This window comes from Phodopus roborovskii, unplaced genomic scaffold, assembly GCF_943737965.1.
Source record: "Phodopus roborovskii unplaced genomic scaffold, PHOROB, whole genome shotgun sequence".
NCBI classification, from domain to species: domain Eukaryota; kingdom Metazoa; phylum Chordata; class Mammalia; order Rodentia; family Cricetidae; genus Phodopus; species Phodopus roborovskii.
Window position 1 is genome coordinate 757,484 of NW_026126482.1, and position 127,036 is coordinate 884,519.

Below are 127,036 nucleotides of genomic sequence, written 5' to 3' on the forward strand. Positions count from 1 at the left end.
TTGACTTCTGAACAGTGAGCTGTGATTTTACTTTGTCCTAACATGTCCACTATCCTTGGAAAGAACTTGGCTTCAGGAGCTGGGGTTATAGAGAACAACATACAAGTCAAGGTCTCCTTCAGAGTTACCTCAGCAAAGTCACCAGCACTCAGAATCCAATTTCTACAGTTAAAGTGTTTTATTGAAAAGGTTGGCAAGATAGCTCAATGGACAATAGCTATGAGGAGATAGCTCAGCTCACCGTTGCCATGCCTAACCACTGGCCTGCAGTCCCTTAAGCCCCGTGATGGAAGGACAGAGTTGACTCCCACAAGCTGTCCCTCTGGTGTCTACATAGACACACATGCAATAAAGCGATACATTTTGTTTTGTTTTAAAGATTTATGTATGAGTGCTCTGTCTGCATGTGTGAACACTTTATCACAGAAGAGGGCATCAGATCCCACTATAGATGATTGTGAGACACAATGTGGTTTCTGGGGACATATAAGAGAGCAGCCAGTACTCTTAACTGCTGAGTCATCTCTCCAGCCTCAAAATACAGTTTTTTAAACAGAACACAGGAAAAAAAAAAAAAAAAACTTTGTTACCAAGATACAAAGTTGACTCAAATAGAGCCTGGGCTCACAGAGAAATTAGGGTGGAAGCCTAAACTGCACTAGGAATTCTTTCTCTTTTATGCACTATTCATGCATGCTTTATTTTCTCAGCACATTTGTTTTTGTGGTTTCTGTAGTGTCTGGAATACAGTCTGTCCCACAGAGCATATGTAATTAAAGGCAATGGAAATGACTTTGGTCAGTGTATCAGGTAAAGACCCACAACCAGCTTAAGAGGTTCCTTTGGGAAAGGGAATACCGAATGGGAAATGAAAGGAGGTGAACGAAGGCCAGGTTCTGGGCCTGGGAAATGGCACAGTAGATAAAGGCATTGCCACTAAGCCTAATGATCTGAGTTCAGCCCTTGGGATACACATGATGGAAGCAGAGAGCCAACTCCCAAAAGTCCTCTGACCTCCACACACAAGAGGAGGCATGCTCATACCTATACACAGACAACACACGCATGAATACAAAATAAATAAAATGTAATTTAAATTTTATGTACTTATTTACTTTTTAGAAACAGGTTTTTTTTTTTTTTCTATGTAGCCCTGGCTGCCCTGGAACTCACTCTGTAAACCAGGCTGGCCTCAACAGACTTGACTGCCTCTGCCTCCCAAGTGCTGTAATTAAGGGAGTGTGCCACCACTGCCTGGCTATTACTTTTAGAATTTTTAATGAATTGTTTTATTTTTAATCCCATCCCTTTCCTTCCCTGTCAGAAGTTACAGGCAGTTGTGCACATCTGATGTGGGTACTGGGATTCTAACTTGGCTTTCTGTATTAGAGCAGTGAGCACTCTGAACGGTGCCTACGGAGGCCAGCATAGGGCATCAGATACCCTGGAACTGGAGCTACAGTTGAGAGCTGCTATGTGGATGCTGGAAACGGAATCCTGGTTCTCTACAAGAGAAGCCACTGCTCTTAACCTCTGATCTCTCTTTCCAGCCCCTTTGTATCTGGGAAGTTTAGCAGGCAGTAGAAAATGTCCCTTAGCACTCAAACTGGGGCCACGCCTCCTAAGGGTCAGTCCTGCCCCGTGGCTCCGCCTCCTGAAGACCAACCCTTCTCTACCCTGGTGATCCCGCCTCCTCCAGTGTGGCCCCGCCCCGCCTCTCCCATGTGACCCCGCCTCCTCCCTGTGGCCCCGCCTCCTCCCGTGTGGCCCGGCTTCCGAGCCTCAGCCCCGCCCCGCCCCGCCCCGCCCCGCGTGGCCCCGCCCCGCCCCGCGGGCCCTGGCGAACCTGAGCGGTCGCCCCCTCCGCTATGGCCGCCCCGGTGACGCGGCAGGTCAGCGGCTGCGCAGGCCGGGCCCTGAGCGCGAGCGGCTCAAACCCGGAGCGCGGGCAGCCGCTGGCCGCTGACGTGGCGGAGCTGCCGGTGCTGGACGCGTCCGGGAGACGGGTGACGTTCGGCGCGCTGTTCCGGGAGCGGCGGGCCGTGGTGGTGTTCGTGAGGGTGAGCACGGGTAGGGCGGGGCGGGAAGGGGCCCCCGGCTCCCTTCGCCCGAACCTTCTGGAACCCTGCTGCCGCCTTGCTGACGCGCTCTCCTGCATTGTTGCCTTTCAGCATTTCTTGTGTTACGTCTGTAAAGAGTACGTCGAGGACCTGGCCAAAATCCCCAAGAGCGTCCTCCGAGTAAGTTTCTGAGTGAGCATCGGTGGCCGGTGCGGTGCGGTGCGGTGAGCTGCGTCCCCTCCGCCTCCGTCTGCGCCCTCCGGAGAGCGTACTAACCACCATCATTTTTATGCTACCTGTAAGCTGCCTGTGTCCAAACCCAGGTGTTGCGTAAGAATGCAGAATCAAAACAAAACGCAGGCTCAACTGCCTGATGTTTTCGGTCCTTTAATTTTATAACCCAAATAGGTGAATGTTGACATATCTTAGAAATGCGTGTTTGTATTTGCCAGTTTAAGTGGCGAGTTCCACGTCCACGTGCTTTTCTTGGGTCCCCCAGATGTGGATGGAAGATGTGAGTGGAAGACTCTGGGCATTTGTCAAACTAAGATCTATTTTCAGCACACATTTATCAATTAGGATGTATGAGGAAAACATTAACTGTTCTCCCTGGCCTTCTGTTCCTTTTGTTTACAAGTCAATATTCTGAAACATCTTTACAATGTAAAGGTATTACATTAACCTAACAATCACCTCCCTTCACCGCCCCCTCCCCCTTCAGGGTTTCTCTGTACAACAACCCTAGCTGTCCTGGATCCTGGAACTAGCTCTGTAGACCATCCTGGCCCCGAACTCAAAGAGATCCACCTCCCTAAGCCTCTGGAGTGCTGGGATCAAGGGTGTGCACCACCACCGCCTGGCCTCAACCTAACATTTTTAATTTATTGACATTTATTGATTTATTGAACATACAAATGGGTCTTACAGTGATATTTTCATACATGAATACTTGTTATTTGCTGCCATCCCTTCTTGCTCCTCTCTTCCTCCAGAGCCACAATGACCTTCTCCTTTGCTTTCTAGATACATATCTTTATATTTCTTCTCGTTCCCTCTTACCCCTGGACCTCATCCTCAGCCTCCTTTCAGCTTTCATTCTCTACATAAATGTGTGCACATAAATTTAAACCTAGATTCTGCATGTGAGAAAAAACATGCCATATTTGTCTCTTGTGGCTTATTTGACTTGGCACATTGATGTCCGTTACCACCCATTTCCTGCAGTTATCATGAACTCATTCTTTATGGCTGATTGCATTTCCATTGTGTGTGATGTTTTTGTTGGTGGCTTTTTTTGTTGTTGTTGTTGTTTATTTGGTTGTTTTTGTTTTTATTTTTTTTCAAGACAGGGTTTCTCTGTGTAGCTCCAGCTGTCCTGGAACTCTGTAGGCCAGGCTGGCCTCTGCCTCTCAAGTGCTAGGATTAAAGGCGTGTGCTACCATACCAGGCTATCAAAATGCAAAGAACTTTTAAAGTATGCATTTTTGGTTGTTTTGAAATAGATATTACATTACTAGCCACTATGTCACTGTGGACAGCAGATTTTTAAAACGATCCCTCTTCCTCATATCTAACTGAAATTATACCCTTTGAACAATTTTCTGTATGCCCTAACCCCTTTCTCCAAACCTGTGCTAACCTCTGTTTTGTTCTCTACTTCCATGAGGTAGACTGAATACATACGTATCCTAAGTGGAATTGTCTAGTATGTGTCTTTCTGTCCCTGGCTTATTTCACTTAGCATAATATCCTCCATGCTTTCACAAATGACAAAAAAAAAAAAAAAAAAAAAAAAAACCAAACAAACAAAAAGCCTCTTTTTCCACGCTTTTATTTATGCATTCGTCCACTGATAGACACTTGTGTTGAGTCCTTGTCTTAGCTGCAGTTGACATTGCTGCAGTGAACATGGAAGTGTGGGGTCTCTTTGCATGCTCATTTCATTTCCTTTTGATGCATAACCATGGTGGCATTTCTGGTTCGTGTGGTAGCACTGTCTTTAATTGTTTGAAGAGCCTGTGTACTGTTTTCCTAAAGGCTGTACTAAGTTATGCTCATCAACACCATGCCCTCACAGATATTTACCTCTTTTTGATTAGAAGCATCTCTCCCGGGGTGAAGAGATACTTCATTGCTGTTTTCATGTCCATTTCTCTAATGATTAGTGGTGATCAATATTTTTGTGTTTAGGGTGTACAGATTTGTATGCATGTGCGTGTGTGTGTGGAGGCCATAGGTCAACCACAGGTATTGTTCCTCAGGTGCTGTTACCTTGTTGTTTTTTTTTTTTTTTTTTTAATTTTATTTATTATATATACAATGACAGATCTCATTATAGATGGTTGTGAGCTACCATGTGGGTGCTGGGAATTGAACTGAGGACCTCTGGAAGAGCAGCCAGTGCTCTTAACCTCTGAGCCGTCTCTCCAGACCCCACCTTGTTTTTTATATAGCATCTCTCTCCGGTCTGGAGCTTGCTGATTTAAATGGGCTGACTGGATTGGGAGCCCAGGATCCACCTCTCTCCACCTCCCCATTGCTAGGATGACAATACATGCAGCTGCACTGCCTTTTCACATGGATTCTGGGGCTGGAACTCAAATCCTCATGCAAACATTTTACCCACTGAGCCATCTCCCCAGCCCAAGAATTTTTCATATAGCTACTGGCTATTTGTTCTGTCTTTTGAGAACTGTCTATTTAAGTCTTAGCACCCTTATTGCTGGAGATCAAATCCAGTGCATAATTTGCATAGGTTTTCTTAGTCCTGTCAGTGGGTTGGGTCTTTTCTCTGTTGTTTCCTTTGCTATATAGAATAACAACCTTTGAATGTTTATTTTTATTGCTTTGCTTTATTGATTTATATCTGTATGTGTGGAGGTCAGACAGCTTGCAGGAGTCAGTTCTCTCCTACTATGTAGGTCCCTGAGATAGAACTCAGGTCATCAGGCATGGTAGCACCTTTACTCACTGAGCCAAATCCTTGCCCAAAAATGTTATACTGAGCTTCCTCCTGTGTATTCTTCTAGTAATTTTATGTTTAATGTTTAAGTCTTGAAATTCTTACATAGAGAAAACAAATCACCTGAATTACTCAAATATCGTACCATACATTTCTTTCTACTCGTGCAATTTTGTTATTTTCTATTCTTTTACAAGCCTATAGGTAGCATTAGAAGGAAACAAAAGAATTGCTTTAGGGGAAGTTCTTAAAACATACTTTCTAATAATATGTTCTTATCTCTCTTCCTCCCAAAGGAAGCAGACATCACCCTCATAGTGATTGGACAGTCATCATACCATCATATTGAGGTAACTATTTAGCAAATTGAGGAACCACCATGTTAAATATATTTCAGACACAAAAATTGCGTTTGTTGGGCCCCTGAGTTTAGTCTTAGTTGGTGGCAGAAAGCTAGGATGTCATTACTTTTCTTTCATTTCTTCTTAATCATTTTCTTTTTAGCCTTTCTGCAAACTGACTGGATATTCTCATGAAATCTATGTTGATCCTGAGAGAGAAATTTATAAAAGATTGGGAATGAAAAGAGGTGAAGAAATTTCCTCCTCAGGTAAGATGTTTGACATACAATGCATTTCTCTCAAACACGTGTGTGTTCTCTAACTAGGGTATATGTGCATAGCAAAAGTGTGTTTGATACTTTTCCTGTTGCTGTGACAAAATAGGTATCAGAGGAGCTGGTGAGGTAGCTCAGTGGTTAAGGGCACTTGCTGATTTTGCAGAGGACCTAGGTTCAGGTCCCAACACCAATATATTGGTTCACAATAGTCTGTAACTCCAGTTCTGAGGAATCTGACACCCTCTTCTGGCATCTAAGGGCTCCTGCACACATGAACACTCACACACACATACAGACACACATACTTGCATATTACTTTTTAGATAATAATAACAATAAAAATAAATCTTAAAAAATGTTCTTGGCAAAGGGAATTTAAGGTATCAACACTGTTCAGAAGCCCAAAGGCTCTTCTGAGATTCAGGCTCTTAACTGTAAGCTCCCTGTGAAATAATTTTTTTTTAATTCTTACATATTTTATTATTTTACAGTATGCAATGGTGCAGAGTAAACACTCCCATTCTGGAAAGAAAGGAAAGCTAATAGGTGTCTCAGTTAGGGTTTCTACTGTGGTGATAAAACACCGTCACTAGACTTGTGGGGAGAAAACGGTTTATTTCATCTTACACTTCCACATCACACTACATCATTGAAGGAAGTCAAGGTGGGAACTCAAGGCAGGGACCTGGAAGCAGGAAGTAAAGCAGAAGCCTTAGGGGAACATGGTACTGGCTTGTTCCCTACGGCTTGCTCAGCCTGCTTTCTTATACAGCCTCGGATCACCTGCCCAGGGGTGGTACCGTCCACATCAGTCATTAGAAAATGCCCCATAGACTTGCCTACAGGCCAATCTTGGGCATTTTCTCAATTAAGAATCCCTCTTCCCAACTAAGTTTGTGTCAATATGTCAAAAAACTAACCAGGACAGCAAGGAAAGACCAAAATACAGCAGGACTAACACCAGATCCTGCAACCCCATGTCCCAGTTCTAGACCTCGTGGTGGAATCCTCTGTGTTCCGACAGGCTTAGTAAGCCCCACCCATCTGGTTCTGCTGTCTGCAGCACAAGCTGCCTTTCTGTTGAGCTGGCTCCACTCCTTGCCTGAGGGTTTTTTTTTTTTTTAATAATTCATTTATTTATTTGTATTAATTAAATGTGTTCATTTATTTGCCTGAGGCCTTCTTTAGCAGATGCCCTGGCATCTTTAATATTCTGGGATTCCCAGTGCAACTTAAGTTTCACCTTCACAACTCTATGCAATAGTCTGTCAAGATACTTGTAGGGAATGTGACGCTGCCACACATTGCCTGGCCCCAGTAGCCAGGGACATTGATAAAAGCTGTCATGACCTCATAATTTCAGCATTTCTCATGTCTGCAAAACATAGGCATTGCTGCCTAGTTCTGCCAGCTCAGATTGCAGTGGCTCCCTTCTGCAGTAGTGATAATGACCCGAGCCTTTGTTCAAACACTTCCTTGAGAGCCCTCAGGAGTACCGCCAGCTCGAGCTCTTCTTTCAGGTGGGTTTACATTCTCACAAGTCTGAGGCTCTAGTCTTAGGGTCCTGCCCTCAAAGCAGCTTCCCTCTGTCTGTGAAGAGCAAGGGTCCTCTTTAGTGACCCCAATGTCCTTAACGGTTACCTTCTCTGCATTGGCCTTGTCCTCTGTGTCTTTGAACTTGCTCACATCCCCTTCTTTGCTGTATCTTATCTCTGTCCTCCCCTGTCACTGCAGAGCTGACTAGGAGGAGTAGTGAACACTAACCATGCCACAGCCCGGATGTTACACTGTCATGAAATGACCTTTGCCAAACAACCTGCTAATACTTTTGAATTCGGCATCACTCATTTTTTTCAGGGCATGAGCAGAATGTAGCCAGATTCTTTGTCGGAGTGTGACACTAATGGCCTGTGGCCCTGCTCCCAGTTAAGTCCTATTCTCCTTTAAGTCTCATGAGCCAGACCTCCACAGTCTGTGTTTCTCTTAGCATTCTGGTGTTCCTGTTCAGCTGATTCTAGCAGTCTGTAGCTTCTTTAGGAACCCACTTGAAACCCATAGCAAAGGATGTGGGGGAGATGGTGAGGGAGCAAGAGCAGACACTAGAAAAGTACTCTCTACGATCCCATTTGTGAAAACAAGTTTCCACAAGTGTGGAAGACCTGAGTGTGCATTTTTGTGTTTAATGAACAGGGTTTTAGAAGATACTACAATATTCACTTAGAAGTTGGCATTTTTGCAGGAGGGAACCTTGTATATGCTAGGCAAGCTTTCTACTACCAAGTGGCACCCCAACCAACTTTCATACTTTTTGTTTTGTGAGGGCACTATACTTCCATGATTAATATAAAAATATGATGAGTTTACATTCTTTTGGGTCTTAACACCCAGCTTCCCCATAGCAGCTCAAGCAGAGAGAGAGGCTTATCTCCCAGAACTTTAATAATGCCCTGTAGCTTACTGTACACTATTGCACCAAGGAATTAGCCAAAGAGTTTGGTGTTTATTCAACTTTGTGTTGTCCACATTCACTGCTCTTATTACAATTTCAGTGTGCTTAGAGGACCTTAGCAAGCATTAGCTATATTTTTATTTATTTTGAGATTGGGTCTCCTTATGTAGTCTTAGTCTGACCTTGAACTTGTGTTCCTGCTGTGTCTGCCTCCTGAGCACAGGGAAGATGGGTTCACATCATCAAGCCCAGCAACGTCAACCTGTTTGTCTTTTTGTAGGCCAGACTTGGTTTCTGAAATATTTGATATGAGAAGTCAAGACCCCAGTCAGTCGATCTCAACAGTTATGTCCTTACTGTGACACCCACTGTTGGATGCTCTTGAGGGAAGGTGATAAAGGGCAGCCTCTGCTTTCCAGGAGTTCAGAGCAGCTCAGAGGCCTGTGATGAGGAGGATGCAGGAGGGATGCCCACAGACTTCAGGAAGTGCTGCTCACTTGACATGCAGACACCTGCCTCTAGCTGCACTGGTGTAGTTATGGATAGGCTGGGCTGGTTCACACTGCATTCGGGTTGACTCAGAGTTTGGATTTATTCTTGGGGAATCCTCAGGTGTTTTGCGGCATTATGGTAAGTGAAGGAATCACAGTGTGTGAGGAGGAACTGGATCTGGCCAAGCTGAAGCCAGTGATGGTGACAAAGGTGTACTCAGCCAAGGAGGCCTGCCTCACTGGAGAAGGGGCTGGGAGCTGTTTGTGAGGCAGATGTGCCATGATGATAATAAAGTTGTTATTATTATTAATGTGTATGAGTGTTTTGCTTGCACAGATGTCACATGGGTGCCTGGTGCCCATAGAAGCCAGAGGAGGGCACTTGTAGCTGGAGTTTCTGTCATACCTGGTCCCGAAGCTGTGTAGCCCCAAATAAACACACAGGCGCTATATTAATTATTAAACTGTTTGGCCGATGGCTTAGGCTTCTTACTGGCTATCTCTCATTTATTAACCCATTTCTATTAATCTGTGTATTGCCACGAGGCTATGGCTTATCCGTAATCCGGCATGTTACTCTTTTGGCAGCGTGCTTCTCTTGGGATCCTCTCCCCAGCACTCCCTTCCTCTGGTAGCCCCGCTTGTACTTTCTCCCTGGCTACCGGCCAATGAGTATTGTATTCATCATCCAATAAGAGAAAAATATACAGAAGGACATCCCCTATCAGGCATCAGATCCCCTAGGAATAGCAAACACTGCTCTTAACCATGATCAGTCTCTCCAGCCCCTTTCCCCCGATTGCCATGTTCTTTTGCTAGTGCTTTTATTTTATTATGATTATTATTTTGAGACAGTCTCACAATGTAGCCCTGGCTGACCCGAACTTGGTATTGTTGTGTACACCAGCTGGCCTCAAACTCACAGGTATCCTCTTGCCTGTGCCTGCCTAGTCCTGGGAATAAAAGTATATGACAACATGCCCATCTTCCTGCTGGTTTTAAAGACTGCAACCTAAAATTAACTAAAACTGATGAGCCAGCATTCAGTTTTCACCGACTGGTGTAGGATGGATCACAGGGCTCAAGTTTGGGCTTACAGTTTTCAAGTGTCTTTGGGTTTAAGTTAAAGTATATCATTATCAAACAGAAAATAATAGATTTGGGGTCAGCAAGAAGTCTCAGTGGGTAAAGAATTTGATTCCTGGAACCCACATAGTAGAAAGAACTGGTTCCCACAAGTTTTCCTCTACCTTCCAAACTCTCTTCATGGTACATACATGGATACAAACCTACACTTGTTCACTTAGTCTCTCTTTCTCTCTCACACACACAGAAAGAGAGACAGAGAAAGTAAAAAATAAATAAATATACACTTTTATTTGTTTTTGTTTTTTGAGACAGAGCTTCTCTGTGTAGCTCTGGCTGTCTTAGAACTCTGAAGACCTTGAGTTCTGGCTAGCCTCGAAATCAAGAGATCCACCTGCCTCTACCTCCTAAATGCTGGAATTAAATGAATGCACACATTTTTAATGAAGAATATTGGATTCTATAAAGTAATTTTTAGCTTTTTTTTTTTTTTGAGACAGGCTTTATCTGTGTAGCCCTAGCTATCCTGGAACTCACTCTGTAGACCAGATTGGCCTTAAACTCACAGATCTACCTGCATCTACCTCCCAAGTGCTGGGATTAAAGGTGTATGCACACACACCACCTGGCAAGATTTTGTAAGTAATTTTATAAGACTTATTTTTATTTTATGTGTTTCAGTATTTTGCCTGTATGTGCATGCAGGCAAAATACCCATACAAGTAAAATAGAATTTTAAAAAATCATTAAGCCACCAAGATTATATTTTATTCTAAATATTAAGTGGCTGTGTCATAGTTTCATTTCTGTTGCTGTGATAAACCATTCTGCCAAATGCAATGTAAGGGAGAAAGGGTTTACTTAGCTCAGAATTCTAGATGACCATCACTACAGGAAGTCAAGGCAGCGGAAACTTTCAGCAGCCGTCACATTACATCTGCAGTCAAGAGCAAAGAGCCTCGAGTTCATGCATGCTTGCTTATTCTCAGCCTCCCTTTTCTACTCTTACATAATCCGTGATTCCCTAACGAGAGAATGGCACCACCCACTGTGGGTACACTAACCCCAAACATGTCTGCAGGTCAATTTAATCTACAAGTTCTTTGCTGAGATTCCCTTCCCAGATGATTCTAGACCATGTCAAATTGATAATTAAAATTAACCATCAAGAAAAATTCATTATATCCCAAAAGGTTTTATGGGTATCCCATTTTATAGCCAGTCTTCTGTTGTGCAGATATACTACATAACATCCATATACATAAAATAAGTAGTTTTTAAAAATTAAACCACCCAGACTTGTGGTTAGCATTTATACTAAATAGGGACCCATCTTGGAAGTTAGCCTTCCACCTCTGTGATCTGACATTATCTTCAGGTGGATGTGTCACCACTGAGTCGCTGCTTGTTTGGCATGTAGATAAAGGCACCTATATATAGCTGGAGTCAAACTGGTCTGAGTCAGAAGACTGCAGTAGGAAAAGATAAGTTTGAATCTGAGTGCATTTTTCTGTACAGTCATCAAAGTTTAAAACTTAAAGTCAGGCACAAACAAGGCAAGAATAACGGGAAAATAGTTATTTTATAGATGAGCAGAGACCGAGTGTCTTGGCTCAAAGGGAGCAGGAATGTTAGTCACAGAGCAAACACATCAGTCACTGTGAAAACAGAAGTAGATGACAGCCATCAAGCAGCACTTTGAGGCCCAAACCCTGCCTGCCCTCCTGTGGCTCTGTCAGTTTCAACCCAAGCTTTCCAAGAACTTGGAGGGAGATTTTGGGAGCTTGACCCAGAAGCAGCCACTTTACTCACTGACTAGAACATTACCATGGCTAATGTGAGGGAAACTGGAAAGGACAACCTAGTCATGGGTCTGGGAAGAAGAAAGGTGTTGACCATTATTTAACAGCCTGTGCAAAATGTGTCCTCCAGAAGAACATGACTGCCCGTTAGAGATGAAGCAAGTGTATATGGGAAATTAAGATAGAAGTAGTAAAATCTGACAAGTTAATCATTGATGTTCTCAGTGGCAGGTGGTCCAGGTCCATCATCACTTCTTGCTTTAAGACAATCTCCTCAGCAGAGATATTACCACCAACACACACACACACAGCATATTTGTCCTCAGCTGGAGATATTTTTGGTTGTCAACTCAGTGACCAGTGTTTCTGGCATTTAGCAGGTGTAGAAAGCAAGGTTGTTGCCAAATATTTTGCACTGTACTATAAGAGGGCTGCCTAAGCCCGTGTCAGTGACAGCTTAAGCCATAGTTTCTAGAAAGAATAAAGGTAAATGGAAAGTTCAGTGCTGTGCTTTCCATTGAAGAGTAAGGGAAGGATGATGGGGCCCAATACAGAATGTTTCTGGGGCTGGAGAGATGATGGCTCAGCCATTAAGAGCTCACACTGCTCTTACAAAGGATCCAAGCTTGGTTGCCAATACTCATCTTGGGTGACTCACAATCACCTATAACTCCACCTCCTGGGAACTTAGTGCCCTCTCCTGGCCTCCAATAGGCATAGCATGCACATGCACAATCACACAAGAATACAGACATACTTTAAATGTTTTTGTTTGCTTCTCTTTTCGGTTTTTTGAGACAGGGTTTCTCTGTAGCTTTGGAGCCTGTCCTGGAACTAGCTCTGTAGACCAGGCTCACCTCGAACTCACAGAGATCCACCTGCCTCTGCCTCCCAAGTGCTGGGATTAAAGGCATGGGCCACCAACACTGGCCCTTTTTTTTTTTTTTTTTTTTTTAAGAATGTTTTATACAATAATTGACATCATATCTTTAAATTTTTTTAACATTTGTTTCACATACTGACCATAGTCTCCCTTCCCTCCTCTCCTCCTGTCCTCTCCCCACCTCTCTTCTTACGACCCCCTCCCAATCCACTCCTCCATGTCTCCATTCATAAAAGTCAACAAAGCATGGAACATCAAAGTTGAGGCAAACTCAGCATGGGGAATGGGTTCCCAAAAGCTACCTATGTGCCAGGAACAAGTCTTGATCCACTGCTAGTAACCCCACAAACAGACCAAGCTACACAACTGTCACACACACAGAGGGCCTTGGGGTTAACCCCCATGCAGGCTCCCTTGGTCCAGAGTTGGTGAGCTCCCATGAGCTCAGGTCAGCTGTCTCTGTGGGTTCCCCTGTCATGACCTTGACACCCCCCCCCCAATGCACGGCTGTGGGTCTATGCATCTGCTTCCATCAGTTACTGGATGAAGGCTCTCGGATGTCAATTAGGGAAGTCATCAATCTGATTACAGGAGAAGGCCGGTTCAAACACCCTCTCCACTGACATCTTATTGGAATACAAAATGATAACACCTAAAGACAATTTTTAATATTTCAGGACAGAGCCCCCACATAAAGTCCAACCTGCTCTCAGGAAGCCTTCAGAGCCTGTGGCGGGCAGTCACTGGCCCACTTTTTGATTTCCAAGGAGACCCAGCTCAGCAAGGTGGAACATTCATTCTAGGTCCAGGTGAGCATCAAGAACAGGGTATGTTTCCTTACCTGCTACAGTCTAAGCCACCCACTTTTCTTACGTGATAGACACTGAAAATGAGAGGCCTGGCTAATGAGGTGGCATGCTTTGGTAAGGAGCATCTTTCATTCTCAGAGGCTTCTGTGTGTTGGTGTCTGTGGCGATGAGTGTCCTCATCACTCAGGATGATGGCAGGGGTTTGGGACTCAGAAAGTAAGCTGTGAGATGCTGATTAATACGACCGTTACACTCTTTGCAAAGTTTGGCAGGGATTTATGAGCACTGGCTGCTCTTGCAGGGGACCTAATCCAACACCTGTGTCAGGTGACTCACAACCACTTGTAATGTTAGCTCCAGGGGATTTGACTCCCTCTTCTGGCCTCCTTGAACACCTACACTCATGTATAACCTCTACCCCCCCCCACACACACACACATACAAGTACACATAATTAAAAATAAATCTTAAAGAGGTTCAGTGCTCACTTTGGCAGCACATATTCTAAAATTGGAACAATAGAAAGAAGATTAGCATGGCCCCTGCAGAAAGGATGCATCCAAATTTGCAAAGTAACCTATATTTTTCCTTGGGCACTCAGATCTGGAAACTTCCCATGAAGGAAATGGGGGGTCCAGGTGTGCACAGTGATACCAGGCTCAACAAAGCCACCTGCGCGTCACAGAAATAGGAGTGGTCCAGAGTGAGTCCCTGTATATTTGTCAAGAAGATGTAATGAGGGTGAAGATTCACCACACAAGCTCTACACTTTGGTAACCTGTGTCCTTATTTACCACCAAAAAAAGAAAGAAAGAAAGAAAGAAAAAAAACTACATACAGAAAAACAGACAAAAAAAACTGGGTGGCCAGAATGAGTTTCAGGACAGCCAAGGCCCTACAGGCAGTTAATGAAAATATGTAATAAAGTTACAGGACTGCCAGCATATAAGTTCAATAGGCCCAGCCACATAGCTCTCCAGGTAAAAGACACTTGCTGTTCAAGCTTGGAGAGCTGAATTCCTTTTGTAAATGAAAGAATCTTTGTTTTTACTAACTAAACTAGGAGATGCACACAGTGTTGGAAAGCAAGCCAGTACCAGGGTTAGCCCATTCTGAAGTGAGAACTACCCTAAGACACAGGCTTCAACAACTGCACTATTGTGTCTGGGCCATAGATGCCTCTGGCTTCACCCTGGTCAGTGTGGGGAGCTGGCTTTCTCCACATCCAAGTTCTATAATAACAGACCAGAAAGTCACTGTGGCATGGATAGATTTTTTCTTCATTCTTCTGCCTCTTTAAAATTGTACCTGCCAGTGAATTATTACTAATATTTCTGCAAATACCAGACTGTTGAAAGGACTGCTTTTGACTGAGTTTTTTTGTTTTTGTTTGTTTGTTTGTTTGTTTCTTGTTTTTTGTTTTTTTTTCATCAGGCACACTTATACCCATCTCTCACAAATTTAGATCAAATTAAAAAAAAAAAATTGCCTGGGTGGGGCGGTGGTGGTGCACGCCTTTGATCCCAGTGCTCCGGAGGCAGAGGCAGGTGGATCTCTTGAGTTTGATGCCAGCCTGAACTATAGAGTGAATTCCAAGACAGCCAAGACTGTTACACAGAGAAACCCTATCTGGAAGGGGGAGAAAAAGCCCTTTGGGGATGGAGTTATAATTCAGTGGCAGGTGGATTGCTTCCTGGACTCAGCACTAATAAATAAATGAGCCCATTTGAATCCTATAAATTTACCCAGAATGCTACTGAACCACTGGGAAGCTTGTTTTGGTGCTTGTTTTTGAGTTCACTAGGGCAAGGCTACACCCTCAGCTTAGAACTCTGTCCTTTTCCTTTCTGCCCCTTCCTTCCTCCTCTCTCTCTCTCTCTTTCTCTCTCTCTTTCTCTCTCTCTCTCTGTCTCTCTCTCTCCCTCCCTCCCCCTCTCCCCCTCTCCCCCCTCTCCTCCTTTCTCCCATCTCCTGTCTCCGAGATGGGGTCTCCCTATGTATTTCTGTCAACTCACTATGTAGACCAGGCTGACCTCAAACTCTCAGAGATTCACCTGTCTCTGCCTTTTTAAAATAGATTTTGTTTTGAGACAAGTTCTCACTGCGCAGTCCTAGTTGACCTAGATCTGGCTTTGCAAAGCAGGCTGGCCTCAGACCCACAGATCTGCCTGTCTTCGCCTCCTGGGTACTGGGATTAATAGATCATTTTGCATTTCTTTTCTTTATTTAGTATGTGTATGTGTGAGCATGCATGCATAGGGAGCAGGACACATGTGCCTTGGTACATGTTAAAGTCAGAGGACAACTTGAAGAGTCTGTTCTCTCCTTCTATGATGTGAGTCCTGGGGATCAAACTCAGGTTGTCAGGCTTGGTGCCTTTACCCTGAGCTATCTCACTGGCCCATATTTTTCTTTATGGCGTTGGGTATTTCACCTAGGGCGTGTGCACTGTGCAGGTGCTCCTATCACTGAGCTACACCCCGGTCTTCTGGAGCCATATTCTTGAATAACTAATTTGCATCCTCAGATGTAGAAGGGGTTTTTTGTAACGAGTACTGTTTTTCTGCCTGCCGCCTCTGGTCTTGTCATGCTGCCGCACCAGCCCCAAATAACACACAGAAACTCTGTATTTGATTTAATGTTGTTGGCCCTGTTACTTGTTTCTTATCGGCTAGCTCTGCCTTAATTATTAACCCATTTCTGCTGATCTATGTATTTCTCTTACCGGGGAGCTGGCGGCATACTGCTTTCTTTAGACTCTCCATCTTGACTCCTTACTACTTTCTATTTCCTCCTTGTCTCCTAGTCCCTCCTATCTTCCTTTTCTATTGGCCAACAGTGCTTTATTATTAACCAGTATGAGAAACATACAGAATGACCTCTCCCATCAGTTTTTACCCCATCCCTCATCTCATGTCACTGAGTCATGTGGCCATTGTCTTAGTTAGGGTTTCTATTGCCGTAGAGATACAACCACAGCAACTTTTTCTTTTTTTTCTTTTTTTTTTTTCTTTTTTCTTTCTTTCTGAAACAGGGTTTTCTTTGTAACAGCCCTGGCTATCCTGGAACTCATTCTGTCGACCAAGCTGGCCTCAAAACTCACAGAGATCCTCCTGCCTCTGCCTCTCGAGTGCTGGGATTAAAAGTGTGCACCTCTACTGCCTGGCTCACCATGGCAACTCTTAAATAGGAAAACATTTAATTGGGACTGGCTTACAGTTCAGAGGTTTAGTCCATTATTGTCACGGCAGGAAGCATGTTGGCATCAGGCAGACATGGTGCTGGAGAGACAGCTGAGAGTCCTATATCTGGTTTGGCAGCCAGCAAGAAGAGAGAGAGCAACTGGCTAACTTGAGCTTCTGAAACCTCAAAGCCCACCCCTGTCGATATAGTTCTTCCAGTAATACCACACCTACTCCAACAAGGCCTAATGCTTTCAAATAATGCCAATCCCTATAAACCACAACATAGCCATATCTTCAGGGGATGAAGAATTAAACCTTTTACTATAGGTATACCAAAAACATGTACTTTGATCTAATGTTTCAAGTTAAATTCTGGTTTTGGCTATATGGTGACATACACCTTTAATCCCAGCACTTTGGAGGCAGAGGCAGGAGGATCTCTGTGAGTTCAAGGCCAGCCTGGTCTACATAGTGAGTTCCAGGTCAGCCAGTGCTACCTGGAACTCAAAACAAACAAAAATTCTGGTTTTGAATTCAAGATGGAACTAACAGGACTAAGACAACTAATTATAACTTAATTGAGTGAATAGGATTGTGGGTGTTTAAATGTACTGTAGCTAGTTAGCTTACTGCCTTGTCTTCCAGCCTCTTAGGTTAATTATAAAACATCCTACGAAATCAATGTTTTTCCTTTTTTTTTTTTTTTTTTTTTTTTTTTACTTTGGCAGTCCTGGGGATGACCCAGATCCTCAGGAGTACTGCACCCCCTAGCCCCAGGAGTGAATTTTTTGAAGCAAATGATTTACAGTACATGTGCTTAGGAAATAGATGTAATTTCCCAGCTGATACCTATGTTAGTCCCAGATTCTGCCTGTCTGATTGGATGTTTTATTTAATTATACTTGATGGAACTGAATAGAAGGGTATAATTTAGGATGCTGTCCCCTCGGAGCTCATAATGTATTAAGTAACACTCTTATTCAACCATTGCCTTGTCATGGTTAATTGCCATGATGCAGAATTATGGCGGCATCACATAGGGAATATAATGGACTCCAGGTAATTAATTTTTCCCTTCGTACTAATTAGGAGTTGAAATGCGTACTTGACCCTCATAAGCAGTAAATCTAAAGACTAGTGCATCATTTGCCCTCAGCATCTTTGTCCTTGCTCTCTTCTAGGTAACAACATCCACTTTGTGCACCGAGACAGGAATAGGTTGGATCACAAACCCATAAACTCTGTTTTACAGCTTGTGGGAGTTCAGCCTGTGAATTTCATGAGCAGACCTACAGTTATCCATGTGTGACTTCACGTGGGATCTTCCATTTGTGTGAATGGGCCCTTGAAATGTGAACCAAAAGGCCAGGCATCATGGCTTCATGAGGTTATAGAAGCACAAAGCTCATGTGCCTATAGAACTATATGCTGAAAGACATCAGTTGTCAGAAATGGAATAGGCATTTTCAATTTTATGGCCTCTATAATTAATTATCCATTCAATATAAGGTCTTTGGCAACTAAAATATAAGAAGGGGGCTGGAAAGATCACTCAGTGGTTAAGAGCACTTGCTTCTCTTTTAGGAGACTCAGGTTTGGTTCCCAATACCCACATGGTGGCTCACAATTATCTATAACTCCAATTGCAAGGGATCCAACATCTTCTGGCCTTTGGGCACCAGATTCACATATGGTGAACATGCATAAATGTAGCAAGCACTCTCATACACATAAAATAAGAATAAAATCTAAAACTACATATACATGTTCATGTACATATATGTCTGTATATATATGAAAGGAAGTGAAGAATGGGCCAGGTATGATGGCATGTAGTCCTAACTCTGAGAAATGAGTACAAGAGTCCAGCTGAGTTATATGGGGAAGAGCCTTCCTCAGAAAAATAGTTAATGGAAGGGGTAAATGCACAAAGGGAAAGGAAAGCAACTCAAGACAGTTTTATTTAGTAGGGGGGAAAAAACCAGATTTTCAAATTCTGTAAATAGTATAACCACATGTATGCTTTAATTTTTTTGTGTTCTTAGAGAAAAGATGGTAAATAAACATAGTACAACACTGCCAGTAGGCATGTGTGTGTGTGGTGAGGGTATAGGTATTTTTGCTTGCTTCCCAAGTTCTGTATTTCCTGTGTTTTTTATAAGTTCAGCTGACTTGGGGGACGGGTAGGAAGTATTTAGACACGGAAAGGCAAATGCCCTGCCCACATAAATCTCCATGGGGGTGCAGGTGAGAAGTCATTGGTTGATGAAAACAAGACCTCTGAGATAGCAGAGGGCCTGGTCAGCACCCACCAACCACCTATTGCACTAAGGTTGTTTGGGTAGAATTAAGTGGGTTGAGGGAAATACTTGATTTGATTTGGTTTAGGGGATGTTCTTGGGGATCAAATCCAAAGTTTTCATGCATGGGAACACATTCTCTTATCACTGAGCTACATCCTCAATTCTGACCATATTTTAAATATCTAGAACAGGGACATCTACAATGTGCAGCTCTAGATTTTTATCTCTAGCAGTGCATACACATAAATACATACATACATACACACACACAGACGCACGTGCACACACACACAGATCTATATAGAATATAGAATGCTTTCTAAAAGGCAATGTTAAGACTGTTTTAAACTTTGCAATGTAATACTTGGGCATACTAGCCTATGCCTGTAATCTCAGCACAAGCAGAGGCACTGAGAGCAATGTTGCAGTCTAGCCTGGGGTACATACTGAGTTCCTCGGCAGTCCAAAAATAACAAAAAGCGCTGGGCATCGGTGGCTCACTCCTTTAATCCCAGTACTTAATAGGCAGAGGCAGGCGGATCTCTGTGAGTTCAAGGCCAGCCTGGTCTACAGAGAGAGTTCCAGGACAACCTCCAAAGCAATACAGAGAAACCCTGTCTCAAAAAACAAAACCAAAAAATGACAAAAGCAAATGTGCAGCCAGATGTGATGGTTCAAAGGGAGGAGGCAGGAAGATCTCCAAGTTCTAGGACAGACTGGTCTCAAAAACAAAACAGTCAAAAAAAAAAAAAAAAAAGCAATAATAATGTGCCTTGGGGTTTCGGGAGCAGTCTTTGCAGGGCTACAATTGGAGCCAGCCCCAAGTCTGTACCTGAGTTGGGAAGTGTGGATGAGGGAAGGCTAGCTATAGATGATAAAGGAAAGACAGAGACACAGAACAAAGGTCAGGAGGGCAGATCAGTCAATACTGAAATGCCACGAGTTTATTTTTCACCAAAAAGGGGAACACAGTATCATGTATATGGAACAAACAGACTTTTCTTCCTCACTTATTCTAAGGGTTCAGTAACTACACCTTAGCTCCAACTTCTCGTTCACTAGCCTTGAGGTCAGGAGTAACCACACCTCAGATTCAGGTTTGTTGTTATTTAGACTAAGACAGCCAAACATCCTTCCGTAGCCACACCTTTGACCTTTAGGTCTTGTGACTTGCTGAGGACACTTTTGATCTCTTTGTCCTTGTGCCAAGATGGAGTACAGCCATCTTTATGGGCACCCACACTAGGTTGTACATTCCTAGATACCTGGTTGCCTCCCCCCCCCCCCATCTGTCTTATTTAGAAAACTATTGTCATATTTTACTTTTTAAGGATCTTGGTTTTGGCCAGACAATGGTGGCTTACACCTACTCAGGAGGCAAAGGCAGGCAGATCTTTTCAAGTTCGAGGTCAGCCTGGTCTAAGAGTAAGTTCTTGGATAGCCGGGCTACACAAGCCCTATCTTGAAAAAACAAAGAAGGCAGGGAAGAATCTTAGTTTTTTTTTTTTTTTTTTTTTTTTTTTTTTGTTTTTTGTTTTGTTTTTGTTTGATGTCTTTTTTAGTTTTTGTTTTGGTTCTTTGAGATAAGATTTTTCTGTGTGACCCTAGCTGTCCTGGGCCAGCTAGCTTAGAACTCAGAGATTCACCTGCCTTTGCCTCACAAGTGCTAAGAATCTTAGTTTTGTCTTAGAAACTATCACAAAATCAAAACATTGGTAATCCTTAGCAACTGTAATACTACTATGACCTTATACTTTTATATAAAGCATATTGTCACAAAACTATTTTAATGTATTTTCACATGAGCATATATGGACATTTATGTTTTTAAATCAATAAAAATGAGATTTTTCAGAATTTAAAATTAAAATTATTTTGCTATTTTGTTTGGGAAATTTGTTCTGTTTATTTGTGGTACACTGACTTAGAATTGTCTAGCCCATGGAGAGATGGCTCACATGTAAAGAGCACATCCTCCTCGTATAGAGGCCCTGGGTTTGTTTTCCTACATCAAATCAGGCTCCTCACAAATGGCTCTAACTCCAGTTCCCAGGGATATGGGCTCAGAAGCAGCTGCATGCACCCGGTGTATATGTACTCTGATACACACACATACATACATACATACAAACTGTAAGGAATAAATCCTAAAACATCTAACCTCTATAACCTAGACTGGCCTCGAACTCACAGAGATCCACTTGCCTCTGCCTCCTGAGTGCTGGGATTAAAGGCATGCATTACCACAGCCCAGCAATATTCCATATTTTTTTATAGAATTCTGTACTTTTAAAAAGGCATTTAAGCCAGGTGGTGATGGTGCATGCCTTTAATCCCGGCACTCAGGAGGCAGAGGCAAGTGGATCTCTGTGATTTTGAGGTCAGCCTGATGTATAGACTGAGTGCCAGGACAGGTTCCAAAGCCTGTCTCAAAACAAAACAAAAACAAAATCAAAAGCAAACAAACATTTAATTGGCTTATAGTTTCAGAGGCTCAGAGGCATCATGGCAGGAAGCAAGCATAGTGGCGCATAGGTGTTTTGAGATCATTACACCTTGATCTGTTGGAAGTGAGAGGGAGAAGTGGGGGGAACTGAGTCTGGGCTTATGCACTTTTGAAACCTCAGAGCCCATCCGTAGTGATACATTTTTACCAACAAGGCCATACTTCCTAACCCTTCTAATCCTTTCAAACAGCTCCATGGCTAATATGTGAGTCTGTGGAGGACCAGTCTTATTTAAACCACCACAGGTAGCATGCACCTATGGTCCCACTTACTTGGAAGACAAATCACTCACTGGAGCCCAGGACCAGCCTGGGCATTTGTGTGTGTGTGTGTGTGTGTTATAAAATTATCTGTAATGTACACTAAACTATATAAACATACACCCAGGTCCATTATAATATAATTTATTATATATAGATTACATATAGAATTGAAATACTGAAACTCTGTAAAACCATAGAAATTATAGATAAAACAGTAATAATATTGGGCTGGGGAAATGGAGCTCAGTACTTGCCTTGCATGTTCAAGGCCCCTGGGTTCATACACAGCACCACCAAAAAGACAAAAATGCATTTTGTGGTGCTCTGTATTCACCAGATGGTCCACTCTTTGCATGTTGTGTGGAATTACTATTATAACCATCGTCCATTATTATGGACACATTTCTCAGAGAACATGTTTTAAGATTTATGTATTTGTTATGTATACAGTGTTCTGTCTGTGTGTATGTCTATACAGCAGAAGAGGGAACCAGATCTCATTACAGATGGGTGGGAGTCACCACATGGTTGCTGGGAATTGTACTCAGGACCTCTGGAAGAGAAGCCAGTGCTTTTTTTTTTTTTTTTTTTTACAAAAAATTCCAGAATGGTCACAAACAACCTAAAAGCAGGCTGGTGGCTGGTGGCAATCTGTGAAGCCACAGATAAAACCTGGGAAGCAGGAATTCATTTCCAGATTATGAGAAAGCTGTTCTCTGGCCAGTTCAAACAACAGAGTTAAACTACCACTCTTGCATGAAACCCTCTGAAGACTTACACACAGGGCATAAGCCCCATGGGCTGTACCCTTCTCAGAACAGTCCGATCTCTCCATGGGCCATGACCCCATGAAGGAATTCACTGGGAACTGTAATAACCATCTGTAGTAGCCCCACTGTGCGGTGCCGATCTATAGGAGCCCGACTTTGTGGGGTTACAATCCATATTAACCCGTGTTCACGCCCGAGAGGGCGAGTGTGGATTGAGAAACAGCAGGTAAAGATACCAAGGAAAAGACAGAGACACAGAATAGAATCAGGGAGGTAATCCAGTGAATGCTGAATGCCCCAAGTTTATTCTTCAACATTCTTTTACACCACAACCAAAAAGGGGAAACATGGCAAAAGACTTCATCATGATACAAAGAAACAGACTTTCTTCCTTAATTCTCCAAACACTTGGTAACCACACCTTAGACTAAATCTGGCCTTGAGGGTTATCTTATAACAAGTCTCTTGTTATTTAGATAAGACATCAATGACCAAACATCCTACAATAGTCACACTTTAGACCTTTAAATCTTATGACTTTGACCTTGGAAGAACAAGGATAGTTTTGAACTCTCTGACCTTAATCCAAGATGAAAGGAAGTCATTTTTATGGGCCCTGACAGGGAGCCTTCTGCAATGAACTATTGTGGAAACATAAACCTTGATGACATGACTACAGATTTTGAAAAGCATGACTTAAAGCAAGGAACAGTCAAGTAAACTGTAGTTCCAGCTACTCAGGAAGCTGAGGGAAGACCTATTGAATTCGCAGGTTGCACAAAGCCCTGGCAACAGCAGCCCTCAATAAAGGAAATCAAAACAAATCAGGCTGGCCTGCAGCTCAGTGACACTATTTATCTAGTATGTGTGAGACCCTAGGTTCTATCCTTAGTAGCAGGGAAGAAAATCATGCTCAGATTTTGTTTTAGGGGATGGGTATGTAGTTCCACGCTAGAACACTTGCCTAGCATGTACAAGCTCCCTGAGTTCCATCCCTAGAGGCAAAATCTTAATAAAAAAAAAAATCCCAATATGACATGGGATAGACTAGTATTCTGCAATCATTTGTTTAAGATACCTTCTACCATGCAGCTGAGGTAGACTCTGACCATGTCGGTGGAGAAATTTTCTAAGGATGTGTTATAGTCTACTTCAAAATTAATAGTTATTTTAAGCAGAATGTTCTAGGGCTGAGTTGTGACTTGGTGGTAGAGTGCTTGCGTAGGAGCACAGGCAGATGAAAATATGGATGGATGGATGGATGATGAATAGATGGATGATAGATGAATGGTCATTTAAGACATTCATTTGACATGCATACATTTTGTAAAGAAAATGGTTTTCAACTTAGGTTAAATAAATTGTTTTAGCTAGGCAAGATCACAAAGTGTAAGAGGAAAAGGTGCTTGTTGCCAAGCCTGAAAATTTGTGTTCAGTCCTTAGAACTGACCTGGTAGAAAGGAGGAATCAATTCCTGAATGCCGTTCTCTAACTACAACTGTGATGTTTATAAACACATATGTACACATGTGCACAACACCACTTCGTATGTATTTTTTAAAATCACAAAAAGAGGTTCTTAGAAAAACATCAGTGATATTTTGACTGTAGACACATTTAGACAAAACAAAAACAGACTAAATAATAAAAACATAATCAAAATTATTCTTTTATTTTATTTTGTTCTTAGCTAAGAGTTACTCAATATTAAGAGTACACACTGAGCCAGGCAGTGGTGGTACACAATCTTTAATCCCAGCACTTGGGAGGCAGACAGGCCAGCCTGGTCTACAGAGCTAGTTCTAGGACAGCCAAAGCTACACAAAGAAACCCTGTCTCAAAAAGCCAAAACCAAATTTAAAAAACCCTCACTGATCTTCAGTAGACCCAAATACTGTTCCCAAACCTCACGTCAGGCAGCTCACAACCACAGCTCCAGGGGATCCAACACTCTCTTCAAGACATACAGACAGACTCACATAATTAAATAAAGTCCCAATAATCAGCCAGGCATGATGGTGCACACCTATTATCCCAGTACTGTATACATCTCCAGAGTCTGCCTCACTCAAAAGCCAGACAGGCTGGAAGCTGCCAACTGCAACACTGACACAGCTATAAACTAGAGATGCCCCAAATGTCCAGTACCAGGAAAATGGTTGAGGACATTTTGTTTAGCATGTACACCTGCGAAAAACAAACCAAAGTGTGGGTATCTAAGAGGCTGTGTCTTAGTAACATTTTATTGCTATGAAGAGACATCATACCAAGGGATGTTTGGTGGCGTGGCAGCAGGCAGGCGTGTTCTGTAGCTGAGAGGTCACATGTTAAGACAGGCATGGAGCCAACTGGAATGGCATGGACTTTTGAAACCTGGAAGCCTTCCCCTGTAACACGCCTCTTCTAACAAGGCCACACCCCCTACTCCTTCCTAAACAGGAGTTTAGCCACCATCTGGGGATTAAGAATTTAAATATGTAAGCCTATGGGGGCCATCCTCATTCATACCACACAGCATGATCCCAGAAAACAAAGCAGCTGTAGAAAAAAAAAATCTTTATATACATACACACATTTAAATAAATATGTGTGTATATCTGATATAAATGTATAAACAATTGAAAATATATTTTGTATACATTTAAATGTATGATTTTTAGAGATTTTTTAAAATGTATGTAGTGTTCTACCTGCATGTACGCCTGCACGCCAGAAGAGGGCACCAGATCTCTATAGATGGTTGCGAGCCACCCTGTGGTTACTGGGACTTGAACACAGGACCTCTGTAAGAGCAGTCTATGCTCTTAACCTGTGAGCCATCTCTGCAGCTTCGTGTGTGTAGGTTTTTGCTGTTTTGTGAGTCAGGATCTCACCATGGAGCTTTGTCTGGCGTGGTGCTCACAATGTGGATTAGACTGGCTTAAAATTTACATAGCTCTATTTACTTCTGCTTCCCAAAAGCTAGGATTAGTTCCATGCCTGGGACCCATTTAGTGAAATGAGAGAACTGGATAGTGCAAACTGTTCTCTGACAGCCCCCCAACACATGCATGCACGCTGTAGCACACACATGTGTAGCACAAACAAATGTAATTTTTAAAAATAGGGCTAGGGAACATAGCTCAGTTGGCAGAGTGGCTAACATGCAGGAAGCTCAGATCCCCAGTGCTGCATAAGCCCAGGCACGGTGGCACATCCCTGTAGTTGAAGCACTTGGGAGATGGAGGCAGACAGATCAGAAGTTCAAGATTATCCTCAGCCACATAGTGAGTATGAGACCAGGCTGGGCCACATAAGACCCTGATTCAACAAGGAAGCACAAAAGAGGACAAAAAAATGAATGACACGTGTCCCTTTGCGTGGAGCAGACTGTTGCACCGAAACTGGAAAGCCTTGGGACTGCAGTCCGTTGGAGCAGCCCATAGCTCCGCTCTAGAGTTCTTCAAAGCAGCACCCAGAAGCTACAGATTAGCCTTGATCACCACAGTGAAATATTTACTCAAAGCATTTACAGATGTGAAATGTGTTTCTAGAAAAGCATTTTAAATATTATGCCAGTCTTCGTGCGACGACTTAAAGGTACAGGAAGGTAGTCAGAATGCTTTAAAGGGTTCTTTAGCTATTGTTGCTTGCTGTTATTTCATTTTATTCAACTAGCAGTCTGGAATTGGTGAATCACCGACATTTCTAGACTTCTACCCTTAAGAACTTAAAATGCCATAGGCGAACACGTTTACTGACTATGTAAATAGGGAATAGCTTTTTATTTCATAGGCCTGCATTTTCACCTATACAGTACAGAATGTAAGAAAGGAGGATAACAGTTGGAGACCAGTCCGGGGGCAGCTTAATGAGACCCTGTCTCACAACTGACAGAGGGCTGGGAGTGTAGCTCTGTGGTTGAGCTCTTGCCTGGCATGCTTGTAACTATCACTTTGCTCCCCAGAATCTCAGCTATGTCTGCCCACACAAATGATCCCTATTTATTAGGAGTTTAGATGATTAAAATTTAGCCCCAAAGTCTTCCTGGTATAGAGACTTGCCACCACATTGAAACACCATAAGCATCTGACACTTTTGGAGAAAAGAAAAAAAAAAAATGTGTCATTTTCCTACATTGAAAACTGGAGAGCTCCAGGCTTTCAATTAAATCATGCAAAATCCATTAAAATCCCAGCATTCAGGAGGCAGAAGCAAACATTGTTCTATGAATTCCAGGCCACCCAGGGTTGCTTAGCAAGACCCTGTCTCAAAGAAAATAACAACACACCCAAAAATCCAGTAGGGATGGGACTGGGTAGTGGTGGCAGAGGAGAATTTCTGAGTTACAGGTCAGCCTGGTCTACTTAGTTAGTTCAGGACAGCCAGGGTTGCACAGAGAAACTGTGTCTCAAAACAAAAACAAACAAAAAAGACAAAGCTAAAAACCCAGAAACAAACAAAAAAGAGAGCAAGTGAGAACATCCCCAATAATATATATCAAGTTAAATTAATATGTTTAATTTCTGCTTGTGTGCCTTCTTAGGTTATTTTGGCCTAGAATTGAAAAATAGACCAGAATTGAGTGTGATGGTATACACCCTCAGTCCCAACAGTCAGGAGCCTGAGTCAGAGTTATCTCTGTGAGTGGAGAAATATAAGAATCACCTGCAGAAGGCAATGTACGTCCTAAAAGGGATGTAAGGGTGGGGGCAGGTGGATCCCTGAAACTCATTAGCCAGCCAGCCACTGAATGAGATGAACTTCAAATTCAATGAGAGACCCTGTCTCAAAAAATAAAGGGGGAGGGGTTGGAGAGATGGTTCAGAACACTGGCTGTTCTTCCAAAGGAACAGGGCTATTCTATATGATAGCTCACAGCTGTCTGTAACTCTAGTTCCAGAGGATCCAATGTCCTCTTTGACCTTGGTACCTCATGCAGGCACCAGGCATGCACGAGGTACCAAGACATACAGGCAGGCAAAACACCCACACTCATAACATTTTAAATTTAAATTTAAAAGTTTAAACTAATTTTAAAAAAAAATGGAGACTGGTTGAGGAGAGACACTTGTCAACCTCTGACCATCACACACACACTGGCATAACTGCATATATATCACACACACACACACACACACACACACACACAGACACAGAGGCATGCACAAGATATGAGTTACTTTCACAGTTTTCAGAATTAGATTGCCTAAGTTATGGGTTCCGTTATTAACCTTTGGATTTTTTTCCTCTTCCATAACCTCTGACTTTGGATTAAAGGATTCACTGTTCACATAATTGCATTTAAAAATAGAATGGAGGCTGAAGAGGTGGCTCAGCCGTTTTAAGTACTGCTCTTGCAGAGGACCAGAGTTCATTTTCCAAAACACATATGATGGAATCTGAGGCCCTCTTCTGGCCTTTGTGGGAAAATGGAGACCCAAGGCTTTCCTCCCCACGAAGGGGCTTGAATAAAAAAGACATAGGAGAAATCACTACATTCGAATTGGTAGGTAGTTCTCTTCTCAAACAAGAAAATCTTCAAGAATGTTCTTCCTATCCTCAACAGGAGATGAAGAATAAATTGCTTTTTCATTTCTATAGCCTTGGAAGAGATTTGAAATTGATGCTTTTCAATTACTTCTGTGTCCATAAGGGGAGAGTTGGATATGAGTGTCTTTCTTGTTTTTTAATAGTTGGCAAGAAATATGTGTGTAGTGTGGGTACTGGAGGTGGTTAGCTATCTCCAGTTACCTGATTATCTTTGCTGATTTTGACTGGGAAGCTTGCTGTGTCCTGCCCTGGGAGGAGGAGACCTGGTATGGCATCTGGACCCACAGGCGGAGTTAACTTGAGTCAGCAGCTGCTTCTGAAGAGTCCAAGCCCTGTGTGTCTAAGAGTACCTGGATTCAGCCCGAAGAGCTGGTCCAACTCGGTCAGGATGAAAAGAGCCAGAAATAAATTTCAGAAGCCAAAATACTGTGCCAGAAGATCTATCTGACATAGGCAGTAGAGAGCAAAGCAAGGAGAGGGAATTAGAGGCAGGGAAATGTCTACAAGACATGGTCTGGATAGAGGTCTGACCTAGGAAATCATGCTCATGTCTGTGTGAAGGGTTATTCACACGGTCTATTGCTGTAACAGAATACCAGAGGCCAGGTACTTCAGAAAAGAGGTTTGTTTAGCTCACAATGTTGGAAGTTCACTAGCATAGCACCAAGCCAAGTGTGGTGGCAAATACCTTTAATCCCTGGGGCATAGCACCTACTGACTTTCTATTAATCCCTTCTCTTAAAGGTTCCATCTCATCAGGAACTCCCAGCACACATGGATCTTTGGGAGATGTGCTCAAATCATATTTAAACTACACTGGTATTTTAAAAAGACTCATATGCTTTTAATATCACCACTCAGCAGACAGCGCTCCAGGCCACCCTGGTGTACATAGTGAGCTTCAGGACAGCCAGAGCTACATAGACATTGTCTCAAAAAACAAACAAAAAAGACTCACTGGTTCTATAAACTATTTTGGGCAGAGGTTACCTGCCATATATAATTTATAACTCGCTGAACTAATACCCACTGGGTTAGCTTTCCGTTTCTGTAAGAAAACACCTGAGATAACTAACTTAAAGAGAAGAAATGTTATTTTGGCTTACAGTTTCAGAGGCTTAAGCTTGGCTGGCCCACTGCTTTGGGGCCATTGGTGAGATAACAGATTACAGCAAAAGTAACATGTAGAATAAAGCTGCTTACTTCATAGCCAAGAGCTATAAGAACAAAGAACCCCATGCCTCACAGTTCCCTATGATGTCATGACTCCAGTGACTGAAAACCCTTCCCTAGAGTCCACCTCCTGATTCCCACCATTTCCCATAATGCTTAGGGGGGACCAAACCTTTAACACATGGGACTTTGGAGTCCACTCAGAATCCTTGTGCCATCTTTGTTTTTATCATGTGATAAATATATATATATATATATATATATATATATATATATATATAATTTCTTTATTTATTTTTAATTTACCTTAGCCGGGGTTGGTGGCGCACACCTTTAGTCTCAGCACTCGGGAGGCAGAGGCAGGCGGATCTCTGTGAGTTTGAGGCCAGCCTGATCTACAGAGCTAGTTCCAGGTCAGGCTCCAAAGCTACACAGAGAAACCCTGTCTGGAAAAACCAAATTAAAAAATAATTTACTTTGTGGCAGACATGACATGGTGGTGTACACCTTTCATCCCAGCACTTGGAGGCTGATGTAGCCACTTTTTGTCCCATCAGCCAGCTTCCAAATAACCAGAGACTTCTTATTATGAAAGCTCAGATGATAGTTTAGGCTTGTTCCTTTTTGTTTTTTTTTTTTTTTTTTTTTTTTTTTTTTGTTTTTTTTTTTTTTTTTTTTTTTTTTTTTGAGACAGGGTTTCTCTCTGTGGAGCTTTGAAGTCTGCCTGTCCTGGAACTCCCTCTGTAGACCAGGCTGGCTTTGAATTCACTGAAATGTGCCTGCCTCTGCCTCCTGAGTGTTGGGATTAAGAGTGTACACCATCAGTGCTCAGCCCTTTAAGTTTCTTTCTAACTAGCTTTTAGAACTTAGATTAATCCATTTATATTAACTTACTTTCTGTCTCATGGCTTTATTATTTCATCTCCATAGTGCTAACCTGCTCACTCTGCATCTCCTGGCGTGTTTATCCTTCTTCCCAGAGTCCTCTCTGCCCTGAAAGTCCTACCTAGCTATTGGCAGTTCAGCTTTTTATTAAGCTAATCTAAGTGACAAATATTCACAGTGTACAAAAAGATAATTCTACAACATTTCCCCATTTTTGTCTAAAAAAGAAAACTTTTAACTGTAATTTACCTTCTGTCATAAGTAAGAAAAACTACAATTATAACTAGAAGCCCCTCCTGGGACAGAAAACCTCTGCCTACACAGTAGAAGGAAAAAAAAAATAACCTTAAATTGTATCAATATATAAAAATCCATACCAGTGTAAAATATGAGACTAGCTATTTAAAAGTAGAATCAACAATCTAACCTTTTAGCTCATCATTTAATATTATATCCTTCTTTTTTTCCTTCAAAAAGAGATTGTTATTTAGCTTTTTTCCTGACCATGACTAATAACTTCTAACAACCCCCTCCACTCCCTCACCCCCCACCGCCACTAAATTATGACAGATATCTATAACCCAAAAGCCATCCATTCCACCTCTTGGGAATGTGGGTGTTCTGTTGTCTGGGGACACCGACATTTTTAGGAGACTGAGAAAATTGGGATAACGGTCAAGTCCTGGGAGAGTTGGCTATATTTTTGTTGTCCAGTCTCTGTGCAATGGGGGAAGTGCAAGGCTTATCTGAAGTCCTGGCCAGGGTAATCTGTGAAGCTGGACCATCTCTGCATCCTTGAAGCTCTTCTGGATGCAGAACCCTGAGGAAGCTGCAACAGAGATGCAATGAGATGCTGAATCACCAGGGTCATCTGTTTTCATTGGTGTCTGGTTCCTTAGCTCTGAAAACACACAAACTTTTGACAGTAACATACATATCTGCATTAACACAAGTACAGGATGTACTTGTATGCACAAGCAGTTAAAGATGGTTTTTTATTTTATGGTTTTATGTTTTATGGCTGTTACAAAACAAAACTGGTGTTTTGTGTGCATGCATGTCTTGTGAGGATGTCAGAGTCCCTGGAACTGGAGTTATAGACTGTAGTGAGCTGCCATATGGGCACAATTTAACCCAGGTCCTCTGGAAGAGCAGCCATGCGCCCGCCACCACCCCCAGCCTGGGGGTCAGTTTATTTTTAAAAGATATAAAACTTACTGCTAGCCCCTGACAACGTTTCTTTATAAAAGAAATACAGCTAGGCAATGGTGGCACATGCCTGTAATCCCAGCACTTGGGAGGCAGAGACAGGCAGAGGTCTGTGAGGCCAGCCTGGTCTACATAGTGATTCCAGGACAGGATCCAAAGTTACAGAAAAACCCTGTCTCAAACAAAATGAAAAACATTCTCCAATTTGAATGCTGGGATCAAAGGCCTGCACCACCGCTGACAGGCCAGTCTGGAACTCTTTTCCTTAAAGATTTGTGTGCAGCAGCAGGTAGGTGCACATGAGTCCAAGTGCCTAGGTAGCAGATCCTCTGGAGCTGCTGACATTACAGGTGGTAGTGACTTGCGTGCTGGAAACCAAATTGAGGTGCTCTGCCAGAGCGCTGTTCACTCTTAACTGTTCAACCACCTCTCTAGTCCCAGCCTGAATTCTTGATTCTCAGCTGTTGAGACACTTCAGTCATACTCCCGAATAAGGGGGCTTCTTCTCCTTCCCAGGTCCCCATAATGTTCTCTGTCTTTCTATCCTGACTGACCGACCACTCCTGAGTCTCCTGTCCTCACTGTCAAAAGACAGCCTTGGACCAAATATTGTCTAAGAGGCTTTCAAACTCCACAATCCTATGACCAGTGATCAAACAACGAACAGTAATGTACTCGTGCAAGCAAAGTCAGGCACTTTCCTGTAGCCAGATTCTCAGAACCTAGAAGTCAGCTTATTATTGCCTGAAGAAATCAGACAATTCAAAGGAAATGTGACACACACACACAACAAAGATCAGCTAAGATACTTCCCTGCCACTGTCTAAACACGGCAGGAAAAAACAAAATATAAGGAGAGTTTGAGGTTACATTTACTTATTTTAATATGTGTGGAGGGGGTATGTGTCAGCTGGTTCTCTTCTAATAAATGGGTTCTCAGGGATTGAACTCAGGTTGCCACACTTGCTGGCAAGTGTCTTTACACACTATGCCATCTGACTGGCCTTGAATCATTTTATTTGGAAACAGGATCTGGTTGTAGCCTTGGCTGACTTCCAACCCCTTATGTAACAGAGGATGACCTTGAACTCATCCTCTGTCCTCCATTTTCTAAGTTCTTATACTATAGGCCTGCAATTCAAGTTTAGCACATGGACTTACAGTTCCTAAGAATGAAAGACACGTCTGGTCAGAATAATTAGAAGGTGTAATCAAAAGCCTCATTTTAAAAATACTGTTTCAGCAAGATCATAAAATTATGAATTTCCAAAATATGAAAACCATTACGTGGTATAATTATGTATGCATAAGTTTTACCCTCTTTATCTAAACCATATACTTTTTGTTAGAATTTCTGGCAGCTAGAATCTAGCCCAAACTTTCTCTTTGAAGGTGGGAGAAAATAATCAACTGGAAACCACTTGGCTCTTAGGCCAGTCTCAAAAAGATAACGTGGGCCAGGAATTTGGCTTACTAATAGATCATTTGCCCTGCAAGTGCAAGGCCCTGGGTGTAAGTCTCAGAACGTCAAAAAGCAGAACACACTAGACATCGCCACCTGTAATCCCAGCACTGGAGAGGCAGATGCCATTTTGAGGCCAGTCCGGGATGCACATCGAGACAGAACAATACATAATCTTAGAGTATTTTCTTCCCTGTAATCCTAGGGATCATCTTAAAATTCCTGATTAATACGTGGTGGCCATTCTACTATGAGCCCTGGGACAGTGTGCAAGACTTTATGTCAAATGTTTTGCTACCGTTACAAACATGCAGAACATTTTAAATGTAAGGCCTTCGTTGATATCTTTGTGGAAAACCGAACGATGAATACGAAACCAAGTTAGTTTTTAAGCGGTTCCTGGCGAAGGAAAAGCTGTCCTACACTCTTTCTTTTCCTACTTAGTAGGCTTAATGGGCCGCTTTAAAACAAAAGTCAGCATTACTCTTCGGTGAGGAACTCCGTGAAATCTGCATTTCTGAGAGGTTCCTTGTGGGAAGGGGGGGAGGGGCTGAAATTCATGGCTCTCTGACTCTGGCTTCCCTTGCAGATAAGAAGTTAAATCGCTGTTGACAACAGCAATTGTCCTGCAGATGGAGAATTTGGGACCATCGACTCTAAAAGGTTGTTTCCAGTCTCCTCGCCCATTTAGATGCTACGATGGAGCTAGGCCCTTCAAAATGGCAGCTGTGGTCAAGTTCCCAAAAGGTCTGACATCCTTTCACCGCAGTAGCAAACCATGGGGCTGTATCCCTGCAGAACTGAAAGAGAAAAGTCCGAGGGCTCAGCTGGCCACGTGCTCCTACGCTTGGCGTTAAATCGGACCGTGGGCACCCGGGTTATGCTCAGCAAGAGTTAGCGCAGCTCCAGGTTCCCGGGGTGAGGTGCCGGAAGGAGCAAACCACCACGGTAAATCGCGTCTCCAGGTGGCTTTACCGGCTCTCAGAAGCCCCTCATTGCTCTGTCCCGATAGGTGGAGGAAAACAGCGCGGGCCTGAGCCAAGTTCTGGGGTGCACAGAGCTGCGCGCCGACCGTTTCAGCAGGCTACACTGCTAGCAGGCGGCCATGACCAGGCTCCTTTGGCGCGAATTACAAGGAAACCCAAGAAACACTTAAAAAAGAAAACCCCATCCCGAAGACCCGGAGTGGAGTTCCCGGGTCAGGGCTGCGCAGGAACTTGGAGACGCACTCGAGGAACTGGTGACCGAGGCGTCGCACCTGGACGCAGGACACAAAAGTTGGAGGGGGGGGGGTCCCGTCCCACCCAGGGGTCGCCAGCACGCTCTCTGCCCGATTGGCGGAAGCGCTCAGACTTTTCTTTATGGCGTCACCGAGTACCTGCCTGTAGGAAGGCCCCGGCTGCGTGACGTCACGCCGCGCTGACCAATGAACGGCCCGAGCCGGCGGGCCCCGAGGAGGGTTGTGGGCCCTTCTTTTTGTGAATGAAGCTCCACGGAACATCCCTCCTGGGGGTCCCCGGGAGCCGCGGCCCGCCGAGCTCGGACGCCCAGGCAGCAGCGTCCCAGGGCGCGCGCGCTTCGCCCCAGCCGCCGGCCAGCGCCGTGTGGCCCCCGGGACGCGGGCGGCGGGAGGCGCAGCTCGAGGACCCGGGCCGGGCTGCCGGGCCATGGTCGCGGTCCCCTGACGGGCCGCGGCCGCCTCCATGAAGCGCAAGGGCGAGCGGCGCTCGTCTTGGGCTACCGCGCCCCCCTGCTCGCGCCGCAGCTCGTCCGCCTCCCCCGGCGTGAAGAAGAGCCGCAGCTCCACGCCGCAGGAGCTGCACCGCCTGGAGCAGCAGGACGACCTGTACCTGGACATCACGGGTGAGAGCCCCCGCCACACCCCCACGAGGCTCGCGGCTGGCCGGCTCCTCGCGCCTCTCGCCGCCCGCGCGCCTGCGGCTGCAACTTTACCCGGGATGGGCCGCGGGGTCACCTCTGTAAATGCACCCGGCCCCCGCGGTGCCGGGGAGGGCGCTCTGCCTGCCCTCGAACCCACCTCACTCCGCGAGAGCTGGCGCGGTTGTCCTCACGCGTGTCCGAGCCTCTGCCGAGCTCCGAGGGCGCTGATCTTTTGGGGGCCCGAGGGCCCGAGCCCCGCTGCGCCTCAGCGACGCGTGGGACCCCCGGTGAGGCCCTGGCCCTTGCCCCCCCTCACCCCCACGCCATCGCGCCCTCCTCAGGCCTCCTCGGGGATCCTTGCCCTCCCTCCAGAAAGGTGTCACGGTGATGGCGTTTGAACCACCCAGCAGCATTCTAAGAGCCCCAGAGGTGTCACTTTTGAGAAATCCCCGCCAGCCCGAGCAGACAGAAAAGCAAGCTTTCGAGGTGATTTTTCTTAGTGCCTCAGTTCTCGAAGGCCAAATGAATTAATTTGGCAGCTGCTGGCATTGTCGGGATTCGTGTCGAAGCCAGAGCTTGCCTTCAGTGTGCTGCTGTACCTGGAAACGCATTGTCAGCTGCATAGCTGTCTGCTGCGCGGTTGAGGGAATGTGCCGCGTTTTTCTGGGGCGGATGGTGTCCACCTCCGGGTGAGGTTTTAAGAAACTGGTTTCCAGGCCTTGGTCTTGGACTTTTTCCTAAGTGGCCTCGATTGGTGACAACATTTATTGATGTAGGAAGTGTTTATACAAACATGGGAATTTAGTAGAAAGTACATTCTAGATTGATGGGCTGCTGGAAAATAAGACCGATTTTAAAGGAAGCCGAGAGGAGGGGGAAGAGGAAGGAGTTAATTTAAGTACATCCCCTGACTGGCTTCTTCCCAGGTCTAAGGGTGGCCCTTCTGGAGGAGATGCCAGCTTTCCCGGGTTCCTTCCAAAGAGACTCCGCGCTGATGGGATCTGCACATTCCTTCTGCTCTTTGTTACACCTCTTAAGATGATGTTTGGTTAGGGCTATGTAGTTTGCGGTCAAGTTAAGCCTGGTATAGTTGTGAATTGTGTAGAGGTACATAAGAGTAAATTGAGAAAAGTTGGTGGCGAAGACACAGGAGTGTCTTCTAAATGTAACTAATGTTGCCAATTTCTCGTGAGTCTTTCCAGAAATATCCTGGACCGGCACAGATATGTATCTGTTCTTTGCAAACCCATGCGGGGTGGCACACAACTGATTTTCCATCGATCTGCACAGTACTTCATAGCAGACAGAATGCTAGCCTCCAATTGTGTTGAAAACCTCATTTGATCTTAAATTACTACCTGGGCCAAAGGATGTGTGGCTTTAAAGGATGGAACTATTTAAATTTAAAGGTTTATGGATTGAAACACATTCATAAGATTTAAATGTTTTATTAATTTAGACAGTTCTGTGTTGATTTTTAGGTGGTTTTTAATAAACGTTGTAAGGCTGGGTGTGGTGGCACATGCCTTTAATCAGTAGCACTCTGTAGGCAGAGTCAGGTGGATCTTAGTGGAGTTCAAGGTCAGCTTCATATAGTGAGTTTCAAGACAGCCAGGTGTGTGCAGAGAGATCCTGTCTCCAAAGGGGGAGGGGGGCGGGAAGAAAAGGAACAAGAGTTAAGAAGATTTAAGTGGTTGTTTTCGTAAGGAAAATTGTTAGTGGCCCAAGAACTGTCATTCAGGGCCTTGTGCTTGTTAGGCCAGCTCTCCAATACTGAGCTACAACTCACTGTAAGGGTTTTGACAGCAATCATTGGAGGAAATCTTTCATGGGGATAAAGTGTAATTTGGCAAGCCTTCCTGAGGAAGCCATCAAAAAAATTAACCTTAGAAAATGTCAATAATACTGAGAGATCTGGTGCATTTTATGCACAGAATCAGGATACTGTCCAGTTACAAGCCCTGATAATGGAAAGGTCCAGGTAAAAGAAGTCTTAAAGCCCTTCAGTAGTGATAGCCTCAGCAAGACACTGAACAACCTGTTTGTGTTATTTGCAAGACAATTGGAGTCATTAAAATTTTTATCTAAATTTTATGTTTAGGTGTGGGTGTGCGCGCCAGAGTATGTATGTGCGCCTCAGGGGTGCAGTGCCTGAAGAGAGAGCTGGAGCCACGGGTGGCTGGATGCCAGGAATTGAGCTTGTAGAGCCATTCAGTCCCCCTTACCCCCCAAAATCGGGTCTCACTATATAGTCCAGGCTAGCCTGGAACTCAGTAAGGAATCCCCACCAGCCTTAAACTTGAGCTCCTGTCTTAGCCTCCTCAGTGCTGAGGTTACAGGCACTGAGGGAGATACAAGGGTTTGTGTTTAGCAAATGGCAGCTGGTCATTCCTAAATTGTTTCTCCCTAAGTCATTGTTGTGTGGTAATTGTTTCTCTGTGGCTTTGGAGCCAGTCTGTCCTGGAACTCTGTAGACCAGGCTGGCCTTGAACTGAGAGGTCCACCCATCTGCCTCCCAAGTGCTGGGATTAAAGATGTGTACTCCCCTCCACCCCCACACCCCATTTGAGACAGGGTCTCACTGCACAGCAGGCAGGTCTGGGGCTCTCTGTGTAGATGAGGGTGGCCTTGGCCTTGACCTCACAGAGATCTTCCTGACTCTACTTCCCAAGTGCTGGGATTAAAGGTATGTGCCACCGAACTTGATGAACTTGTGATACTCGACAGTTTGCTTAATTGTTTAAGAAAATCAAACATTACTACCAAAACAGTTTGGTCTTTTTTTTTTTTTTTTTTTTAATTCCTTGGATTTTCTTTTAAAATGTTCCCTTTTTACTTTGTGTTTGGGGGGAAGGAGGGAGGGGTTATTGATTGATTCCATTCTTAACAGGCCCTGTGCACAAGTCAGGGCAGCAGCTTGTGAGAGTTGGCTTACTTCTTCCACTGTGTGAGTTTCTAGAATTGAACTAAGGCTCCCTTTCCAGCTGAGCCATCAGGATGTTCTCTTTTTAAATGCCCAGTGCGACGATATATCATATTGTATGGCTGAATCATTTCTTTAGCAGTAGTAAGTGGGAATTTGGGATTGTGTTAGGTTCTATTGCAAATGGCTGCAGAAGCATCCTTGTGGATGGAGTCTGCATACATGTGTATTTATAGAGTGAATAGAAATGTTGGGCCAGTATTAGATGGCTTCGGTGGACCTTCATGTATATTGCTACCATGCACATGCATGTGCAGGACATGCTTTTAGCTCCTTTGCATACAGAGCTGGGAGTATATACCCTTTGGGTAACTATATTTTTACATCTCAGGCAGCTGCCAGACTCTTGAAAAGAGCTTTCCTACCCTAGAAGTGCTGGTCATTTCTACCTCTTTACCAATTCTTGCTGCTGAACAGGAAGACTTATAGCAGACATGGTTTGGAAAACTTAAGGCACGTTGCTTGTTTTGCCTGCTCTGCCCCTAAAGCTCTTTTCTCACACAGCGTGGGTTTGCCTCAAACATGCTGTGTAGCTGAGGAAGACCTTGGACTCCAGAGCCTTCTGTTCCCCCCTGAGTTCTGGGATTATAAGTAGAAATCACTGTGCCTGGTTTTATGTGGTGCTAAGATGAACCTAGGGCTTCATGCGTCATAGGCAAGCACATCTCTAGACCCCAAACGTCTTTACCCCTGAAAACTGTATATAAATATATTTGAGACCAGGCTGGCTTCAGATTGACAGAGGTTCACCTGCCTCTGCTTCCTGAGTGCTGGGATTAAAGGCATTTGCCATCACCACGGGGCAACTCCTTGATATTTTATAGTGGTCTGTGAAACCTGTAAATTGAATTTCTGCCAACTCCAGTGTGCTTCATTGCGTGCTGTTCACACTGGATGCTTGTGTGATCACTCCTGTGTAGTCTAGAAGCTGACTAGACTCACTATGCTGTGCTGGGGGCTTTACACTTACCAGGAGCTGGCACATTCAGTCACAGTTTAATTCTTACCACAACCAAATCAGTATGTTTTGTTATTGCTTTTTTTTTTTTTTTTTTTAAAGCTTGTACTGTATTTCTAGTGTACCATGAAAACCAAATTTTCTAAAGGTGAACTGTGTAGCTGATGCCCTGGGATACTAAAGAAATCTGAGGAAGCTTCTGGTCAAGGAGACAGGGAGTTTTCAGTGGGTTGGAAACTGTAAGACTCAAAATTGGATAAAAATATGAGAAAAAAATGGTTGGACTCAGGCAGGATTTTAATTTTCCTATGCAGCTCCTTGTGCCAGAGTTCCAAAGCTTTTTTTTCATCTATCAGATCCTTTAAATAGGGCCTTCCACTAGATGCCCACGCAAAGCTTCCTTTATTGTTACAAGGACAGTCTCCCGGCCGAAAAACACTTGTTTTGTGTCAGTGTGTGTGGTGATGACTGAGTCTCACTATAGGCCTTGAACTCCTACCTGAGTACTGGGAATAAAGGCCTGTATCACCCCATCTGACCGAAGAAGTGGGAGAGGGGGGGGAAGGGGGGGAGATAAAAACCCTGGCTGTCCTGGAATTTACTCTATAGACCAGACTGGCCTTGAACTCACAGAGCTATGCTGACTGAAGACATTTTTTAAGCACTGCAACACATCTGCAAAATCGATCATTTTTAGGCACTAATAGTTGATGCAGACCTTTGGTTTATCTCACTATTTTATGTAAGTTTCTAGTTATTGAAGAAAATTAGTAATAGTTGCTATTGGCTGAAAGACTCCGCACTGTGTTTTATTTGTGTATTTTTAGAGACAGAGTCTTATTCATGAGCTCAGTGTAGCCTTGGAGTTGATTTAGAACTTCTGGCCCTGCTGCCTTCGTCTCCGTAGCGCTGTGATTACTGGCCTGATTTATCCATGCTGGGGATGGAGCCCATGGGCTTCTGCGTGCTGGGCAAGCACTCTAATGACTGAGCTACATCTACAGCCCTTGTTTTAAGTTTCGTTTTCTTTTCTTTTTAATTAACTAGTTAGTTAATTTACTGTGTAATGGGGAATGTCCTTCTGTATGCTGTGAATATATGTTTGTCTCATTGGTGGATGAATAAAGCTGTTTTGGCCAATGGACAGGCAGGATGTAGCCAGGCAGGAAGTGTGGGCGGGGCTACCAGACTAGGAGGATTTTGGGAAGAGGAACACAGAGTCGTGAGAGCGCCCCCATGTAGCCGCCAGTAGCCGCCAAAGGAGTAATATGCCACATCATTACGGGTAAGCCACAGCCTCGTGGCAATACATAATTTAATAGGAATGGGTTAATTATTAAGAGAGCTAGCCAGTAAGAAGCCTGAGCCATTGGCCAGTTTATAATTAATATAAGCCTCTGTGTGTTTATTTGGGACTAAACGGTTGCAGGATCAGACAGGACAGACACCACCTGTCCACAATTGTGCATTGTTTTGCTTGTGTAAGGATGTCAAGTTTTCTGGAACTGTAGTTATAGACAGTTGGGAGCTACCATGTGGATGCTGGGAATTGAATCTACATTCTCTAGAAGAACAGCCAGTGCTCTTAACCACTGAGCCATCACTCTAGCCCCTGTTAAGTTTCTTTATTCTCCCTCCTTTTAAGTTTCCCAGTGTCTGCCACGATTTAGCCTTTGAACTATCTGTATCACAATAGATTTTGTTGGAGAAACTCTGGTTGAAGGTCAGGCTAGTCATCACAAGCACTGGTTAGCAGCAGAATAGGCTACTCACCAAATGAAATCAGCAGCACCTGCCCCCTCCCCTTCTTCCTTTTTAGGATCTTTAAAATCCACAGCAGATGCCATTAGGCTGGGGAGATTTATTCATTAATTCAAGAAGTGTTTATTGAACGCTTACTATGTAAAATCCTCATGCATATTCATTGTTTGCCCCGGTGGAAGTGTATTTTTCTGGATAGGAGTGGAAATACTGTGACACAGAACACTGAGCCAGAGGGCAAAATAAATCCATTTTCATGGCTCCTGTCGTAGTCGAGGTGGCCGAGTTTCAGGAACTGAAGCCCTGTGAACTGTTCATTTGTCCTTCCACCTTCTGTGTGTTTCTGCACTTCTGCATTTGTCTTGTTTTCTCTGCCTCCTAGCTCTTCTGCGTCTTTACTTCTGATTGGTCCTGTTACTTGCCTTTAAATCTTCTAGCTCAGGCATTGACACCCTCTTCCCACCTCCCCAGATAAAAAAAGGTGAGCCTCAAATTTATGTGGCATCTCTGTAAACTCACTCATATAGGTAGGTGACCCCCGGGGAAGTGGGTGACTGTCGAAGGACCACTCCTAAAGCCAGGGAGTCACCAGTCAGTGATCATTGTTGGTGTTCTTGTTAATAAATAGGGCTGGAACCAGCTGGGCCACTGTGGACTCTTAGGATGTAGGTAGAAGGAACTGAGTGGTGCATACAGATTCTTGAAAAATTCTGATTGTCTGTGAGTTACAGGAAGGGTGCTGTGTGGCTGTGGAGATTTTAACATTTTAATTTATGTTAGGGAGTGGGTGGATATAACAGCAGGTAGAGGACAACTTGCAGGAGTTGGTTCCTTCCTTCTGTGGTATTAGTTAGTCCTGGTGACTGGACTCGGGTTGTCTGACTTGTGCGGGAAGCACTTTTACTCCTGTGTCCATCTTCTCCGCCATAACTGTGTTTTAAATAATTTCAAGTGGTCATCTAGAGATGACTCTACCCTGCCCCACCGCCCTGCCAGGATGCCAACCAAAAAGCAGAGATTGGTGATTTTGGTCCAGTGGGTGGTTTCTGCCTGACTGCCTGATTTTTCCTTTTTCCAACAGATAAAGCTCCTTCATAGTTGTACAAAAATTATTTGTCATGTTGAACATTCATTAGCTCATCCTGTGCTACTTAGGCAAGTAGGCATGATGGACACTGTGTGTGTGTGTGCGCGCGCGCACGCACGCAAATTGAGAAAACAACTTGGAGGGTGATGGTGAGAGACAGAGGCTGGCAAGTGTGTGCTGTGCTTGAAATCCATGGAGCAATTTTTGAAGAGCGAGAGAGTGAGTTTTCTGAGGTCAAGCTTTTGGAAGGCTTTAGGACTCAGGAGGAGCCTTACTTGGTACCTGCTCCCACTCACTGGGACTGAGTGCAGGCTCATTTTGTTCACAACCTCCTGGAGCCTCAGTTATTTGGTGTGTCAAAGATGAAGTGAAAGGGATGCCTGGGAACATCATGGCCTGTTGCCCAAATGCCGAGGATCCAGGCTGCACCATGCCCCAGAGTTTCCCTGATGACTGTGGTGACGGGTGTGTGTGTGTGTGTGTGTGTGGGGGGGGAAGGTCATTATGCTTGCAGGCTCCTCCCAGCTCAGATGCACAGACGCGCACGCGCGCGCACACACACACACACACAACACACACACACACACACGCACACACACACACACACACAGTCCTCGATCCGTGAATCAGCATGGAGGTAGTGCTGTTCTGCTGACAGCTCCCAGCTGCTGCACAGCTGGCACAGGATGCATCAGATGAGGCCAGCCTTCAGACTTCAAAGAGCAGTACTACACCAGAGCTCTGGTTTCACGTCTGAGCTATTATCCTGCAGAGCTTATAGGTTACCAAGTTTACATGTGTCTTCTTGTGGGAGCCACGGGTAGACGGTTTTAGAAAGTAAAACAGACACACACTGAGCCAACAACCAACCATTTTTTCAGGATGGCTAATTACAAGCATGATTGTGTCCTACTGCATCTGTATGTTTAGTATTCCACAGATGGCCACTCAAGGGTTTGATCTGGGGTTGCCTGTTTACTGGGGGCCTTGGTTTTAGTTTTTGGTCTTTTGTTTCGTAAAGCAGGTTGCCTTTCAGAGGCCCTTCCATTACTTCATGGGTAGCAGAGACGTTACATGGAAGGATCAAAAGCCAGAAATAGATTTTAAAAAACTGTCATAAGTTACATTTTTTTCTCTTTACTTTTATTTGTTTGTATATGCACAGGCCCCCAACATGTTGAGATTAGAGGGCAGCTTGTGTGATCCTGTTCTCCCCTACTTAGTAGAACGTATCACTGGTTCTCAGGATTGAACTTAGACCACAGGCACCTTTCTCTGCTAAGCCATCTTCCCAGATCTCAAATTAATGTGTTATTTTTATATTTATTTGAGACAAGGTCTCCCTGTGTAGCTTGCTATGTGGACCAGGCTGGTCTCACACTCACTTGCCTCTGCTTCCTGAATGCTGGAATTAAAGATGTACCTTATTATGCCTAACTCCAAATTTAAAATTAATGCTTTTAAATTAATTTTAATAGATAGCATTTTATTTTCCTTCGTTATACGCTAGCTATAGAGTATTTTTCATCTAAGTTATCATCTAAAATCTCTTTCCATTGGAATTATCTTTTTTTATTTGGGGAGCAAAGAACTGGACAGATTGTTTATGTAAGCATTTCAAAGTCATTTGTCATTTAGACATAACCTTTTCCAGTTGCATAAGCAACTGGTTGTTGAGGCCGGAGGTGAGGAAACTCTATTAGACATAGAAAATTGGAGGTAATCAATCAGTCATCCCACATGACTTTTTAACCTCCTTATTTTTATTTATTTTGTTTTGATTTTTTGAGACGGGGCTTCTCTGCATAGCTTGTAGACCATGCTGGCCTCAAACTCATAGAGATCTGCCTAACCCTGGGATTAAAGGGGTGAGCCACCACTGCTAGGCAACCTCCTTATTTTTTTAAGCTTCCAAAGTTAGTCATTTAGCTTTTAGAGTTTTTGTTATTGTTGTTTGTTTGTTTTGTTTTTGAGACGGGTTCTATGTGTTAACAGCTCTGGCTGTTCTGGATCTCTTTATAAACCAGGCTGGACTTAAGTATTGGGATTAAAGGCATGGACCATTGAGGCTGGAGAGATGTCTCGGGTTAAGAGCACTGTTGGGAGTGGTCTTTGTGGGGCTGCAATCAGAGCCAGCCTAGCGGCCACGTGGGAAAGTGTGGATGAGGGAAGTCTAGCTATAGACGATAAAGACAGAGACAGAATAAAGGTCAGGAGGGCAGATCAGTTAATACTGAAATGCCACAAGTTTATTTTTCATCACATTTACATACCTTATCCAAAACGGAGGAACAAACAGACTTTTCTTCCTCACTTATTCCAAGGGTTCAGTAACTACACCATAGCTCCAACTTCCCGTTCCCTAGCCTTGAGAGTCAGGAATAGCCACACCTCAGATTCAGGTCTGTTGTTATTTAGACTAAGATAGTCAAAACATCCTTCCGTAGCCACACCTTTGACCTTTAGGTCTTGTGACTTGCTGAGGACAGCTTTGACCTCTGTCCTTGTGCCAAGATGGAGTGCAGCCATCTTTATGGGCACTCACAGAGCACTGACTTCTCTTCCACAGGACCTGGGTTCAATTTCCAGCACCAACAATGGCAGCTCACAACTGTCTGTAATTCCAGTTCTGGGGAACCCAACACCCATGGCATATGAAAAACCAATGCATATGAGATAAATAGGAAGGGGGGGGGGAGAGGAAAGAGCCTGCCCAGCTCTAGTTTTTGAATTATTTTCTCTATGTGTAAGAGTGTTCTGTCTGCATGGTTGTCTTGTACTTGGTGCCTGAGGAGGTCAGAAGTGGATGTCAGATTCTCTGGACCTGGAGTTGTGGTTTCTGAGAATGGAGCATGGGTCTTCTGCAAGAGCAATAAGTGCTTCCCAGGCCCCCTGATTTCTGGTGGCTTTTGCTTGTTTTTGGCTGATCTGGCAGATCAATTATTGTAGAAAACCTTTTCAAAATAAAGTTGATTACAAAAAACGAGGCAGGAAAGATGGCCCAGCAGCTAAGATTGTATATTGATCTGGTTCCTAGCACTTATGTCAAGCAGCGTACAGCCTCTTATAACTCCAGCTCTAGGGGATCCAGTGCCCTGTTGGTGTCCTTGAGACCCTATATACACATGGTACACACACACACAGGTAAAAAAATAAAAATAAACTTTAAAAGTTGGTTTTAAACTTTTCCAAAGCTGAAAACAACTAGTGTATGCCCTAGGGATAGAATTCTGTCAGCCTTGGTGGCAAGCCTTTATAAATTAAGCCATCTTACTGGCCCTAAGAGTTCAAGATTATTGAAGTGTGATGTATATACATCTCATCTGGACCCTGTTTCTGTGGAAGTTTTACCCCCTTTTCTCTCTTTTTTTCCTATATCTTTTCATGGATTCTGCACCAGCAAAGTTATTCAGATCTTTGCCTACTTTGTGGTTCTTTGTGATACTTTTCAACAGTAGGATCTCACCTATGAGTTGTAATTCTTGGTTGTGTCTGAATTTGCTTGTCTGTCCTTGGTTTAGTTTGAGGTAAGATTCAGTTCTGACTATAGATCACCTTTACAGCTGAATCTGAAACTGGTCTTCGTATGAGAAGAGAGTTGACTTCTGGGTCTGATAATCCCAAATGTGATTTCCAGGTATTGATTCTGAATACTAAGTGGTGAATATTTTTGGTAGTACTAAAATTTGTCTTTTAAAATTCTGAAATAATATTTATAATTAACTCTCTTAACAGCTATTCTTTGTAGTTTGCTTGTTTGTTTTGAGAAAGGGTCTTTAAAATAATCTTTTCCATTTCCTAGGTATTCCTGTGCCTTCTGGATAGGTTTATATATTTTTGTTTTTGGTTTTTTTTTTCCCCCTCCCATGAAGTAGTAGGGAAAGTTCATGAAATGCTAGCTTCGGTTTGGAGCTCAGGGAAGGGCTTTTGTGTTCTGTTTTGGGTTCAGAAAGGGAATCAAGCTGGATGTAGGGGTTAGTCCCAGGGCCTGCCACCGAGCTGCAGAGCTACTACACAGTATTAGTCACTCTATTTTATTTTTAAAAATTTTAAAGTATTTTAATTTATTTTGACTTTTGAGTTGCTCAAATAAGGAAGTGTAAGAGGTTTCATAATAACAACATATATTTAAATGATTAACTTGTTCTTTTTTAATGTGTATGTTTTGCCTGCACGTAAGTGGACCATATGTGTGCAATGCCCAAGGAGGCAAGAAAAGGCCATTATATCCCCTCAACTGGAGTTAGAAATGGTTGTGAGCTGTCACGTGCTAGGAATTGAACACATGTTCTCTGCAAGTGCAGTAAGTGATTTTAATCACTGAGCCATCTCTCCAGCCCTGTATAGTTCTTAGTATCATTCATGTTCCAGAGGAGCAGAGGGTGCTTTGTTCACCAGTCAGGTTTTGTCTGTTTGTCTGGAAAGCACAGGAAGCTGGGCCAGAATTAATTCTAGACCCCCATCATTCACTGACTCCATTTCCCAGGTAGTTCACTTTCATCCCATTAAAATTCTGTCGGCAGCCTACTTTTCACAAAAGCAAAACATCTTGTTCCTGATGTCACTGGAATTTGTTGTTCCTTCAGGTTCTCATTTGAAAGTGAAATTATTCTCAGCTCTGCTGTGCAGTTTATGACATTGATCTTTTTATACCCAATCCATAATGCTTTAATATCATTTACGAATTTCAAATTCTGCAAAGCTCTTTATTTTAGGACCATCTCCGCCGCTGAATCATTCTCTGCACTTTGCTCATCTGTATGAATTATTCTATGGAATTAGTCAAAATATCTATTTAATAAGGATTTATTGCACAATTGCTACGGAGGAAGGAATTGAACCAAGTGTTACTGAGGGAGGGGGCTGAAGACTGGAAGATTTACAATAGCACGTTCCTTATCTCTGAACATGAGAGCAGTAGTTCCTCAGTCATCTCGGTGAAGACCTTTAACAAGGACTTAACCAGGTGGCTTTGTTCAGTTTTATGTTGGAAGTGTTACTTGATACGGGTGTCTAGTGAAAATGACCTATTTCACAGTGTATCTTAATGTGTTTCTCTGTGTGTGTTAATACTCTAACAGTTATTATTTTATGCTGTACTTTCTTTCTTGTAGACACAAACTAGAGTTATCTGGAAATGGGAATCTTAACTGAGGAATTGCTTTCATCAGATTGGCCTGTAGGCTTGCTTGACTGTGGGGCATTTTTCTTGGCTAATGGTAGGTGTGGGAGAACTGTCTCTTATCTCTGAACACTGAGATCAATAGATTCTTAAGTCATCTTAGTGAAAACAGACGGGTAACCGGGGCTCAACTGTGTGGCATCAGATTTTGCCTCCAGGCTTCTGCTTTGAGTTCCAGACTGTCATCTGGAAATGTAAGATGAAATCGGCCTCCCCGAGTTGCTGTTGGTTTCTTAAGTGGAAACCACTAACTATTAAGTTGCTAAATGTTAGTAGCTGAGCAGAAAAACACCCTAACTTTCACATTATTTTATTTTATGGGCACTGGTGTTTTGCCTGCATGTACGTCTGTGTAAGGGTGTCAGAACTTGGAGTTATAGACAGTTGTGAGCTGCTGTGTGGGTGCTGGAATTGAACCTCAGAGAGCACTCACTCAGTGGTCTTAACTGCTAAGCCATCTCTACAGCTCCCTCTTTTAGGGTGCTGAGGGAGAATTGCTTTGACAAGCATGTGTGATGGAATAAAGCTATATTCTTAACTTTGTGGAAGATGTTTTCAAACTGCATTTGGAATTTATTGTTGAAATACTGTAAGTGGTTTGTTGGAAGTACCTCACACACAAATGAAACTGAAGCATCTTACTTAACGTGCCTTTCTTCTCCTTTTGGTATGGAAATATCAGCAAAGTTTAGCTTATAAAGCTAGGGACACAGCTGAGTGTGGATTTTTAACTCCACTGTTAATGTGTTCTTGTTTTAAATTGCTGAAACTGAAAGGGCCTAAAGCACAGATTCAATTGAGACATATTCGGATGATGCATTTTCCAGTTTCATCTTTGCAGTGACTACAGCAAGAGCTGGCTTTTGCAGAGACTCAGCAAGGGCGATAGGAAAAACTAGGTGTGGTCTGGTGCTTTGCTTCCTGGATGCCTTGGGACATTGGGATACCTGGAAGTTTGAGCTGGGGTTTTCTTTTTGAGACAGGGTCTTACTATGTAGCCCTGGCTGTCCTGGAACTTGCTTTATGACCAGGCTAGCTAGCCTCAATTTCATAGAAATCTGGCCTGCCTCTGGCTCCTGAGTGCTGGGAGTAAGGGTGTGTGCCACTACCCCCAGCTAAACACACATACACCATTATTAAGTGTATGAGTACATGTGTCAACACCTGCCCTGAGGGTCTTGAGGTCAAATTCAGGCTGTCAGACTTAGCAGCTGACAGATTTTCTTATTTTCCCTCTAGAGCTAGCAGGAACTGATTTTACTTACTCATTCACTTCATTTAATTTTTGAAACAGGTTTTGTGTGCCCAGGCTAGCTTCAAATACAGTCAAGGATGACCTTGAATTTCTGATCCTCCTGCCTCTACCTGAACGCTAGGATTACAGATGTATTTCCCCTGGAATTTTTCCTTAGTCAGAAAATTTTGATAATTTCCAAAATGAAGGTGAGAAATATTTTGAAAAGAAACATATACTTGGATCCTCCTCCTCCTCATCATCATCATTTTGAGAAAGGGCATCTCTTACACAGCCCGGGCCTCAAAATCATAATCCTCCTGCCTCAGCCTTTCTAGTGCTGGAGTCGCAGGTGCTTCTTTAAATTTTTAATTGAAACATTGAGTTGGGAACTCCATTTTTAAATGCTGTGTGGGTTCTGAGGGTGTAACTAGATGGTATTTGCTTAGCAGCATGCTTGTGTCCCCAGATTCAATACCCAGCACCCTTCACCCCTCCCATAGGAATGTTGCTTTTGTTAGTTTGCTTTCAAGTTTGTTGACTTTGTGCATGGGTTGTCCTTAATCTTGTATGTCGGTCCAATTTTAGTTTATGAGCTAGTGAAACAAGCATGAAATATGAGAGTTATGCTTTGGGTAACTTTTAATAAGGCCATTTTTGTGAACACAGAATCCTAGGCAGTGGTGCTTTGTTGCAATTGCATGGTCTTTGAGGAAGTCCACTGAAAATAGGCAGGCATGTGTAGAACTGCAACTAGCACCACCGTTGCTGCTGCTGTAGAGACCCGGAATCCAGCTTGGGGTCTAGCCTGCAGTTACCAGAGTGTTCACGGGCCTCTTAGATTCATACTTCAGTAACTCAGTCTGCCAATAGGTGACAGGGACTGTCATGGTGGGCCAAGTAGTCTAGGTAGAGAAAGCCTTGAAAGGGATGTTAGTGCAGTTGAATTGTGCTAAAAATGGGGTGGGGATTAGGTTTTCCTGTTTTAGACAAGGCCTCATGTAGCTCACTATGAACTCACTATGTAGCTGAGGTTGTCTTTGATCATCTTCTACTTGTGGAAACTCACTCTGTGACTGAGGCTGGCCTTGAACTCAGAAATATCCAACTGCCTCTGCCTCCCAAGTGCTGGGATTAAAGGCCCGTTAACCACTATTAGTTTTTTCTTTTTCTTTTTGGTAGTACTAAGAATTGGCTCAAGTTCTTACATAAGCTAAGCTTGCCCTGTATGTAGTGCTGAGCCAAAATGCTGGCCCCTGGGTGAGGTTCTTAAAATACTAAAATACTCGATGCAGTTATGTTGTTAGGTTTTCCCTGGTGGTTTTTTTTTTTTTTTTTTTTTTTTTAATGTTTTAACTTCTTATTGCACAGTGATATTGTCACTGTGTTGTGTCTTGCTAGTTGGCGTTTTGGACCAATGGGAGAATAAGAACAATACCAAGATGGATGATGACAGTGTAAACCTAACAAGGCTTTTTTTTCTTCTTCAAGAATGTGTGTGTGCTAGTCACACTTCTGAGAAGAGGGAACCCCAGCTAAGAAAAATGCCTCCATTTTAGATTGGCGTGCAGGCAAGTTGATGTGGGAGCGTAGTGGCCAAAGTGGGTGGGGCCACCCTACTCAGGTGATTCACCCTGGTAGGTATAATAGGCAGCTAAAAGTGAGCCTGGAGAGTAGGCATCTTTCTTCCATGGTCTCTGTCTAGTTCCTGCCTAAACAACCCTCTGTGATGGTCTACAAGCCGAAACAAACCCTTTATCACAGCAACTAGAGAGCAAACTAGGAAAGAATTGGTAGCATAGTAGGTTGTTGCTGTGACACACCTGTAAGGAGTAAGGTTTTTCAGCCTGCCGCCTGGTCTTGTCCTGCCGCCACGCCAGCCCCAAATAATGCACAGAGACTCTGTATTTGATATTATGCTGTTGGCCAGTTACTTGTTTCTTATCGGCTAGCTCTGTCTTATTTCCACGTGGTCTTACCAGCAAGAGGCGGCTGGTGGTTCTGCCTTCTCCAGACTCTCCATCTTGACTCCTTACTACTTCCTCTTTCCTCCTCGTCTCCTAGTCCCTCCTAGCTTGCTTTCCTATTGGCCCACAGTGCTTTATTCATTAACCAGTATGAGAAACATATATACATAATGGCATCTCCATCACACACCTGTCTGTGGTTGGGGGGTGGGGGGTTGTGGAAGTGCTTGGAACTGAGTGCTTGGAGCTTAGCGAACTGTTCTATGTAGGGACCTGGGAGGTGACGTTGAGATGATGGAGTCTGTCTTTCGAAGTTTTAGAAAGACATAAAGATCGGCTGCTTGTGATCTCCCCTGCCCCCAATGACAGGGTTTCTCTGTAGCTTTGAAGCCTTTCCTGGAACACTCTCTATAGATCAGGCTGGCCTTACAGAGCTCTGCCTGTCTTGGCATGTGCCACCACCACCCAGCTATTTATGTGATAATTTGAATTAAGAATCTGTGAGTGTTGTGTGACAAAACTTTTCCTAGGGACACACAAAGTCTACTCACCCCAATAGAGGACTCATGACAGGTTAAAAGTGTGGAGTCTTACGTTCGATTTTGTGAATCATTGAGGTTTGTTTGTTTTTCAAGACTAGGTTTCTTTGTGTAGGTTTAGGGTCTGTCCTGGAACTCCCTTTGTAGACCAGGCTGGCTCAGAACACACACAGATCTGCCTGCCTCTGCCTCCCAAGTGCTGGGATTAAAGGTGTGAGCCACCATTGCTGGGCTGAACCATTTGAGTTTTATTGGGGTTACCTACAAGAATATGGGTGTAAGTGTTGCAGCTCTGAGGAGAAAGGCTTTCTCCTGGCAGTTAAGAGCCAAGGAATATCATAAAGTCATACTGTAACAAACCTCACAGGAGAGATTTATTGGGAAACTCAGGAGGATGGTTGTCTCTGCACTGGGAACTGAGTGGAAGGCAAGCTTTATACAGGCTTTCGTGTTGGTCGTGGTGGTGGGTTCCAGGATTAGGATTGGTGGGATTTTAAATCCTGAGTTTAGGGCAAGCCCCATTGTTTGGATTTTGAGCTCAAAGATCTGATTTTCAAACCCAGAAGTGAAGTTGGGCCATTTACCGTATATTCCTCAGGTTTGTTTACTATTAACACACAATCAGGGGGTGGTGTTATCAGGTTTCAGGCAGCCAAGGTTGCTTCTCCTGGGCAGCTTACCTGGTTCCAGAGTCTTTGCAGCTTCTCTTGTCTTTGAGAGGCTTTTGTTTACTGATCAGTTTCAGGGACTTCCTGAAGTTATTTGAGTTGCTTACCCTTCCTGGATCTGGAACTCCCTCTGTAGACCTTGTTGGCCTCTAACTAAAGAGACCCATCTGTCTCTGCCTCAGGAGTGCTGGGGAGTAAAGGCGTGTCTCTCTAGTTCTTACCTTCCTGTTTTTAAAAGCTTCTGTGCGGGATGGAATGTTTCCATTTGGGAGGGCATGTTACATAACAGTGAGTTGGGGGGAAGGAGGGAGGGGGAAAAGAATCTGTGAGGTTCTACTTCATTGAGGCTGAAGAATCAGCTGTGATTAACAAGAGACCACAGTCGCTGCTGAAGTGGAACCTTTGCTTTACTGGGAACAGTCAGTGCTGGTTAGCTGGGGCTGAAGGATCAGCTGTCATTAATGAGATCAGCATCACTGAGTTGAGGTCTTCTGTGAAGTGCGTAAGGGATCCAGGTAATAAGGACCTAGAAGATTTTTTTTTTTTTTTAATAACATCATTACTTTAAACATTTTAAAATAAAAAAAGCTTTACTGTTGCTTGAAGGTTCTATTAGCATATTAGCAGTTGTGTGAGGATCACCCAGAAGGTTGATGAGCAGGCAGATCTTGACTGTGGTGAATGTGGTAAGACTGGAAGAATCAAACCATTGCCAAGGTGCAATGCCAGGAATGGGTCTCCATGGAGACTCAGAGGATTCAGAGTCAGGTTCCATTTCCTGGAACTCTTTGTTCTCAGCTAAATGGAGTGTGTGTGAGTGTATGAAGCCAGCCTTAAGTCTGTTTTCTAACAAGCTAGATAACAACTGTTAGGCATTCTTGGATCTATTGCATTAGACACCCTCCAGGTTTAACTGCTCAGGACTTTGGGCTGTGTGTGACAGGCTTGTATGAAGTTACTGAGCCAGGAAGTAGGGGTGTCATGGGTTACAGGATGTGATTTAGTAACTAAATAGCCTTCCATTGGTACCTTTTTGGTTGCATTCCCTTACTTAGCAAAGCCTTGCACCATACTTTGTTTCCTCTGGAAAGAATTCACTTGTTTTTAGTACAAGGAAAATAGACTCATTGCTCACCCTGTCAGACGTGTAATTGAATAAAACAGAAGCTTTTCTCCTGGGATCTGGATTCAGAGACTTATTAAAGTCTTGACTTTGGAAACATGAGATACAATTTACCTTAGTCTAATGAATATCAGTTGGCAGCTTTAGAACTACTAGATTAATTAGTGTTTCTCATCTTACCTACGCCTTTAAGCCTGTTTGTTCCCTGATCTACGGGTGCAGTTACTATTCTGAGTTCTTAACATATTCATGGTGGCTTCTGGTCATACTTGATGATACTGCCTGGGAACCATTAAGACAGATGTTATGAGTAGGTTTCCCCGAGGCCTGATCCCAGAGCTGAGCCAGCCCCAAATAATACAGAGACACTGTATTAGATATAATTCTGTTGGCCTGTTACTAGCATCACTTACTGGCTAGCTCTGTCTTAAATATTAACCCATTTCTATTAATCTAAGTATTTCGGAGAGAGGGCCCCAAGTTCTACCGTAAGGGTCCTACATCTTGAAACTCCTCCCTACTACGTCCCGAATCCTCCTCTCCTAGTCCTACCTATCTTGCTTTCCTATTGGCCAACAGGGCTTTATTCATTAACCGATAAGAGATATTTACAGAATGACATCTCCCATCAGACAGAATTGCCCCTAATGATTTAGAAATATTGGAATGTTTTCAGGGGCAAGTTTGGGAGCAATAATGGGGACAGGAGGGTTGCAAGTTAACCACATGAGAGACCCTGTCTCAGAATAAAGAGGGCTGTGGACAGTTTAGTGGTAGAACACCTGTTTCGCATGTACAAGGCTCTTGGATCAATGGCCCAGGAACGCACATACAAATTTTTCATGTTTATTTTTTTTAAATTATGTTTATTTGTTGTGTATCTGTGTGGGGGTGACTGTGTCATGGCATCCTCAGCTCTGAAGTCTAATATGTGAGTAGATGGTCTCTTGGGGATTGTTTGGTGCCAGGGGATCATCATGTTTCACATGGGCTAGCTAACTCCACATTGTCACATAAATTTGAAAAATGTATACAGCGTTTTTTGTCCAAAAAAAAAAAAAAAAAAAAAAACATATATATCAAAGCATTCACACAGCTTGTCTTAGGAGCCTTTGGCTTCCCACCTTCATGTGGAGCTGATGCCAGGCCTGTACAGCCCAGCGGCTATGACAGGGAGCTAAATGACACCACAGGGAAATCAGTTGTAATTTAGTGACCTGTAAGTAAAGGTGGAGATGCCTGAAGAGCGGCGTGGCTTGGCCGTCTGGGTGGATGGTATAAGGCTCTTGGGTGGGCACACCACCTGCCCCCCTTCTGCCTTCACTCTACTCTGTGTCCTCTGCGGGCACAGCTTCCTTAAGACACGGGGATCTCGTGGGCTTCATTGCCTCTATCCCATCTTGTCTTAAAACAGTTCTGGTGTGTCATCTGATCCAAAATAGACAGTTTGGTGTGCAATTTGCTTCCCTGAGCTACTTAATTACTTATCACCAGGCATTCACAGAAGTCATGCTGTGATGCAATAATCTGAAACGAGCTGAGGGCAAGGCAGGTAGTACTTGCCTAACATGCACAGAGCCCAGAATTCTATTCGCAGCACTGCGTGAGCTAGTCAAAGCAGTGCATGCCTATACTCACTCAGCATTGGGAAGGTGAAGACAGGAGCATCAGAAATCCAAGGTCAGGCTGAGCCAGTCTGTACTACTTGAGACCCTGTGTCAAAAAAGAAAAGAAAGTCTTTTTTTTTCTCCTTAGCCTTAGCTGCACATGTGTCCTCCACCCCACCCCCAGTCACTTTTAACTGCATAGGGTGATTCTGAGGGGTCAGAGCTTTGATTTACCCAAATGTCACAAGCCAGGTGACATTGTACAGTTACTTTGTCTTCCTTGATGCTTTCTGCTGTTACCTTATCTATTAGGTTCAGGGTCTGGGTTCTGGCAGCCCTGAGAAGCCAGCTTTGGCCACCTGTTTGTTCTGGGTAGGCCAGTTAAACCAATGAGTCTTAGTGAAAAGAAGAAAAGGAAATTTATTCAGTGTGGCCACATCGAGAGGAGGAACACAGAGATCCAGTGGGGGGGGGGGGGAGTCCATGTTCTAGGGTTCTGATAGGAAATTTAAGCTTAAATGGGTCCAAGTTTGGTAAAGAGGCACACACCTTTTATCTCAGCACTCTGGAGGCAGGGGCAGGTGCTCTGTGACTTCCAGGCCTCCTTGATCTACCTAGCAAGTTCTAGTAGGTCAGCCAGGGCTACATAGTGAGACCAGGCCCAAGGTATGCTTAACTAAGCGAGACTGGTTGAGGTATGGTCCCATCCATCATCATTCTCTATGAAGGCACAAGACACCCCAAGACCACATTCTCAGCACAAAGGAGATTTGTCCCAGAGGAACAAAGGGCAGGGAACACGAGTCAAAAGTCAGGAGATAGAGGGTGAGGAGAAGGGGAAAAGGGAAGGGATGTTTTTCCTGGGGGGGGGGGGGAGGAACAGCTGCAAAGGCTGCCTCTGGGTAGAGTATAGACAAATGACAGTTTATAAAAGTAAAAGACAGACTGTGTTAGGATGGGACATTAAATTTTGATTGGGAAGGTTAATTAGGGCAGCCAAAGGGGGCTTTGGATCGCTGGGCCATCGATACTTCAATAGACGGACCTTGGTAGTCAGTCTCTGGATGAGGAAGTGGCCAAATAAAGGACTAACGTTGGAGGCTGGCTTCAGGAATCAATCTGTTTTTAGATTTAGAGGGGGGATGGATGAGAAGGGCAAGGCCTGCCAGAGCCATGTTTGCCATTCTGAGGCTGGCTAGAGTCCCTTCAGTCTGGGCTCCAGACTCTACCAAAAGTCAGTTCAGTTATCAGAAAGCTCCTCCTCTGACTGGCCCCAGACTTCAGTCTCTTTCTCTTCTCAACATGGAATTTCTGGGGGAGAAATCTCAACTTTTTTTTGGAGTGTATAGTATGATAGCCAAGGGGAAGGGCATTCAATGTCTCTAGAATATTTTCATTCCTGCCAAGTTGGTCACAGTCCTTATGGTGAAATGGGGGTGATTGCCTTTATCATTAACTGCTGGATGCGGAGATGACCAAGTCTGGTGCTGACACCAGCATGGACTCCGGTCAGTAACAGGTGTTGGTTAGGTGCCTGTTGTGTGCCTGTACCAGGTAGGGGGTCGCTGAGGCTGAGAAGGTCAGTACTGGGGGCGTCAAGGCCTCCAGAGTGGCAGGGAAGCCCAGCTCCTTATGTTTGCTTTCCCTGCCGTGGGAGGCTGTGGGTCTCCCACGTCTCAGCAGTTATAACTTAGAACCGGGAGACCTGTATGTACTCTGTAAGTTTGCTGTGCACTAGAGCAGCCGACAAGCTGTATAGGCACAGGCACTATCCCTGCCGAGGGCTGTGCTGGACAGCTGGAGTGGGGCTCCGAGGAGTGAAGCTAGTACGGATGGAGCCCTAAGGCTGTCTTCAGCAGAGCCATTTTTTCTCCTTATTCTTGACCTAGTTCACCTTTTAAATGGTAGATAAACACACAAACAAATATGTGAGGAAGGGCAGATACATAATCCTAAAGGAAAATAGTTTAGAAGCATGGGGGGGGCGCGTTATAGCTCAACAGTAGCCACTTGCCTAGCATGTACAAAGTCCTGGCTCAATCCTACCATCACTACACCTCCCCACAAAGGACCCCTGGTTTCTGTGAACTTTCCTTAGCACCCCAGTCCCTACTTTTAAATTTTTTCTATTCCTATTTCATTACTATTTTGAGCAAACAATTTTGCCTGAAAATAGGTAAAAATATTTTTATTTTAATTTGAGACTGTTCTCTCTATTATGTAGCTCTGGCTGTCCTGGAATCAGGCTGCCCTCAGATGCAGAGATCCACCTGCCTCTGCCTCCCAACTGCCGATATTAAAGACGTGCCATCATGCCCAGCAGATGAAAATACTATTTGAAGAATCTTAAATTATCTTTCTACTATCTTCTGGCAAGTCTTTATGAGTCAGGGTCTCCTAGCCTAGGCTAGCCTTGGGCTCCAGCTGAGGCTATACCTGAACTTCTGGTCATCCTACCATGCTGCCCACAATGCTGAGATTACAGGTTTACGTCTCAGCAGTATTGGGCAGTGCTGGGGCGCCAACCCTGGGCTTCCTGCATGCTAAACAAGTGCCCTCTCGATTGAGCCTCACTCCCAGCTCATTTTCTTGAAGGTTTTAGGTTGCAATATAATTTATTATTTAGGACCTTAAGATAATTAGGTTAAGATTATCCTTCATTGTGTTCAATATAGAACACTTTGTTAGTACTTTATTCCCCCCCCCAAGTCTAACATAGCGAAGACTCTTAATACGTTTGTTGGACATTTCCCATGTGCATGTGAGTACCCTTGGAGGTCAGAAGAGGACATTGGGCCTCTGTAACTGGGGTTGCAGGTGGTTGTGAGCCACCTGATATTCCTCTGCAAGAGCAGTACAGCTCTTACCTGCCGAGCTGTCCCTGGAGCCCCTGAAGTGTCTTCCGTAAGCTACCTTCTCACCTTCTGCTCCTTGAAATTGTAAAATAAAGCTTACAGGAAGGAAGCAAATGCATAGTTTGAGTTTTATCAAGTGTATACACATCCATGAGCCACTGCCGTCAACTTTCTTCCCCTGGGGGCCCCTCTCCATTTGTCTCATACCCACCCGTGGTCAATTTCTACGTCTGTGGGCCGGTTTTACCTGTGGTTGAACTTTGTGTGTACAGAGTCCTGAAGCGTGAGCGTCTCTGCCTGAGGTAGATCCTGGTGTTGGTCTGAGCATTATGCACCTGCTCTTTGGTTGTTGCTGGTGGAGTGTTCCAGTGGGGGAGTCCCTGCTCTGGATTGTTCCTAGTTGTTGTCTGTGACAAAGCTGCTGTGAATGTTTGTATACCTGTCCTTTTATGGACATTGGAATGTCTCTTGGGTATTTACGTAGAGGTAGAGTAGCGAGGTCAACGGGAAAATTAACTTGCAAGAGGCTGCTAAACATTTCCAGTGGGGTTCTATGTGTATGTATGAGCTTACATGTGTACAGGTGAGCATTCAGGTGTGTGTATTCCGCACACTATCAAATGGGGCTCTAACATACGGAGGTTTCTTCTTTCCAGTGTGCCCCCTCTCTGTTAGGCTTAGGGAGAAGTGTGGTTAGGTTTGAGTGTTTTAGTGTGCTTCTCTGTTGCTGTGATAATGTCGCCACCAAAATGAAATTGGGGAGGAAAGGGTTTATTTCAGTTCATCATCCAGGTAACTTAGGGCAGGAGCTGAAATAGGAACTGAAGTAGAGATCATGGAGGGGGCTCGCTCAGCTTCCTTTCTTACATGGCCCAGGCTCACCTGCCCAGGGACAGCGCCACCACCGTGGGCAAGGCCCTTCCACATCAGTTAGCAAGTAAGAAAAATGTCTCAGATACCACAGGCCAGTCTGATAGGGGCAGTTCTTCAGTTGAGGTTCCTCTTCCCAAACAGCTCTAGGTGTACGTCACGTTGACAGCTGAAGCTGACATAGGCACAGAATTGGGTTGTCCTGGCAAAAGCTACTCGGGAGAATGAAAGTAAAACTTGAGGCCAATGCAGTGTCTGTGTGTCTTTAAGGTCTTTTTGTGGGGTGGGGTGGGGTGGGGTAGTGTGTGTTTGTCTGTGTGTTTGGTGCCATAAGGAAACGTGGGTTCAAGGTCAATTGACATTTTCAAGTTATGCTTAAGAGACACTGAGTTCTTTCTGATTTGGGTTAGAACAGGTATTTGGGAAGTCTGAAGGGCATGGCTGGGTAAAGGCCTTCTTAAATTCCACAGAATAATGGGCCTGATTCATGTATGACTCAGGGCACACAATAGTACTCAGCTCTGGGCCTGAGCACAGGGAAGCTGGGTGTGTTCTTTCCCTGTCCACAGACGGCTTTTCCTTTGAGGTCTTTGCTACCTGGAAGGCTCATTTGCAGGAGGGCCAGGCTCCAACTTGGATACTTTTCTGCGTTAATGGACTTACTATTATTTTATGGTACTTAAGTACCATATGAATATGATGATGGCGCTACATCTTTTCCGACAAGTAGCATTACCTCTAATTTTAGCCTACCTCTAATTTTAGCCTTTCTAGCGGGTGTGAAGTGCTACTTCATTGTGATTTTAATTTGCATTGCTCTAAAGATTTATTTTGATCATTTCTTTTTCATTATCTACAGGCCATTTATTTTCTTTGGTCAACGGTCTTCAGGTGTTTTGTCCTGGTTTCCATTTTTAAAAGTCAGTGGCAGTGTATGGAGGCAGAGGCCAACTTTTCTTTAAAACAAAACAAAACCGAGCAAACAAAAAGACCTTGCATTTATAAATGAGGTTCAGCTTTCCAATCTGTGGGGTGCCACCTCATGTAGAGCTGGGTGCTGAATAATTGGGGTGGCTGAAAAAATGGCATTAGTAAGTTTCTAAAGGATGCAGTGAGCAAGTATTAATTAGAATTAAACCAGAGTAACCATGAGGTGTTCCTGGTAGCTTCTAACCCTCGCTTGTGTTGCCTGAGTGGCTTCATTGCATCCTGGTTTTGGAATAGAGCATAGCAGTATTTCACATAGTTTCCACTGTGTATACTTCTATGTGCAGTATTAACCAACACTGCCTGGGACACTGTTCACATTGCAGGGTCGGCTGCACATACAGCTCTCTTCTCTTACAGACATTAATTATAGAAAGCAAGGACTTTAGTAATAGTTGCTGTCCTCAGCGTATATGTGTCAAATAGTCTATCTTTGCATTGTGTTATAGTAAAATATTTGATTTTAAAAATTGCTTACTTGAGTTTGTTAAAACAGGCAATCTTTGAGTTTTGCCTTGAGATCAGGACAGAATTGAGACAGTTTCTGAAATGACTTTAAACATATTTATGCCATTTTGTACTGTATATTTATGTAAAATGGTATATGATCTCAGCATTGGTGACTATAAAAATCAAAGTGTTGATGAACTCTGAAATCTTGATGGTTTTTGTCCTGCATTATCAGATATCCACCCCAAAATTCATCCTTTATGTGAAAGTAACCAAGCACATCCATCTAATTAGTAGGCAACTTTGGTTTAGCCTTTAATGGTAAAGTTTGTGTGTATGCCAAATAATTACGTAAAAATATTTTTGCTTCTGATTTACCAGTACATATTTGATTTGTATGCCTATTTTATACACCCGTGTTTTACTTAAATTAATATAAAAAATTCTAAGCCAGATGGTGGTAGTGGACACCTTTAATCCCAGCACTCAGGAGGTAAAGGCAGGTAGGTTTGAGTTCCAGGGCAGGCTCCAAAGTTACACAGAAAAATCCTGTCTAAACTCTCTCTCCCTCTCTCCCTCTCTCTAGCTCTCCCCCTCCTTCCCTTTCTCTTTCTCTTCCCCCCTCTCTTCCCATCCTTCCCTCCTGTGGGCAAAGTGGTCTCAGGTGAAAAATAAGAAGGCCTGAAGTTTGTTGAAAATGTTCCTTTGGGCAAGTTTTTTGTTTTGAAATGAGGGTAAATATTGAGGCAAATCCTCTCTGAAATTACTTAAATAGAAAAACAGAATTTGCTAAAGTTCCTGGCTTATAATCTTGGATGGGCATCCATCTGTCTAAAGTGCCTGTTCTGTGACTTCTCCCCTGCTGGGCATGACATGCTAGTGATATAATCTGACCACACTTCCCTGGCCTCCTCCAGTCTGACCTGAGTCAGTGTTATAGTGAGAGTTTCATTGCTGTGATTAAGACCATGACCAAAAGCAACCTGGGGAGAAGAGGATTTATTTTAGTTGAAAACTCCCAGGTCAGACTCTATCACTGAGAAGGCAGAGCAGAACCTGGAGGCAGAACTGAGGCAGAGATAGATCATGGAGGAACTCTGCTTAGCGGCTTGCTCTTAGGGCTAACTCGGCCTGCTTTCTTAGACAAAGGAGGACCATCTGCCTAGGTGAGGTGGGCCTTCTGCATCAATCATCAGCCAAGGAAATGCCTCCACAGACGAGCCTATGTTCATGCCAGTCGATGGATGCAACCTCTCAGTAGAGATTCTCTTTCCAGATGAGCATACATTTATGTCTGTTAAAAAACCAACTAGTGTGCCCATCTTTTAGGACTTTTTTTTTTTTTAAATATATATATACTCATTTCCGAAAAATCTTGAATAGAGGTAGTTTAATAACAGGCACCCTTGCTATGGTTACAGTGAAAGCCAATTTTCAATCAAAAGTTCTGAAAAGCCATCACTTACTAAACAAACCTTTCTTAGCAAGCAGGTACAAAAGAGAGCAATCTCTTTCCGCAGACTCCATGTCACTCATGTACCACACAACTTGTACTTCATGGCCAGGGGCTTGGTGGGAGGGGACTGCATAGGTGACCAGATTTAAGTCCCAACATGCTCCCGAAAATAATAAGTCTCGCTAGACTGTGTGTATATGTGTGTTGGTGATGGAGTCATGGGCCTTTTGCTGCTAAGCAGCACTGGACTACACCTTTACCTGGAACTAAGGTCTTGTGTCTCCCAAACTGGCCTCGAACTCATGTAGCCAAGGATGAACTTGAACTCCTGTTCTTCCTGATGACACTCTTCTGGTTTTTTGAGACAGGACTTTTCTGTGTAACAGCCTTGGCTGTTCTGGAACTCACTGTGTAGACCAGGCTGGTCTCGAACTCAGGCGGTGAGATTACAGGTGTGGGGCACCATGCCCAGGTTTATGTGGTGCTGGGGATCAGACTCAGGCTTTGTGTACAGGCAATGTATCACTGACTGCATCTCCAGCTGAGAGCACATTAGGCATGCTGGCAGATGTCCCCAATGAAGATTGCTTTAAAGGATAGTCATTGTTTCCTCTCTCTTGGTTAGTTGGCATAAACTTTACAGGAGCCACAAGCAAAGGCAACTGACTAGAGGTACAAACACATTTGCCATTGAGAAAATGAGTGGCTGGTGCTTTGTTTATCCTTGAGACTGTATAGATAGATATTGATCAGCTGGACATGCTGCCTTGAGCATATACTATGGAGTTGAGCACACTCGGACTGATAGGAGTAAGGAAGCTTCCTTCCTACCGCCTCCCTCCATCACCCTAGAGGAGTAAGTAAACTTAATCCCACGACATTCTTAGTTAAGTTTGGTTTTTGGAGCTGGGAGTGGAACACTCACTCGATGAAGCTTGCAACCAAGATAACTGTTTTGAAACCAGCAAATACGAAAAGCCCAGGACTGACTTTTTGTTGGCTTCAACTGTACCAGAAGAGCACTCTGTACGTCCCAGGCCCCCAGTACTTTTTAATTAAACAGCTTCATGTGCACATGCCTGCGTGTGCTTGTGGAAGTCTGAAGATGTGGATCCCAGGGATTGAACTCAGGTTGTCAGGCAAAACAACACTAGGCAGGTAGGCAGTGGTGGCATAGGATACCTTCAACCCCGACAGGCTACTCTGTGAGCTGGAGGACAGCCAAGGCTACACAGAGACATCTTGTCTCGGAAAAACAACAACAACACAAACAAAAAAATCTTGGACTTTCCAAAGAGAGTTAGAAGGCACACACAGGTTTCAGTGTGTGGAAAGTCCCCCCCTTCAGGCATCCTCATAAAGCGCTTCACAGTTCAATAAGGGCGCTAGCTTTGCATAAACATTGTTAGCCTGCAAGTTTGTTTTTCAAAATATTGCCCTTTTGAATATATGTAACCCAGAGTTCAAAAGCTGTAAAAGGCACACATTTATTTTTCTCTTACCTGTCTTTGTCTCAAACCCAGTCTCCTGCTCTCAAGGTGTCCACTGCTGACCAGGGTTTTTTACTTTAGATGTCAGTACTTGCATGCATCAAGGCACACATTAAAGCCATGTGTTAAACATGCACGCAGGACTAGTGAGTAAGATAGTTTCATGGGTAGGGGAGCTCGCACAAAGGCGCGATGAAGTGTGTATCAGTTTACCAGTTGGTGTTTCTGATAGTGCTTTGATTTGAGAAAAGTCTTCCCCAGACGCAAGTATGCAAGGAATCCACCCCACTGTTGGTCAAGCACCTCTGTTCGAGCATGTGTGTTCCAATCTTATCTATGTGAAATTCTACAACAACGTTAGGTTGTGTGCTGGTCTTGGAATTATGAATAATGTGTCATTTTTAGGAAAGACTTGCTGTTTTCCCTTTTCTTTCAAGGGAAGGGCATTGACATTGGAAAAACCTGGGAGGAAATCCAAAAGATTCACAGACCTAGCACCATATGACGTACAACAAAGTGGGACCACACTCCTCCTGTACCTTAATTTGTTCTCTTGAGATTAAGAAAATAGGCTGAAACTGTTGAATGGTTGCTAAGAAGCATACCAAACGTTTGCTTTTAAAGACCAATCCCATACCTTTAAAATAGCAAATGACCCAAATGTTACGTCTATTTTTGATTTTAAAAAAAAATAGTGTATGTGCATGCAATGTGTTGGGGAGGTCAGAGTTGGTTCTCACCTCCCATCATTATGTGAGTTCCGGGCATTAACCTCTGGTCATCAGGCTTGCATCTTTGAGGGGTAAATCGCCTTTACCTGCTAAGCCATTTTAACCCCTATTTATTGAGGTAGACTCTCAGTTTAGGTTGGCCTTGGATTTTCTTTAGATAAGACTGAATTTGAATTCTTGGTTTTTCTTTCCACCTCTGCCTCCCAAGTGCTGGGGGGTATTGTCATGCCCTAGCAGGCTAAACTCAACTTGCCATTAAAACAGTTTTCTTGCAGAGCCCAGAGGCCTGTCTGATCCAAGCGGTGACGCTCAGCCGTGTGGGCGGCGCAGTGCCCCCTGGTGGCGGGCAGAGTCGGGGTGGGAGGACGGGGGGGGGGGCGGTCCTGAGCCTGTGGCGAAGGCTGGTGCCGGCCTGACCCCAAATCTTTAATCAATCGTGCATAGGTCGTGTGGGCTGGCGGGTTTTGAGCTGGCCCTGTGTACCGAGCTAGCTGAGTCGCCCCTTTTGCAAGACAGCTGGCCCCTGGCTCTTGTGTGCCTGTATGTCTGGTCTCTTTGCCGGACAGCTGGCCCTAGTTGCGCGTGCTCGTGGGCCAGGTCTCTTTTTTGCTGGGCATCTGACCCCTCGTCACGATTGCCTGTGGGCCTGGCCTCTTTTGCAGGACGCTGGCCCGTGGCCACCCCGAGAACGTCCCAGAGTTTGGACTTCCGGGGTTGGCTCCCAGTCTGCTGCTTGTCACCCGCCAGGGCGTCTCCGTGCCCATGCATGGGCGAGGCCTTTTAAACTTCACTGTTTTTTAAACTTCGGGGGTGTGGTCGCCCTTGCATTTTTCTTCCCGGGCCGCTCATCCCCAGATCCGCCTGGTCCTTCTTTTGCCCTGCCTTCCAGATGCTTTGGAGCCATGAGCCGGGAGGGCGCGGGGACCCCTCGGGTGGCCGAGGTGATCCGAGGTGAGTGCTCAGGGTAGGGTAGGGCTCCTGCTGGCTGGAGGAGCAGTCTGCTGCCCCAGGATCCCACCTGACCTCTCCTCTGGGGCTAGTGGCTTTGGGGGAAAACTGACACCTTAGTGTGCTTGTGACCTTTGTGCCCTATACCCTCTCCACCCACACTTGGAAGCTCCGTGAAATGCCCAGGCACTGAGCACTGTGGATCAAAGGTCATTTGTGGTTGGGAAAGGACTGTGGTCCTGTCACCAGTTTGAATGTGGATGCTAGAAGTTTGTAGTTGCATTTACTAGGACACATGTGCAGCGGTTGTAAAAGTGGAGGCAACAGATAGAAAAGTTTAAATTACCATTTGGGGAAAAGGATATACCGGCTTGTGTTGTTTCTTATTCCTTACAAGTTGGTCTGAAAATATATATGCTCAAAGGCTGTCCTTGATTTTTACGATGTTTGGAGTGTAGGTATCTAATTACTATTAGATACGCTGTGTTCTGGGGGTTGGGAGTAAGTGAAACCTTTGAATATTACTGCCCTTCTTGCTAAACTCTAGTACTCTTGAGTGCATTCATGCAACAGATCACATTCCAGCCTGGCCTCCCATTGCTTTGGTTTTAACAGTAATTTGTAAGAAACTCAAAGCACATCTACGAAAAGAATTGGGTAAACACACTTTCTTGTGTTGCATGGCTGTAATCAGCAATATTGAAAACATTCTTTGTTTTATTTAAAAGGATTGTTTCCTGCTGTATGTCTTTTCAGGATGTCCTCATAAACTTGATGCATGGCTGCAGGCTAGCCATCAGATGCATGCTGTGTTTCCTGAGATTTCTTAGTCTGCTTCCGATGTCAAAACAGCATCACTGAATGAAATGTCACCACTCTAGAAACTTAACAGATTAAGGCAAATTTCTTCTGTAAACTTTTTGCTTATTTGTTGTTATTCACCAAAAAAAGGACTGTTTTGAAATTATATATTGCCACCTTTCCCCATCCATCTGAAACATTGTGTGTGTGTGTGTGTGTGGAGGGGGTGCATGTGCACACGGACACAAAGTCAATTTATACATTGTCACCTTTCCCATCATGGGGGTGGGCATGGACTCACAATTGATAGGAGAAAAAAAAATTCCATCTTTGATTTCATTGGAAAAGAATTGGGTCTTGACTTGGGACACTTTTTTAATAGCTTGAAGGAAGGAACATTGCAATTTTTCCATTTCAGATCGCCTTTGTTTTGCCATTCTCTTCAGCAGACCAAAGAGTGCGTCAAACGAACATTATTTCAGCATAGATAATGAACTTGAGTATGAGAAGTAAGTATTGCCTCTTAAGACCGAAACTTTTAAACCGTTGTGAAGAGTCTCTTGGTATGAGTAGAGATGACATAGCCCTTGGAAAATCATGTACCTGATGATCACTTGAAGCTGGGTGCTGTTGCAAATTGTTGGTAATGAAATAGACCTTTGAGGGTAGAGAGAACCTCTGTTTAAATACTGAGATTTGATATTGTAAGAGTTTGCACTTAAGAGCCGTGTCAAATACAAACATGTAAGAATCTGGTTTTGCTACCGGGAAATTTTTTCTTAATTGAGGTTAGATTTAGTCTGGGGTGTGTGTGTTGGGGGAGGGCAGCAAAAGCCTGGTACATGCTGGCTGAGCTCTCTCCACTAATGAGGTACAGCTTTATCCCACTTGTCTGTTTAAATAGGTATTGATTACCAGAATATTCCTTCTATTAGTATTAGTAGGATAGGACATTAGAATTGTATGGCCCTTGTTAATTTGGGTTGGTGGATGCCTTCTTGCCATAATTTGATATTTAAGAGCATTTACATTCAGAACAGCGAATTCATACTTGTTTCTATTCATTTTTTTAAAGTTTCTACGCGGATTTTGGACCGCTCAACCTGGCAATGGTTTACAGATATTGTTGCAAGATAAATAAGAAGCTCAAGGTAAATCTTTTAAGTTCATGCAATGATCACTCAGCAACATTTTACAGTAAAGCAGCAGTGTTAGAAAATAGAATTTGAAAGAGTACTTCCTCTTACAAAACAACAGTTTCAGACCAGGTGTGCTGGTGTTGGTACATTCAGGATGACGTCCCAACTTCAAGGCAAGCCTGTGCTAGACAGAAAGATCTTTAAAAAAGTATATACCAAGAAGCTAGTTTGCTTCCTACTGGTGTGTCTTGAAAACATACCAAATGTTTTAAAGGTACTCTCCTTGGTATACTGTGACTATATGAGGCTATATATAGCCTGACTGAGAGATGAGTCTATCTTTCATAAAAAAAAAAAAAAAAAAAGGGGTGGGGTGGGGCTAGGGTCTTGTTACTTAATCATTGTAGTAAGTAGTATTTAGAATATATACTTTATTATTTTTCTGAGTCTGGAGAAATGGTTCAGCAGTCAAGAGCCCTGGATGCTCTGTTAGAGATCCACATGGTGATGACTCATAACTGCCTGCCACAGGGGTTCTAGAGGATATGACATCCTCTTCCCTGGCCTGTGTGCGCCAGGCAAACACATAGTACACATACATAGGTATGCAGGCAAAAACACCCGTATATTAATAAAACAATTTTTTCCGAACTCATGCTGCATACAGTTGTTGGGTGTTTTTCTTTTTTCTTTTTTTTTCTTTTTTCTTCTTCTTCCTTCTAGAGGTTTTTCTGGGCTTTGAGACAAACTTATGTGTAACCCAGCCTGGCCTAGAAGTGTGTGAATCCCCTCGTGGATATGCCAGCACATGCAGCCTGTTTCCTAGTTTTAATGGAATGGGCTATGTTCAGGTTATTTGATTCTGGTTTGGGTTGATGCTCAGAGCCAGAGGCAGTTAGTCGACCAGGTGTCTGCTTGTCTGACCTCATGGGGAACTGAAGCCAGACAAGAGAAATGCTTCCTTTGCTTTGGCCATTGTTCCTCCTGCCTCCCTTTCAAAGAAGAGCACTGATGAATGGTGAGGAAATCAGACTCTGCTTTGCTCTCTCTGAGCTGGGAACCCAAGCTATGTTTCATGAGTTGCAGGTTGGACCCTTTTCGAATGTGATTGGGCAGTAAGAGAACCGAGGATCATTTTTTGCGCGTCCGAGAGGCTGCCTCATCGAGAGTAGTACACAGTGTGAACACAAATCCCATTCCTTTATTTGAAAACTCTGAATTACTGATCAGACACTTAAGGGGTGGGCATATTGACACATGCCGCCTTTTATCTCTGCACTTGGGAGGCACAAGATCTCTGCGAGTTTGTGACCAGTCTGATCTATGTAGTGAGTTTCAGGACAGCGACCATGTCTCAAACTGTTTAAAAAAAAAAAAAAAAAAAACAAAACAAAACAAAACAAAACCTAGTCATTATAAATTGTCAAGTAGAAAATGCTGAATTTGTTAGCAGGAATTAAACAAAAAACTTTATCAGTGGATAACCTACCAGGAACTATGCAAAACAAATAGCATTTATTTTTGCTTAACATCATTACAAGTTTATGAGTAAGGGAGATATTTTCCCCTCCTGAGCGGCAGCTGTATTCACTACACATTTAGACATGAGAACACTTATTCCCATGCTCTCTTAAGTAGCAAAGCAAACCTCTGTGGCCTTCTGTCTCTCTCCCCCTTTCCACTCATAATATAATTCTCCCCTCTCCACTAGTGTTCCTTTGCTTTAGTTTTGAAAGAGTAAATCTATGCATGTGTGCACCGGTGGCTGCACCTTCATGCCTAGTCTGCTGGAGACTTACTCCTTCCTGTGCCCACGGGAAATGAATGCATTCCTTTCTAGAAGCACTGCAAAGTTACCAGCCTGTCTGAAACCTGGCTGCCCGTTTAACTAGTGCGATTCAGAGTGTCCTGGAAGAAGAGGGTGCCTGTGCCGCCCATGGCTGGCTAGGATCTGGTTTGGTTTTTAATCGATTTAGGTCCCCTTAGTTCATATAAAGCCTAAGGGAAAGTAGTACACATTGACAATAGAGACACTGACTGGAACATGCAGACAAGCAGTGTTTTCAAATGCAGCTGAGCACGCTCTGTTCCCCCCTTGGTGCATTTCACATCAGTGAAGCACCACTGGGTACCTGCTTGGGTGATGGCTTCCTTTTCTTTCTAGCTTCCTGTTAAAAATGCATGTTAACATGCATGGAGAAACGTACACACATCCCCAGTGTACACTTAATTTTCATAAATTAGGAAAACGCCTTTCAGCTGCTGGCTTGTGGATTGGATTGTCTTTGTTCTGTATGTCCTTTTTTAACTTACTGGCTTTAGGGCTAGAGATTAATTTTTTTGTTTTTCAAAAAGATATTTTTATTTTATTTATGTGTATGAGTATTTTCCATGAGTGTATTTGGAGTGCTTTCAGATTATCGGAGGAGTGCATCAGCTCCCCTGGAACTGGAGTTACAGATGGACATGAGCTGCCATGTGGGTGCTGGGACACAAACCCAGGCCATCTTCAAAAGCAGCAAGGGCTCTTAATCCCTGAACCATCTCTCCAGCCCAGGATTAAAGAAAAAGCAGATAGATCAGGGTTGTCGGTTAATGCCTTTAATCATAGCATTTAGGAGATAAAGGCTGGTGGGTTGCTTTGACTTCAGGGCCAGCCTGCTCTACATAATGAGCTCAGGCCAGCCAGTGTTATTAGTGAGACTCTGACTTTCCAGCTTGTTGCATCTCCTGTTTTAGGAAGCCCTGCTTTGTTGATGATTTTCCCCCCCATGCTGGGACATTTATTCAGCTTCTTCCTATGTCACTAGTTGTGTATAATGCTACAGTCTTATGTCTCTGTTGAGTGACAGTAGCCTCCAGGGAGAACTTGAGTCCCCACAGACTCAGGATTCATCAGTATTTGTTCTTAGTGTTAAAGAGTTCTTGACTCTATATATATCCATAGCTTTCTGAAATGACCAGGAGGTATGCGTGTGAGACGTAGAATTTGTCACAAAGTAGAATTTTAGGAAATTCGAAGTGGTCAAGAAAAGACTAACAACAGTTTGTCTTGATGCAGTCGATTACGATGCTGAGGAAGAAAATAATCCATTTTACCGGCTCTGATCAGAGAAAACAAGCAAATGCTGCCTTCCTTATTGGGTGTTACATGGTAAGTGTCACGGGGTCTGAAGGTCGTCAGTGTGCTCAGCTGTGCTGCTTTGAAACCAGTCTTTCCTAAGATACCAGCTTGGTTTGTTTCCAGGGGGGTTGTGTTTTGTTTGCTTTTTGAAAGGTGTTCACCTCAGGGAGACTTTTGCTCATGTTTCTGGGGAGCATGTGTGAGTTTCTGTTCACCCAGCTTTATTGTGAATCTAGAACATTAAAAATTTTTTATTAGCTTTTTTTTTTTTGACTGATTACTATGAAAAAGTCGGTATCTTTTTAGCCTTTAAGGTTAGTGAATAATGTTCCCACGACTGCTTTTATTAATTCATGATCCAGTTAGAGAGTTGTAAAGTCATTTTACTGGGGTCAGTTCCAGTGTAGAGTCAGTGTGTGAGAGTGTGTGTGTGTGGAGAGAGAGAGAGAGAGAGAGAGAGAGAGAGGCTTTTAGGAATTGTTTCTCTCTTTCTACCTTGTGGGTTTCAGGTTATCAGCCTTGGTGGAAGCACCCTTATTTGCTGAGACATTTCTCCAGATACCCCTTCCCCCTCTAAAGACATATGACCATTTCTCTGTGAGTGTATGAGCATGTGAGTATAGCTTTGTAGTATACACTGAGGCCGAGATGTTATATAGAGCTACAGGCATTTTGCTTATTACTGTATGTTACTTTAGTGCTGGGATTTGAACTCAGATCCTCATGATTGAGCAGCAATGCAGCAAGCGCTCTCAACTGCTCCTGCTTTGATAGGTTTGTTTGCTTGCATTTGTGATGTTGGCCCCAGGCTCTCTTCTTAGGTTAGGCTCTCTTTTTCAGTGAGCTGCTTTGTCAACACAAGCATTATACTGTCTCATACTACAAAATTATCTCCTGTTATGCAGCTGGGTAATCTGCAATTTACAAAGATTGGGTCAAAAAAAAAAATTGGTGGAGCTAATTGGAATTACACCTCAAATTTTGATATTTTAAAAGATGTTTAGTGTCCTGTTACCAGCTGCTTAGGTCTTTCTGTTTGTTGTCTTTTCCTGGGTATGCTCAGAAAAGTAGTGGAGAGAAATGTTTCAGAGAAAACCTTGAAGGAACCAGATGCAGGGTGTGTGTGTGTGTGTGTGTGTGTGTGTGTGTGTGTGTGTGTGTGTGTGTGTGTCAGACACCTTTATCTGCTGAGCCATCTAACTGGCTTGGCAGGTAGATACCTTAACTGTGGCCAACTTGGAGGAGGAAAGCCTTGATTAAATGACAGCTTCACACAAATTAGGAATATCAGGGTCATGCAACATTAATGGCAACCTGCAGATGAAATCAGTCCTTGGTGTGACAGCAAAAATCTCTAAACTGTTTGTGGGTTTTTCGTACACAATGTCCAAGCAAAAGTCTGGATGGCCAGGGCAGTTCCACTGCAGGGACAGGGCCCACATGCATAATTCCTTAACCAGGGTTGCCTCTGGGTTGATCTGTTTACGTCACATAAAACACTAGTGGACATGTTGTTTGCAGCCAACTGCTGTCACTTCAGGGCGGAGAATGTCCCAGAAAATGGTTGAGGGTATGGTAGAATCTCAAATTAAAACCATAAAGGAAATACCGGATAATTTTATAAACATGAAGTTGTTCTTATTTTGGTTTGGTTTGATTTTAGTTATTTGAGACAGGGTTTCTCTGTGTACCAGTCTTGGCTATCCTGAAACTCACTTTGTAGACTAGGCTGGTCTTGAACTCACAGAGATCTTATCCTTCCCATGCCTCCTCCAGGACTGGCATTAAAGGTGTAAGCTACCACGCCTGACTCATTCTTGCTGTTTTTATTTGGTGGGTCTTTGGATTAAACTCAGGGCCTTCAGTATCTAAGGTGTTCTACCATCAAGCTGTACACCTAGCCCATGGCTGGTGTTTTCAACAGTGAGAAAGATAACTTCTTGTGTTTATGAATAATGCCTTGATGGATTTGATCACAACTTGATGCATGCTAACTTTGCTATGGATTTAGAAATTCCTCTGAGAGGGCTGGAGAGGTGGCTCAGGGATAAAGAGCATTGACTGTTCTTCCAGGGGTCCTGACTTCAGTTCCCAGTAACTACATGGTGACCCACAACCATCTATAATGATATCTGATGGTCTCTTCTGGTATGCAGGCAAACATGCAGACAGAAAATTGTATGCATAATAAATAAATAAAAATCTTATTAAAAAAATTTTTTTCCCCCTCTGAGAGGTTTACCCTTGCACATCAATGCTGATTCCATGGTTAAGAATTTGCCAGGGGAAGTGGGATAGATTTGGATATTCACAGACAGAAGCCAGTTTGTGGGAGGATTAGTGTGTGGCTGGGACAGGTGCCTTTGAGGCCACGGTGGGTGGGCAAATGGAGGAGCTTGGAGTGGCTGTAGTGCTTGGGGAGGAGGCAGGAGAAAGCCCTCCAAGAAAAGAAAGTTATTCATAGTAGGAAAGAGTGTTGACACATGATGAAGACACTTGAGCAGATCAAACTCCTAAGTGACCAAGACCTCTTTTTCTTGAAGTCAATTTAGATCTCTGGTTAAAGTACTGTAGAGATATTGCGGTAAATAAGGGTCAGGATAAACAAATAGGCCGAATAGATGTTTATTCAGGGAGAAATAACTTACAACCTAGACAGATGAACACCAGGAAATTCAACCCGATCCTCTCCTGTCCGAGTCACGCCAGAAAGAGAGCGCCTTCCTGGCCCCCTCCGACCTCCTTCCTCAGGTCACCTCCGCCCATCGCTCCACCCCCCAATGGGCGTGGTCAGTGCTACAGAAGGACTACCTCACTACAATTCCCCTTTTAGTCTAAAGAAAAGATTTAGGCTTAATACAAAACTATATACAAAACAGTGAATAACAAGTGTGCTCTAAGAAAAGGAAAATCGAGAACAAAATGACCTACATATCTAGTCCTAGGGTGAGGGCATAATGGAGTTTACAATAGAGTTGTCCTAAGCTGGAAAACGTAAGTCTAGTACCTAATATATCTAACTAGGAAGAGAGAATAATAGTTGTGATAGTTTAATCTTCAACCTCATCAAGACCTGAGAAGGAAAATAACAATACTAGAGTAGACAGGAAATGCGGATGGACAACTTCCAAAACGGTGCAGCAAGGACAGAAACAGCAAGCCACCTGAACAGTCACCCTAGGTCTCACAGCGACGTTGGTACACCCAGATTTGGCTAATGCCAAGAGAACTTGACAGACCACAACAACAGCAGGGAAATAGAATGGCTGTCTTACCCTGACTTGGCAAGGTCAAGCAGTCTTCTATATTTGTCTCCTGCAAGCACATAGGACTGCATGTCCAAATCAGTGGTCAAGGTGGGGGCAATTCTATGCCCAACAGGCCATTAGCTGAGGCGAGATTGAACTCCAGCAGGAGCAACAACAGTGTCCAACATATTTTCGGGAAAATGCACGGTGCTGTCAGGAGCAACAGTGTCTCATGTCAATGGAGTACTAATATTAAAACATTTAAATGCCATGTTCTGCATGTCTATGAAGGATTGAAGATTAAGCATCTATATCTGACTAATCTCATAGGTACAGGAAATGTGAGTGAAGATAATCTATAATACTCGGGAACTTAGCTAAAAAGACTGATTAAAACTTTCCTGAGTAAAGCAGGAACAAATACTTAAACAATATAACTATTTACATATACCTACATGTAAATCCCTAAAATAGAGGTAGAGTATAAGTGTCAAGACAAGAGGTAGAACTATAAAGGGCAGCAAGATAAATATCCCAAATTGTATCAATATACAAAATGTCTTGAACACAAGAAAAGTATACATACATAGAATATGGTAAAAAATAATGTGCATAAATATTATAAGTGGAAACATTTAACACAATATAACAAAATATAAACTTAATTTTACATAGCTTACCACATAGGAATGCATAACAATGTAAGCTGTAAAATACTATCTCATTCAAACTCAAATTCTCAAGGAAACAGGCTAATCTACTTATATCCCCTCTAAACCATACCTTTACCCACCATTCCCTATTCCTGTCTAAAAGATAAACCCGAGTGTAAGCATCACCCAATCCCAAATAACTAAAACCAACCCAAAGACGATGACTATTATCCCAAAATTCCAAGGGTAGGGAAAGGGGGCGTAGTCATATTAAGATTACTTCCTGCTGAAATGGGACGATGATTGCTCCAATGGATCCTGTAGGAAGAAAATTTTTAGCAACCAAATTTCTCAACAGAACTGGCTGTGACATATGTAGTTAGGCACTGTGTGGCAGAAAATTCTTGACTATAGTTCTATTTGAAACTGGCCAGGGTGTAATAAAAAGGTGCACCATTACAGCTAGCTAGTCATGAGTTGTCTCGAGCAAAACAGTCTCAAACCGGTTTTAGGGTGATGTTTGTAGTTCCGATGCATCAGGTTGAGTCAAGTGGAAATGATGATGTGGGGCCCCATCTTCTTTCCGGAAAGTTCAAAGACTGCTGTTAGGAATCGTTATTATTCCTTGTGGAAAAGTTACACATCAATATTAAAGTAAAATTTTCAAGTTTTAAGGTATGCATTAGGGAAAGACAACAATAAGCATTAAAAGTATGTGAGAAAATTAGGATTTCAGAGAGAAAATTGCATAAGATATGAGTCCCCAGATTTTGTTTCTTCTGCCTTACACCAATTGGCTTCTTGATTTAAGGCAGAAACCATGAATTTAATCTTAACAACATGCTTGAATTTAGAGAAGGAAAGCCAAATCCAACTCCAAAGCCAGCATTGGTTTACAAAATTTGGGACTTCAGGAATACTAGATAATAGAGAGAAATAGATTTCTATATAGAAATAGTTTACTACAATTAAATATTTTTTTTTTTTTTTTTTTTTTTTTTTTTTTTTTTACCATATATCAGATTCTGCTTCCTTAAGTGATTGTTTCTGAAGAGCTGTCTTCTCTTCTGTAGGCACCTACATGTTCAGTGTCTTTTGGCTGTTTGATGATAGGTTTTCTCTGTTTTCCTGTAAAAACAAGAACAGAACACTTCCCCTACCTTTGAGAGGCCTCCGCACACCTCATAGGACCTAGTTTGTTGGATGACTTGTCATTTCTCTTCATTAAGATGCTTCTCTTGTTCAACTCGGATCTTGATTAACTTAGATGGTATCCATAGTTTTTCTTCTCCTGTAGATACAAATGCAAAACCCCTACCCCAACGTAACACATATCCTGCTTTCCATTCTGAGGTCAGTACATCCTTGAAATACACTGGCTGATTTAGTTCAGAAGTTTTTTCTATTGTCCAGTGTCTTTCTGCAGCTGTTTTTCCTTTTTCATCAGCATTAAGAAAGTTTAATGTTAATAAAGCATTATGTAATCTGTGTTTGGGTGTTTTGGTTCCTCCTGCCTGTTTATGGAGCATTTCTTTTAAAGTACGATTGGATCTCTCAACCACTGCTTGTCCTGTAGGATTGTGTGGTATACCAGTTATGTGCTTTATCTTGTAATACTCAAAAAACTGTTTCAATTTGCTGGAGACATATGCTGGAGCATTGTCAGTTTTTATTTGTGCAGGTATGCCCATAATGGCCATTACCTCTAAAAGGTGCGTTATAACAGAATCAGCCTTTTCAGAGCTCAGAGCAGTAGCCCACTGAAACCCTGAAAATGTATCTATAGTGTGATGTACATATTTTAATTTTCCAAATTCTGCAAAATGAAACACATCCATTTGCCATATTTCATTCCTATTTATACCTTTAGGGTTACTGCCTGGTGGTAAAGGAGTTTGGTTATAGAATGAGCAAGTAGGACATTTCCTTACTATTTCCTTGGCTTGTTCCCAAGTGATAGAAAAATCCTTTTTTAAACCTTTGCTGTTCACGTGGTGTTTCTTATGAAACTCTGAGGCTTCTAGCACACTTCCTATCAATAAACGATCAATTTCATCATTGCCTTGTGCTAGAGGACCTGGCAGACCCGTATGGGATCTGATGTGTGTTATATATATAGGATGAGTCCTCTTTCTGATAGTATCTTGTAACTGTATAAACAATGAAGTTAATTCTGTATTGTCAGGAATAAATTCTGCAGTCTCAATGTGTAAAACGACTCTCTCTGCGTATTGAGAGTCAGTAACTATATTGAGGGGTTCTTTAAAATCCATAAGTACCATGAGAATGGCATACAATTCTGCCTTTTGTACAGAATTGTAAGGGCTTTGAACCACTTTACTAATATTTCCTGATTTATATCCTGCCTTACCTGATTTATTTGCATCAGTGTAGAATGTATGAACTCCAGAAATAGGTGTTTTTCTTACAATGCGTGGAAGAATCCAAATCGTTTTCTTTATGAATTTGATTCTCTCAGTTTTGGGATAGTTGTTGCTAATTGTTCCCAAAAAGTTACTGCAAGCTCTCTGCCAATATTCGTTATCTTTCCATAAGGAAGAAATTTCCTCATTAGTTAAAGGTACTATAATTTCTGCTGGGTCCCTTCCTATTAGCTGACGAAGTCTTAATTTACCTTTTATAATCAAGTCAGAGATCTTTTCTATATATGTTTTCAGTTTTTTATTCTGTTTATGTGGTAGGAATATCCATTCTAATATGATATCTTCTCTCTGCATCAAAATCCCTGAAGGATATTCTCTAGATGGTAATATAACCAGAATACAGTCTAGGTTTGGATCCACACGGTCCACATGTGCTTCTAGTATCCTCTTTTCTACCCATTCTAATTCCTTCTCAGCTTCAGCTGATAGTATTCGTGGACTATTCAAGTCCTTATCTCCTTTTAGGGCCATTTTCAAGTTTTTCAAATCATGCCCTTCTACTCCAATTATGGTTTGCAGTTGAGAAATCTCTCCTAGTAATTTTTGAAGATCATTAAGAGTCTGGTAGCGATCTCTTCTGATCTGTACTTTTTGTGGTCTAATTTTCTGTAGACCTATTTTATATCCTAAGTAGTTGATAGACTCTCCTTTTTGTATTTTTTCAGGTGCAATTTGTAATCCCCATCGAGGTAAAACTTCCTTTACTTTCTCAAACATTTTTTCTAATATTTCTCCTTTAGAGTCAGCTAACAATATATCATCCATGTAATGATAGATTATGGATTGTGGAAACTGTTTACGAATTATTTCTAACGGCTTTTGTACGAAATATTGGCACAGGGTGGGGCTATTTAGCATTCCCTGTGGCAAAACCTTCCATTGATATCTCTTCACCGGTTGAGAATTGTTATAATTAGGTACCGTGAAGGCAAATTTCTCTTTGTCTTGTTCTTGTAAAGGTATAGTGAAGAAGCAATCCTTTAAATCAATAACTATAATAGGCCATTCTTTGGGTATCAAAGAAGGCAAGGGCATTCCAGGCTGTAGAGAGCCCATTGGCTGGATAACTTTATTGATGGCTCTCAGGTCTGTAAGCATTCTCCATTTACCAGATTTCTTTTTGATCACAAATACAGGAGAATTCCAAGGGCTGGTTGATTCCTCAATATGTCCAGCATTTAGCTGTTCCTGAACCAGGCTTTCTAAAGCTTCTAACTTCTCAGAGGTCATAGGCCATTGTCCTACCCAGACAGGTTCCTCTGTTAGCCATTTTAAAGGTAGGGCTTTTGGTTCCTCTGTTTGTTCAGCATTTGTATTTTGTTTTTGTACTGCCTGGATATTTGGTCTCTGTCTTGTATAGTACTTAACAGTATTCTTTCCACAATCATGAGGTCGTCTATGGTTCCCATCTAATACAGGAGGAATGTTAATCTGTGTATTCCATTGCTGTAATAGATCACGACCCCATAAATTTATCACTACATCAGCCACATATGGTCTCAACCTCCCTCTCTGTCCTTCTGGTCCTATACAGTCAATCCATCTCGTGCTTTGTTTTACCTGAGCCAGGGTTCCAATCCCTAAGAATTGAACATTTACCTCATGCAGGGGCCATCTTTGAGGCCAAGATTTATTAGATATGATAGTTACATCAGCTCCAGTGTCCACCAGACCCTCAAACAGTCTATTATTCATCTTAACTATCAATCTAGGCCTATGACTATTTATAGCAGTTTGCCAAAATATACGTTTTTCATTTCCTTCTGTCATGTTTGATTCAACTTCCGTCACTAGTTCGTCATCCAGAGCAGTATGAGTTTTTATAATAGGCACAGAATTTTCTAATTGTCCTGTGGGAGATTGTCTTCCACTGTGACTGGGAATGTTCGAACCACCTGTGATGTGGGGGCCTTCGAGAGGCCCCCAAGGAGTTTCCCGATGGTAAAGGGTTTCCTTGCTTGTCTCTGGTCGATCTACACTCATTTGTCCAGTGTCTGCCTTTGCCACACCTTCTACATAACCCAGAAGGCTGAGGCCTTCTGTTTGATTCATTCCTGGGGGTGTTACTTCTAGGGAAGCTTTGCCTACAATTTCTTTTTAGATGTCCTATCTTACCACAGTTATAACATCTGACATTATGATATCTTTTCAAACCTTTGGGGATGGCTTCTCCTACCCAAGCTTCTAAGTCACCATAGTAAGGAACTCTGTTATCTTGATATCTTCTCTGACCTTTAGATATGGCTTCTCCTATCCATGCTTCAGTCTTATTGTCATTATACTCAATGTTGCCTGTATATAGGACCCATTCATCCAAGGGTGCTGATCGCATTTTTAAAGGCCAAAGCACCTGTTTGCATTGAGGATTCGCATTCGTATAAGCTAAAGATTCTATGAGTATTCGCCTAGCATCTATGTCTGCTATCTCTAATTGTACTGCCCTAGATAATCTTTCTAAAAAGATACTAAAACGTTCTCTAGGTCCTTGCTTTATCTTGGTATAAGGTTCTATCCTCTCTCCTAATTCATGAACCTTATCCCAAGCATTCAAAGCTGCTGTACTGCATAGAGACAAGATGTGTTCATCATAGGCAGCTTGGGTTTCTGGGTCAGCATAGAGACCCTCACCAAGAATTTTATCTTGGGGAGCTTTATACCCTTTCTTTAAGCCCTGAAGTTCAAGAGCTTTTGCTTCCTCTCTCCATAAAGCCCTCCATTCTATTTGAGAGGCGCTTTCAAGGACAGCTGATATTAATTGATCCCAATCCTTAGGGGTTACCTTGTTATTCCATGCCCATGATTCTACTAATTGCTTCACATAAGGTGAATGCATGCCATAAGAGACTACTGCTTCCTTTATACCTTTTAAATCTTTCATACGTATTGGTTCCCACTGATATGCAACGACACCTTTTGGATGTTTCTTCGTTGCTGGCTTTTCATGAATAGATACAGGGAAAGCTCCCCTGACCCTAAATGGTGTGGAAAATTTTAAATCTTTTTCATGCCCTATTACCTGTAGTTCTTCTTCTGATGTATCAGACTGAAGGTCTTCTAAAGCCTGAAATCTATTCACCATTGTTTCTTTGAGTGTCTGAACTTCTTGAATCAAATAACTTTCTAGAGACTTCATTGTATCAGTCAGTTTCTTACTTTCTCCAACTACAAATGATTCCATGTTTTTAATCTTATCATCCTTAGATATTATCTGAATGGCGTGTAAACTGCCTTCCAGAAACAATGTTCTATCTGCTAGCTTGTCATTATCCTCAGACATGGAAGAGATTCTGTCATCTAGTCTTTCTATCTGATGTTCCAGTTTTTTAAACTTATTAGTAGCTTCCTCCGACCAGGAGTGGGCTGTTTCTGCTAGTTTGTTAATGCATTGCATTGTTTCTGTTCTGGTTATTGAAGTATCTGACATTAAACAAATTATACCTTTCAGCTCGCCAACGCCATCTTCAATATTCTGAATCTTTCTTTCTATATTTTCTATGCTTTGAATTCTATCATTTTCAATGTTTCGAATCTTTGTCTCTATGCTTTGAATTCCATCATTTTCAATGTTTTGAATCCTTGTCTCTATGCTTTGAATTCTATCATTTTCAATGTTTCGAATCTTTGTTACTAAGTCTCCCATGGTTTGTACAAGTTCCTTATTGTTTGCTGTAATCTCAAACCATTTCTTTAAGAATATCATGTTAATGATGAAACCCATTGCTATTACAAAATAAAAGTATATATTGGTCCAGTCATAAGTTTCTTCTGCTAAAATCCCTTCTACATATGAAGTAAAATAATTCCTAAAGTTCTGCATAGTAAAATTATCTGCCATAGTTATAGAACAATTTATCTCAGATTTTATATCAGCTTAAATTGCAAAGGATGTTACAATTACCTTAGGTGTAATTCTGCTGTCCTGGAACTTTGATGCTTTTAGTTGTATATCTCCGCTTGTGGTAGCTACGCCTGGAGGTGTGTCATCAAATAGCGCCTAGCCGCCCAGGCTCGTCTGATCCCGGTTCCTGTAAAAAGTTCTTAACAAACTATGGCAAGCAGAATTTTGTTAAAAGGGGACTTTTGGAGTTACTTGTAACACAAGACGAAACGCGTGCAAGCCGGGCGGGTGCCGCCGGGCGGGTGCCGCCGGGTGGGTGCCGCCGGGCGGGTGCCGCCGAGAGGCTCTGCGCGAATGCAAAGTCCCGTGCGGAAATGGGCAAAAAATGTTAAGCGGTAAGTGCCTTCTCAGGTCTGCTTTAGCGGCAAAGATCTCCTTTGCAGTAAGGAAGAGGCAAATGTCCCAAAGCTGTGGTGAGTCCACCTGGTTAAACCCTGCCCGTTGGGGAAGGTGGGGGGAGGGGGGCGGCTTCTGCCGCCTGGGGGCAAAACCCAGGTAAATTCCGCTTCTGACACCAGATATTGCGGTAAATAAGGGTCAGGATAAACAAATAGGCCGAATAGATGTTTATTCAGGGAGAAATAACTTACAACCTAGACAGATGAACACCAGGAAATTCAACCCGATCCTCTCCTGTCCGAGTCACGCCAGAAAGAGAGCGCCTTCCTGGCCCCCTCCGACCTCCTTCCTCAGGTCACCTCCGCCCATCGCTCCACCCCCCAATGGGCGTGGTCAGTGCTACAGAAGGACTACCTCCTATGAATTGAACTGAAGGCTTGATAACTTTTTCTAGAGTTGTTGAATTTTGGAGGTAGTAAAGCCTGAGCAGTAATGTTGAAATAAAACCAAAAAATACGGAAAGAATTTCCAGTGCAGTGGTAGATTGATCACTTGGCCTAGTATGCAAGGAATCCTGAGTTCCATCTCCGACACTGCAGGGGTTAAAAAAAACCCAACAACCAACAAAAAGAAACAGAACCAAGAAGAACCAGGGAGAGGGAACAGTGGATAAAAAAGTGCTTACGGTGCAGGAGTGAGGATCTGCATTCATACCTTCAGTACCCATGCACAAAAACCAAGCATAGCTGCATGTGCCTGTGGTGTGCTGAGTGAGTAGTGGAGACAAATGAGCTTCCAATTCCATAAGAGGCCTTGTCTGAAGGGAGTAAGTTAGAGAGAGCAATACAGGAGGACACTTGATGTCTTCTGGCCTCTGCACACACACACACAGGTGTGTGCCTACACACTCATGTGGGTAACACACACATTTGCACACATAGGCACATACATATGCTTACATATAAAAAGACACATGTTTGCACATGCACAGTGCATACATACACACACACATATAAGCAGGCACACACGCACATACACAGAAATAATTCCAGTTTTTTTTTTTTTTTTAATTTTTTTCTTTTTGAAAACCTTCATCCAAGAATGCCATATTTCCCAAGGAAAAGGCAAAGTGAATAGAATTTTCCCTTTAATTACTAGTTGTGCAAATAAATAAAATATTATTAGGCCAGGCAGTGGTGGTGCACACCTTTAGTCCCAGTTCTTGGGAAACAGGGGAAGGCAGATCTCTTGAGTTTGAGGCCAGCCAGGGCTACACAAAGAAACCCTGTCTCAAAAATAAAAAAATTAAAAAAAAAAAAAAAACAAAACACCATGCATGCATACTATATTTTAGTAGCTACAAAACAGTTTTATTACCTGTTTTAAAATTATTAAACAAGGACCATATGTGGTCAGTGTTTTACAAAATGTACATCAACTTCTGTTTTGTTTTTTAAAAGGATTTATTTATGTATATGGATGTTTGCCTTCAGGTATGTATGTGCTCCATTTGTATGCCTGGTACCTTCAGAGGCCAGAAGAGGGTGTCATCTCCTGGAACTGGAGTTAAAGGTGGTTTTGAGTGAGCTGCCCAATGTGGGTGCTGAGACCTGAACTTGGGTCCTTTGGAAGAGCAACAAGCTTTCTTAACCACCAAGCTATCTTCACAAACCCCAAGTTTCCCCTCATTCCCCTCCCCCTTAATTTTGGATTGAACCTAGGACTTAATGCATGCTGGTTAAGTGCTCTACCATTGAGCTATTTATATTATTTATCTTACTTGTGCTTGTGCATACTGTGTACATGTTTTGGTTTTCTTCTACTACCTGGGACCCTGGGATCAAGCTGAAATTGTGAGACTTGTTGGCATGTTTCTTTTTCCACTAGGCTATCTTGCTGTCTTAAAATCTGCTTTTTAAATTAAAAACAGTTACCATTCTGTCTTACTGGTTATTATCTGTGGTTATAGCCTCCTGTCAAGCTTTTCTACAGACTGCATCATCTCCTAGGTTATGCACACATACTTCTGAGAGCAAAAAGCTTTTTGTTTGTTGGCTTCTTGAGACAGGGTTTCATTGTGTTGCGTAGCTCTGATTGTCCTGGATCTCACTGTGTGTAGACCAGGCTGGTTTTGAAATCACAGAGATCCGCTTGGCTCTGCCTCCCAAGTGCTGGGATTAATGGCCTGGACCACTACCTTCCTGCTGGCTTCTAACATTTTTCTCTATAAAAAAAATTAATTCAAAGCCTCTTAGTGTAGACTCCATGACATAGAAGACGATTTACCATGTAGCTTGCAAATTTGCTCTCCTCCCTGGTTAATAAATTACTCTGGAAGAAGTAATTGTGATGACTTGTAGGTTCCCTCATGAATATTTATAACTTTTTAAAAAATGGGTCTTACAGTCTTTAAAATGGCTTACCTGATAAGCTTTCATATGGAAAATTTGGTCCTAATTAATTCTAATATATTCTAGCTCAGCAGTTTGAGTAGACTCCCACAGTCTGAGATTGCTTTAGCAGTCAAATTGAGAACTTTATCTAGTGATGAACTTTGGGGCCTCTGGTCCACTTTTTAAGGGATTTCATTATTTTGTACTCCCAGTAAGTAGCCAGTTAAGATGGCTTCAGGGCAGAGAGATTGGACTGGATAGGTAAGAGGCTGAGGGTCAGATTGTAGTTCATCCAGCAGAGACCATAGGGGAAGAACTTAGTGTGACAGGCTCTGTAAACGCTCCTGGGTGAACCTCCTTCTTGGGTGTTAAGAAAGGCAGAGAGAACAACCAGGCACCTGTAAACACAGCAGCCAGGCTGAAGGGCAGAAGCTACATAGCACCTCAGCAGTGCCAGCTCACGAGACTGACTTCTCTGTCCATTCCAGTAAATGCCCCAGATACTGTGGCCCCTGGGACATTGGCTGAGTGGTTCTTGTTTGCAAATCTGTCACTTTTATCTCCATTTCATTCCTGAGTTTAGGCAGGATAGGTGGCCTCCTATCAGAGTGACCAGGGATGAGAAACCTTCAAAGGTTATGTAACTTAAAGACTATTTTTAGATGGTTGTATCCCTCCACATCCACCCATGTTTAAAAATTGAGATCACGGGGCCTGGGGATATATGGTTAAGTTGGCAGAGTGCTTGAAAAGCATGCCTCGAGCCTTGAGTTTGATCCCTACCTAATGTGGAATAAACCTGGTTTGATGGTTCGTGATTATAATCCTTAAAACTTGGGAGTTAGAGGCAGAGGGATCAAGACTTCATGATCATTCTTGGTTACATAGGCGAGTTGGAGGCCGGCCTAGGCTCCATGACACTCTTAATGTTTAAAAAACAAATGAGATCTTTCTTTTTAAAAAGATCAGAGTGTTCTGGACATGGTGGCACATGCCTTTAATTGAAGCCCTAGGAGGCAGAAACAGGTAGATCTGTTTTAATTAAGGGTCAGGTCAGCCTGTTCTACAGAGCAAGTTCCAGGTGAGATCCTGCCTCAAAAGCCAAAATGACTAAAAAAAAAAAAAAATATATATATATATATATATATACACACACACACACACACACACACACACACACACACACACACACACGTATGAAGAGCTATGGGGGGGGAGATCAGGTTTCTTTTTTAAACTGTATCAGTGAGCAGGGCTTATAACCAAGGCCGGTTCACTTATTTTTATTAACTGCTATTGGTAGAGAGGCATGCATATTTTGATTTATCTGCTATTTATTCTGCCTGACCTAAAACTCACCTTGTAGGCCAGGCTGGCCTTGAACTTAGAGTTCCTCCTGCCTCTTTCTCCCAAGTGCTGGGACTAAAGGTGTGAATCACTATAGCTGGCTAGTAGAGAGCGTTTGATATTCTGGACTTACAGTTCCTATACCTAAACTAAGGACCTTTATGTCAGCTGTAGTATGTATATAAGTAAAGGTAATTTACAAGCTAAAGCTATTGAAATGTAAGGGTGGCTAATGGTTTTGTTTTTTGGTTTGTTTTGTTTCGTTTTGAAACAGGACAGAGCTCAGGTTGATTTCATATTCTCAGTCCTCTGGCTTCAGCTCCCTTGTGCTGAGATTAACAGGCCAGAGCCACCATCCCCAGAAACCACCTGATTTGTCTTAGAAAGTGAGTTAGTGGCTGGTCTCAATTGCCAAAGTACTTGAGTATCTATCTCTGTTTGATTCCCAGAAACTATATAAAGATGCTGGGCATGGTGTTAGGCATGGAGACAAGATTACTACTCTAGCCTAATGGGTGAGCTTCAGGACAGTGAGAGACCCTATCTCACAGGAGGTGGACAGCCTGCCTGAGGGTGAGACCTGAGATCGTCTGCCAGCTTCCATTAGTATTTATATAGGTCGGTGAGTTATGTATCCTGCATACCTTTTAGTAGCCGGATATGAACTTGTATTGATTTTGTGCACATACTGTGGCAATTTGGAGTTTTGTTTTTTTTTTTTTAAATTAAAAAAAAAAATTTTTTTTTTTAAAAACTCATTCAAATTCTTGGCACAGGAAGGACTGTCATCTGGCTGACATGTGAAAATAGTTACAGGAGCCCTTAAAGGCTGCAAACATTGTGACATTTTCTGCATAAAGAATATATACAAACAGTTTATTGGTTTCTCCTGTAGCCGTGTTTCTTGTTTGGATCCGATGCCTTTTGTTGGTCTTAAGTCTGACTGGTCTTAAGTAAGACTGGTGTGACATTTGGTCTTGACACATTATCAGAGCATCTCTAGAAGTGTAGATGAAGCTTCAAAGTGTGTATAAGAACAGAAACAAGAAACACATGTTTAGTTGGGTTTTTGTTGCCAGATGCTGGGCTTGTCAGAATTAAAACCATATGTGATAGAGTAGAGATGCCTTATTTAGGTCACTGAGTCCTTCTGTCACTTAGGGGTTTCCTTCCAGTATTCCAGTGTCACAGATCCTCACAGGACCCAGAGCTTGTGATCAAAGATGTAGTGAGGTTGTCTAGAAGGAACCCCATGTTTTGTTATTTTTTTGTTTGTATCAGACAGTCTCACCATGCCTCTTTAGGCTGGCCTTGTGCTCCTGTCCTTAAGCCTCCTGCCTCAACTTCTAAGTAGCTGGGACGTGTGTGTGTGTGTGTGTGTGTGTGTGTGTGTGTGTGTGTGTCCGTGTCCGTCCGTCCGTCCGTCCGTCTGTCTGTCGGGAGTCAGTTCTCTCCACCACCCGCATACTGGGGATCAAAATCAGGTTGCCAGGTTTTGTGGCAGGCAAGCACTTTTACCTTCAGTACTGTTTTTAGGACTGTTGCTGCATAAAAATTACTGATCCTGTCATATCTCTGCAATTGCCATATAATTTTTTTAAAATCTAGTTTTATAAGCTGAGTTATTTCTTTACTACTGGGTGTGCTACTGTATAGCCTACTGCAGCCCAGGTCACCTTCAGAGTTGGTGACTTAAAACAATAGGCAGTGGTCTGGGTTTTATTTGTTTTGATAAAGGGTGCCATGTAACCCAGGTTTGCCTTGAATTTCCCATGCCCTGTTTCAATGTCATGGCTGGAGACAAAAGCTAGGACTTCATATATGCTAGGCAAACACCCTTTCAACTGGGCTACATTCCCAGCAAGTATTCGAGAGTTTGCTTAGGTTAGGAGTTGGGAGTGGCTTCTCTTGGGTGGGTCTGGTTGGTTCTCAAGCTCCTGGTCTTTAGTTGTCTCCAGGATCTTATCCAGAGACGGCTTACTCACAGCCCTGGCAAGTCACTGTTGAACTTTGGCAGGAGACATTGTTCACCATGTGATCTGGTAAGGATGCTCCCAAAACAGTTTGCTTTACCCAGTGTTAGGATCTAAAGGAAAGCAAGGCACAGCCACATTCTGTGACCTCACCTCAGAAGTGTCTCTGCTAATTATTTTCCCCCCTACATTTTATTCCCTATGCTTTAAACATTTATTTATTTATTTGTATGAGTGGTTTTTGTTTTGTTTTCTGCATGTGTCTGTATCACTGTGTGTGCTGTGCTCTTAGAGGTCAGAAGACAGTGTCTGATCTTTGGAACTGGAGTTACAGACCATTGTGAGCATCGGAGTGGATGCTGGGAGTAAACCTAGGCTCTCTGAAAGAACAGCTGGTTCTCCTAACCACAGCCCCCTCTCCAGCCCCACATTCTTGTCATTTTTGTAGCATTTATTTGTGATAATGTAAGAGAGGACAGGTTAAAGGTGGAAATACAAGGAGCTAAGGCTCTTTGGGACTGTCTTGGAAGCTGGCTGTCACAGCATCTAATTCATCTCTTGGCAATCATCTGTTTCTTGGCTTCAAAATAGCATCATGACATTCGAGTGGGCATTCTGTATACATAGCTTCTGATATAAATATCCTGAAAGAATTTGCCAAGGCATTCCTTGTGTCCAAATAACCAGCAGGGTTGATTTTTGATAGTTTTTTGCTAATCTGAGCATTTGTGTTAATATAGAAATCACTTAGTAGGGTGCCTCCTAAGAGCCACATTGAGGACAGCTTTACGTGGGAAGGTCTTCGATCAGAAAGACGAGTAGGTATGAAAGCAAGTACTGCAGATGTTATAAAGAGCTGTTTTTATTTTATATGTGTAAGTGCCCACCTGTGTCTAATTATATATACCACATGCATACAGTGTTTGTGGCAGCCGTAAGAGGGTGTCATATACTTGGATCTAGAGTTATATATGGTTGTGAGCCACCAACTGGGAACTGAACTCAGGTCTTCTGCAAGATCAGCAAATGCTCTTAACCTCTGAGCTATCTCTCCAGCCTGCTAGCAAATATTTAATAGCTAAATACAGAGGTTTAGGTTTCTGTCAGCTTACCTGATTAAGTCATTTCTTATCTATTGTTGTATAGTCATTTCCTAAACAGATTTTAAAACTAGTTTTTTAAAAGTTCATCGCTGAGAATCTGTATTTTTCTCTCACTCACCCCCATAGGAGAAAATGATGCATTGTTCTTCTGTTCTTTGAATTGAACTTGTGTTCCAAGACCAACCCACAGTTACTTAGTGAATTAAAAGGCTATTTTTATTTTGAAGTTTAGAGGGAAATACCATTTTGGTATTTAAAGGAAACCATAAAGCTACAGTCTGGTGGAATAAAAATTACCTTAAATTGATGTATAAGGAAAAACTTGTTTTCTGTAAAGAAGGAGGTCTTGGAAAACTAGAGAAATTCTGAAAGGGCTCTCTGGATTTCCAGTTAGCTTGTTTGGATTGCCTGTATATACACATGCACACACAGATCTACAGAAAATCCAGCTCTTTCACCCCAGAGACTTCCAGGAACTTTTGGTTTTATGTATTTAGTAGGTGGTTCATTAAGGAATACAATGTCTTAGTTTTTTCTTTTGGTTTTTCAAGACAAGGTTTCTCTGATAACAGCCCTAACTGTCTTGGATCTAGCTCTGTCTACCATATTGGCCTCAAACTCACAGAGGCCTTCCTCTGACTCCTGAGTGGGAGGATTAATGGCGTGTGCCACCACTGCCTGGTTTTTTCTTTTTTTCTTAACAGTTCTGTTTATTATAATTCTTGAAACCTTTAGGAGATCTCTTGTCTGAAGTGTCTTGTGTATTCAGGAGTTTATAGCATGATTGATGTCTGATTTGATCACTAATAAAAGTTGCAGTGAGCCAGGAGCCTTTAATTCCAGCAGTCAGGAGGTGGAGGGCGGAAGGATCTCCTAATTTGAGGCCAGCCTGGTCTGCACAGAGAGTTCCAGGCCAGTCACAGGGCTACATGGGGAACTTCTGTCTGTCTGTCTCTATCTAATCTAATCTAATCTAATCTAATCTAATCTATGAATGGACGAACAAACAGTTGCAATGAAATTGTAGCTATGATTGTCACCCTCTTGTTACTTGAAAGGGGATAAGTGTCCCATCCATTGCCTTTTCCTGGGTTAGTCAGAGTCTCTGGTATGACTCAGAAGATGAGGTGGCGCCACCAGTTTTCCATGCTTTGGGCTCTTAACACAAAGAGAACAAAAGGACCCAGAGCACTGTGGAGTAACTCTCCCCACATTGAACCACACCCCCCCCCCCAAGGATCATTGTCCTAGGTGCTCTGTCACAGTGATGGAAAGTAACACCGTAAATCCATGGCCTCCCACTCCAAAGTCAAAAATCATGTAACTTTGCGAAAGGCCACTGGCAAGTTGTAATTTATAGGATGGAGAAGCTCCAAGGATACAGTGACAAAACCGTGTGAATGCTGAATTCCCGCTCTCAGCAGGCCCAGTATCTACAACAGTGACAAGGCCCGATTCTGAGGGCAGCGACAACCAGCATATAGTGCATCCCTGGGTTTATTTTGTTGAGGCAAATAGGTAAGGAATTTCATGCTGCCGCCCAGCTCTGTGGTGCTGTCAGAGGAATGTGTTTTAGAGTCATCTTTTTCTTGTTTAGTTGGGACTTGCTGTTTTGTCTGTACCAATGAACAGGCGATCCATAGGAAGTAGTGGCATTGTGGCAGGGTTTTTAAATTGAGTTTTGGGGTTTGATTTAAGAGGGATGAGGGTTTTTTGGGGGGAGTTAATTTTATTTTTTTGGGTAGAACGTAGGAAAGATAAGACTTTAGTGGAGTTATCCGATGTTACTCAACTTTGCAGTACTGTGACATACCTGAGCCTACACCTTGTAATGAGGATGAGGAGAGCTTCGTCGTGGATTGTGGCTGTGGGTCAGTTAATGCTAGTGCTCTGGGACCTGAGATAAGGGGGCAGTGCAACAGGGCAAGGAGCATGTGAGTTCCAGGTCAGCCAGGGCCACATAGCTCATGAGATTCTGGCTCAACAAAAAGAAAGAAAGAAAAGAAAAGGTGTTTCCAGTGTATTTACCGAAGGAAAACAGAAACATACCATAGTTCTGAAGACAGAAGCAGCAGATGTAGTTAGTCCAGTAGGAAACTTTCACAGTGGGACAGTACCCTAAGTAAGACGGAAGAGACCGAATTGAGGTTTTTGTGGTGGCTTCTTTCTAACTAACATGCAGTTCAGTCTGCAGCACTGGGATATAGACGCAGATGCAGATGCAGGTATAGATGTAGATGCAGATGTGGGTGCAGGCATAGGTGCAGATATATAATGATATGGGAGAGCTAGAGAGGTGGCTCAGTAGTTGGCATTTTGCATAAGACCTGGGTTCAATTCCCAGCACCTGTGTGGTAGCTCACAATTTTCTATAACTCTACCGTCCTCTTCTGGCTTCCTCAGCACCACATGTACGTGGTGCACAGTTATACTCAAAGGCAAAACACGCATAGCATAAAATAAATAACTTAGAAAGATAATTTGGGACCAGCAGGATGGCTCAGCAGGTAAAGGCTCTTGCTGCTTAAGTCTATGGACCTGAGTTTGATGCTTGGAATTTACATGGTGTAAAGGAGAGAAGCAGCTTCAGAGTTATCCTGTGGCTGCCACATTAGCTCGTTTGGTTACATTGGCAAACATCATACAACAACAACAACAATAAGTAAGATCCACCAGGTCTGCTTTTGGGTTACCATGTCACCCGAGTCCAGTCCCCAGTTTGCGTTTTCACTTGTCACTTCTGAGGATGTTCAGGAAGGAGAATTAAAGCATGTTACCAGACATCTGGATCTGGGACATGTGCATTTAAAGCTCTGCACTTCTTGGCACAGGTTGTTTGAAGTGTCAGTATGCTCAGGGTTCATGTGGCAAGGAGGGCTCTCTCTGGCATGTTGAAACAAACAACAATTAACTCACTTAGCAGGATCCTGGGAGCCTGAGACCTTGGCTCTGCTCATTGGCCAAAGCTTGTGTAAAAATTGCTTCTTGGTGACAGAACAGTGTCATTTAGAAGTAAATTGCCCTTTTCTTTTCTTTCCAAATATAGGTTATATATTTGGGGAGGACTCCAGAAGACGCATATAGAACATTAATCTTTGGAGATACAGCCTATATCCCTTTCAGGTAAATGTGTAGGTGATATGGTAGATCTATTTGATCAGACCCTTACCAGAATGTTTTTGGTGGTAATCCTTTTTGCTTTATTTTCTAAAACGATTATTTGTTTATTTGTATGCTTATGGCATGTCCGGACTACTGTTTCCCCTCTCTCCTCGAGGCTCTTTCAGTCCCTCCCACCACCTCTCATCTCCCCATCCATTCCTCCATTTTTATTCAGAAAACGGCAGGCCTCCCGTGGAAGTCAGTCAGACATGGCATATCAATTTGCAGTAACACTAGGCACTTGTCCTCATATTAAGGCTGGATGACACAACCCAGTAGGAGGAAAGGGTCCCACAGGCTGTCAAAAGAATTAGAGACAGCCCCTGCTCCCACTGTTAGGAGTCCCACAAGAAGACCAAGCTGCAGAGGGCCTAGGCCAGTCCCACGCAGGCTCCCTGGTTGTCAGTTCATTCTCTATTAGCCCCTATGAGCCCTGGTTATTTGATTCTGTGGGTTTTCTTGATCCCTCTGGCTCCTATAATCTTTCCCCCTCTCTTCTGCAGGGTCCCCCGAGCCCCACCTAGCATTCTCTGCATCTGTTTCAGTTGCTTGATGAAGCCTCTCTGATGATAATTGGTCTAGACTCCAATCTATGAGTATAGCAGAGTATCATCATTAGGCATCATTAGATTGACTTTTTTCCCCCCAGTTGTGTTTGGTTCTGTCCTAAGTCTCTGGGCTATCCAGCCTCTGAATCCTGGGGCTCCAGGCAACATTAAGTGTGGGCTTCTTCTCCTGGCATGAATCTCAGGCTGGGCCAGTCATTGGTTAGCCATTCCCACAATTTCTGCTCTTTCTTTACCCCGGCACATATTGTAGGCAGGACAAATTGTAGGTCAAAGTTCTGTGGCTAGCCTGGTGTCCTAATCCTTCCTTCCACTTGGTTATAGACAAGTTCAGGCTGTGTATCCACTATTACTAGGAGTCTTAGTGTCATCACTTGCAGATTGATGGGAGTTTCCATTGCAGTGTTTCTACCTCAGCCTGAAATGCCCTCCCCCCTATTCCAGTCCTCTCTTCCAGTCCTCTCCCCCTCCATCCCGCCCCCACAACCTGATCCCTCCTATTCCCATCCCCTCCACCCCTAGTCCATCTGCAAAAATGTCTTCTATTTCCCCTTCCCAGGGAGATCCAAGCATCTCCCTTTGAGCCCTCCTTCTTACTTAGCTTCTCTGGGTTGGGTCTGTGGATTGTAGCATGATTATTCTTTACTTTATATCTGATGCCCACTTAGGAAGTAAGTACATATCATGTTTTTCTAGGTTCTAGGTAATTTTCTCAGGGTAACTTTTCTTAGTCCCATCCATTTGCCTGCAAGTTTCATGGTGCCATTGTTTTCAACAGCCGAGTAATACTCCCTCTTGGTTGAGAGGCACCAAGTTATTTCCAGTTTCTGGCTCTTACCAATAAAGCTGGTATGAACTTAGTTGAGCAAGTGTCCTTTGTGGTAAGATGGAACATTCTTTGGGTACATGCCCAAGAATGGTATAGCTGGGTCTTAAGATAGATTGATTCCCAGTTTTCTGAGAAACTGCTATATTGATTTCCAAAGTGGCTATACAAGTTTGGACTCCCATCAGCAATGGAGGAATATTCCCCTTGCTCCACATTCTCATCAGCATGAGTTGTCACCTGTATTTTTGATCCTTGACATTTTGACAGGTGTTGGATGGAGTTGTTTGATTGGCATTTCTCTGATGACTTAAGTATATCAAACATTTCTTTAAATGTTTGTCAACCATTTGGTATTCTTCTGTTGAGTTCTCTGTTTAAATCTGCACCCTATTTTTAAATTGGGTCATTCTTTTTTTTTTTTTTTTTTTTTTTTTTGAGGTCCAGTTTCATTATTTCTTCATATGCACTTTAGAAATCAGCTCTCTGTGGGATGTGGGATTGGTGAAGATCTTTTCCCACTGTGTAGGCTGTCGTTCTGTCCTACTGATAGTATCCTTTGCTTTCGAGAAGCTGTTCAGTTTCACGGGGTCCCATTTATTGTTGATCTTAATGCCTGCACTGTTGGTGTTCTGTTCAGGAAGTTGTCTCCAGTGCCAGTGTGTTCAAGGCGATTTCCCACTCTCTCTGGATTTATGTTGAGATCTTTGGATTCATTTGGACTTGATTTTTGTGCAGGGTGATAGATAACAGATCAATTTGTATTCTTACACAAACTACCATCTAGTTAGACTAGCACCATTTGTTTAAAATGCTTGCTGTTTTCCATTGACTAATTTTGGCTTTTATGTCAAAAATCAAGTGTCCATAGGTATGTAGATTTTCATCTGGGTCTTCAATGAGATTCCATTGACCAGCCTGTTTTTAATGCCAATATCATATAGTTTTTATTACTGTTATTATAAATATACAGGTAATGCGGTAGGTCTATTTGATCATACCCTACTAGGAACTTTTTGGTAGTAATTCTTGGGGTGGGGGGAGCCTGTCAGGAAGTGGCATGACATAAAGACCTTGACATTAATACTATTGGAATGTTGTCACTTCTGGCCTCTTTTTGCTGGACTCCAGTGACTCCCCCGCCCCATTCCTGTTATCAGAACCTCAAATGTCTACTGGCTTCACCTTTTGTCTCTGGAAATGATCTGCCCACCTCTGCCTTCTGAATGCTGGAAGTAAAGAAAGGTGTGTTGTTGGTGTGTGTGTGTGAGTGTGTGAGATAGGGTGTCTCTAGAACTCACTATGTAAACCAGACTGCTTCAAACTCAACAAAATTCCTCCGGCCTCTGCTTCCTGAGTGTTGGGATTAAAAATGTGGACCTGGTAGCATGTAATTTCTTATTAAATTCATTGTTCTCTAAGTGAGAAAAGTAGTCTAATGGAGTATACTTGTATTTCCGTTGTCTGTAGTAATACTGGGCTTCTTAGTTTTGTTGTACTTTTTGTGAGTTCCCATCCCCTGAGATAGAGTTTGTATTGTCCCCGATCCTCTTGTGTGCACCTCCCAAACGCTGGGGCTACAGTATGCACCACCATGCCTGTCTTGTAGTTGTTAATCACTTGCTTTGGTTATCAGATAGAGAACTGACCCTTAGCTTTGCTGTTGCTATCTCCTTTACAAACTTAAGCCTCAGTTTGAAGATAGAAACTGTAGTAGTACCTACTGGCAAGAAGTTATGCTCATAAAAACAAACAAATACACCATAGTGCCTGCCCAGTGTTTGCTCAGTGTTCATAGCCCTTTCTCCTTCCCTAAAGTTGATACATACAATTTGGAAAGAAAACACTAATGTTCAAAAAACAAACAAACGTTGCATTTATTTGTGTGCAAAACTTAGGAATTGAACCCAGGCATTGCACAAGCACCACTGAACCTGCACCCCAGCCCACAGCACTAAAAATGAATTGTAAATCTAAGTCTTACATATGTATATATGACTGCCACACTTTGGGATGCAGAACATGGCTTTTACCCCCAAAGATTCCCTCCTGTCCTCTATCAGTTATCAACCTCCTGTGGAGGCTGCTGTTCTGTTACCTTTCCTGCTGTCTCTTAAGCCTATTTGTTTTTTGAACTTCGTTTCTGGAGTCATCTAGTGTGCATCTTGGGGGGTGGCTCAGTAGTTAAAGCATTTGCTGCACAGGCTTGGGGGGCTAGATTTTAGATTCTGCACAACCCACATAAATGCTGGGTGGGGTTGATGGCCTACCTGTAGTGTCTGCCTTGGAAAGGAAAGACGACAGTATGTCCCTAGAGCAAGCTAGGCTAGCAAGGCCAGTCATATTTGTGGCCTCCGGGTTTGCTAAGAGAGCTTGCTTGCCTTAATAAGGTGGAAGGCCAATTGAGGATGGTTCCTGGTGGCTCGGTCAGGGTACCCAGGAAGCAAGTAAGTGTGTTCTGAAAGTGTGAGGTGCGCCTTGAGTAAAGAAGGGCTTGAGCCATTGTAGTCCTCTAAGAAATCAGTATGCCTTTACCTGGTTGGAGAATGGTTGATCACATTAAGACCAGGTGGTAGTAGTGCACAGTTTTAATCCCAGCACTCAGGAGAAGAGTCAGGTGGATCTCTGTGAGTCTGAGGTAAGTCTGGTCTACAGAGTGAGTTTTCCAGGACAGCCAGGGTACACAGAGAAGAAGTTAATGGTAGTAGTTAACAGTTACCTTCCCTGCACTTTGGTCATTCCCTCTTCCCATTGATTGATAGGGCTGGTTGTTGTAATAATGAAACAGCAGCTCGAGAGAGAAAGAATCCATTCAACATTAAGTGGAGGGGATTTTTAATAAGGGAAAGGGACCATAAAAAGGGGAGAGTGGTCTCTGGGGACAGGAGAGGGGGACTAGAAGATGGTGGAAGGTGGGTGGGGCCCTCTTAAAAAGGAATATAGTGTATGTGCACAATTGGTGCTCTTAGTAGCTGCGGCTGAGGGCAGACCCTGTCAGAACCCCAAGGAGGGCAGTATATGAGCCTGAGTACTAACACTAGTGTAGTATCTCAGTGGCAATGTCTGTTGGCTAATTATGCACTTGCTCAGATATGGAGTGATTTTACCAAAGGTTTGGGTGTTTTTGCTCTTGTGAATTTGTTGGAATTTTGACCCTTAAGAATTAGAAAGAGACCGGTCGGTGGTGGCACTCGGGAGGCAGAGGCAGGCAGATCTCAGTAAATTTGAGGCCAGCCTGGTCTACAAAGAGAGTTCTAGGACAGCCAGGACTGAACTGTTAACAAAGAAACCCTGACTAGAAAAAAACAAAAATAACAACAAAAAGAATTAATTAGAAAGCTGGTTGGAGAGAGAGCTCAGTGGTTAAAAGCACTGGCTGTGCTTCCAGAAGACCCAGGTTCAATCCCCCAGCGCCCACATGGCAGTTCACAACAGTCTGTAACTCCAGTTGCAGAGGATCTGACACCAATACACGTAAAATAAAGTGAAACAAATGGAAAACAGTTATCCAGCTAAACTATCCAGTTCTAGTATAACTATAGGAATAAAATGCTTGTGGCCATGTTGTAGAGGCTACTGGAGCGCTGAATACTAGTCAGCTTTGTCTTGGGGTGAGTATGCTGTTGAACATTATTAACAGAGTAACACTTTGGGAATTTCAGAGATGCTGCCTACGGAAGCTGCAGTTTCTATATTACACTTCTGGACTGTTTTCACGCAGTAAAGAAGGTGAGTGAGTGTCTTGGAGAAGATGAGGCATTTTTTTTCTACACAGCTCTGTTAGAATTCCTTCAGAAGAGGTGTGTAAGGTCAGAACCATTCCCTTCCTGGTTAGCATTAAAAGTGACCCGGAACCAATAAACAGCTCATTCTGAAATTCTCATTGCTTCTGTGCATGAAGGGGATGGAAAAGTCACTCACAGACTGGAGACAACCTGGGGCTGTCAGTTGGTGGAGCACTTGTTTGGCATTCGAGAAGCCAAGGCTTCAACCCCAGCATCACAGAAACAAGGCACAAGTTAATTACAACTAGGGCTGTTATACAGAGAAACCTTTGTTTCAGAGCGGGTAGGGGGAGGGTTAAGTAATTTGGTTCTGTGTGTCTGATTTAAAAGGAAAAAAAAAAAAAAAAAAGTTGAATCCCTTTTTCCTCTGAGGTGTGTGTGTGTGTATGTATGTATATATATATAAATAAATAAATAAAAAAAACACAGTAACTGTGGGGCAGGGAATTTTACACAGTGGCAGTAGCAGCCTAGTATATGCAGGTCCTGGGTCCCATCCCCCTGCAGGGTAATTTGGACAGCAATTAATTTGTCACAAAGTTTTATATGAAAATAAATTGGTCACAATTGCTATGTCTGGGCTATGGGTGTGGTATAAGGGCCCCAAATAGGTGAACAAAACTCCTACATCCTTAGAAGATGCTCAACATGAATACAGCACTACTTTCTAAGACATTTCCTGGTGCTTGGTAGAAAATTGGGTAGGAAATTGGCCTTTGTTTATACCTTTGTTCTTAAAAGTTTTCTTTCATATTTCAGGCAATGCAGTATGGCTTCTTTAATTTCAACACATTTAACCTTGATGAATACGAACACTATGAAGTAAGTTCCGAGTTCCTTTTCTCAGTCCCCTTACTCCACACTTTACTCAGGTGTCATTGACCAGTATTATCTGTATTAGTGTACAAAGCAATGCTTTTAATTTATCTGATATTGTTGCTACTGTTATTATTATTTATTATGCTTATGTGTGTATGATGTGTCTTGGTGAGCTCGTGAGGTCAGAGGACACCATAGCAGAGTCCGTTTTTTCCTCTTTGTCTACATAGGTCCTGGTGGGGCTCATACTCTGGTCATCATGCTTGCGTGGCAAGTGCTGGCCCAGATAATGTTTTGATGGCGATGTGCTTGTGAAATGGTTGTCAGGGTCAACCTCATTCACATACGTGTGTGCCATTTCTGCAGTGTTGGTGCTGCAGACATTTAAGGTGCAAGGACATCAGGGTGGTGGTGCACACCTTTAATCCCAGCACGCAGGAGGCAGAGGTATGCAGATCTCTTGTGAGTTCAAGGCCAGCCCTGTCTACATACAGATTGAGTTCCAGCACAGCCAAATCTGTACTGGAAAAACAAAACAAAAGATGCAGGAGTAGCCTGCACATAAGATTCAGAGCTTCTTACTGGAAATATGTGCTGTGACCAGAATTCTATTAAGCAGTATGTCTAGGGAGATGTTTCATTGAGGAATGGAGTTTGAACGTCTAGAAAGAACACACAAAAATACTAGGCAGACATAGTGACCAGCCAGCTCTGGGTTCAGCTGAGAGACCGTCCCTTAGTATGTGAGGTAGAAGGCAATCAAGGAAGACTACCAATGTCAATGGAAGTCTTGGGCTTTCATGTGCTCATACCACACATCTGCATACATGTAGGAACCCAACAGACACACATGCACATGAGGGCCAAAAAAAAAAAAGAGAGAGAGAGAGAAAGAAAAAGAAATTATTTGTCTTTTGATTCAGGATTTCTCTGTAGCTTTGGAACTTGCTCTGAAGACCAGGTTGGCCTTGAACTCACAGAGACCCTCCTGCCTCTGCCTCCCAAGTGCTGGGATTAAAGGCTTGTGCCACAACTGCCCAGCCAATTCATGATTCTTAATGGTAGTTTCTGAGTTTAATAACGGCTCCAGACAGAACGGGTATTCATTGGTACAGTTTTTGCACTGCTTGGTTTAAGTTCTTTTTAGTCTTGGTGACCTTCCTGTAGTGATGGGGATACAGGTTTGAAGCCCTCACTGCGGGCACAGAAAGATGATTAGTTGCTGTGACAAGGGACAGCTAAAGTATACTTGGCTATTGTTATACCCTATTTGTGTTGACTCCACATTGTGTTTCAAGTTATGAAAACTAGGCACAAATAGCCAGGTGTGGTGGCAAACATCTTTAATCCGAGCACTCAGGAGGCAGCAGCAAGCTTGAGGCCAGCCTGGTCTACATAGTGAGTTTCAAGCCAGCCAGGGCTACATAGCAACACTCTTATCTAAAAACAAAAAAGCCTGAAATGTTTTTAAATAAAAAAGCAAACATTTTATTGAAATCTGCAGATTAAAAATCCAGGAGCAGAGCTGAGGAGATGGCTCAGAAAAATGCTTACTGTGCAAGAATGAGAACCTGATTTTGGATCCCAGTATCCACGAAAAGAGCCCAGTGTGGCAGTGAACGCCTATAATGCCAGCAGCATTGGGGAGGTGCAAAAAGCAGGATTCCTGGGGCTCACTGGTCAGCTACTTTAGCTAAATCAGGAAGGTCCAGATTCAATGAGAAAATTTGTCTCAGAAAATAAGGTGGTGAGGAGTTGATCTCTGGCCTGCAACTCTCCCCCTCCTCCCTCCCTTCCAGCCCCCCTTTCCCCCTCCCCTCCTCTCTCTCATGTGGGAATGTCAGTTATTATTGCAAGACAATTCTCTGGCCAATACGCATACACGCACGCATGCACACTCATGTGGGGATGTCGATTATTATTGCCAGACTGAATTCTCTGACCCTGCCGGGACTCTGGTCCTGGCCTGCCATATCAGATAAAGAAGATGGAGCAGGCAAATCCACAGATAGCTTCTATGTTTGATTGTAGGATTCTGTCTTACAAACAGATGAGTAAGCTACTGTATTAAATGCTCCCTGGAGGCAGGGAAGCTTATACTCTTTTCTTTGTGTCCTGCTGTAGTTATTTTGAGTGAACTTCCTCAGAAGGAGGGGATGCTCTGCAGACAGTGCTCCATGCATTCATATCCCAAGTCCAGAGACAATTAGCTTTTGCTGTCAATTTCTGAAGAGCTTTTATTTAGAAAACTGAAGTGTTTTGTTGATGGTCTGGGCCCTTTTTTGTCGCAAAGGTAAAGCTTATCCCGGGATTCACTCATGACAGCTGTTTGTTTCTTCCTTGTAACACCCTCTAAAGTGCAGTATTTAACTATGTCCTTCAGTGATTTATAACTAAATTTCAAAACAAATGTCGTCGTTGTCCTCTTCGTCTCCTTCCCCCGCCCCCAGGGGTGAGCCAGACCAACCTAGTTAAGAGTCCAAAAGCTCTGCCTTTAGGAAGTGACCATGTTCCAATAAATGAAGTGGAAAGTGATTGAACATCGGATGTCAACTTTGGGCCTGCACACACACACACACACACTTAAAAATACTTTATCTAGGCCAGGTGGTGATGGCACATTCCTTTGATCCAAGCTCTCGGGAGGCAGAGGCAGGCGGATCTCTGTGAGTTGGAGACTGGTCTACAAGAGCTAGTTCCAGGACAGCCTCCAAAGCCACAGAGAAACCCTGTCTTGAAAAACCAAAACTATCAACAAAAAACTTTTTCTACGTATATGAAATACTAAAAATAGCCGTTGGCACATGAAGCACCATGTTTCTGTTACCACAGTTGCTAAGGGATTTTTCTCTTTTTGGCGCTGATGCTCTGTATCACAGTCAATTGCCTTTTATTTCGTAAAAGTCTTGTAATGCTGGATGTGATGGTGCGTGCTGGTAATCCCAGCATTTGGAAAGCAGTGGCAGACAGAGCTCTGTTGAGTTCAAGTACATCCTAGTCTACAATAGCAAGTTCAGAACAGCCTTGGTTATGTAGTGTGAGACCCTGCCCCCCCCCAAAAAAAAAATAAAAGTAAGGCGGATAGCACTTGAAGAATGACACCCACGGCTGTTCTCTGCACACACATACACAACATGAAGTATGTTTTAGTGTTTCCTTATTGTTATTTAGAGGCAATGGAGACATTGCTTCTATCCGATACTTTCTCCGTTTTTACTCAGGGAGTCAAAATTGTAAATTACTTTATCTGTTTAGGATAATGGGGCAGGGGACACACATTAGAAAAGTTTGCTTTCTTAATGGGTGTTAATTTCCTATAATAAGAATTTATTCAAATAAAGTAACCAGGGAGTTGAAATATAAGTGAGTACAGAGTATATTTTCTAGGTTGATGACCTAAGCAAAGAAACACTTTTAAAACAAAGTGATGACACCAGGAAGGTTAGCCATCCCTTGGGATACTCAAAGCGAGGCAAAATACATTTCTGTCTTGTGCTCCTTAGTAAGCAGCTGACAAGCTAAAACCAATGACTTTGAACCTTGAGAGCATTGAAGAAGGGCTGTGGAAGGAGATATGGTCCCAGGTTAATTGTGCTGGTCTTTCCTTTGTAGAAAGCAGAAAATGGCGATTTCAACTGGATAATACCGGAGCGGTTTCTTGCCTTCTGTGGACCTCATTCAAGATCCAGGCTTGAGAGTGGTATGCAAAACTATGGAACCAGTATAGCCTTTTCCTTTTGAAATGGAACAGCAAACTGGGCACAGTAGCATGTGCCTGTTGTCCCAGCTGTTTGCGAGTCTGAGTGAGGCAGGCGGGTACTTCCAGACCTGAGTTCTGGTGTGCCCTATGTCTGGGTGCCTGGGATAGGGGCAGCATTCTGTGGTCACCTTCCAGCAGTGGGGCACTCAGCCCAGGTTAGGAACAGAGACCAAAGAATTAAGCTAAGCTTTTGACTCAGTCTTTATGATTTAACCACTCTTGGTTATTTGAGCACATTGTTCTGCCTGGATGTTAACTTTTTAAACTTTTGTTTTTACAGTTATAATCAAATTGGTACTCAGTCCCCAATCCAGTCTCTGTTTCCACCCACTTTCAGGTGAAAGTATTTTCCGTTGTTTCCTTCCTGCATTTTACAAGATGTGGTGCATTTCTTTATGTAGGTTACCACCAACATTCTCCTGAGACTTATATTCCATATTTTAAGAATCACAATGTAACTACCATTATCCGTCTGAATAAAAGGATGTATGATGCTAAGCGCTTTACGGATGCTGGTTTCGATCACCATGATCTTTTCTTTCCGGATGGCAGCACTCCTGCTGAGTCAATTGTCCAAGAATTTCTGGATATTTGCGAAAATGTTGAGGGTGCCATTGCTGTACATTGCAAAGGTAAGCGGCTAGGTTAGTTTAAAGGGCAGTGTACACATATGAGCTCATAAGTAGAAATGTATCCTTTTATGTCACATGGCAAGACACAAGACATTGTACCTTTAAAGAATGACCTAAGTTTTTTTTTTATGATGTCACCGTGTGTGTGTGTGTGTGTGTGTGTGTGTGTGTGTGTGTGTGTGAGAGAGAGAGAGGGGGGGGGAGGGAGGGAGGGAGGGAGGAAGGAAGAAAGGAAGAGTTCTCTCACCATATAGTCCCTGGGATGGAACCCACATCTTCAGACTTGGCAGCAAGTGCTTTTACCAGTTGATCTATCTCGCTGGCCAGAAATGATTTTAAAACCCTAAAATTATATGTACAGCATAGTAAATTACTTTCATGAGTAAACAAGCCTACAAAGGCTTATCACCTTGAAGTGTTTGTATTTATTCAATAGAGTCTGTCATGTAATGGCATCTCCCATTTAAAAAAATTGAATAAAGCACTGTTGGCCAATAGGAAAGGAAGATAGGAGGGACTAGGAGACAAGGAGGAAAGAGGAAGTAGGAAGGAGGAGCCAAGATGGAGAGTCTGGAGAAAGAATGCCTGCTGGCTCCCCGATAAGAGAAATACATAGACCAATGGGTTAATAATTAAGGCAGAGCTAGCCGATAAGAAACAAATAATGGGCCAACAGAATTATATCTAATACAGAGTCTCAATGTGTTATTTGGGGCTGGCGTGGTGGTGGGACAAGACAAGGCGGTGGGTGGAAAAACCATACTCGTTACAGTCTTGTGCCTATATGGTAAGTTCTTAGGTTGTCAGTGATAGAGCAAGGCCTAACTTGCTGCTTTCTGTGTGGATGGTAAGATCAGACAGAATATATTTCAGCAGCTGTAACAGCTTCTGATAGTAAATGTTCAGTGAATGGCTGTACGAATATAGTAGAGTTCATTTAACTTTAGTGTAAGCTAGTTAATTTAGGAAACAAGGGATATAATCACTAAGAAAAATGTATTAGCAAGGAAAAGAAAAAAAAATAATCACCAAATTTCTAGAGTTAAAACTGTAGTTAGGAGTGTAGTTAATAATCACAATACTCAAATGTTCGTTTTGCAGCGGAAGATGGCAAGACGTACCAAAAAATAAAATAAAATGAAAGGGGAGCCAGGAAAGTATACAAAATCCACAAAAACTATCCTTGGCAAGGATCAGATAGTGGATTCTCTAGATAGGGGATTTAAAACCGCTACTTCAGTGGTGCTTATGGCGAAAAGGAAATAAAGGAAAAGAAAGGGGAAAATATGTGAGCAAAATCCAAGTGTCGATAGAAGACAAACCATAAAAGTAAACCCAAAAGATAATTCTGGAAATAAAGCTAAAAACTTATTGGCAGGGTTCCAAAGCAGACGATCTCGGGCAGAGGGAGGAAGCCAGGACTGTAAAAGAGCAGAGCCATTAAACATGTCAGGGCTGGAGGGATGGCTCAGTGGTTAAGAGCACTGGCCACTCTGGCTGCTCTTCCAAAGGATTCGGGTTCAGCTCCCAGCACCCACATGGTAGTTCACAACTCAAGTTCCAGGAGGTGTGATGTGGCAGCTTCCCACAGACATACATGCAGGAGTCAAAAAGAAAGGAGCAGATCCTAGCAGAGTTATGGGATGAAGTCTGGAAGACCAGATGTGTTTGGTGGACTCTCCTGCAGAGGAAAGATGGAGGCAAACTGTTCGCCTAGAAAATTTCCCACTTTGATGAAAGACACAATTGTAGACATTTTCCAACTCTGCAAACTCAGATTCACACAATGGTACTTTATAATGAGACCATCTAAAGACAGAAACAGAGAGAGAAGCAAGAGAAGAAATGCCCTAGCTAGCAGATCTTCCATTGGAAGCTGTGGAGGCCAGGGACAGTGACTTGACAATAATCCAGTTACTGAAAAAACCCTACAGCCAAGTGGAAAGGTCCCAAAGAGTGACTCAAAAAGCCACATGAAGAAGCAAGTATTTCTGCTAGAGGTAAAATATGCACACAGAAAGGTGAAAGACTAGTAATAGCTAACTACTTAACACATTTAAGAAGAAAAAAAGAAAAAAAAAATCAACAAATCCAGGATCATTTCTTCACAAAGTCAACAAAACAACAACAAAAACACCCCACAACCTTCAGTTATATTGATGAAGATAAGAGAGAAAAGGCTCAATTATTACAATGAGAACAGTGGGGGCAATAATGGACATTGTATAGAAATGGTAAGAGGACCTGGACTTGGATCAACATGTAAAAAGTTAGGCATGGATTTAGGCACCTTTAACCTCTGCAACGGGTTTGGAGCAGACAGGAAGTTGGCTCGGCCGAATGGCCTGTTGAAAACAGCAAGCTCGAGGTTCATTCAGAGACCCTGTTTCAAGGGGATATGGTTTGAGAGTGATAAAACTGCACACGTGTGTATGAACACATGTGAACAGCCAGTAAGAGATTAATGTGAACAGGTGCAGAAAACAAAAAGTTGGACACTGGAAATGAAGTAGAAAATTCCTGGAAACACAAAACTCACCAATGCAGGGTCACCATGAGATGTAGAAGGTGGGTTCAAAGTACCAACACTGAGAAGGTTGAATTGCAGTGAACTTCCCCGATGAAGGAAAACTCTGGACTAGAATCATCACCTGTGACTGATACCAGTTCTCAGAGACTTACTCAAAGATTTAAGAGAACAAAGACCTTGTAAGTATGAAGCCAGGATTGCCTTGCAGCCTAACACAAGCAAAGAAGGTATGCAATCCTATCAGCAGCGTGAACATCCTGAACTGAGTGTTAACCAGCTGAATTCAGTAACATAGTAAATGGGTTATAGGGAGCTGGGTCTTCATTGGTAGAGGGTTTGCTTTTTAAACATGATGACATGGATTTGATTTGTCATGGTATACACCTGCAATCCTATCCTTGGGGAGGATCACAATTCAAGATTACCCTCAGCCACATAGTGGGTTTGAGGCCGGTCTGGGGTACAGGAGACCCTCAAATAATGCAATACAGTGAAGTATTATTCACTCTAGTAAAGCGATTGTCCTGGAATTACAGAAGTGATGCAACATAAGAAAGTCAGTGTGAATCTCCACAGTAAAAGTGAAGTCCAAAACCACATCATCATCTCTGCTAATGTAGGAATAATGGCATTTGGCAGATTTCGGCGCCTCCCTTTCATGATAAAACCACTAAGAAGAAAGAAGGAAGCTACCTCCCCATAAGGAAACCATGTATAAAAATCCCACAGCCACTGTCACACTGTGGGTGGCAGGAGGCTGAAACTGTTCATTGCTCACCATCATCTGGGGTGTTTTTTTCCTAGCAGCCACCTCGGTCTGTTCTCTGCCTTCCAGTTCCAAAGCCACTGCCACAATTTGATGTATTTGCTTCATTCAACATCGCCCTTATTGTAAATCGAGTGGATCAGGGAGAGCCCTCTAGAGATGGAAAGCAATAGCATGTTTATATATAGAATGGTTGATTAAAAGAAGTTGTGATGTTGGTGAGTCTGTCATCTGTACTATGAGCTGCCTGCCTGGAGGCGTGAAGGCAGACCTGCTCTCCGATGGAAAGCTAGTAGTCTCTTCGTTCTGCTCAGACTTTGAGTGGCCTGGAAGAGGACATTATTTTCCATAATGTCCTTTCCGCAGCATGCTTACTAAAAACGGTACCAGTTGGAATGCTGATCTCAACCAAAAATCCCTTCTGAGTTGACACAGCGCCATCATAGGAGATAATTATCATGACCTCTGTTAGAGGAGAGAAGAGAGCTTAGGAGATGACTCAGCATCTACAGTGCCTGTCAGCGCTAAGTATGAGACCTCCTGAGTACACAGAAATGCTAGGTGGTCATCTATCAATCCCACCAATAGTTACAGGGAAGGAAGAGACGGGATTTCCAGACCATAGTAGCTTGCCAAACCAGCCATACGGGTGAAGTCCATCAGGTTCGATTCAGAAGCCCTGTGTTGTGAATAAGGTAGAGAGCAATGAAGGAAGACGCTGAATCCTCCTGATTAAGGCTTCCTCACACCTGTGGCCGCACAAATGCATCATACACAACACATGCACACCACACATACAAAATGGAAGGAAGAGTTAAAAAGAAAAGGAGAAATGAGGTTGAGGGTAGAGTTTAGGGCAGAGTACTTGTCTTACACGTCCTCAGCATTCCTCCCTGAAAGCAGAGTGTGAACAGGTACAGATGTTGAGTAGGTAATATTGTTGGGTGTGGTAGCAGATATAAGGCTTGGGCAGAAAACCCTATTTAAAATGTGTGTGTGTGTGTGTCTGCCTGAGTGAATTATGTGTACCCCACAAATGCAGGTATCTCAGCCAGAGGATGACTGATCTAGTAATGGAGTTACAGGTAGTTAGGAGCCGCATGATGGTTGATGCTGGGTACTCTGTAAGAGCTGATCTTAACCATTAGGTCCCCTCTCGAGCTCCAAATAGCACATGTCTTCAGATTCCCTGGGGGATTTTAGAGGGATCCAGTCTTTGCATCCCACTTAGGTGAGAGACCTGATGCTGGCCTTTTTTACATCTCTTCAGACTTAGAGAAACTTTGTAGAGGGGGGCAAACCCTGGGGACTCCTTTCATTTACACCAGGCTCTGCTGAGAAAATTCCCCGCTGTCTTCCGGAGGATGCACAACCAGGTTTCATTGATTGGTTTGTTTTTCTAGCTGGCCTTGGTCGAACAGGCACTCTGATAGGCTGCTACCTCATGAAGCATTATAGGATGACTGCAGCTGAGAGCATTGCCTGGCTCAGGATCTGCAGACCTGGTTCAGTGATTGGGCCCCAGCAGCAGTTTCTGGTCATGTAAGTGCACTGGAAGCTTGACTCCCGTTGACAGCAGGGATGGGGGTGGGGTGTCCTTAGGGAAAGCTGTATTTTGATGTTGTTTAAACACTCTAGGAAACAGTCAAGCCTCTGGCTGGAAGGCGACTATTTCCGTCAAAAGTTGAGAGGGCAGGAGAATGGACCCCTCAGAGCAGCCTTCTCCAGACACCTCTCGGATGTTGATGATATTTCGATAAATGGCCTTGAGAATCAAGACAAGCAAGAGTCTGAGCCGGTAATGGAACCATCCCGATCACGCTGTTGTTATTGCTGTAAATGCTGTTGAGATCCTTGTAGGGCATGGAGAAGACTATAGGTAAAGAAAATAAACCGGCTTTGAAGGGGCTGTCACACACAGTCGTGTTTAGATATGACCGTCTCTAGAAACGTTTGACTGAAAAGAAAGTTGCGTGCGCATAGAATGTTTTACTTCCTAAACACAGGTGGAAATTAGCAGCAGGGAGTAAGCTCTTCATTCAGGTGGATCTAGTTACTCCCCAACACCAGCCCTCACCCTCATTTCATCTGCTTTGGTAGTTAAGATGGAGGCAGGACTACTCAGTTAAGAGGTAATGAATGGACGATCGAACTCTAACAAGTTCTAAAACCACACACCCATATGTATCTTTTCTCTTATGAAGAGAGGGCCTTGGGTCTGGTAATTCTGAAAGTTAGCTTTGATTGTCTTGAAGTATGGCTGGTAGTTTGATTTTTGAAAACTATTGCAGCATTCAGAAGAAACTTAAAGTGTGTGTGTGTGTGTGTGTGTGTGTGTGTGTGTGTGTGTGTCTGCCTGCCTGCCTGCCTGCCTGTGTGTGCGCTCACACAATCTGAGCATGTGTGCACAGCATACCTGCTCTCTGGGTGCTTGTCCATGTCTCTGAGTTTAAGTGTGTGAGCTTGCAGGTTTCTCTGTATGTGTGCATAAATACATGCATACCTTTGTGTGTATGTGTTTGTGCATGCCTCTGTGTGTCTATATAAGTAGCCACTTGTCTTCAATCGAAACCGAAGTTAATGATTGCTCAGTGTTTCTTTTTGTTTTTGTTGTTGTTTTAATACATACAGTATAGTGATGATGATGACGAAATCAATGGAGTGACGCAAGGAGACAGACTTCGGGCCCTGAAAAGTCGGAGACAATCAAAAGCCAACACTATCCCTCTCACGTGAGTGGTTTCCATCTTATGTGTGGGCCCCTTGTGGACGTTTTTCTGGCATACTTCTCTCCCTAGCTACACACCTATTAGCAGTGGCCTCATGTGTGATTTAAAATCTAGAGGTGCTCACCTGGGAGGTGCTCAGACATTCATTTATCTCTGTGTTCTGCTTTAACCTCAGGAGCCATGATAGCTAAGAAACCAATATTAGGAAAACTTTTGTCCCATAGATGGTCTGCTGTGACACCTCAAGAAAGTTAACTGCAGATGTCAAAACCCAGATAATAGAATTGGCCATAGTTATTAAGATGGTTACATGTCAGTCTGCACACAGTTGCCATGTGATGTCTTAAAACCATTGTATCTTCTCAGGGTAATGATAAACTCATCTCCAAATTACTATTTTATAATTATTTTTATCTGGAGAATTGTTTTAAATTGTAGACGATGGTTTCTCAAAATAAAAGGTTCGGTAGGTAGTGGGAGTTTTCAGCCCCACATGAACTTCTTAAACACTTGTGTTAATTTGATCCAGCTACAGGGAACATCTATGATTGGTGTACAAATATGGGGACTCAAACTATGCAGCCACTGTTCCTTTCTCGAGGCTTCTCTTCAGTAAGAGTCCCCACCCAGGCTCCTGTCCTTCTCAGAGCTTCCCTTTCACTGTTGACCCCATATACAGCCCTTCTGTGAGGAAAGCTGATGGAGTTCAGTCTCCTAAGTATCTGGAGATGCCGTGAGGAGTTACTGATCTTTGGTTTTTTCAGTCAAAAGCAAAGTGTCAGGGTTTTCAACATAAGTCCTGTGTGAATTTACAATGCCAATTCTGACTTTAGGTTTCTATTAAGCAATCTCCTCTTTACAAATGGTGCCTTTTATATAATTTATATAAATTAGTGAATATATATATGTATATATATGTATATATGTCTCTGTAAATAGATATATAGTATATGGGGTACATAAACTTCAGTTGCCATTTGTTTTTAATTTCATTAAGGTTTTTCCTATGAGGCGTTTCTAGTTATCTTATTCACAAAATAATCATCCTGAACTAATTCTAGGTCCAATGGATGAAGGAAGTCCATGCCTCCAGGCAGCCCAACACAGACATAACTGATCTTTTGAGTCATGTGGGAGCTTACCTCATAATGTAGCTTCTGGTTAGAACTTCTGGGTTGGGATCTGAGTCTTATTTTCTAACAAGCCTCTTTGCCTTCCCCTTGCTACTGGTGGGGTTCTATCCACTCTCCCTCCCTTCTTTCTTTCTTTCTTTCTTTCTTTCTTTCTTTCTTTCTTTCTTACTTGTTGTTTTGGTATTTTGTTTTGTTTTTGTTTTTCTAGACAGGGTTTCTCTGTGTAGCTTTGGAGCCTCTCCTGGCACTGGATCTGTAGGCCAGGCTGGCCTCGAACTCATGGAGATCCACCTGACTCTGCCTTCCAAGTGCTGGTTGGGATTAAAAGCATGCGCCACCACTGCCCGGCTCAGTTTATTTTTTAATAGGTTGTTTTATTCCACATTCAGAAGCTAGGCCAGGATTAGGGGATACAAATTCTGCTTGGTGAAAAGTTCTTGTTATCGGCTCAGTTGTGAGAGTGCTTGCTGCTCTTAGAGGCCCCAAGTTTGACTCCCAGCATTCTAATCAAGTAGCATGCAAACACCTGTAAACTCCCACTCCAGGGAATCTCTGCTCCCTGCAGGTGTGCAGGCACCTGTACACACACACACACACACACACACACACACACACACACACACACGAAAAAAATTTATTTCTTTGGAAAAAAATTATTTTTAAAGTTCTTGTTAAATAGAACTCTCAGGAATTTTACCTTTCCCACTCTATTCAGAAATATGTTTTCTGGAGCTTAAGTTATTATTAGGGAAGCTGAGATTATGCAGTTCATAACATGAAGACTAAATTGTACAGAACCTTGGAACTGGCAGATGATTCCAGATGTTCCACCACTCAGGAGACTACGAGGCTGCCTGGCTTCCAGAAGTCTAGTGTTCAGTAATGACAGCAGCTGGGGGGGGGGGGGGGGCAGAGAGGAAGAAAGGAGAATGAGGGAGAGGAGGCAGCTAGGCTAGAAAAGAAAGGACGGCTTTCTTTAATGTCACCCTCCCCCACCGTGGGATTGTGGTGCTGAAGCTGTCAGTGAAACTGGGATTTTAATATGACAGCCCTCAAATTGCCTCCTGTTCTCCTAATCTGCCATTTAGAGATTAGGGAACTCTGGGGTCTTTTGTGGGGAGTGTGGTAAATCCACATCCTTCAGTTCCTACCTTCCCACTTGACTCAGGCATTGGTAAATTATTCACCTCCGTATTGGTACTTGGACACAAGAAAATATTCAAAGAAACGACCAAATGAGAAATGTCCTGAGGACGGTACAGTGAGGTATGAAACGTCCCTCCTGGTGAATGGTTTCTCTTTAGGAAATGCCTGTGTTGGAGAAAAGTTTGTTTTATTAGAAGTGGTAATGAGAGCCTGCCCCAATCTGACTTGCGTGAGGTTGGTAACTTAATTAGTGCCATAGCGTTCTGCACCATCTGACCTTTAGGACTGGTTGGCAAGTGTATTTTCCATGCTGAAATTGACTTGTTGGCTTGTTAGTAACTGTTTCTGCTTGTGTTAGTTGCTTTTCCTGTGCTGTGGTTGAAATACCATGGCGGGGGGGGGGGGGGGGGTGTAATTCATCATGTAGGTAAGTAAGTCATGGCAGCAGGAGACCAAGGGGGCAGCTGGTCACAACTGATCTGATGCATGTGTGCTCAACCCATTTATATCCACTATCCCCCCCCCCCCCAATGGTGTGATTCAACATGGGTTTCCCATCTCAGTCTAATCCTAGATAACCCCTCACAGATGTGGCTTGTATTTTGTATTTTGTCAAGTTGACAGTGTTGACCATCTGACTGCCCATCACATCACTCCATGTGCCACTAACTATGTATTTTAGATTTGCAGTAAAGAATGTATGGAGGGTAAGGTGGTAGTTGTATCCTACATGGTCATAATAGACAAGTGAACATTTCAACAAAGAAAAATTAACTCTTAGGCTTTGAGTTTTACCAGAGGAACAAATAAAATATGCATACTCGATTTGCATTTCACTCCCGACTAAGATGACATTGTAGTCAGTGACTGTAAATGAAAATAAGGTGGAAAATAGTTGAGGAAGACCCTGGCATTGGTCTCTGTCTTCTACACACACAAGCTAAAACTGGGTATGTGTTACACACTTGCAATCCTAGCACATAAGCACTTGGAAGACGGTGACAGGAAGATCAGAAATTCAAGGTCATCCTCAACTACATAGTAAGGTAAAGACCAGCCTGGGCAATAGGAGACATCGTCTTAAGGAGAAGAGAAGGGATAATAAATACCCAATTTTGAGTGTAACACCATACCAGAGGCAATGTGTAGGGAAAATGTTTATTTGGGCTTAACTGTTCCTGCGTGTTGGGCGTCCATTAGCATCACAGCAAGCAAATAGCAAGCCCTGGCAGCTGGAGCAGGAAATGAAAACTCAGATTTTGAGCTGTAGGCAGGAAGCAAAGAGATCCACCTGGGAATGACATATGTCCCCACCAAGGCCACACCTTCTACACTTATCCTCCTCAACCAACCAGGGACGAGTGTTTAAACAACTAAGTCTGTGAGGCCATCCCTTTCAAGTCACCTCAGGTAGTATAAAGAAAATAAGGAACCATACATAGTGTTTCCACAGTGGTAAAGTTGATGGCTTCTGGTCAGGTGTGCTTCTGTGATCCACACTGTTCCTCTCAACTCCCAACTGAGGGAGGAACTTTGTTCCCATCTCATAGTCATGCCTCCTTTGTCAGACAGGCTGTGGGTTGTTTCTGCCTCCTTTTCTCCCTGTGCTCAGGTATAGTGCATTGTATGAACATACTATATATTTGACTATGGCCAGCTATAGATGTGTAACCATGTGTTCCTTTGTGTTAAACTAAAGTCAGCGTTTTTGTCTCAACAGAAATTGGACCACCACCACAACCCTTGTTTCCCGCCCCTTTGCCATCACAGTTGCTGCCCTGGGACTTTTAGATTATCTTAAAGCCACAGGTGGCTCTATGATTATTATATTACATGACTTATTTTGTCTTCCCTATGTGAACACATGTTCTTTCCCCTTCCGCCCTTTCCAGATGTCCCCTAGCTGTGCTGACCTCTGCACTGTGTAGTGTTGCCATCTGGTGGATTGTGTGTGACTACATTCTTCCCACCCTGCTGTTCTGTCTTGATGGCTTCAGAACACAGTAGCCATCTGGACCCTTTGCAGATAGTTTGCTGTGTAAGTTTCCTGTTCCATTTCCTCTCTCCCCCGTTGTGTCCAGTGTGGTTCTTCTCAAGGTGCATGTGTTTTTCCTTCTGGCTCTCCTGGCTGTTTTGGTTTGCTTATTTTCCAGGGTCCTCTTTCTGAATCTTTTCAGTGAACGTGATGGTAGGAGCCAGGGAGGTCCTCGATGAATCTTTTCAGCCAAGGATGTTAAAAATAGCACTTTTTTTTTTGGGGGGGGGAAGGTTTTACTAGTTATTTATAAATAATGGGCATTAGAGCAGTTTTCTTCCCTGTCAGAAATGTTTAGGTGGTTGAGCTAATTACTCTGGTCTCCTTTCTACCGGGGCTGTGCACACCTCTCATGTTCTGTACCTTGATGGTCTCTTCCGGCAGAAGGGGTTTCTCTCGCCGTTTCTTCTTTTAGCAAAGATTGGGTTTTGCTGCACTGAGGGATAGTGAGGACTGTAGCCTGATTTCTGCCCGTGGAACACCTGTCACATCTTCGTCTGTGTTAAGTGAGGATAGCAGGCAGGGAGCTGGCTGTCTCTTGTGTGCTCAGTATACTCTCTGGATTCTGCTTTCTTCCTTTCCCAAAAGTAGCTAGGCTGTCTTTACTAGATTATGTACACATGCTTGTATTCTCTTGAGATCTGTCATCTCTTTTCCACAAAAATGTGGCATGAAACGCCCATGCGGAGCATCACAGTTAAGGGCCACATAGGGAGAGTATGTCCTAAAACAACATTCCGTATCTGTTTGATTTCCATCACCTTTCTTCTGTTTGTTTCAAAAATGGCTTTTCTTGTCATTCTTGGACTCTCTGCTCCTTTAGAGTGTTTTCATATGACTGAGATAAATTAGTCAGAGTCAGAGTCCACTCTTTAAGAGAGAAAATCTAGTGAACACATTTTAATTTATGGCATTTCCTCGAATATCTTAGGTGAGTTTGTAGTCTCACATTTACACTCGGGTTTCTGTAGAATTTGTTTGTTTTGGCCTTTTCCATCTATTGACTGAATAGCAGTGATGCCCTTTATAGTTCATTTTCCTCAGACTATTCCAGTGAGCCAAGATATTCTGAATGGGTGGAGTTGCTGCTGATATTATTTGTCCTCAGGCTCAGGTGTCAGGTTTAAATGTTGCTTCTGCTGGGGATTTCTTCCTTAGTGTCCTCTGCAAGAATTAGGTTGGTCACCTGTAGCTGGCATTACTCCACAGTTCAAGACAAGAAGGGCATTCCTAAGAAGGGCCTGCAAAAAATTTTTCTGTACCTGAGGCAAATAACAAGTGTGATCCTGGTAGCCACTAGTTTCTGGTCACTTTCTTCCTAAGAGGCCTAACTTGTGAGTGACAGCTCACTGCTCCACTGTGATTGGCCCTGCTGTGAGCTGGTGAGAGAGCCTTGCCTAGCAGCAGTTAAGAATCCATTAGCTGATGGATGGAGCCTAAGGCCAGCAAGCATTCAATGTTCTTATGTCTAGTGCTTGCGTGGGGGACGGTGCCGCTAGAGAAAAGCCATCCAGGGCCGGGCGTTGGTGGCATTCATCTTTAATCCCAGCACTGGGGAGGCAGAGGCAGGTCAATTTCTGTGAGTTGGAGACCAGCCTAGTTTACAGAGCTAGTTCCAAGACAGTCTCCAAAGCAATACAGAAAACCCCGTCTCAAAACCAAAAAGAAAAAGCCATCCAGACAGACATTTGGAAGCTCAGCAGGACACACTGGGTCCCTTAGGTTTTTTGTTAACTTGGCTGCTTGTCTCACATTTTTACTGCTCAAAATCTGGAGCTGCTAGGGCTCCAGAGACACCACAGAGAAGGCAGCAATCTATGGTTTGGGCACAGGGTAAGGAAGACCAATGCAGATTTCACTGGGGAAGATAGGAAGGAGAAAAATGTGTATTGCATGGGGGCAGAGGGAAATACTTGAGTTTGGCTTCTTCGCCCTGTTAAGTCAGTTTAGCTGGTAACATGGAAGTGTAGTCTTAGAGCTGTCCCACTTTATTGATGTACTAACTCCCCACTCAAGTCAGATAACCTGAGGCTTCCCTGATGTGATTAATGTATACTAAATTTCCTTCTGAGTTTCAAAGCTCCACAGAAATTAGTAAGCACTAATACCATTATTTTGTATTCATTTACACTATTATTTTATAGAAAAAATTAATGCTCTAAAGATGCATCTTCAGTCAACCCAACACGTTGAACGAGTTGTAGTTCTTTGTTTTGTGTGGACCTTAAATTTAAGGAACCTGGAGCAGATTTCCTGAGCAGTTACTGGTTTCTTGTTGTTTTTTTGTTTTGTTTTGTGCTAATGACCTTATAGTATGGTGGCTACCCATGTTTTACCTCAGATGACCTGAAATGGAGGAGTGACATTTCAGAAAAACCCAGTCTCATTTTTCTCCTTTGTCAAGAAGCTGCAGAGGAAAATCTGATGTACACACTGCCCAGAAACTTGAAAAAATCAGATGGATTTGGTACCTTTATGCTAAAGTCTAGGTTCATATCCTTAAGTGAGATAAATAAATATATTTCTTCCTAGATTTATATCAGCAGAAGGAAATGTGGGCAGTTGGACGGGAGAAGTAATGTTAATATTTTGTATGGCCCATTATAGGGTAACTGTGATTGACAACTAAAAGGACTTTTTAAAGGAGAGTTCCCAGCACTAGGGATGATAAAGGAACCCTGGCTGCCCCAGCCAGCTACTCCATCTTTTGTTACACATTATATGTGCATGTGAATCCTCGTGCCCAGTAAATATGCATGATTATTATATGCATGCTAAAGTCATTTCTTAAAAAAATCCTGTCTTGGGGAGCTGGGTTCATGTCTTAGGGCAGTTGGATCATCTTTGTGTGTTTCTACTTACAAGTATTTGAGATCAGTTTTGGACATGGGCAGATTCAGTCAGAACAATTATGCTCTAACAGCTGTGAAGTGTTTGGCTGCCTTTGCTTGGGAAATCTACCATTGTCAGAACTTCAGAATGTTGGATGTTGTCAGTCACCCTGGTCATGACAGGCCCGTGAAGCAGGCTCCTCCTTAGTTGAAATAACTTACCTTTTCTCCCTCCTCCAGCAAACATTGATGGAAATAAATGAATGTTTGTGGGTCTGAAGCAAAGACTTGCCTGCCAACATCTTTTTAGGTTTTCTGCCATTTTTCGTCTGACAGTTTAATGAGAATTAATTACTTACGGAGATCGTGCTCTGTGGCCTGTCCTCTCTAACTACGCTTTTCCTCCTGGGCAGTCTTCTGTTATGGGAAGGCTTTTAGGTTTTAGTTAATACAAGTATCATAGCATTTAAGTGAATAGTTAAAGATTTAGTAAATATTTATGATGCAGACAAAACTGAAATTTTTAAAATTTTCATTGGCATATAAAATTACTTTGCTGCTTTGACCAGTGAATATTATATAGCTGATTTGCTAAGTTTATAGTCAAACACTTTAAAATATGGGATTTATGACATTACTTTGTGAATGAAATCTGAGAGTCCACTTTGACAGGTTTGAGTAATAAATTGGTTTGTGTATTTCATAAAATGCCAGGTCATTCATTTCCCAAAAGCAAAATACCCTGGTCACCTCCATCCAAATAACCTTCAAAGAAAAATGAGGTGCTTGGTATAAAAATGTGCTTGTAAGTGGCAAATGGGATTGTGGAAAATTCTTCAATTTGCAAAACAATTACACCAAAGTGCAAAATTGCCTTCCTCTGTCAACTATTTAGAAGTTGTGTTAGTGAATATAATCTTAACTTTTTCCAACTGTTTTCAGAGTAATTCTTCAGTCCAGTGTTCAGAGCTGTAAAGCCCCTGACCCTAACCTTTCTGGCAGTGCAGGCCTTACTAAACGAACCACAAGATCTGCTTCGGGGAAAAGCAGTCTTAAAAGGTGAGAAAAGAGTTCTTTTCTGGAAGTCCTGTTTGTTTCCAGTTTACTCTTTTGACCCTGCTTCTGGGACTGACAGGAAGCTAGGAATGTGGAGGCTCCGTGATGAGAATGGAGGCGTGTGTGTTCCTAGCTGTCCACAGGAAGTTCCCTCGTGTTGGAAGTATGGTCTCTAGCTTGAGATGGGAAAGTTGATACAGGGAAACTGAGGGTGTTGCCCTAGGACTTTTCCACAGTGCTCCATCGGGAGGAAGCCACTTCGTGTCTGTCAGGTAAAGCTCAGTGAGCCATGGCAGAACTTGAGTGAGACTCTAGTCCTGATGGCCGTTCTCTGACCACAGTCCTGTCCATGACCTGATTTTTTTCTGCTGCTTCTTTTCTGTCTTCAGTTGTCAACATCTTTCATTTACGATAGGCTCTGTCTGTCATAAACCAAAGGCAAACATGTACTTTCTTAAGATATTCTGAAGCCCAGCCCCTGATGAGGGAAGAACAGACCACGTCGTTGCTGTTTCCTGGCCATTGAAAGCAGGAGGCTCTCAATTGTCATCGCCTGGCATGGTGATGTTTCACTTTAAAATGGGCAGTTCGGGGGTTAATTGGGGCCAGGTTCTACATCCTCCTTGCCTGTTTACCGCTCCCCTATCCTTTTCTCGGAGGCTTTCGCCGTCATTACTTAGTGTCATCCCTGGCGAGGTCCATCATCACTCGGGGTTCTAATGCCTTTGTGTTTTGTTGTTTTTCCTCTTATAAAATTTACTATGGAGCTATTGTCTTCTGAGAACAGGGTGAAGAACCAACATGGGTTCTTGAGAATTGCCAGGCAGGCACTGACTCGAAGTTAGGGATTTTATGTGTGTGGAGTGTTGATGCCAGGGAACATTAATTAGACTCCCTGGAGCTGGAGTACAGGCAGCTATCAGCTGCCTGACGAGGTTGCTGGGACCAAACACAAGGTTAGGTCCTGTAGAAGGGAAGCAAGTACTCTAAATCATTGACATGCCTCCCCAACATATGGGCTAGGCAAGTGCTTCACTAGTGAGATAAATCCCCAACCTGAGTCATGTCATAGAGGAAAATTTAGTAACTTATAAATGCTTATGAAGAAAAGTAAGAAGAATAAATAAGAGTATAACTCCCAATTGTACATATACGTATGCCATATATAGAAAAATGTGTTGTCATATAATTGCAGTATGCAAATGTCTATATTGCGTGCACATGAAGTACAGGGAACTCCTATACTTCTCAATTCTGGTTGGTAGGACAGTTCATGTCTTAGATTCCAACTTTTCCATTAAGTTGAGGAAATGGGAATGTTCTTCATAGTAAGGTCCAGGCCAGCGTTCTATCATGAGGCCTTAACCTAAAACAAAACAACAACTGGCCAGAAGGCATCATCTGATGTTGGCATAATCGTCAATACCTCCTTCAGGTCTAAGTCAGTCTAACAAAACTTGCTCATTTAATTCTGAGAAGCAGAGTTCTAGCCGAGCTTTGAATCACACCATGCCACAATCCACAGAAGAGGGTTGGCTGTGGACCAGTCTGTCTGTTTTTTGACTTCACTTGTCCTTCCTGCTGTAACTCCCCCCACCTCTCTCTCTCTCTCTCTCTCTCTCTCTCTCTCTCTCTCTCTCTCTCTCTCTCTCTCTCTCTCTCTCTCTCTCTCTCTCTCTCTCCCCCTTCCTCCCTCCCTCCCTCTTGGGAGAAGGTTACTGATTTTTAGAAAGCGGCTCCCAAGGGCCTGGACTTTGATATCAAGCATTAAGCAGTTTTCAGCCTAAATAAGTTGGGCTAAGTGAACTTTCGGAATTTGGGGTGGTCTTTGAAACCAAACAAAAAGAATCGGGATTGGGATTGCTGTGGCTTACATTCATATTACCTTAACTCTATCAGCTCTAGCTTACAAAAGAAAGGCACACACAACCGTGTGGCATTCCACTACTTCTAGGAAATGAGGAGACTCAGAGACTTCCAGCCTTCAGCCTCTTGTTTCTGCTGAATTAAAGTTCAGCGTCTGATTGGAGGCTATTAAGGAATTAACACTGGGATATAATCTAACCCAGGAAAAATAGTCTCAGCTGAAGTGGTTGGGTAATCCTCTTCTCTTTTAAATAATAGTGCCCCCCCCCAAAAAAAAAGAATCACATTCAAAATTGTCAGTGTCCGTCTACCCTCCGGTGCAGGTGCACCAGGTCTGGCTCTTGTAGGAGTGAGAGGCTTTCTCAGTCACAGGTGCATGCATTCGCTCATCTCTCATCATGGTGACCCATTAGAACCTTGCCTTTTTTTTTTTTTTTTTTTTTTTTTTTTTTTTTTTTCCCTGAGGTTTCCTGGATAGAGATTCTTCCCGACCTCACATGGCACCGAGTTGACTTTTGAGTTTTGACATTTTGCCAAGAGACACTTCCAACTTCATAGACTTTCTCCCAACAAATCCTAAAAGAACAGGCTGAGAAGGTGGGCGTGTTAGGATAGAGGTGTTTGTTGTTGGAAGGAAAAGTCCACTGTCTCTTGTCCATTTGGCCAGAAGCCACCATGTCCAGACGGTGTCGAGCTCACACCCTGTGCGGGATGAAGAGGTTTGGCTCCTGAACTGACAATGCTCTGTTTGGCTCCTTCTGGTTTGTCGGGCTCAGAAGGAAGTTTGTCACCTTCCACTTCCTATCAGGGCAAAAAGTCCATTGTAACAGCTCATAACTGACTAAATTAATTGACTTTATTCAGTGTTTCCACACTAAGTCTGAAGTGCTCTCTCAGAATCAGTTTTACATCATCATACCTCCAAGTGAAGGGCTTGGCAGATGTCTCATTTGGGACCCTTCACCTTCATTTACTTCATGGCTGCATGTTTCTGGAAGCTTCTAAAGTTTCTTTTGAACAGTCTTTTTCAGTTATTTCATCCTATTTTCTTAAAATCCGTCATGTCCAAGTGACCCGCAATGTTGTATCTTTGAGAACCATCACTTTTTTCCTGCCCCCCAAATCACCCTATTGCCTATGGCCCAGCGTAATTTGTACCTAGTTGTCCTGTTACAGTGAGTGGTGTTTGGGGTCCTTCTTACTTACCCAAACCATAAAAACGTGTGTCTGTGACCGTCTCGCCTGGGAGTGCCTATTTGTACTTCTTGGACTTTTTACGTCCTTGCTGTGGAATTCATGGCCATCTTTCCTGTCTTTGCATCACACCTCTCAGGGTCTCTCGTCTCCTGGTTCCTGTTCCAGTGCTTCCAGGATTTCATGTTTCATCCGTCATTACCTCCTAGAGTCCCAGGATGTTTTCTCTCTGTTAAATGCTGGTTCCCTCTGAACTTTAAAGTGGAATTCCAGATATATTTCCATATGATTAGACCTTCCAGTTGCCTTTGTGCTCTGTTCTCTGCTGGTGTCTGTAAAAGCTACACGCCCAATTCAGGAGAGTCTTCGTTAGCCAAGTGAGGCTCACCACCAGATCAGAGGCTGTTTTGAGAATGGGTTTGTCTTTTCTTTTTCACTCTCTATGAAAGTTGCTGATGGGTTTAAAGCATGACAGCCCTTTGTGGGAGGAAGAGAGGAAGGGTGAGTCAGGTTGATTTCTGGTGAGCCCAGAGAGGCCCTTGGCTGTCCCTGCCCAAATCTTCTTACAGTCAAGACAGGCAAGCACCCTGAGAAGGTGGGGCTGCTGAAACTAGAAACTGCTTGTGGCGCTGGAGCTTTTTCTGTGACCAAATTCTGGCCTTGACGCCACGCAGTAACCCTCTTTGTCTTTTCCTTCTTCCCTCTCCCCACAGCCTGGCTCCTTGGAGGGAAAGGAGGAGGAGGAGTGCTTTGCATCAAATGCCCGTGCTGGCGTTATGGTACCTTGCCTTGCTCTGCTGCCCGCACCTGAGCCTGCTCGTGTTTGTTTGTTTCTGTTGCTTTCTTTTTTCTTTTCTTTCTTTTTTTTTTTTAACAAAATTTAAACTTCCCTTTGCCTTCCTCTCATGTTTGTTCTTATGGCTGATGTTGTCCTGTCTCTTTCAAAGAGTGTCAGATAACTACACCCACTATGCGCGCCTTCGCATGTCAGCGCTCACTATGTTGCCTTCCTTGTTTTTGAAAACTCCCTCTGGGATACTTTAAAATCTCCATAGTAAATCTTTTTCTGTTTTTCTCCTCAGTCCAGCCGTTTCAAGGACTAAGACAGTCCTGCGTTAAAGTAAATAAGCCGGTGACCAGCTCTCCAGGGAAGATTAGGAACAGAAAGCCCCAAAAGGATTTAGCCAATTGATCTGAGAACATAACAGACACTGCAGAGGCCTTAGTCTCTTTCCACATAAGAAGTTCATTCAGTGAAGAAAACGTTATTGGCCTCTCAGCCACTCGCTGACTTTGGGATGTGGTTGAACCATTTGAGGGCCCAACTCTCCCTTTTTTTTTTAATCTCAAGTTGGATAAAAGCTGCTGTTTAGTCTCAGGTGTCAGTACCTGGCCTTCTGCCACCAGAGAGTTGTCTGGTGAGTGTGGTACATGTGCGTTCCTGTGATGGCAATCATGTTCACTGCTGGCCTTCAGAAGAGTGGAGGATCTGATGGAGGTCTCGGGTATTTATTTTTTGTTCAGCCTATAACCCCGTCTTGCAATTTATAAAGATGAAAGGAGATGAACATCCCTCCAGCGGTACCCTCCGTCTTAAGACAGGATCTGGTACAATCATTTTCACTTTACTCTTATTAATACCGTTGGGATGTTCACTGTGTGAAGTACCCAAGCTGCTTGTCTTTCACCAAAGAGTGCTTTAATAACAACTGTGAAAACACTGTTACGTGTTCTTGTGGTTACTAAAACCTGCTAATGAATGTTGATAGAATCGGACCTTTTCTCGTTGAAAGGTTATGTAAGTCCTTCCCTGCGTCATTTAGGATGAAGATTTCCGGGCTCAGATGTTGGGTCGCTCAGTCAATGTTAGAATTGTGTTTCCTCCAGTACATTAAAACCAAACAGCAGTGCTGATGTTTGTCTTTGGGAAAGCGTCCTGAATAATGGTGGCTTTAAAAGCAAAATTGTTAACACTTTGTAAAGTCTCAGTAATGCTGCGGAGTTTCTTTTCTTGTGTGATTCACAGTTTGATTTTAGCGACAATCACTTGCTTTTGGAGTTAGGTTGTTTGTGTAAGAGAACTCACTGTTGCCTTTGGCTAGGGAATATGACTAGAAACTGTAGTGTGCCTTCTCTCTTAACCCTTGCTGGGAGCCAGCAGCACCTGTGCCATGAAGCAATTGCAAAACCAGAATTTATCTGCTGCTGCCAAAAAAAAGAAAAAGATAGAGCCAATAATTAGACAGTAATTTACAGTTGTCTTGGTTAGTTCCACAATAGAGGATAATGGTTTTTCTCTTTTCCCAGTTTGGAGACTGGAGAAATGCAATATTGAAAGCCATTGAGAGCCAATGCCTTCCTAAGACAGATGAATGTGTCAGGCGAGCAGGCAATCCTACTTGAAAAGCTGCCTTCCTTGTAGTTGGAATGAATAGGTTAAAGTCCGGTAAATGAAAAAAGAGAGAGAGAGAGAGAGAGACAGTCGGTCCCCTGTTTCTGTCCTCAAACTGTGACATTGGCTGACATTGGGTTGGGGCCCTGGGGATGTCAATGTAGAAACCACACAAAGAGCCCCTCCCCAGTCAGCTTTCAGACACTGAAGAAAGGCAGGTAAGAGCTAGGTAAGAGGACAAATATTTCAGTTACTGATATTGCTCAATCAAATTACACCTGAGTCTAAAATAGCAACTTCCCAGGGTGGGTCTTCCTCCCCTGAATAAGTGAGATCTGGTGTTCCGGAAACCTCACTTCATCTGCACCCAGCAGAATTTGTCCTCAGTGTATCAGGATGGGTGCACAGGGCCTGCCCACCACGGCTCCTGGGGATTTGGGAATAACCCACTTGGGCTTCAGTGTAACCACAGTGCTTTTTAAAAACTCTCATGCTTGAAGGAAACATGAGTTGGTGAGGACACATTCCCAGGAAAACCTATTCTAGATGCTGAGGTGATAGCTCTGGGGATGGACAGTCACCAGTACTGACTGTTGACATCTAGGATCCAGGAAGTCTGGGTCTGACTAATGGTAAACCCTTTCTGCTGTGAATTAGTGGTCAGTCCCTCCCCAACTACAAGTACCTAGGACCTTCTGGGATAGAAGGCCCTGTTGCTACAAAGCATGAACCAGTAGATGTTGGATGGAGGGGCCTCTAACCTAAGAACTTTAAATAGCTTTGAAAGTACATCAAGTCCTCTTCCAGCAGAATTAAAATTAGAAAGTATATGTACAGCTGCCTTTGAAGAGAAGAATGTTTGCAAAGTGGGCCTTCTAGGACTTGCGGACAGATTAATACAATTCTGAGGTCCAGCTAGAACTCTTGTTACCTCGAGGCAAGGATGGGCCCTGAGCGGCGCCACCTTCAATGGTAGCAGCATTTATCTAACATTGCCATACGCTTCTCTTCCTCAGAACTTCCTAGCTTTAACTCGATCCCCCAAATCTAGCCCTGTCCGTTGTCCTGCCCCACACCCTACCACCTCTCCCCACAGGTGGCTTCTACCTCTTGTCTTGGTCATAGAGGCTTCCCAAGTGTTCTCATGAGGCTCGTTGAGCATTTGCAGGTCTAGCAGACCTTTCCAGGTTTCTGGGTAACTTGTGCCTAGAATTCCTTAGTCCTCCGTTAGCTTGGATCACTGTCTGTGACAAGTATTTCTCCATTTGGTGTGTGTTCTAGAAGTAACAGCTGCTTCATACATATATTTTCTGAAAGTTCTTCCCACATTTTAGAAAGCAGTTGATCAGAATCCTTAAACCCTATTTTCTTTACGATTCCTCTCCCGCTGAAATGTCCTGGTGAGGTTAGCCACTGCTCTTGGATTTCTCCTTAAATCTGAATGTTCCCCTTGTCACTGAGTGGAAATACTACAGATGTGTTAAAAAAGACTTGCCTGTACTGTAGAAGAAACTGCCCCCTTAGTGATCCAGTAGAACTCACTGTGGATAGATGATAGACTGTCGATCAGATTAAAGTACTGTGGCTTTATACCACTTGTTTGAAGACTCGTGTACAGATGATTAAGTGAAGTTTTAAAGTGTAATCAGTATTTGATCAATCATTGTCTTGATATTTTATTAAATTGTATATTTCTAATCATATTTTTTAAAGCTAAGAGAACTGGTTGGATGTTTATTCTCCTGAAGGTTATTTTTAAGATAAAGCTTCACCATAGCCTGTAAACTTGGCACATACATGTAGTTTTTGATATTCTTGTTGCATTTGAAAATCTTGTGTATTGTAAAATGGTTTTATACAAAATGCTAAATAGTAGAAATTGTATAATTTACAATCAAATAATTAAAAACATCAAACAGTTTTTGGCTTATTGCATTCACTTCCTGAGCGTGTCCAGTAGATAGTAATTGAAATATAAAATGGATCTAATTCTTTGCTTGCAAGGGACATAACAAAATACTACAGACTGGGTGGGACAAGGAAAGAAAACATATATTCCCTTAGTGCCAGAAGTGCAAAGCTCAAGACCAAGATGTCAGCAGGGTGGGTTTCTCTTGCAGTTGCTGTTCTTGGCTGATCCCCTTACTGGGCTCTTCTCACACAGCCTTGTTCTGTACCTGCCCATTCCTGGCGTGTCTTACAAGGTTACCAGTGAGAATGCATTAGGGCCGCTGTAGCGGCTTATCTTCTCCTCCGTATACACCTCTAGATGTAGCCAATTGTAAGGTACAGAAGGGTTAAGGCTTTGGGTACATGGAAGATAAGTGAGGGGTGCTTGCTGTGAAATCACTCCACATGCACCTCTCTGCCAGCTTGGACAGCTCAAAGATTAATGGCCTGGAGTAAGACTCAACCTGAGCCACACTGTGATGTTATCTATACTTCTGCTTGTTTCCTAAGTGAAATGGGGATGATTTAAAAAAAAAAAAAAAAAGTTCTCCCCTTAGAAGGATGAAAAGAAACAATTCATGCAAAGTGTTTCAGACACAATGGAACACAGATTTGTGTAGATTATTTTGTACCTTTTAGCAAAGGTGAATATAAGGTAAACACTGATTTGTTTTAATAGATTATGCCAACCCACCCACCTTTCTGGTATTTTTGGTATGTAGTCCCATGTACCTGAATGGTGTGATTAGCTCACATTATCTTTGCCTGAAGATGGAAATACACCCAATGCAGGTAAAGTCTCTGGGTATGGCTTGTTCAAAGCTGTAGAAGGGATGTGAGTGGAAAGCTAGGCAAAGTGGCTAATCAAGATAGCTCAATAGGTAAAAAGCATTTATCATACAGGCTCGGTGACCCAAGATCTATGCTAGACTCACATAAAGGTAAAAGGAAAGACTCAGCCCTCCACAGGTTGTTCATTCACATACACATAACATACACATAAACATTTCCTTTCAAAGAAACAAAGCCAAGGGCCAGATGGTGGTGGTGCACACCTTTAATCCCAGTACTTAGAGGTAGAGGCCAGCCTGGTCTGCAGAGCCAGTGCTAGAACAGGCTCTAAAGCTTCACGGAGAAACTCATTCAGGGGCTGTAGAGATGGCTCAGAGTTTAAGAGGACTGGCTGTTTTTCCAAAGGTCCTGAGTTCAATTCCCTGCAACCACATGGTGGCTCACAACCGTCTATAATGAAATCTGGTGCCCTATTCTGGCCTGCAAACATACATGCAGTCTGAATACTATGCATAGTTTATGAATTTCTTTCAGTTTTCAAGCCTGTTAATACCCTGCACGGAGGAGCAGTTTGATAGACTCACCCAGATCCCAGACTGTCTTGAGCATAAAACTTGGTTCTGACCACTTTTCACCATTGATTAGGGCTGTTGAGTCAGTCGGTGAAAGTACATGGCATTATATTCAATTTTATATTTTTGTTTGTGAGCCTAGCCTTTAATGGCTAAGCCATCTCTCCATCCCCTTGTTCAGTTTTTTAAAAAATGAAAATAATTGCTATAATGCTTTTCAAATGGATGATGACAACTCTCATTAGCAGCTGTTGAGACATGGATGAGCTGGTTAGGGAAACAGGACATTGGCCCCAGCACTGAGGTCAAGGGATCTCTTTATCCAGATTTGAAGTGTTTTGTTCTTGGTGATTGACACAGTATGGCTCTGTGTCTATCATGTTTGCCCAGGGAGGAAAAAGGACTCTTTGGCAATCTATAGTCCCCACCCCCCAGCTCTCACGTATGTCGAAGGCCTTATGTGCCACCCTGTACCACACCTGCAAACCTTGCCTTGTTTCTAAATGATTTTCATCTCTTTGTCAGCAAGTCTGCATAGCTTTGATGAGCTTCAGGATGACCAGTGTTCTGTCCAAACGGAAGTGATCAGGTAAGGGAACCCTTGGCCTGGAGAGCCGGGTGGTCTTCTAGGGCTGCCTGCCTCCAGTGTTCTTTTCTAAACAGAGGCTCTGGGTAGAAGGCAGAGGAGGAGGTACAGGCTGTGTGCTCAGGTAGGACAATTCTTCCTTGTGTAAGACTCTAGATGCAGGGTGTCTGGCAGCTCCACCCACACCTCAGTGCCAGCCGGGCTCCAAGCCACTTGGCAGTCCCAGTCTCCTACAGCATTTCGGCCTCCCTCCCCTCGGAATGGCTAAGTGCATATAGAGTTTTTGTTGGAAACATCAAAGCAGCTGTCCAAGCACTCTAGGGATCCTTGCCCTTTCTGCTCTGGCCCAAGATCGGTCAATGGGAAGGGAAATAGACCTCACTTAGAGACAGTGGATTCCAGGGTGGGCTTCCAGGGTAGTTGTCTAGTCAACTACCTTCCTGCCTGACCCTAGATGTCTTCATAGTAATCTGTGCCTGTTATCCCGTGGGGGCTGGAGAGGTCCAGCTGGAGGACACAGGGAACACCTTAGGCAGGACAGGATGAGACGGAGAGCTATCGGTGCCCGCTGTAGGGTTTTACTCACCTGGAGTGACAGTTCTGCAAGGGTCTCATTGGTCATTCCTTGCCATGAACACAGTGGCTTGTCTTGGGCTGAGGGCAAGAACAAATTTGAGAACAGCTTAACCATCTCCTCTTTTTCCAGTGATGGCTGGCTGACTCGGGCTGTAACCTTTCTAGACCGGCTTTTGATATGGCTCGGGGTCCGCAGGTCCTAGCTCCCTGGAGGTCTCTCCTGACTACAGTGCTGCTCTCCTGTCTGGGAATCCTCACCCTGTGCAATGTAAGCCTGTTTTCTCAGGCTAGTGCCTCAGCCACCCAGCAAACGTGTCTGCCTCATTCTTCCAGTATTTATACTGGGTGTCGTATCAGTGTGTTGGTGGGTGAGAAGGGGGCCAAGTTGACAGCCCGGGGATAGCTTCTCAGTTCCGAGCCCAGTAGAGTTGTGCTGCTTGAGACCTCTAAGGAACTTGGTGAATACCTCCTAGAGGCAAGAGACCTTCAACTCCCCCAGCAGTGTGGCTGGTTCCACAGATGCACAGTAGGCCTGAGAGACACCATTGGGGTATGTATGCATACAACACCTCAAGGTTCGGTGACAATCCTAAACAGTGTGTGCACATTGGTTGTGGTTCACTTCCCTCATAAGCCACCTGGTATTCTTATTTCTTCCCTTTTTACCCTACCCAAACACTCTCCATGGCCCCATTCATTACCAGTTTGCATTCCTGAGCACATCAACTAGTGTCTTAGTGGGCCACCAGTGCAGATCTGGGCTTCATCACAAATGAGCACACAGGTGCCCTTGGTACCTTTAGTGTGTGATAGCTCTCAGGAATGCCTCTCTATTCTCCTTAATAAATGCTTCTTTGTCCCCAGCTACAGTCAGCCATCAGGGACTGGGCATTTCTGCAAAGAATGCTTGGAAGGCATCTGTCGCTGTGCACTATTGAATGGACCTGCTAGCCCACAGAGTGGTTCTCTGGGTTGTAGGCACCTGTTTAATTAGGGACAGTCCTGTTGCCAATTCACTGGAAGCCTTGTGTCCTGAGCAAAAAAAGTTCTAGAGACAAGCAGCAGTGGATGGGGCTGAGTTAGCAGGAGCCCCAAGAACCTTAAGCCTGAGCTCACCCTCAAGTTTGTGCCAGGCGCTTCCCATGTCCCAGTGAGGTACACATGGCTCTTTGTCTTTCAATGATCGTGCCTAGAAAGAACACTGGGCTCAGGGACCGATACTCTTCTCATTTCTTCTGGTTACCTACCTGTAGGTGACCAGTCGCCTACAGGGCAGATGTCCTCCTCCAAGACAACCCACATTTCTGCCACAGAGGCAAGGGTCGGGCCATCCTTCAGACTTCAAAGATGTCCAGGCACCCAAGAAAAGGTGCATGGTGGGGGCACCTATTACCCATGGGGCCTGAGTAGTACTGTTTGCTTTCAATAGTAGTTATGCTGGGCCAGGATATGGTGCCTTGAGGGAGAGGTGAGTTAGCACAGCCTCTGAGGAAAAGTGTCTTGATGTAGATTTTGGTCATCAAGGGTTCTGCATCTATTTGAAGAAGGTTTCAAGTGGACCTGTCTTTTTTCTTAAACCATTCCCATGTCATATAAACATAAGTGACTACAACAGTGCCCAGTCAACCTTTCAGTGATTGGGGTCTGCTTGGCCCTTCCTTGGGTTGTGCCTAGGGCCACTGTGTGAGTAGATTGGACCCTGGGAAGTTGATCCTCACAGTAAGTGGGTGGCAGGCAGCGGGAACAAACGAGCAGACCTTGCCTCTCCTTGCAGTACTGCATGGTAAGCCTGCAGGAGACAGCCCATGTTCACAATTGGGTATGGTAGGTTTCCCCACCTTGAGACAGGGTCTGGCTGTTCCCGCCTTGCCTGCACCACATGAGGAACTAAGCGCTGTCAGCACAGTATGCCTGGCCCGCCCGCAAACAGCTGCCTTACAGAGCAGCCTGGCCCAGTGTCCAGACCTGCTGAAGCCCTGGCAGCAGACATCCCTAGCACAACAGCAGCTTGTGGTTCACAAGCGTCTTACATCGTCCTCCATCCAGAGACCCAGGAAACGGCTGATACAGCTGTGCTTTCCTATTTAGACATGTTGGTGTGGCTCATGCTCGTGCCCCGTCGAGGGCAAGCAGAATTCCTTTGCCAAGGGCCATGGGCCCTCAATTCAGATTCCTGAAACCATTTAGTTCAGAAGTGACACACATAGGCTACCCCTGCCTGGCCTCCCACTTCTAAGAGACTAGGTTTTTTTTTTTTGGGGGGGGGGGTATGTGGTTAATATGCTTGGGTTTTAAGGTATCCGCCAGAGCACTGGTTGATGAATCTGGCAGGCAACTTTGAGCTTAGGTCCTGTTCTGGTTATGGATCCACACACAGTCAGTCTTGCTAATGGCTTTCTCTGCTCTTGACTTCTTTCTTCTCTGGGACACCCAGGCTGTGACCCAGGTCACAGGCCCCATCAAATAAGCTTACAGCAAGCAGGGCTGCCTACTGTCTTAATCACATGACCCAAGGCAGCATTGCTGAAGCTTTGCCAGTGTCGGTCACAACTCACACGTGAATGTTGTGAATGCTCCTAACAGAAAGCCTTGCTTTGTCAGAATGACTTCATGGGACATCTCTCACACAGCCCCAGTGGCGATCACCACTAAAATCAATGCAGGTTTCTCCAGTCAGATCACAGCACTCACAGTGTGCCAGCCCCCAGGGAAAAGGAATGAATAAGGCAGTCAGTTAATATACCTTTGTACTCATTCATTTAATAAACATGGGATCAGAAGCAGGGAAGGGCACCCAAAACAAACATCCTGTAGCAACATGACTAGAGATTCAATTTCGATTCAACCAAACTCCAAGAGTTTGGTTTTCATACAAAATTCAGAGGGAATACCAACCTTCATTTATAGCTGGGTTCCAGTTCAGACCATCTCAGACTATGTGGCCGAGTACAGGGAGCACAGGTCTTGAGCGCAAGGTTCCGTCATGAACGAACCAGGCCAGCGTCCCTTCCCATCTCCACAGCTGTCCCCTCACCACACGATGAAGCTAACCTGATTTTGCCAGTGGGTAAGTGGCTTGGCCCTACCTAGCTCTCAGTCTGTTTGGGGTGGGTACCTGCACCTCTGAGGTGACCCCTGACCTCCAGCAGAGGTGTTAAGAGCAATACAGGAACTGGGACACACACGGGGAGAAGCCTGTCCATGGTGATCACAGTTGGTAAGTAGGGTTGAGTTACAAGTCAGTCTGCTCACAGTAACAGTGATGAATTCTGACACTAGTTTTTACGGTGGTTTTTGTTTTTTTAAAGAGACAGTTTCACTGTGTATCTCTGGCTGTCTCTAGAACTTCTCTGTAGACCAGGCTGGCCTCAAACTCACATCGATCCACCTGCCTCTTCGACTGGAATTAAAGGTTGTGCGCTGTCACTGCCCACAGCCCTGGTTTTAAGAAAAATACATTTACCAAGAAGCCTTTTCATTTGAAAAGTTAAATAACACAATTTTATATCACATACTTAACAATCTGAACACTGTGTGCACACACACACCACGAGGTAGTTTGAATCACCACTGAAAGCCAATAATACTTCTCTGCTCTGGGTGGCTGTCACTGGTACACAATGACAGTTTAAAGTTGGAATCT

General features: G+C 43.4%; 1 protein-coding gene and 1 non-coding gene across 10 annotated transcripts; both read left to right on the top strand.

The window, feature by feature from the left end:
- Positions 1–1,863: 1,863 nt before the first annotated feature.
- Positions 1,864–120,836, top strand: Cdc14b (cell division cycle 14B). 9 transcript variants are annotated; one of them, XR_007835111.1, is made up of 18 exons: positions 1,864–2,060; positions 2,172–2,240; positions 5,319–5,372; positions 5,527–5,632; positions 64,447–64,537; positions 65,104–65,179; positions 68,229–68,321; positions 88,736–88,812; positions 93,906–93,972; positions 94,788–94,850; positions 98,460–98,547; positions 99,009–99,239; positions 103,939–104,077; positions 104,174–104,333; positions 105,167–105,267; positions 109,436–109,581; positions 117,239–117,304; positions 117,608–120,836. XR_007835111.1 is itself a non-coding variant. In XM_051194123.1 (18 exons), the coding sequence occupies exons 1-18, from the start codon at positions 1,869–1,871 to the stop codon at positions 117,642–117,644; spliced, it is 1,827 nt and encodes a 608-aa protein (XP_051050080.1). In that variant the 5' UTR covers positions 1,864–1,868; the 3' UTR covers positions 117,645–120,836. The 9 variants fall into 9 exon arrangements, 7 of the variants coding, with proteins under 7 accessions (XP_051050080.1, XP_051050082.1, XP_051050081.1 ...); XR_007835110.1 differs by lacking the exon at positions 117,608–120,836 and adding an exon at positions 113,352–113,468 and having other exon boundaries at positions 117,239–117,257; XM_051194123.1 differs by lacking the exon at positions 109,436–109,581 and adding an exon at positions 113,352–113,468.
- LOC127229436 (U6 spliceosomal RNA) lies at positions 13,642–13,748 on the top strand. The gene has a single exon (XR_007835130.1). It is a non-coding gene; the product is annotated as a U6 spliceosomal RNA (small nuclear RNA).
- Positions 120,837–127,036: the final 6,200 nt, after the last annotated feature.

Bases quoted from the DNA above. Each gene is read 5' to 3' on its own strand.
- Cdc14b (XM_051194123.1), top strand. From the start codon at position 1,869: ATGGCCGCCCCGGTGACGCGGCAGGTCAGCGGCTGCGCAGGCCGGGCC. The intron at 104,078-104,173 runs GTAAGTGCACTG...TAAACACTCTAG, and splicing joins CAGCAGCAGTTTCTGGTCAT to GAAACAGTCAAGCCTCTGGC. The intron at 104,334-105,166 runs GTAATGGAACCA...TAATACATACAG, and splicing joins ACAAGCAAGAGTCTGAGCCG to TATAGTGATGATGATGACGA.